General features: G+C 34.7%; 2 protein-coding genes across 3 annotated transcripts; one reads left to right on the top strand and one right to left on the bottom strand.

Moving 5' to 3' along the window:
- Positions 1–39,938: 39,938 nt before the first annotated feature.
- On the bottom strand, positions 39,939–99,009 carry OSTF1 (osteoclast stimulating factor 1). Its single transcript, XM_051998544.1, has 10 exons — positions 98,734–99,009; positions 62,647–62,693; positions 51,438–51,488; positions 50,898–50,961; positions 48,927–48,980; positions 48,075–48,182; positions 47,521–47,570; positions 47,303–47,381; positions 44,488–44,586; positions 39,939–40,450 (listed from the first exon to the last, which is right to left on the bottom strand). The coding sequence occupies exons 1-10, from the start codon at positions 98,765–98,767 to the stop codon at positions 40,392–40,394; spliced, it is 645 nt and encodes a 214-aa protein (XP_051854504.1). The 5' UTR covers positions 98,768–99,009; the 3' UTR covers positions 39,939–40,391.
- Positions 99,010–99,362: 353 nt separating this feature from the next.
- NMRK1 (nicotinamide riboside kinase 1) lies at positions 99,363–131,326 on the top strand. Of its 2 annotated transcripts, none has more exons than XM_051998564.1 (10): positions 99,363–99,511; positions 106,017–106,068; positions 106,878–106,933; positions 112,894–112,984; positions 113,317–113,365; positions 118,394–118,541; positions 118,642–118,686; positions 122,278–122,384; positions 125,024–125,107; positions 129,276–131,326. In XM_051998564.1, exons 3-10 carry the CDS (start codon positions 106,905–106,907, stop codon positions 129,326–129,328), a joined length of 606 nt encoding a protein of 201 aa, XP_051854524.1. In that variant the 5' UTR covers positions 99,363–99,511; positions 106,017–106,068; positions 106,878–106,904; the 3' UTR covers positions 129,329–131,326. The 2 variants fall into 2 exon arrangements, with proteins under 2 accessions (XP_051854524.1, XP_051854518.1); XM_051998558.1 differs by having other exon boundaries at positions 99,367–99,511; positions 118,615–118,686.
- Positions 131,327–144,179: the final 12,853 nt, after the last annotated feature.

Genomic DNA, 144,179 nt, shown 5'->3' with positions numbered 1-144,179 from the left:
ACCCTCGGTGTTTTTAGCTTCTCTGCTGGGCTGCTGACTTGCTGCCAGAGCAAAGTATCCAGTCCTGTAGCGAAGCTCTCCCTGCAGAGACGGCTGCGATCACTCCCCATCCCCTCTCCAGTCTGCTCCCGTGCTCTCACTGCCGCTGCCCACCGCCTGTGCCCGATCTAAAACCGTCCCAGCCCTCCAGTAAAGACAGACCTTTCTTGGCGAATCTCAAGGATGGCTTCTCTTGGTAACTATTTGTGGGGTTTTTTTCAGTCAAGCATTAATTCAGAGGCTTGTAATGAAATGGATAGTGAGAGAAAGCGCGGAGCTTACACAGCTGTGTGCCTCCTCTCCTCCATCTTAACCGGAAGTCCAACATATGTAATTCTTGTAAACACATTCCCATATTTGTCATGCTATGCAAGAAAAATCAGATCAAATGGGGGGGGGGGGGGAGAAAAAACCAAGCAAATAAATAACAATAGCAAAAAGGTGAAAAATACTATGTTTTGATCCATAGTCAATCTCCACAGTTCTCTCTTTAGATGTGGGTGGCATTTTCTATCACAAATCTATTGAAATTGCCTTGAATCACCTCATTCTTGAAGAGTCAAGTCCATCATACTTGATCATCACATAACCTTATTGTTGCTGTGTACAATATTCTCCTGGTCTGCTCAGTTTACTTAGCATCAGCTCATGTAAGGCTTTTCTGAAATCAGCCTGCTCATTTTTTCCTATAGAACAATATTTCATTACGTTCTTATATCATAATGTATTCAACAGTTCTCCAAATGATGAATATGCACTGACTTTCCAGTTCCTTGCCACTACAAAAATGACTACTATAAACATTTTTGCACATGTGGGTCCTCTTACCTCTTTTATGCTCTCTATGATTCTCCAGAATGGTTGGATCAATTCACAACTCTACTAACAATGTGTTAGTGTCCTCTCCAATATTTATCATCTTAGCCAATCTAAGAAGTGTGAGGTAGTGCCTCAGAGTTGTCTTAATTTACATTTCCCTAATCAATAGTGATTTAGAACATTTTTTCATATGACTAGAAATGATTTTAATTTTTTCATCTGCAAATTATTCATATTCTCTACCATTTATCAATTGGGGGATGATTTGTATTCTTATAAATTTGAGTCAATTCTCTATATATTTTAGAAATAAGACCTTTATCAGGAACACTGGCTGCAAGAAATTTTTCCCAGATCCCTGCTTCCCTTCTAATTTTGGCTGCATTGATTTTGTTTGTACAAAACCTTTTAAATTCAATATAATCAAAAATAATCATATTACATTCAATAATGTACTCATTTTTCTTTGGCTATAAATTCCTTCCTTCTTCATAGATCTGAGAAGTAGACTATCCCTTGTTCCCCTAATTTGCTTATAGTATCACACTTTATATCTCAATTATGAACCCATTTTGATCTTATCTTGGTATAGGGTGCTAGGTGTGGGTCAATATCTACTTTATACTATACTATTTTTCAGTATTCACAACAATTTTTATCAAATAGTAAGTTCTCATCATAGAAGCTGGAGTCTTTTGGTTTATCAACACTAGACTACTATAGTCAATTAATATTATTATCTTGTAAACCTAATCTATTCTACTCATACAATATTCTGTTTCTTAGCCAGTACCAAATAGTTTTGATGACCACACTTTATAATATAGTTTCAGAAGACCTGGAGTTCTAATCTCAGCAATTACCAATTACCTGGGTGACTTTAAGAAAGTCATTGCTCATGTCTGGGTTTCAATGTCCTCATCCTTTTAAATGAGGAGGTTACATTCTGAAAAGCAACTTGCGACAAAAATTTTTTTAAAGTAATTATAATATCTCTCTATATATATAACTCCAAGGAGGTCAAATACTTAAAGTACCTTATACACCAAAATATTCATTGTAAAACATTTGGTGATAGCAAAAACCTGAAAATAAAGTTATTCATCAGTTGGAGAATGGCTAAAAAAGTCTTTGTTATACAAATAGAATTGAAACATAGGCAAGCCATCTTAGTGAGAGAAATGATTATTTTTCTATTATATTAATAACCAATTATTAAGTTAGAATTAAGTTTTTTCCTTTCTATTTCACCATTCAGAGTCCAGTCCCTGTAGGTCAATCAATTAGTCAGCCACTGAAGAACATTGCTGTAAATGAGATTGCCAAAATTCTCTGGATATATGCTCCACATTCTTGAGTGGAACTCTACTAGAAGACCTTACATACAGTATCTTATCTATGTGAATTTTTGCTCTTAGGAAATAATCCCATGTCATTACACCCTTCCATTAGAATTTAGGGTGAACTCTTTCTGTTATTGTCTGCTTGCATTTTTGTTTTCCTTCTCAGGTTATTTTCACCTTCTTTCTAAATCTGATTTTTCTTGTGCAGTAAGATAACTGTATAAATATGTATACATATATTGTATTTAACATATACTTTAACATATTTAACATGTATTAGACTACCTGCCATTTAGGGGAGGGGGGAGGGGAAGGAGGAGAAGAGTTGGAACAGAAGATTTTGTAAGGGTCAATGATGAAAAATTACCCATGCATATGTTTTGTAAATAAAAAGCTACAATTAAAAAAAAAGAATTTAGGGTGATCCTGCTTATGAAGGGAAAAAACAACCAGAATGGGTAGAAATGGATTTCTTTGTCCAGATCACTAGAGGCAATTGAGTCTCATGATCAAGTCATGTTTTCACAGGAGAAAAAGAAGACTTTTAGCCCATCTCCTCATTAATTGTTTACCAATAAGGGGCTGGTTTTCACCTATCAAAGACACCTCCTTTTCCAAAAGTGTTGAGCTTTTAGTGATCCTCCCAGGTTTTGTCTTTGCTTTCTGAGCAAGCACTCTGACCCCCAATTTATTGATTATTTTCTAGTTTAATGAATAATTTTAATTACCCAGAAACTCTGTCTCTCATGCTTTTCATTCCTCACAGGCACAGGAGTGAATCACCCCCAAAGAAAAGAGAAAAATACGTAGGACAGGTGGGTCAAACCAATTCCACCACCTTGAATGTCACTTTCTCTCAGATTTGATGAAGATAGCCCAGAACTCTAAGCCCACACTATATATGTGAAGGACTTTGTATGAGACACTTGTATGAGATACTTCTAAATTTTTGATGCTACATGTATTTGGAGAGACTATGGAAAGAAAAAAGGAGAGGGGGGGATAAAGGAAGGGAGAGGGAAAGAGAGAAGGAGAGAGAAAAGGAGAGAAGAAGAGCGGGAGAGAGAGGAAGAAAGACTGAGGGAGGAAAGGAGGAAAGGAAAGACGAAGACAGAGACAGAGACAGAAACAGAGAGACACAGACACAGAGAGATAGAGACAGAGACAGAGAGAAACATAAACACAGAGAAAGAAAGAGACAAAAAGAGTGAGAGAGGAAGTTAATGCAAAAACTGTGAACACTAATTAAGAGATTTCTCTAAAGTCAAAGATATATAATTCTAGACTACAAATAGTTGATATGTCTATAGATAAAACTAAATGTTATTCTAACTCAATACAATTTGAAGATAGAGTGAGAATCATTTTTCAGTCATATCCATCTACCCATTCCTCACAAAGGTCAAAATCATAGATTCCCAGGAGTCAGTGGGCCATATCTCAGATATTAATCAATCCATGCTACACACACCATCCTAGATCTCTGTGATACAGAGCTATGTAGCTTCTACAAATATTTATATAGTCTCCCTTCCTTAAAAATAGGAATTCTCTCCCCTTTGTCTTTGCATTTACAATGCTTAGTAACTTACTTGTAATTTAATAAATGCTTGTTGATTAAGATGAGTACTCTAAGGTAGCAAAAAAGAAAAAAAAAACACAAAACATAGAAACAAAATAGGTGACCATCAATTGGAAAATGGCAATTTATATCAAATAGCAAATTACATGATATGAATGTAATGGAATATTATTGTGTCATAAGGAAAAATAAATATGAGATACTCAAAGAAACACAGGGAAAACTTAAAGAAACCAATGCCACTATGATTATAATACTGTAAATTATTATATACAAAGGCAATTAAACTCTAATTATATAATATTTACTATGTGCTAGGTACTATCCTAAATGTTTGCTTTATAATTATTACCTCATTTTATACTCAGAACAACTCTAGAGGGTAGGTACAATTATAATCTCCATTTGACAGAGAAAACTGAGAGAGACAGAAGTTAAATGGCTTGTCCAGTGTCACAAAGCTAATAAGTATCTGAGGTCACATTTCACCTTAGTTCTTACTGACTATAAGCCTGGCCAATATTCTTTCCACTGCACCACTTAATTGCCTCTATCTATAATATATTTATAAAGTTTAATTGAATTTTCCATTGTCAACCTCAAACATTTTATCTCTTTTTTTAAAAAATAAGTTGCCTTCTAAAAATATGAAATAGGATTCCTATCCCAGGAACATCAGTGGAAGAACTATGGTTTGGAGGTTGGGGAGATAATGTTTTAAAAGCTATTTCATGAAGAACATAGTTATAATTTCGTTGAAAGAATAGATTTTTCTTTTCTTAATAGAGACTTTGAGAGAAAATAAACACAATTTACATAGGATACAAAGTAAAAACCTTTAATAATCTTAATTATTTATTATTTAATATTAAAGAATTTTTTTTCTTTCCTTAAATTCAGATTAATAAGAAAGGTACCCCTTGAGATATTTTAAGGCTATAGTATTCATTTTATTATCACTTGTATTTATTTGTGGATAACTATCTCAGGCTTCTTCTTAGGATCCTTAGGAGGATTCAGAGCTAGTAATCATAACTGCTGACATTTGCATAACACTTCCCACAAATTAGCTCATTTAACACAACAAGCTTTGAAGATTGCTAAAGAGCCTTGTTTTATTTCCTAAGTTGTGTTTCCCCATTTTCTCTTAAGGGTTCCATAAAGAAAAGAAAATTTTATTACCCCCTTGAAATTATAACTCTACTATTCATATAATATATTACAAATCACAATTCCTCCAGCTCCTAAACTGCAATTCTCCCACTGAGGTTCAAGAGAAATAAATCTCACTTCATATTTTAGGAAAGAAAATCATTGCTATTTTTAACAAAGTCAAATAAAAGGCTTGTGGTTGACAACAGAAAAATAACATGTAGTTTGATTTACCATTATCCCCATTTTACAGATGAAAAAACTGAGGTTCACAGAAATGACCTGTCAATTATCACAGAAATAAGTATCAGAGATAGGATTCAAATCCAGATCTTTCCTAATTCCAAATCTAGGGCATTTTCTATTATGTTATATTGTTAGTGACTATATTTTTAATATCTGAAAGGGGACTCAAAGATCATTTATTCTAATCTTCTTTTTCCCAAAAAATCAATTCCACAAAAAAAAAATTGAATCAACTATTATGGACAGTCCTTTCCATAAAATCCTACACTGATACCTCATTATGACTGGGAAATGACTAGGTTTTTAAAGACTTGTTGTTTAGTTGTATCTGACTGTTTGTTAGTTCATTTAGAGTTTTCTTGCCAAAGATACTGGAATGATTTGCCATTTCCTTCTCTAACTCATTTTACAAATGAGGAAACTGAGAAAAATGGAGTTAAGTGATTTGCCCAGGGTCACACAACTAGTAAGTGGCTAAGGCCAGATTTGACCTGGATCATCCTGACTCTAAGACCAGCAATGCATCCACTGTGCAACTCCCCCTTTTGAAGGCTACTTCAGCAGTATATAAGCTCTGGCAAATTCTATCATGGCACATAGGCTCTATAACTGAATTGGCTTTCCAAGAGAGAGAGATCACCAGTAAATTGCCATTTGTTAATTAATTTTTGGCCACAACAACCCATCAAACAAAGGAAAAACAAAATGTCCTCAATCCTATATGACTCATTTCTATTTCTGCAATATTGGTGGTCAAAAATAAGGAAAAGAGTCAGAGAATTAAGAATCACACATTTTTAGAATTTCTATAAACTTTAATTTGACTCTTGGTGCTCTAAATATGAGAAACTTTTTGAAAAATTAACAAATAAACATATCACTGGGGGAAAGAAGCTGAGTATTTAATCATATCAATCTTTTCAATCTTGGTTGGAAAAGAAATTAATTAATTAAACAAAAAAATGAAGTTCCTATTACATGGAAGGATGATATACTGAAATTGTCTGGAGGAATGAAGAAAGAAATTAACAAAGTTGATTTTATCATTTGCCCAAAGACAAGAAGAAACATAATTTTATGTGATGTCAGGTCATTTAATATAGAAGTGCTAATAAGTATTTACAAGAAGGCTAGCATGAAAATAACTACAATTTCATGCCATCAGTATCAATTGCTAAGGATGAAGAGGCAGAGAAATTTTTAAAAGAACTTAAGATGTTCCATATTAAATCATTATATAATACAATATTCAATAAACTCAATGTGAAGATGATAGGAGTTCAAGCCATATGGGAAAGCTTGTTTCAATAAGAACGAATAAAAATTCAGATTTATAGATTATAAAGAAGTCTCACAACTTTTTTAAAAAAGGAAATCCTTGTTAGGCGCTGGGCATGAAAAGCAAACATCAAAGATCACACAGACACACACACACACACACACACACAAATTATGTTAACAGACAAAAAGATTTAGTAATTAATGTAGAAGTTATCACTGAATTAGTTATGTGCAGAGTACCAAGTCATCAGAGCAAAAGATCAAATTTAGTAAAAAGCAAGAAGGAAGAATAACAACAGTTAAAAGGCATGGTATCCATTTGAAATAACTCAATCTTAAAGTATTTAAATAAATGATAAACATGGAAAATTAACATGAAAAATTACACTGACAGCAATATTTTCTGCAGAATTTTAGTCTGAGTCTAATACACATATACATACACACAGAGAGAGAAATAGAGAAAAAGAGAGAGAAAAGGAGAGAGAGAGAGAGAGACAGAGAGAGAGAAACAGAGAGAGAGAGAGAGAAAATCAAGAAAGCTCTTTTGCTAAAAAAAATTTTTTTTACTTGTCTGATGGAGAGACAGATGGTAGACAAAAGCAACATTGGTTTAGAATTGGTTACAAGTAAGGATGATAGAAGTATAGTAGATTTGTACTCCCATGGAACTTCAATGGAAATGGACCATGAGGGTGACCTCAGCACAAAAAACCAAATAGTGATCCTGAGATGTAAAGGTACAAACTTGTAAGGTGACCTTATGAAGTTCCAAGTTTCATCAGTTAAAACCAGCCACATTATGAGAGATAGTCCCATAATTCATAACATTTGTTGAAGGTAAAGATGACAATTGATGGGAGAGTGAGATTAAGCCAAAACCTAATCCTGGAGGGAATTGTTTGTACAATTCAGATCCAAGATGAAATGTAAAACACTGATTTAGCAGTCACACAAACTGCATTGTATATTGATATCGATATTGATTAGAAGAATAAACAATACTCATATTACTGCTACTACTTGATTAAGTTTTTGTGTCAATGGGTGCTTGTAGGATCTGTATATAAGTATTTCTTTTGTGTAGAAGAAATAAACACCTGTCTTATATTTAATCTACATTGTATGTTAAATATGTTTCTATTCCTTGTTTTGGGAAGATCTTAGACATAAGCAAATTATATTCAATATTCAAAGAAAAAAGTTTCAATAATGCACAAACTCTTTACAATGAAAGAAAAAGAAGGGATCCTATCAGTGATTCTTGAATTACTGATTTTTCTGTTTTCCAAGACGATTTTTTATATGAGTTACTTACTCTTGTTTTTTTTTTTCAATCTTTTAATTTTATTTTAATGTTTCCTGTGGTTTCATGAGATGATTGATTTCTTTTTGTTCAATTCTGACTTTTGAAGAGTCTGTAATTTGGATAGAATTTTGTATCTTTTGACCTAAACCATTCATTCTCATTAAATTTTTTTCAATGATACACAGATTGTTTTACATATCTAAATTTAAAAAATCAAAACAGGAAAAGAAAACCACAAAACAATATCTTTGAGATTTAAAGCAAAAATTTTAAGTAAAGAATTAGCAAGGAAATAACATATCACAAAGATTATACATAAAAACAAGACTGAAATTATGACAAGGTTTCAGGAATGATTCAATATTAAGAAAACTGCAAACACAATTGGTTATACTAATCATCTATACATCAAATAATTATTTCAATAGGTACAGAAAAAGTTTTTGAAAAATAATATAATACTCATTTCTTTTCAACACATACACACACACAAGAATAAATAGACAAGTAGTATATATCTAAAACCAAGAATCACCATTATCTATACTAAAGGCTTTTCCAATCAGATTAAGGGTTAATCAAGGGTGCCCATTGTCACAACTACTATTTGTAGTGAGAAAAATACTAGTTATGATAATAAGACAAGAAATACAAAGTGGAGAAATATGCATAAGCAATTTATTATTTAGTCATTTCAATCTTATCTGACTCTAGGTTACACTATTTGGGCTTTTGTTACCAGAGATACTGAAGTGTTACATTTCCTTCTCTAACTCCTTTTACAAATGAGAAAACTGAAGCAAACAGATAAAATGACTTATCCAAGGTCATACAACTAGCAAATGTCTCTGGTCAGATTTGAATTCAGAAAATTGGAATCATCTTAACTCCAGACTCAGTATTCTATCCATTATACCATGTAACTGCCCAAGCATAGGCAAAGAAGAAACTAAATCATCACTTTTTGTAGATAATAAGATTAAAGATAGTTACAAATCCTAGTGAACTAAAAATTAATTGAAACAATAACTTTGGCAAAGTCTTAGTGTATAAAATAAATTCATATAAATAGCATTTCTGTATATCAGCAAAATCCAGCAGGAAAAAAAAATGAGAAGTACCATTTAAAATAACCATGAAATGTATAAAATACTTGAGAACCTATCTACCAAGACACACACAGGAATAATATGAATACAATTATAAAACACTCTTTATGGAAATATAGACTGGAATCATTTGAGAATAATAATAATATTTAGAATTTATATAGTTCTTTGAAGTTTTCAAAGTATCTTACAAACGTTTTCTGATTTTTTCTTCACAATAATCCTATGAGGTACTGAGACAGATAATTGACTTCTCCAGGGTCACAGAGCTGATAAATGGCTATGTCCACATTTGAATTCAGGTCTTCTTGATTCTAAGTCCAGGGCTCTATCCCCTGTGTCACTTAGCTGAAAAATAGTAATTGTTCATGGGTAGACTGAGACAATATAATAAAAATTAAAATTTTACCTAAATTAATTTGTTCAGTACTGTATCAAACTTGCAAAGAAATCACTTTAAAAAATTAATTCAACTGGAAGAACAAGAGGTCAAAAATCTCAAGAAAAAAAAATTTTTAAATGAGAAGGAAGGATGCCAATGAATACTAATTCTCAAACTATACTACATAGCAGTGACTCTAAAAAGAATTTGCTTAGGCTAAAAATAGGTCAATCAGTAGAAGAGATTAGATACACAACATGGGAAAGCAAATGAACCTATGAGTGCTTGATAAAATCAAAGATTTCAGCTACTTGGAAATGTACTTATTATTGGGCTACTGGAAAAGCTAGGTAGCAGTTGAACAGAAATTTGGTTTAAGCCATTATCTCACACAAATGTACAAGATAAACTCCAAATGGATACATAAGCTAGATATAAAAAGTCTCATCTCACACACACTTACACACACACACACACATAATTAGAGAAGCAAGGAAGAAATTTGCCTTTCTAATCAATAAATAGGAAAAGAAGTCATAACTAATCAAGGGCAAGAGAAATCATTGCAAAGGTGAAATAACAAAATAAAGACTTTGGTCTTATAATTATATGTGTGTGTGTGTGTGTGTGTGTGTGTGTATAACTTATAATCACTATACCAAGCTATATCTTTTGGATAAGTGTCTGAAAAATTAAATAATAGAATACTTATTGTAGAATTGCTTTAAAGCAAAAATAAATAAATAAAAAAATAAATAAAAATAAAAAAAAACCTTTGCATCATCTACTCTAGTGTTCTCAATTTTAAGGATTATGGCTTCAAGTGACTTGCCCATAATAACAAATATTTTCAAATAGGCTATTCATAGAATCATTTATCTTAGAGCCAGAAGGAACTTAATGAGATAATTTCATCCAGCCTGCTATCCACAAGCAGTTACTATTATAATACCCATTTTATAGAAGGGGCACCCAAGATCTGAAAATGAAGATACTTATTGAAGGACTCACAACAGGTAGGTGAATTGAAATCATGTCTCCTGGTTTTTCATTATGTGATTCATTATCACTGAGTTTCAGTTTCCACCATAACAAAGACATAGGCCAATATTTCCTCAGTGAAGAGGCTTCTTCAGTGTCCAAATAATGCTCTGGAAAACTGGAACTTGAAACTTAGCCACAATTTCAGTCTAATCTTTTTTCTTGCTATATTGTTAGCCTTCGTTTAAAAAAATCAATTAATTGCAATTAAACAATTTATTAAATTATTAAATATTTACTATGTTCAGAACTATGAGGAAGACAAAGTTCAACAGGACGTTGTTGCTGTGCTTATGAAACTTATAGCCTACTTGGGCATTAGGTGGAGCATGCAAAAGTAACCGTATAGTGCATGGCATTTACTAGCACTTAATAATGCTTGTTTCCTTTTCCACACTCAACACATAATCATAGTGGAGGTACAAAAATAAAAAATAAATAACACTGTCAGGTGAGCTGGGAGAGAGAATGTCACTCCCAGACATCTACTCTCCTATCAATTTGCTCCCTACTCCTTTATGCCTTTGTATCTTTTCTATCCTATTATCTGATCTTAGATCACAGAATAGGTGATGAACCAAAACATTTCTTAATCAGGCAAATCAAAGGAATTATCACTTTCCCTTTCCCAGCAACCTAGAAAATCAGCTAAGCTTTCAAAGGGTAGAGAGGTGATTAGCAAAATCATTCAAACCACAAAGGCTATTTATTTAGTTGTTCCTGGCAAAGTTACATATACTCTATCTTGGGTTCTCACTTTCACTGTCTTTCTTCCGGACAAGCAACATTCCCTCCAGGCATTCAGCACCCCCAAACTGCTTTTCTGATTGCCCAAAGTAACACCCAAACTGGGACTGAGTTCTGGGAGCAATGTGTCAAAATCTACTCCCTCTTCTATCAAAAATTATACACATTCTATTTCCTCATCAATCATCACATTGGAAAGTGATGGAAAGAACTTATTTTTTCTCAATGATTACTGATGTTGTCTATGTGGGAAAGTTGCATTTTTTCCCCAAAAGCACTAAAAATTTAGGGTTTTTTCTCTATAAATTGAAGCTACACTAGATTGGAGGCTTTAAACCTGTTGTCCAAGGGTAGATTTCAGATGGTCTATGGACTTTAAAGAAGAGGAAATAGTACCTGTATTTTTGTCAGCCTCTAATAAAAATTGAGCATTTCTTCAATTATTTAAAAATATTCTTCTGAGAAGCCCTCACCAAACTGCAAAAAAGGAGTTATGGCACAAAAAGTATTGAGAACCCCTGCACTAAATGATCTTTAGAGTTTCTTTCCGCTCTAAGTGTATATACCTAGGATAAAATAAAACTGTTTAGTTTTACTGTTTCAGTAAATAGTAAACCTTTTGGTCTTATGACCTCTTCACACCCTTAAAATTACTGGGGATCCCAGAGAGTTTTGTATCTATCAAGAAATATCTGTATCAATAGATAAATCTATTAGAAGATATTTGCTGCCATCTGCATTCAAGAGAGAGAAATATAGAGACTGAATGCAGACCAAAGCCTACTACTTTAATTTTTCTTCTGTTTTTTTTTTCTCATGGTTTTTCCCTTTTGTTTTGATTTTTTTTCTTCCAACATGTGGAAATATGTAAAAAATGAATGTACATGTATAATATAAAAAAATGCAAAAAAGCTATCAAGTTTTTATGTTAGTATTTGCTATAATTGACATTAAAACATATATTTAAATTTTTTATTTAATTCATTTAAAATAATAATAGTGAATCTATTATATATTAGCATAAATAATATATTTTATATGAAAAATAACTATGTGTTCCAAAGAAAAGTAACTGAAAAAAGTGGTGTTGTCTTATATATTTTTGTAAATTTCTCTAATTTCTTGTTTAATAGAAAACTATTGGGTTCTCATATATCTGCTTCTGCAATTCAATCTATTGTAGTATGTTGTTTTGATTGGAAAAAAAAATCTAACCTTAAACAATAGTAAAATACATATATATTTTTTAATTAGCAAATAACATCTTGATGACTTAATAGTATTAAGAAAATAGTTTTGACCTCATAAACCCTTAAAAATGTCTTGAAGACTACTAAGGGTCTGCAGATTACACTTACGAAGCGTTGGACCAAAGGAATTAATTTCTAACAGTAGAATTTCAGGCACTGAGGCAGGAAGTAGATGACGATATTCACAGAAGAGAAAAAATTTTAAGCTGGGTCTTTTTTTTTTAATTGAAACTTTTTATTTTCAAAATATATATATGGATAATTTTCAACATTTACCCCTACAAATCCCTGTGTTCTCACTTTTTTTCTGACCCTTACCCCCATTCCCTCCCCAAGTCAGCAAGTGATCCGATATATTAAATATGTGCAATTCTTCTATACATGTTTCCATAAATATCATGCTGCAAAAGAAAAATCAGTTCAAAAAAGAAGAAAATGAGAAACAAAACAAAATGAAAGCAAACAACAAGAAGAAGAGTGAAAATCCTATGCTGTGGTCCACATTCAGTTCCCACTGTCCTCTCTCTGGGTGCAGATGGCTTTCTTCATCATGAGACCATTGGAACTTGTCTGAATCCCCAGCTTGTTGACAAGAGCCATTTGCAGCAGAATTGATCATCATATAACCTTGCTATTGCCATGTATAACAATCTCCTGATTCAGCTCATTTCACTTAGCATCAGTTCATGTAAGTCTCTCCAGGCCTCTGAAATCATCCTGCTGATCATTTCTTATAGAATAATAATATCCCATAACATTCCTATACCATAACTTGTTCAGCCATTCCCCAATTGATGGGTTTCAGTTTCCAGTTTCTTGTCACTACAAAAAGGGCTATCACAAACATTTTTACACTTGTGGGATCCTTTCCCTCCTTTATGATCTCTTTAGGAGATCATAGAAGCCCAGTAGAAACACTGCTAGATCAAAGGGTGTGCACAGTTTGATAGCCCTTTGGGCATAATTCCAAACTGCTCTCCAGAATGGTTGAATCAGTTCACAACTCCATCAACAAGGTATTAGTGTTCCAGTTTTCCCAAATTTCCTCCAACATTCATCATTGTTTTTTCCTATCATTTTAGCCAATCTGAGAGGTATATAGTGGTATCTCAGAGTTGTCTTAATTTGTATTTCTCTGATCAATAATGATTTAGAGCACCTTTTCATATGACTAGAAATCGTTTTAATTTCTTCATCTGAAAATTGTCTGTTCATAATCTTTTGACCATTTATCAATTGGAGAATGGCTTGAGTTCTTATAAATTTGATTCAAGTCTCTATATACTTTAGAAATGAGGCCTTTATCAGAACCTTTGAATATAAACATTTTTCCCAATTTATTGCTTCCCTTCTAATTTTGTCTGCATTGGTTTTGTTTGTACAAAAGCTTTTAAACAATATAATCAAAATTATCCATATTTCATTCAATAATTCATTCTCAAGTTCTTCTCTGGCCACAAATTCCTTTCTTCTACACAGATCCGAGAGGTAAAATATCCTTTGTTCTTTTAATTAGCTTATAATATCACTCTTTATGTCTAAATCTTGAACCCATTTCGACTTTAACTTGGTATAGGTTAGTAGATATACGTCAGTGCCTAGTATCTGCCATACTAGTTTCCAGTTTTCCCAACAATTTTTGTCTAATAGTGAGTTCTTATCCCAAAAGCTGAGGTCTTTGGGTTTGTCAAACACTAGATTACTATAAGTCACTGACAATTTTGTCCTGTGAACCTAACCTATTCCACTGATTGGCTACTCTATTTCTTAGCCACTACCAAATAGTTTTGATGACTTCTGCTTTATAATATAGTTTTAAGTCTGGTATAGCTAGGCCACCTTCATTTGCATTTTTTTTTCATTAATGCCCTCGAAATTCTTGACTTTTTGTTCTTGCAGATGAATTTTGTTATTATTATTTTTTAGCTCTGCGAAGTAATTTCTTAGGAGTTTGATTGGTATGGTATTAAATAAGTAGATTAACTTAGGTAGTATTGTCATTTTATATTAGCTCAGTCTACCCATGAACATTTGATATTTTTTCAAGAGATTAGATCTGACTTTATTTGTATGGAAAGTGTTTTGTAATTTTGTTCGTATAGTTCTTGACTTTGCCTTGGCAGGTTGACTCCCAAATATTTTATATTATCTACAATTATTTTAAGTGAAATTTCTCTTTGTATCTCTTGCTGATGGACTTTGTTGGTAATATATAAAAATGCTAATGATTTATGTGTATTTATTTTGTTTCCTTCAACTTTGCTAAAGTTGTGAATTATTTCTAATGTTTTTTAGTTAATTCTCTAGGATTCTCCAAGTATCATATCATCTACAAAGAGTGATCATTTGATTTCTTCCTTACCTATTCTAATTCCTTTAATCTGCTTTTTTTCAGGATTGGTGCTCTATCCACTGCACACCTAGCTACCCCACAAGTCTTGCTTTTTTTTTTTTTTTTTAACTTTATCTGAAGCATAATAGAGTCTGTTCCAACCTTTTACCTTTACTCTCATGTATCAATCTACTTTAAATGTGTTTCTTGGAAACAACATATTGTAAAATTCTGTTTTTTAATCCAGTAGGCTAACAGCTTCCATTTTATGGGAGAGTCCATCCCATTCACATACACAGTTAAAATTCTGTATTTTGTGCCATCTTATTTACCCCAAATTATGCTTTTCTCTTTCCTTTCTCCCTTCCCTCCTCCCCAATATTTTGCTTCTGACCAACACCTCCCTCAAACAGCTCTCCCCTTTACATCCCCTCCCCCTTTTTTATACCTTTCCCCTACTACTTCTATTTTCTCTTCTATTCGCCTTCCCTTTTCCCCTCCCTCTCTTCCCTATAGGATGAAACAAGTTTCTCTGTGAAGCCAAATATGTGTGATATTATCTCTTTGCGCCAAATCTGATAAGATTCATACAATGTTCATCACCCTTCCTTCTTTCCCTCAATTATAATAGTTCTTTTTTGTCTCTTCATGAGATGTAATTTCCTTCATTTTACCTTCATTTTCCTCTTTTCCCAGTACAATCCCCTTTCCATTTCTAGTTTCTTTTCTATATTACCACAATAAAATCAGATTATATCTGTACTCTCTAAGTATACCCATAACAGAGATATAGTTCTTAAGAGTTCTTTCCTTTTTACCTTTTTATTCTTCTCTTGAGTTCTGTATTTGGAAATCAAAATTTTTGTTCAATTCTGGTTTTTTCATCAGAAATAAATGAAATTTACCATCTTCTTCCCTGAAAGATAATTTAAGCTGGGTCTTAAAGGATGGACAGCATCTTAATAGATGAATGAGATGGAAGAATATATCAGGCAGCATAAGCAAGGGGGCTAACCTAGAAAATGGTACTGAGACATGTTGATCCATCATTAATCACAGGAAAGAGATCCAGAACTTAGCACAAGGCATCCATTTCACAGGGAATGGAATAAACATTTATAGAGCTCCTACTCACCTGTGGCTCCAAGAATCTATAGCACGTGCAGTAACCACACTCGGTTAAAATCTTCTTCATAAATGGGCTAAGCCATGTTGAGAGTAACTGACAGGCTTCAAACCCATTGTGATTTAGGGTGATGTCTATCCCAAGCATGTGAAGACTTCCTCTGGCAGAATGAGCAAATGAGAATAATTTGTTCCAATTATCCATGAAGGTGACTTGAGTTTGGCCAGACATCAAAGATACCCAGATTAATATATCCCGGATCATCACCACTCACCTTGACTTTTGTCCAGCCACTGGACTTTGATGACATTGGAATACAAAGTGAGACTACAAATTATGCAACTCTGTCTCACTTAAAGCAATTCATGAGCAAGTCAAGATATCACCCCATGATGTCACTGGTCCTTTTTGAAAATGAAGGATGAATATAAATAACTATGTGCCAGCACGATATAAATATTATTTCAATTGATCTTCTCAACAATCTTAGGATAGGTGCTATGATTATCTCCATTTTACAGTTGAAACTGGGGAAATGCTTGCATGCCTTGTGCAGTATTACCCAGGTAGTGGGTGTCTAAGGCCAGTTTTAAACTAAAGTCTTCCTGACTCTAACCCAGAACTCGATTATCCACCATACTGAGATGCTCAACAAACCTCTGCCAAATTGAACTGAATTTTAATTTTTTTCCCAGAGGAACTTTTTTTTAAAGAGTGAGATTTTTTTCTTCTAAGATCTTCAAATCACATCACTAAGACTAGTCTGTCAATATAAAAACTAAGCCCTGATTAAGCGAACTTTTGAGAAAATGGAGTTTAAAGTTCACATCTTGCCTTTGGTTAGTAATTCTAGCTCTCTAGTTGAGATAATTTGGTTCAGTAGAAAGAAGCCTAGCTTTGGGATGAAAGGACTTGCTTTCAAATCCTGCCCATGATGTTTCCTGAATTATGACAAGGCAATAAACTGAACGTTACTTGAGTCACAGTTTCCTCATGTATAAAAAGAGGATATGAATGGACTAGATGATTTACATGAGCTATGAATTGTATCATGAAAGCCTTTTGCTGAAATCAGATGAGAAAAGATATTTCAGAGGTTGGTAAAGTGAGAGTGCAAAGAGAGCAATATTTTAAAATTCTTGCCAACAGAGGCCAACAGCAGTTGAACAAAAGATAGACCATGTATAAACATCCTGGGAGAAGAGTGCTTGTTATTCAAAGATCTTCTAAGTCACTTCCATACATACAATACTAATAGTGTCAAAGTCAAATAGAAGGGGAAAATAATAAATGTTGGTGGGAATGTGGAAAAAATAGTACACTGGGGAACTGTGAACTGATATAACCATTTTGGAGAGCAATCTGGAATTAAGTCCCCTAAAGTTAGTAAACTATGACTCAGTAATATCATTACAAGGTCTATTTCTCAAGATGAGGTGAGGGCAGCGGAGAGGGGGAGGAAAAGAATATATATGTTCTAAAATATTTAGAGTTTTATTTTCTAAAATATATATAAAATTTTCTTTGGAAGAGTAAAGAACTAAAAATTGAAAGAAAACCCACAATTGGGGAATGTCTAAACAAATTGTGGTATATGGTTGTGATGGAATATTAGTGCATTTTAAGAAATTATGAGCAGGTTGATTTTAGAAAAAACATGAAAAAACTTGAATGTAGTAATGAAGAGTGAAATGAGCAGCACCAAGAGAACATTGTATACATTGTATACAGCAGTATACAATATTATATAGTAACAGCTATATTGTTTGAAGAACAACTATTAGCAATTAAGCTTCTAAGTATTATATATTCAAATCAGCTACACAGATCCATTGAAGCAATTCCAGAGAAAGAAAAGATAAATAGAAATGTGAATAGTATGATTTTGTGCATATGTTTCTTCTTCCTCCTCCCCATATCTGTGTCAAATGGTGGTGCAGGGTGGGAAGGGAGGGACAGAGACAATTTGGAGCTTAAAATGTAATCCCCTAAAATTAAATCTTTTTTAAAATGAACTGGAAAAAATGTCCAAGTCAGAGCAAAAGTGGTCCTCTTCCCTCCAATTCAATTGATATGATTAGAGGAGTAGATAGTAGACAAAGGATATGTTAATGTATGAAAGTAATGGGGACAAGGGGAGGAAATGCTCATCTGTGCCTTGCTATTTTTCTGAAGAAAATAGAATTTTCCCTGAAGAAAATAGAAGAGCAGCTGCCATTTGGCTGGCTGAAGGTTGACTAGGGTTCTAGTGGCCTTTAAAAAGCTGAGCCTATCAGTCTTGTTAAAGAATTTTTTTTTTTTTTTTGTTTTGTGAAGTATAAATCTCTACCAGAGGAGCAACAGGGAGGGCAGTTTTTTTTTTTTTTCTTCTTCTTCCTCTTTCCATTTGATGGCATTTTTTAATGGTCTTTTTCAGATGTGTCTGACTCTTAGTAACCTCATTTGGGGTTTTCTGGGCAAAGAAACCATTTTCTTCTCTAGTTCATTTTACAGAAAGAAGAGGAAACCGATGTAAACTGGGTGAAATGATTTGCTCAAGGTCACTTAGTAAATGTTCAAGACCTCATTTGAACTCAGGAAGATGAATCTTTCTGACTCTGGGCTAGAGCTTTTTTCACTGCATCAACCTCACTGCCCCCAAAATGGAGCTTCTTGAGCAGAAGATAGCACATCTAGAGGGAAACAGAGAGATATAAACTTAGACAGTCAGGGGCAAAAAGCAGGTCCAAGGAGTGGATCCTCTTTCTGCTGAGACAAAAGTCAACTACAGATGCTGGGGACAACTAACCCTAATAGGCAAAAGTTGAGCTGAGGGGGCAACAGGATGGTGCAGCAGATAAAACAGCCCTGGAAGATTTAAGTTCAAATTTGACCTCAAACACTTGACACTTACTAGCTGTATTAACTCTGGATGATAGACAGACAGACAGAGACAGAGACATAGAGCAGAGAATTGTTGTGGAGAGGAGCAGACGTGACATCCACAAGGCAAAGACATTGGGACAGGAGAAAATGTTCTTAAATTTTTGTGTGTCAGGGGCCCCTCGGGTATTAGAATGAAACCTAGAGCATCCTTCTGAGATTTTTAAATATATAATACAAAATACATAGAATTATAAAGTAAAGCAAATATATACATTTATAATAGCTTTTTATTTTTCAAAATACATGCAAAGATAATTTTAAAAATTCATCCTTGCAAAACCTTGTGTTCCAAAGTTTTCTCCCTCTCTCCCCATCTTCCTTCTCTCCTAGATGGCAAGTAATATAATATAGGTTAAACATGTGCAATTCTTTAAAACATGGGAGGGAAGAAGACATATGTATGCAAAAAATCATACTATTCATATTTCTACATTTTTTTTCCTCTGGAAGTGGACATCTTGCTTCATTGGTCCTATGTAACTGATCTGAATATATCATACTCAGAATAGCTTAGTTGTTGATAGCTGTTCTTCAAAATATATTGGTGTAACAGTATAGTACTATGTTGTGGTCCACATTCAGTCTCCATAGCTCTCTCTTTGCATGCAGATGACTCTCTCCATCACAAGTCTATTGGAATTGTCTTGAATTATCTCATTGTTGAAAAAAGACAAGTCCATCACAGATGATCATCACCTAATCTTGTTGTTACTGGGAACAATATTCTCTTGGTCCTATTTCATTTAGCGTCAAGTCTTTCCAGGTTTTTCTGAAGTCAGCCCGCTCATCATTTCTTATAGAACAATAATATTCCATAGCATTCATATACCATAACTTATTCAGCTATTGCCTAACTGATGGGCATCCACTCAGTTTCCAGTTCCTTGCCACCACAAAAAGGGTTGCCACAAATATTTTTTTAAATAATTTTTTATTGATAGAACGCATGCCAGGGTAATTTTTTACAGCATTATCCCTTGCATTCATTTCTGTTCCGATTTTTCCCCTCCCTCCCTCCACCCCTTCCCCCAGATGGCAAGAGTCCTTTACATGTTGAATGGGTTGCAGTATATCCTAGATACAATATATGTGTGCAGAACCAAACAGTTTTCTTGTTGCACAGGGAGAATTGAATTCAAAAGGTATAAATAAACCGGGAGGAAAAACATAAATGCAAGCAGTTTATATTCATTTCCAGTGTTCTTTCTCTGGGTGCTTCTGTCCATCTTTGATCAATTAAGGCTCTCTTTATCAAAGAGGTCCACTTCCATCAGAATACATCCTCAAACAGTATCGTTGTTGAGGTATATAATGATCTCCTGGTTCTGCTCATTTCACTCAGCATCAGTTCATGTAAGTCTCACCAGTCCTCTCTGTATTCATCCTGCTGGTCGTTCCTTACAGAACAATAATATTCCATAATGTTCATATACCACAATTTACTCAACCATTCTCCAGTTGATGGACATCCTTTCATTTTCCAGCTTCTAGCCACTACAAACAGGAATACAGGTCCCTTTCCTTTCTTTAGTATCTCTTTGGGGTATAAGTCCAGTAGAAACACTGCTGGATCAAAGGGTATGCACAGCTTGATAACTTTTTGAGCATAGTTGCAAATTGCTCTCCAGAATGGCTGGATGTGCCACAAATATTTTTGCACATGTGGATTCTTTTCCCTTTTTTATGATCTCTTGGGGATACAGACCCAGCAGAGACACTACCGGATCAAAGAATATGCATAGTTTTATAGCCCTTTTAGGAATAGTTTCAAATTGCTCTCCAGAATATTTGGATCAGTTCACAACCCCAGGTCTAGAAAACAGCATTGTAAAAACATAACAAAAAAAAAAAAAAAAGGACATTGGAGTCTCCAGTACTAGAGGCATGAATTGCCATGGCCAGATATCCCAAATATGAGTGGCTCACTACCAGTGTCTAAGTTTGTGCCATTTTCTCCAAATGTATTTGTGGAAAAGTGCATCTTACATTTCTGGAAGAGGAATTTTTTTTTTTTTTGCTCTTATTATGTCATCTTAGCCGATAGAGTTGAACTAATTGGGTATACTGAATCACTATTGAAGGTAAACTCACCAGGGCGTGCACCTAAAAATCACAGTGAATATAGAAGTACTAAGCAGTCTGTCCCTTAGGGCCCAAACAAATCTGCAAACCTGTGAAGACAGGAACTAGGGAGTGATTTCAAAGGAAGTACTCCCTAAGAAAAAAGACAATATTAGGGGAAACCTGTCTGCTGACACATCATACACATGAAAAATCAAACCAAGGAGACTCAAATAGAAACCATTAGTCATCCAAAGATATGGGGTAAACATTACAGGAGATCACAGTGTTTCCTGTCACAGGCACAGGGAATGGGAGGATTCAAAACTGCCACTGCTTCTGCTTAAATGATAAACCATGACCTGAAGTTCTCAAAAACCTGATCTCTCCTGAAAAATTGATGGAGCCATGACACTTTGTGTTTCCACAAGTAAAGAACTGACATTGTCTTCCCAATCTTTGCCTTCCCCAAGATAATTTTTATTGCAGACATGGAGACTGAGGCACTCAAAGGTTCATGAATTGCACTGTCTTTGAATGACCGGCAAGTATTAAAAAAAAAGAAAACTTTATGAAATCTTCTTCAGTCAACTGATCCCATCAGGAATTTCTCAGGTTAAATGAAACCATGCAGAATTATTGGGTGGCTCAGTAGATACAGCCCTGGGCCTAGAATCAGGAAAACCTAAATTCAGCTCTGGTCTCAGACATTCACTAGCTGTGTGAGCCATTTAACTTCTGTGCACCTTAATCTACTGGAGAAGGAAATGGCAAAGTAGTCCTATATCTTTGCCAAGAAAATCCCACAAACAGTATGGTCCATGGAGCAGAACAGTTTGTAGATACACAAAGAGTCAGACATAACTGAAGTGAACAACAACAGGATTGACTACAAGGCTTGGCATCATCCATGTGGTCATTTAAGAAGACTCACTTCTTACATCTTGATTTTGCTGCTGAGAATTGACACTTCTCTGCCCAATCCTCTGTTGATGTATTAGAGTAATAATCAAGGGGATGCGGGAAAACTGGGACACTGGTGCATTGTTGATGGAGTTGTGAACGAATCCAACCATTCTGGAGAGCCATCTGGAATTATGTTCAAAAAGTTATCAAACTGTGCATACCCTTTGATCCAGCAGTGTTTCTACTGGGCTTATATCCCAAAGAAATACTAAAGAAGGGAAAGGGACCTGTATGTGCCAAAATGTTTGTGGCAGCCCTGTTTGTAGTGGCTAGAAACTGGAAATTGAATGGATGCCCATCAATTGGAGAATGGCTGGGTAAATTGTGGTATATGAATGTTATGGAATATTATTGTTCTGTAAGAAATGACCAGCAGGATGAATACAGAGAAGCTTGGAGAGACTTACATGAACTGATGCTAAGTGAAATGAGCAAAACCAGATCATTATACACTTCAATAACGATATTGTATGAGGATGTATTCTGATGGAAGTGGATTTCCTTGACAAAGAGACCTAACTGAGTTTCAACTGATAAATGATGGACAGAAGCAGCTACATCCAAAGAAAGAACACTGGGAAATGAATGTGAACTATTTTCATTTTTGTTTTTCTTCCCGGTTATTTTTGCCTTCTGAATTCAATTCTCCCTGTGCAACAAGAGAACTGTTCGGTTCTGCAAACATATATTGTATCTAGGATATATTGCAACATATCTAACATATATAGGACTGCTTGCCATTTAGGGGAGAGGGTGGAGGAGGGAGGGGAAAAATCGGAACAGAAGTGAGTGCAAGGGATAATGTTGTAAAAAAAATTACCCTGGCATGGATTCTGTCAATATAAAGTTATTATAAAATAAAATTTTATATATATATAAAAGAGAGAGAAGGGCAGAACTGAGTTCAGATAATTTAGCCAAATCAATTTTTACTAGAAAAAGAACAAATTTGTGGAGTTCAGATGTATTGATTCTCTCCCCTGTCTATTCTAAACTTTCATTTTTTGATTCATGATCTTCCTTTGTTCTATTAAATTTTTTTTAGTCTCATTGTGTTCCTCATAGAATTAAACTTTCAAAAGTGGGGAAAAACAAAACTAGAGTTATATGAGGAGGGATTTGGGGCCCAGATCTTCCTGATAATAATAGTAACTACCATTTTAAAAAGGCTTTACATTTTCTCATTTAATTTTTACATCCATGAGATAATGTGCTTATCCCCATTTTGTGGATAAGGAAACTGAGGCTGAGTGGTAACTTGACCAGGGTCACAAGGCTAGTATCTGAAGAATCACTGGCACCCAGATCTTCTTGATTCCAGGTTAAGTGCTCTCTCTATTCTACCACAGTGCCTCCATGGAAGGGGAGAATCCCAAGAAAGTTCATTTTATTCTTTTTATTCCTGCTTTCCTATGCAGTTGTAAAGGGTCACAGTCAGTGGGGGAACTCTGGGTGAGGTATGAGACCCTTCAGCCCAGAGGGAACCTGTGGACAATGTCTAGTTCGGCTCCCCATCTCTTCTAAGAGCTCTCATCCTTCCTGAGAAATCAAGGAGGTATAACCACCTGTGTTCTACTTGCAAGAGACACTTACAGTAAAGAGGCATTTACATATCAATAGAGGGGTGCTTATAATTAGCACTTATGCAATGTGCTGTGGTGATGTAATGGTTTTATAGTTGACACATGCTCAGTGTGCTATAGTGATGCAATCATACTAGGATATTTAGGGGTTGAGAGGACTTGAAATAAATGGACTCCATCTTTGATCCTTGAGGGTCTCCTGCCTTCTTCACTCCTCCACTAAGACCGAGGATTCTGGCTGGTCCCGAGGCCCTCCAGAGAGCTAGTCCGGACAGTATATTTTGGCATCCCATCATGGGGGCTCTAGAAAGCATAGTACATGCCTCATCTGCACAACTGGAGCTTTGTCCCAGCTGGGGCACCAAAATTTAGAGGACTTTAACAGTCTCCTCTATTTGCACTCCTCCATTAAAAAGAAACTGAATTTATCATTGTTAGCCAGAGTAATTAATAAGAAGCTAATATATTTTTAGTTAATTAAAGTAGTTTTTTCTTGTGTGTTGGGAACTTCCTCAATTCTACTGTGTACTTAGAGAATATTTTTGAGTGTGTATGTAACGAATACTAGATAATTACTGCTCTGGTTACATATAAGTAAGGATTAGCTATGTGATACTTCATCTCTATGCTCTTTAGTGACCATATCTAAAACATTTTCAGTAAGTCTATGAGCCCGATTTATTAAGCATGCAATATGCTTTTAGCTCTGAGGAGTAAGGTCAAAATTTTAAAATGAAGTTTATATGAACAAATTCATGAAAAAATAAGCAAGGTAAGAATATCAAACATATGAATGCAAGCTAAATAGAATTTAAATTTCACATAAAGTACTGAAAGGACTTTCAGATTCATGAAAAATATTCCAAAGGAGGCAATTAAAAAAAAAAAAAGAAATTTAGAGATAGGATCTTTGTCTTTAATGTTGTTTTTTCCACTTCCACTTTATGCTCACTTGAACAGTGATTTTTTTTTTTTAAATAACAATAACCAGGATTTTGTGGTCATATTCAAAAATAAACTCAAGATGTATGGGGTCCTGGAAAAAACATAACTCCACAAAACAGAACACTGAAATGCTATGTATGCCCAGCTTTGCTAGTAGCTAGTTATTCAACTTTAGACAATCACTTTCCATCTTCAGATCTTAGCTGACTTTTATATGAAATGGAAGGAGGGTGAGAAAGAAGGCTATAATTGATGACCCTTTAGCTATGATATTCGGTGATCCCAAGAGATCCTTATACACACACACACACACACACACACACACACACACACACACACACACACATTTCTGAAATGCATTAGTTAATAATATTTTTAAAATGAAAAATACCTGGATGAGACCATTTAAGTTCGAGTTAAATAGGAAGTGGTCCTGGGCTAATCTTAATGAAACCACTTAACTGCCTTGAAGGGTGGGTCTCTGTCAGAGGAGTTTCAGAGCTCACCCCAAAAGTCCAGAAGGACAGGTTCATAGTTCACCCCCATCAGTGATACCTGGGAAACTTCCCATTATGAAAGAGTCAGGGTCCATAGGGCTCAAGGTCATGACTAGGAAGATCATCACCAGGGGATACAAAAAGGTAGATTTCACCAGAGCCTCAGGCAACATGATGGCATGTAGTAACTCCCATTTTAACTATTCTTTCTAGTTAGATGTTAAGCATATGTGCTTCTAACTATTAAAGGAGTACAAGTTACAGTAGAAATTAAAGCACCCTGGAAGGAAGTCCCAGTTGCTCTGTCCTAGTTACAAATCTAGTCATGGCCCTAAGAATGCAAAGTAATTTAAATGTTTTACAATATAATTGTTGTGGGATTTTTTAAAGTTTTATTTCACACTCAGAATGTGATTTGACAAGAAAATGGACTAATGTGATTTCTAAGGCCAGCACACTTTAAATCCAATTATATTTTTTGATCTTTTTATAGGCCTATATAAATACCATCTTCAACTATGGGCATACACCCTTCTGATTCTTTTATCCATCTAGCCTATACACTTATTTCATTTGAACCCCAATTCTTCTGGTTTTAATGTCAAAAGATTTTTTGCAAAAAAAAAAAAAAGCATAATATCTAGAATAAATGATCAAAATCTTTGGGTTAGAAAGGATTTTAGAGACTGTCTAGTTTTATGCTTTCATTTTCCAGATGAGAAAGCAGAGGTATAGAATGGCTAAATGATTTGCACTGAATCCACAAGTAGCACACATTTTAGATATATTTCCCCAATTTACATATGATAAATCTACTGCCACAGAAAACCCCTATAGATCCTAAAAGATTAGTACAGATCTCTGTGTAATAACTATTCTGCCTTAGGTCATAACTTTTATCTCAAACATTAAGAGGGAAAGGTTATAACCTAAGGCAAAATAACTAAATAGGACAATTGGAGAAACTGGGTCACAACATTAAAAGGGAACTTTGGCACAACATTTACTACCCCAAAACAGATAACCATCTATTGAAAAATGGCTAAAATAAATAGGATAGATGGGCATAATAGAATATTACTGCAAAAATAAGAAATGATGTCAAATTCAGAGAAACGTGGAAAAACATATGAACTGGTATGGAGTAAAGTTAGCAAAATCAAGAAAACAAAGTACATAATAAGTATAATTAGATAGACAGGAAGAACAAATAAAATCAATACTAATAGCATAATCAACCTTGGGCCCAGAGAAGAGTTGAGAAAATGTGCTTTCCTTTTTCTTTTTTTTTTTTTTTTTTTTTGCTGAAGCAATTGAAGTAAAGTGACTTGCCCAGGGTCACATAGCTAAGAAGTGTTAAATGTCTGAGGTCAGATTGTTGTGCCACAGTTCCCTTTTAATGTTCTGACCTAGTTTCTCCATTGTCCTATTTAGTTACTCTGCCTCAGATTATAACCTTTCTCTCTTAATGTTTGATGAGATAAAGGTTTTATATCTTTAGGCTATAATCATTCCTTCTTAATGTTTGGCAGGATAAAGGTCTATCCATTTTAGATATCATTAGAAAATCAGTAACCTCTCTAGTATGTCCCTCCATTGTGTCATCTTAGGTGCCTAACCCCATCCAGGTACCTCCCCCATTATGTCATTGTTCTTGTTATCCTATAAAAATCTTGCTGTTGCAATACTCAGAGCTGGATTCTTTGAGACCACTGAATTCAGGTCTTCCTGACTTCAGGGCTGGTGCTCCATCCACTGCACCACCTAGCTGCCCGAGTGCTTTCCTTTTTCCATAGAAGAGTAAAGCTACTGTGGTTGTAGAATATTGCATATTTCTTTCTTTTTATTTTTTCTTTCTTTCTTTTTTCTTTTTTTTTTTTTTGGCTGAGGCTATTGGGATAAAGTGACTTGCCCAGGGTCAAACAGCTAGGACAACATATGTCTTTATGATATGGTGCAGCCCTTAGGAAGGATGCGGTATTAACTCCGAGGCTACCTGGGCTTGGAGCGATATAGTTAAAAATTATGTTTTTCCTTTGGGCTATCCTGCCCCTGTTTACTCCCTATGCCAGGATGCTGAGCCCACAAATATTGCTGGTTGTCAAATAACAGCCTGACAGACAGCAATTCTGAAATTGGGAAGTAACAATGAGATATTTAAAAGTTAACACAGGCCCAGAACAAAATTGGATATCTGCCACTTAATTTAGTGACATTTAAGGCCTAAAAACACACCTCTGGAAGATTTCCTGCCCTTCTCCCACTGAGAGACTGCTCAGAGAACTATGGGTACTGCATCTACACACAAAGTCAGAATCAGACCACTCCTCAACTCCATCTCTAAGCTACAAAATAAGGATTTCAGTGACATGAAGCACCTATTCTCTTTTTCGTAAAAATTTACCTTCCTACTCCTGATTCTTTGTTAATTGCTTTTGGAATTTAGCTTGTTTTAATTGGCATTACAATTATAATAAACTTTGCCTCTTGACTCGGATATGGGTCTGAGCCTGAAAATTGAGATACTCTGCAACACCAGTCTGAAACCCCAACATTTTTGGGATGCCCTCTTGAACCCCAACATTCAGATTAAGGTCAGTGATTTGATTTTACTAAATTGCTTTTTTCTTTCTTTCTTTTTTAATCTTTGTTACAAAGATAAAATAAACTACGAAAATTGCTGGATAAAGGAAGACAGGTATATCACAGAAATAAATGAAGAAATAAATTTAATAAATATCAAAAGGGAAATTTAAAAATAACAAATAAGGAGTTAATAGGGAAAATGCGATATATATTTAAATATGGACAATGTTTGAAAGTTTTGTTTCAACAATATGTAACTCATAAAGATTTTGATTTTTTCCTCTCTTTAATTAGGCACAGGTAGAAGAGAAAAATGCTTATTGAAGGAAAAATAAAGATGTTATTTTAAGCAATGCTTTATACATTTTTAAAAACATGTTATACTGATATTAGTTGTTATTATTATTAATGACCCTAATGAAGCAAGCCAAGAAATGGAAGAGAAGATATTAAAGGACAGACAAGTAGAATTTAGAGCCAATCTTAATGGGAATTTTTTTTAAAATAGCTATTAGCTAGCTATGATGTACTGAAAGAAGTTGGATGCATGAAGTTTAATGAGATTTTTAAAAAGACTCTTGGAAAGTAAATTTCAGAATTTGCCTCAAAATAGCTATTTTTTAGGAATATTTACTCAAAATAAATAAATAAAAGCAATCACCATTTCATGTTTGCTTGAGTCAACATTTTGAACAAAATGAACTTTCTAATTTGTATTTAAAATTCTAGTATTGCCATTCCAGAAACTAAGCTTTAAAAAAAAAAGTGTGTCCAATTAAAAAGAACTATAGGTAATTGTAAATTCACTCATATAATCCTATTCTTTTTACAAATGTGACATATAGGATTTCTATCTTTCAAAATGAAAATTTAAAAGATCTGCTAATTTAATTGTCTGCTATCCAAGACATATAGGAAATAGATACAATTATGAAAACAAGAATCATTTTCTCCTAAAAGATAGTCAAAGGATATTGTGGAGTTTAAAAGTTCAAAAGATCTAATTTCTGAGTAATTGATCCTTTTATTAACATTGCCAGTATTTTAAGAAAAGGAGGTCAGTGGCACTTGTGAATGTCAAAGATAATCATGGCAGTGGGCTCATAGCTTATGTTCAATAAGAGAGGTGTTCCTGGAGGGAATCAACTCTGACTAGTTAGCAATTAATAAGAGACTATTATGTTGAGAGACTGGGTCTATTTTAATCAACTTTAATTATATTATTTACTTCTAAGTTGCCTCTAGCCTTAGGCAATCTATTCATTATCCCTACTCAAACCTGAGTAGAGAAGTGGATGGAGTCTGAATAAGATTATCAAGAAAGTTAATCCATCTTATTTTCAGTAATGTCTTTCAATAGACTTTGAAAAGAGCAGAGAAAAGCCAGGAAGTTACTTGAGCGCTCATTTTCACTTGGAAACATTAAATCAATCCTCTAAGTGAATTCTGTAGTGACAGAACTTACAAAATGAAGTGAAATAATTTCCAACTTGTTAGGAGGAATTCAGGAACAGTCTATTTCTCTTGGGGAAAAGGGGAGTCAAGCCCTGTACAAACAATGTCTGGGCAAATCAGTGAACTCAATCACAATACAGATCAGCAACAAAACCCCTTTAAGACTGGGTTAGCAGGCCAGCTGTGAGCCCTCTCTATCCCTAGTGCAGAAGACAAGTTGTTAGCCCCAGAACCCAGGACAGAGTGGGCAAGCCACCAGCCCTGGAGACCCTGGTGGAGAAAGACAGGGACCAGACTACTAATCGTCCTTCCCCTCTTTCCCCTCCCCCCCAGTGTAAGAAGATTGAGACAACACCAGTGTCAGCTTGCAAAGCAAAGGTTTAACTTCAGAAGTCATGAAATAGGCTAAAAAATGAGCAAAAAACAGAAAGGAGACCTGACCATAGGAAGCTACTGTGTTGCTGGGGAAAATCAAAATACAAATTTAGAAGAGGATTATGTCAAAATGCCTACATACAAAGCCCCAAAGGGGAATATGAATTGGTCTCAAGCTCAAAAAATCATCTTGGAAGAGCTCAAAAAGAAATTTAAAAATGAAACAAGAGGCAAAAGAAAATCCAGGAAAAGAAATGAGAAATATGCAAGAAAGTGTCAACATCTTGGAAAAGGAAGGACAAAAATTCACTGAAGAAAAAATTAACTTAAAAAATACAATTGGCGAGGGAGCGAGGTGGTGCAGTGGAGAGAGCACTAGCCCTGAAGTCAGGAGCACCTGAGTTCAAATCTAAACTCAGAAACTTAGCACTTCCTAACTGTGTAACCTTGGGCAAGTCACTTAACCCCAATTGTCACACCAAAAAACAAACAAACAAAAAAATACAATTGGCCAAATGGTAAAAAAAAAAAAAAATCCACTGAAGAAAACAACTCCTTAAAAAGAAGAATTAGGCAACAGAAAAGGAGGTACAAAAGCTAACTAAAGAAAATAATCCCTTAAAATTTAGAATTGGGCAAAAGCAAACTAATAACTTAATAAGACATTAAGAATCAAAGAAAATCAAAAGAAGGAAAAAAAAAAAAGAAAATTAAAATAACTCACTGGAAAAATAACCTGAAAAATAGATCTAGAAGTGATTATTTAAGAATTATTTGACTACCTGAAAGCTATGATCAAAAAAGGAGTCTAGACAGCATCTTTCAAAATATTATCAAGAAAAACTTCCCTAAAGTCCTAGAACCAGAGGACAAAATATTCATTTAAAAAAATCCACGAATCATTTCATTAAAAGGACCCCAAACGAAAACTCCAAGGAACATTGTAACAAAATTCAAAAATTATCAGGTCATGAAGAAAATACTGCAAGCAGCAAATTAGCAATTCAAATATCAAGGAGTCATAGTCAAGGTTAAACAGATTTAGCAGCTTCTATATTAAAGGGTAGGAGGTCATAGAACATGATATTCTAGAAGGCAAAGGAACTTGAATTGCAATCAAGAATCAACTACTCAGCAAAAATGAGCATAATCTTGCAAAATAAAAGACTTATTCAATGAAACAGAGGACTTTCAAACTTTCCTGGTAGGAAAAAACAGAACTGAAAACAAAATTTGAGCTTCAAATATAAGACTCAAGAAAAGCATAAAAAAGTAAACAAGAGGGGCAGCTAGTGGTGCAGTGAATAGAGCACAAGACCTGAAATCAGGAAGACCTGAGTTCAAATCTGACCTCAGATACTTAATAATTGCTAGCTGTGTGACCCTGGGCAAGTCACTTAAGCCCAATTGCCTCAAAGGGGAAAAAGTTATTCTATAAGATTAAACTATTTAATGCATACACAGGAAGATGATATTTGTAACTCTTGAGAACTATATCTCTACTAGGGCAGTTAGAAAAGGTATACTTAAGACTGAGGGTATAGGTACAAATTGACTTTGACGTGATGATATTAAAAAAAAATAAGGGATGAAAAAAATTATTGTACTGAAATAAGAATGGGGAGAAGCAGAATAGGGAAAATTAATCATATAAAGAGGAAAAAGAAAAAACCCTATGAAAATAGAGGGAAAGAAGAAAGGGGTTGAACACTAAACCATACTCTCATCAAATTTGGCTCCAAGAAGGAATAACATACACACTTAATTGGGTATAGAAATTTATCTTACACTATAGGGAAGTAGGAGGGAAAGAGAAAAGAGAGTGGGACTAATGGAAGAGCAGAAATAATAAGGGAAAGGGGGAAGAAAGGGAAGGAGAACTGATAGAAGGGAGCAAAGAATGAGGGAAGCAGCAGTGATTAGAAGCAAAACACTGATGAGGAGGAATAGGGTGAAAGGAGAGAAAAAATAATAAAAGGGAGAGGGAGGAATAAGATGAAAGGAAATATGTAGTAATCATAACTGAATGTGAATGGGATGAACCCTTCCATAAAACAGAAATGAATAGCAGAGTGGATTACCAGAATCTTTCAATATATTGTTTATAAGAAATATATTTGAAACACACAGAGTAAAGGTAAAAGGCTGGAACAGAATATATTATGCTTTAACTGAAGAAAAAAAAAAGGTTAGCAATTCTCATCTCAGACAAAGCAAAAGCAAAAATAGATCTAATTAAAAGAGAAAAGTAAAGAAACTACATCTTGCTAAAAGGTACCATAAAAATGAAGCAATATCAATATTAAACATATGCATCAAATAGCATATAGAATCCAAATTTTTAGAGAAGTGAATCATAGAAAGAAATAGCACAACTAGGGGGGGATTTCAACTTTCCTCTCTCAGGATCTCACAAAATAAACAAGAATTAAATTAAGGAGGTGAATATAAGTTTTAGAAAAGTTAGATATGCTAGATCTCTGGAGAAAATTGAATAAGGATAGAAAGGAATATGGCTTTTTCTCAGTAATACGTGGCATCTATATAAAAACTGACCACATATTAGGGCCTAAAAGCCTCACAATCAAATGCAGAAAACAGAGAAATATTAAATGTACCCTTTTCAGATCATGATGCAATAAAAGTTATATGTAATAAAGGATAATGAAAAGATAGATTAAAAATTCGAAACTTAATAATCTAATTCTAAAGAATGAGTCGAACAACAAATCATAGAAATAATAATTTCATCCAAGAGAATGACAATAATGAGACAATGTACCAAAATTTATGGGATGTAACCAAAGTCATACTTAGGAGAAATTTAATATCTCTAAATGCTTACATAGACAAGATAAAGAAAGAACACATTAATAAATTGGACATACAACTAAAAAAGCTAGAAAAAATAAATCCCCAATTAAAAAACAAATTAGAAATTTTGAAAATCAAAGGAGAGATTAATAAAATTGAAAGTAAGAAAATTATTGAACCAATAAATAAAACTAAACTGGTTTTATGAAAAAAAAAAAACATAAAATAGATAAACCTCTGGTTAATTTGATTAGAAAAAGAAAGAAAACTAAATTACCAGTACCAAAAATGAAAAGTGAATTTAACATCAACAAAGAGGAAATTAAAGCAAAAATCAAAAATTATTTTAACCAAATATATGCTGTTTAATCTGACAATCTAAGTGAAATGAATGAATATTAACAAAAAATATAAATTGCCCAGATTAGGGGAAGAGGAAATAAAATACTTAACTAACGCCATCTTTAGAAAAAACAAATTGAAAAAAATCATCACTGAACTCCTAAGAAATAAGCTCTAGGGCCAGAAGATTTACAAGTGAATACTACCAACTATTTGGAAAAAAACAGGCAAAAAGTCTTACCAAATTCTTTTTCTGACACAAATACTCTGCTGATCCCTAAATCTCGAACAGCCAAAAGAGAAAGGAAAATTGTAAACAAATTTCCTTAATGAATACTGATACAAATTTAAAACAAAATATTAGCAAAGAGATTGCAGAAATTTATCAGGAGGAGAATACACTATGACCAGGTGGAATTTATAGCAGGAATGCAGGACTGATTCAATATTAGGAATACTATCAGTATAACTGATCATGTCAATAATAAAACTGACAGAATCATATGATTATCTTAACAGATGCAGAAAAAGCTTTTGACAATGAAAGGTGGTTTAGCTATACCAGATCTAAAACTATATTATAAAGCAGTACTAAAACTATTTGGTACTGGCTAAGAAATAGAGTGGTGGATCAGTAGAATAGATTGGGTCCATAAAACACAGTAGTAAATGACTATGGTAATCTGTTTGATAAACCCAGGTTCCAGCTTCTGGGATAAGAATTTACTTTTTGACAAAAACTTCTGAGAAAACTGGAAATGTTATGGCAGAAATTAAGTATAGACCAACATCTCATACTCACAAAATAAGGTCAAAATGGGTACATAATTTATCTATAAAAAGTAGTGCCATAAGCAAATTAGAAAAGAAAGGAATGATTTGCCTGTTAGATCTATGTAGAGAACAATTTTTGACCAAATAAGAGATACAGAACATTATAAAATGCAAAATGGATAATTTTGATTAGGTTAAATTAAAAAAGGTTTGAACAAAGCCAATGCAACCAAGATTAGAAGACAAGCAGAAAGCTGGCAAACATTTTTTACAGCAAGTATTCTGATAAAGTGTTTCATTTCTAAAACATATAGAAAATTGAATAAAACTTATAAGAATACAAATCATTCGCCATTGATAAATGATCTAAGTATATGAATAAGCAGTTTTCAGATGAAAAAACTAAAGTTATTTATAGTCATATGAAAAAATGCTCTAAAACAATGGGGAAAATACTATGAAATGGAAATAGTAGAGACTAAACTTTGAAGTAAGGACTATAGAATAAGGGGAAACTCTGGATCTCCCCAAATCACTGGTTATTAATAATACTTTTTCTCAATATGGGAAAAAAAAAGTCAAAAGAAAAATTGCAAACTATCAACAACCACATTAAAGATTGTACAAAATCCTTAATAATTAAAATTATAACGTTTCACATCTCTTTGCTCAAAGGATCATAAATCAAAGCTTTTTAAACAGTGGGTTGTAATGGTGGTGAAATTATGATTATCAGTCAATGTTTGATCCACATAAAAATTTCTCAGGCAAAAAGGAGTATTGAATGGGAAAAAAATTTAAGAAGCCCTGGCAACGACGATAAAGATGGAAATGATCAGTATTGAAAAGGCTTTGGGAAAAAAGGTACATTACTATATTTTCAGTATATGAATTGGTCCAAACCATTCTGGAAAACAGTTTAGGATTATACGAAAAAAGTGATTACCATTACTGTACATATATCCCTAAAGAGGTCATAGAAAGAAAGGCTTGTTTGTCTATACTTTCTGTTTTTCATGGCATAGTAATATTTCATTGCATTCATAGATAACTTTTTTTTAGAAATGTCATTACATTTATGTATCACAATTTGTTTAGTCAATGCTTAGTCAATAGATAACTACCATTTTCCCTATTTGACTACAAAAATTCTACTCATGGAGGACATAGACATAAAGACTTTCAGAGAAACACTTTTTTTTCAGAATGTATTATATAGATGTTGTCAGAGACAGTAATTTTGCTTTTTATTTTTTTTTTTTAAATCTAATTTCAGTTTGTTGTGAAAGGGTGAGGTTCAACAACATAAAGACCAATGCTATATATAATGAGGAGGGGAGATAAGCAATTTCTGCAAGATTTTTAGTTAAATTTAAAAATGGTTTACAGAACATTTTGCAATAATTTTCACCAAAATCTCAACTTTCAGAAGTTTAAATCAATTTGAAACAATTATCCAATTTCCTACTGTTGTATTAATTACAAAGGGCCAAACTGGCTATCCACCTAGTTATTGTATACACCCAAGCCCTCTATCCACTCTAAAGTCAGATCACCAATCTTTTATCACTCAAAGAATCATCAGTCAGTAAGAATGACTACACTTTCAAATGAAGAAAACTTATATTAGACAATATAGGTCAAACTCATACAAACTAATTTCAGATTATATAACTGCTCCTACCATTCCCAAACAAAAAACAGCAAAGGAATCATAAATCCCAATTCATGGGCTAGTTAATAGTGGGCTAATACTACAATGGTTTTGTAGTTCTTAGTTTGTACAGAGAAACAAATAACAAATATAAAGTCTAAATACAGAAATTTTGACCTTTTTGTTGTTATATGGCAGACTAGATGGGGAGCACCATGAAAATTAAACACAGCATCTGGCCAATCCTCTGAAAGGGAAACCTAACTTGGAAATCTTTACATTAAAGAAGGCAGAGTTTTAGCTGAAGAGTAAATCCACTGACTTCCAGAAAGTATTTCTTAAATGACAAAGGCACCATGACAACCAAAAAATTTAGGCTGTAACCACTTGTAAAATCATTTCCAGGAGGTAAATCACAAGCTTTTGTTTGCCTGTTGCAGGATTACCACTGCAATGCAGTTGCTGGATTTTAGAACAGGTTTATTTTGTTGCTGAATTCAGCATTCCCAAAGCCTCTATGAAAAACCACAGATTTCCTGGTAGACACCCATGAAAAGCCAAGTCAACACAAAAGAAAAAAATACATTTTCCCACGGTTTCTCAGCTGAATCTGTCTTGATTGACATAACTGAATGAATCTGTCTTTTTTCAACCGCCAAACTTTTACATATATCAAAAGACAAACATGTGCATGCCTTCTGTGACATTATCCACTTATTCCTCCACACATACTCCAATTACTTCTTTAACTTGACAAACTATCCCCTAAAGCAGTGGCCCACACAAGGATTTCCCCCCAAAGTCTTTAATCTAAATATAAACATTTTATCTGAATTTAATTTTAACTGTAAAGGTTGCACTATTCTCATTTTTTTTTTTGTAAATTTACTTTTGATACATAGTTTTATAAATCATGTTGGGGGAGAAAAATAGGAGCAAAAGGGAAAAACCATGGGAGAAAGTAAAAAAAAAAAAAAAAAAACAGAAAAAAAGAAATAAACAGAGTGTTGATTTACATTGTGTCCTTAGTTCTTTTTCTGGATGCAGAACAGCATTTTCTCTTCAAAATATATTTGCATTGTTTTGGATTACTGAACCACTAAGAAGAATCAAGTCTTTCATAGTTAAATCATCATATATTCTTGCTGTTATTGTGTACAACTGAGTTTTTCTGCTTCTGCTTGTTTCACTCATCATCAGTTCATGTAAATCTTTCTAGGCCTTTCTAAAATCAGCTTGTTCATCAATTTTTAATAGAACAATAATATTCCATTATCTTCATATGTAATAATTAGTTCAACCATTCCCCGATTAAGGGGCATCTACTCATTTTCCAATGTTTTACTACCCCAAAAGAGCTACTACAAACACTTTTTGTGCATATAGGTCTGTAGAGGGCCAGAATTCTGGAGAAATATACTTGAAACAAGGTGTTAATTCAACAGAATTGATGAGATGATGGTTCTTTAGTTCTTATATATACACTCAACACTTAGTATGGTGATGTAATGATTCTCTAGTTCACACATACATAATATGTTGTAATGATGTAATTGTAACAGGATACATAAGAGCTAAGAAGGACTGGAAGAGACACATTCTATCTTTGACCAGCCTCGTGGTGCTTTCCTGCCTTCATCACTTCACCTAAAGACCACGGCCCATCCGAAGGACCTCCAGAAAGCTAGCCCGGACATTACATAGGTCCTTTTCTCTTCTTTATGATTTCTTTGCAATATAGACCCCATAATGGTCACTATTCTCATTTTAAAAATATTTTTACTATTAGTACTACTACAACTACAATTACTACTATTGCTGCTGCTACTACTATTATTACCACCACTTCTTTTTCTACTTCTTCTGCTTCTCCTAGTATATTACTACTACTTCTTACCACTACTACTACTTCTTACCACTACCACTATTACAACTACTGCTACTGGTACTAATTCTATTATCACTACTACAAAAACAATTACTACTATTATTTCTTTAGAGTAATATGATCTTGATTTTTTTTTTTAATCTTCTATTCCTTGTTTTTCATCTATTCAAAATGTCCTTGGACTCAAAATCTACAGAAGCCAGGAAGACACTTAAAAAGTATTAAAGGTTATCAGATTTTTGTATGGCCATGGAGGGGGTGAAGATCACAATTTGGAGAACATTTACTTAAGAGTTACAAAGGCAACATTTCAAAGAAACTACCATCTTATAAAAATTGATTAAATATATATATATATATTTTTGTATAGCACATTGTACTGAATATGTCGTGTAAAGGGCCCAGAGAATTTACAATCTATTAGACAGAGTTAAGGCAAGTTCATGAGTAACTGCAATACAAGTAGGATATGGTAAGTGGATTATCATTGGTAAAAATGTTAATTGTTGGGCTGCAGAGGAAAGAGATTATATTAACATGGGAGAGACAGAAAAAACTTTATGAAGGTGTCATTTGAGCCAAAACTTGATATATAAGCAAGGTTTCAACAGGAAGAACTGTGTGGGATAATGTATAATGGAATTGGATACTAAAAGACAGGAATTTGATTCCTGCTTCAGATATTTATGTGACCCTTAGCAAGTTATTTAATCTCTCCAAATTGCCATTCCTCTACTTTTAAAATGGGAATAATAATAGCACCTCTATTCACAAAATTGTTGTGAAAATCAAATAAATACAAATGTAAAGTGCTCTTATGACACAACACAAAATATAAAGATTAATTATTTGGCAGTAAGGGCTTGAAAGGAAGGGATGATGACAGGGAGAGGGAACATTAAAATATGAATGAAGAAAAGTTTTGAGTATGGTTACAAAAGAGTAGTAAGCCCTATGGTTTGGCAGAAATGTAGTTTGTGTAGTTGGGTGATAAGAATTAGTTAATAGACTGGGGGTCTTGTATGCCAGACTGAATTTGGATTTCATTTAGTTTGTGATGGTGACTCACTGAAACTCTTGAGAGCAAATCAATAAAATTACCTGAGCTACAATTTAGAAAGTTTAGTCTGGTAATGGTGGATGGAATAGACCAAAGAGAGACAACTCTGGTGAAAGGAAGTCTGGTTAAACTTTTGCAGAAATCCAGTCAAGAATCAATGAATAGGGAATAGTACAAATAGATTAGATCAAGAATTCCTAAACATTTTGGGAGTTATGGTAACTTTGTCAGACTGGTGAATCCTATGGACCCCTTCTCAGAATAAAGTTGATTTATTTGTTACATTACAAATTACATTTGTTAGACATGTTATATAGTCATTATGAAATAAATCTCATAGGACTGAAAAGGAAATCAATTATACTGAAATTGTCATCAAAATAGTTTTTCAAAAGACAAAAAACAAGCATGAGGATTCCAAGCCACGAATGCCTCTGTCAGAAAGAGATAATGGAAGTAGAATTGATAGTCTTCCTAACTTCAAGTCTAGTGCTCTTTACACAATACCACTGGTATAATTATATAGTATATATTTAATATCTCAGAGATAATTTCAGTTCATAAAAATTAACTATAATAGTCAATTCTAAAATTTAATCCCATGGCTTGTTACTGCCATTACATATATAGAATATTCATTAATTAGCATTCTTATTAAGGGACTGAATATGGAGTCAAAAATGTTTCTCTTTTCAAGATAGTCACATCAGACAAAGAAAACCTTGTACCAGCAGTTAGTTACTTCCTGAGTTGAGCCACTTCCTTCTTTAAACATTTCCTTATCTTCATCAATGTGTTTTATGAAATTAGCATGACAGACCTATTACAAAATCAACTTTTAAACAGCAGATTCTAACATTATCTCAGTAACACAGAATCAGGCTTTTATATTATAGAGGATATCCTATTATATTAACTTTGGCTTCCATGAAAAATCTGATCATACCCACATTTTGTAAGAGTAAAATAGTATCAAAAAGGAAAACTGAATACAAATCTCTCATGACTCTTGTCAACCTAACATTAAAAAAAAAATCAAACCAACTATAGAAACTCTCAATTGAGAGATTGTCTTCTTTTATTTGTCAATTTATTGGGGTGTCAGAGTCATTAAGGCTCAGATAAGTAGAGATAAATTAAAAATGAAATTACTTATCAAATTACATACCATTTTATGAAACAACTTTAATAATCATTGACTTGCATTAAATGCCATGAAATTGGTCAAATTATATTTTTAATAAGTTTCCTATAAGCACATGAATTCACTGCTAGCTAACCTAGGAACTAGGTGGGCCAGTTCTAGAAGAGGTTGGAACTATACAAGAGAGATACTGATTCATTCCTTCCTTTTGACTTAGGGATTCCTCTATTGGGAATAGATAACAAGGGGAAAAAACACACATGTATCAAAATGTCCATAGCAACATTAATTGTTTTAATAAAGAGCAGGAAACAAAAACTGAGCTAAAAGTAGATGAACAAAATTATCTTATGTAAATGGAGTAGAATGAAGCAGCTAAGAGGCACAGTGGATAGAGTTATCCCTGAGTTTAAATTTGGCTTCAGACACTTCCTAGCTGTGTAACCCCAGGCACATCACTTAACCCAGTATGTGTAAACTTCCTCATCTATAAAATGAGCAGAAGGAAATGGCAAACCACTGCAGTCTCTTTGCCAAGAAAACCCCAAATAGGGTCAGGAAGAGTTGGAAACAATTGAAATAAAATAACAAAATGCAATAAAATATTACTTCACTAAAAGAATCAGATGTAGAGGCCACTGAATCCAAATCCCTCATTTTATGATAAGGATACTGAAATCCAAACAGGTTAAACATAAAGAGTCTCACGGCTAGTAACTATCTCACCTGGCCTATTCTTTAGAACTTCTCCATCTTGCCCCCTTGTCATCCTACAAGACCATAACAGTATTAGTAATCACACCTCAACAGTACCCTCTGCCCTTGGGGGACTCTTCTGGACTCTGACCAAATAAAATATTTCGTTTAGCGACATGCTGCCCAAATTAATCACTCCCTTTCCCCATTAAATTAATCGAATTTGTGAAGGGAATATACTCTGTAAAAAAGTTTCTTCAGGCATTTGGGATGGTAATAAACTTGTGGCAAAACAAACCTTATCATTAAATATGAAAATAAAATAATTTGTTTGAAAGTTTCTCATAAAAACCACTAGTACCACTACAAGTTTCATTTATAAGAAGACAATTTCACAAGTAACAGACCACAGCCATAAAGTGTCATAAAATATTTATTTTTGTCAGAACTACTGACAGCTTTCTAAAGAGATACTTTTGGTTTGGGTTTATAACAAGCATTTTCCCTTCCAAAGTCCATTCAAAATACTTCAACTCTGAGGTAAATTACAAACTTAAAAATATATATATATATTTCCATCCGTAAGTTTTCATTATTAAGCAAAAAAAAAAATTAATTCCTTAAGTAGGATAAATAAAAATTATTCTCTCTTGAGCTAATTTGGTGAACATAAAATGCACTTTATACAGCAAAGGAATCTAATGACTTATTGGCAAATTAAAGTGAAGATAAATCATGTACAAATTCTATTCCAACAAAGGGCAACACTTTCTCATACATCTTTTTTACAGTTACCAACACTCTTCTGGCAAATATAAGGTTGTTTAATGGTCTAGACAGCAGAGGCTTCAAACACTTTGGAAGGGCATTAATCTGAATCTTCATCATCAAGATAGTCTTCTGCATTGCTTAATGTCCGAATCACATCTAAAAGAATAGGCAAAGTAACCAAAAGTTAACACTTTTAACATTAACAAAGCACTTCAAGTCAATAGCATGGGTTATTTATTGCTTATTAGGTGAAGGGGGGAGAGGGGAGGAAAGAGAGAGAAGGAAGAAAGATCAGCCTAAAATTGGGAGAAAAATGTATACATTAGTGCAAAAGCATACATGTTAAGTATATTTTAAAGGATCACTAGCCAATAAGGAATGAGCCAAATCCCCCCAGGTCAACTTCTGAGGGTCAGTCCTCAAATCCAACACTGCTCCCTAAATATACAACTTGATACAGTTGGGGGCACATTTCTGAGAGACATGCAAAAAAGGAAAGGAAAAGAAATGATCAGTAAATATTCCATCCCCTGAAAAATACATATAAGCCCACATGTATCTCTGTAAAGCATGTGGAATCATACTGAACAATTGTGTTCTCACACCTGCAGATTTTAATCACCACAGATGCAAGAGGCTTCCATTATCTACCAGCAAGAGAAACCCAAGAGCTTAAATCCACTAGAACATAAGCTCTTTAAGGGCAGAGACAGATTAGCTTTTGTCAGTAAATCCTCAGCAGCTAGCATTGTGCCTGGAACAAAGCAGGCTTTTAAAAAGTGTTAATCAGCTGATTTCCTGATGTCAAAGAATGAACCCAAAGGAAAGTGAGATAAATAGTGGCCAAAAGAATTGAATGAACATAACCTTGCTGCAGTTAAGTTACAGAAGCCCCATAATAAGATGATGCAGTCTAGAGCCCTGGCCCTGGAGTCAAAAGACTTGAGTTGAAATTTGTGACCTTGGCCAAGTAACTCAATCAGTTGGCCCTGCTTCCTCACTTATAAAAAGGGAATAATAATTATAGCACACACTTCCAGGAATGGTAGTGAGAATCAAAGAGATAATATTTGTAAAGCATTTAGCAGTGCAAGCCACAAAGTAAGAGTCTAATAAATATTTGTTCCCTTCCCTCCTCTTAAAAAAAAAAATTGACTAATCTAAGAGTAGTTATTTATCAAAAGTATTTATACAATGCTTTAAGAATATTTATTTGATCCTTATAATAATCATGTTAAATAGATGCTATAATTATCCCCATTTTATAGATGAGGAAAGGAGGCATAAGGTGGTTAAGTGAGTCCAGAGCTTGAAATCATCTAACCAGCTCTAGGTAATGGAGAAATGGAAAGGGTAAACAAAAACAAAGAAATTCAAAGGGAAATGTCCAAAATCCCACTAAAAGCTAAAAATCCCTAGCATTTGACTTAAAATAAAAAGGGGGGGGTCTACATCTAACTCAATCAATCTTTCCATTTAAATTCTTTCAATTAAAGGCAAGAGGCAGAATTTTAAAGTAGAAGTTTTTTAGAGTGTCGTTTGGCAAATGTAATGAGAAAAGGAACCAAACAGGAAGGTAGACCAGAGAATGAAAGTCACTGAAAAGATAGAGCCTATAAGAATTTTTCAAGCTTACTTAGAGTCTATAGGTCTTTGGGTAAACACACAAATGAGCAATCTTATTAGCTAACTTCCTAAATATCTAACAGCCATAGTTAAAAAAGGACAAAAGCCACAGAAGCTCTTTGAGGCCCCAAGATTTCCTCTCCAGACTTCTCTTCCTCAGGGGAGAAATTCTCATTCTCCTCAGGGGAAATGTCTTTCTAGAAGCCCTGCTCTCCCAGCTTGTGGTTCCTTTATAAGGATCACTATTTTAAGAAGAAAGGACCCCAGAGATGCCTTACTCCACTCAGTTCTCAATTCACTCAACATACTTCTTCCTTTCACTTTTTCCCCTTTTTAACATGTCATCTTCAGCTAGTTAAATGCAAGGTTAGTGAGGGTAGGAAATGTCTTATTTGTCTGTATTTCTATCTATAGCACTTAGCATAGATAAAAATAATAATAAATGCTTTATCTCAATGAGGCAGCTAGGTGGTATAGTGGATCAAGCATCAACCCTTAAGTCCAAAGTCCAAATATGACTTCAGAGACATCCTAGCTGCGAGACCTTCAATCATCAGCAACAACGATCTCTTCAATGATGCTGCATTTTTATGCATGGCAAACTGGAGCCATCACTTTGGGACTCTTTTAGGGGTCCCATCCACCATACCGTTGGCACTGCACAGTAAGTAAGCAATTTAGGAAGCAACCATTAGAGTAAATGGCTAATAAAATTAATATAAGAAATGGCTTAGGCAGCTTCTGCTGAAATACAATCAGTCCATTATCCACCATCACTATAGCAAAGTTCTTCCTTTTGTTTGTTTTATTTCCTTTCTTTTCTATTTTCTCATTTACCTACCCTAAATCCAGATACATTTTGCCTTTTTTTTCATGTCTCTTCACTCTTACTCATTGAAGACAAAATTATCATGCCCTCACAGTTACTGTATCCAAATCAGGGGGCCAAACTATATCTATATCTATATCAATCCCCAAGGTTATTTTTCTCCTATTAAAAGAACCTATTAGTACCCCACTTCTTTACTAATTCCTTGGATAGTAACTTAGTCTGACTTATGGTGCCTTCTTCCCCTTTGTTAATGGTGAGTTACCCCTTATTAATGGGAGTTCTGCTAAAGAACCTTGCCTGCCAAAATTCCCCTTGTTAATGGTTAACTCTTTTTTGGGGATTTAGCTCACCACTGGAGTAGTAATATCTCTACCTCTTGATTTGGTGTTCTAAGCCTACAAATTCTCTCTCTCTCTTTTTTTTTAATATATTTTTAAATTTATTTTACAAATTCTCTTGAGACACCTTGAGACACTGGTCCAAAATCCCAATATGTTTTGGGATTCAACCCCTGCACCCTATCACCCAAAATATACATTTTAATTGAAAAATCTGTCAATAAACACTTATTAAGGTTTACATGATATACATGTATCAGACACTGTGATGATCATGAGGCAAAAGATAGTCCCTGTCCTCAAGGAATTTATTATCTAATGAAACAACATGCAAACAATTATATGTAAATATATATGTTTAAAATAACTTCATACATATGTGTATATATACATATGCATGATATATATAAAGCAAACAGAGGAAAGGCACTAGAATTAAGAGGGCCTGGGAAAAAACTCCTTGTAGAAGGTGAGGTCAGTAATTAGAGAAGAGGGAGTACATTTCAGGTATAGGGAACAGCCAGGAAAAAATGCCTAGAGTCAAGAGTTGGATGAGCCTATAAATGGAAGAGTCAAGAGGCCTAAGAGTGTGTGAAAATAAGGTATAGTAACACTTGACAGATAGAAGGGAGCTAAGTTATAAAGTGCTATAGAAACCAAACAGAACAAGGCAAGGGTTAAGGGTAGGAGAGAATGATCCTAAAACTTGGCTGCCACCTCAAAGATGATTCAGAAGGATTATCCACAGAGAGATAGTAACCTGAATGTGTGCAGTACATTTTCTTTTAAAAAGAAAAACCAAACTCTTTTCACAGTTGTTAAAACTTGTTCTCAAACCCAAAGGAGTTTAAAAGACTCCTCCTTTAACACAGGTACATAATCTTTGTGAAAATTTATGTAGAAAGCAATCAACAGCCTCTTTAAATATATAAATAGGACCTAGACAATGGTCTTGAGCTGCTAGAAAACAATCAAAGACAATGAAATAAATTTTGAGACTGTTCTATACAAAAAAAAACTTGCTGAATGTTTTAGTGAACATGTATTTTAAATAACAGATCTAGTTATAAATAAGTGTCTGTAGCAAGAGATAGGAAATCCTTAAGAGCTTTGAGATAAAAGCCTGAGTATGGGCAGAGGAGAGATTGCTAGAAAAACCAACATTACTCAAACAATAAATTAAGGAAATGAAAGGAGATATAAAATTAATCATAAAAAACTGTGTTTCATTAGAGCACTGATTTTTATCTGGGATTTTTTTTTTTTATGCTTCTAGGGTTCCTATTATGGAAAAAAAAAAACATTTTAAGAAGCCACAAAAACACCTTTTTGGGGAAAATAATCTAACCTTAAAATTTAAAGACAGTTGAGAGAAAAGAAATAATAAATTGAAGTACCTGTTCCTTGTTTCTTCTTAAGCAGAGCAGCACAGGCAGCATTAGTCGCCATGTCCAGGGCCAGCTTCTTCTCATTATTTCTCAAGTCTGTCCTAGCACCTTTTACAACAAAACACATGAACTTTTGGAGGGAAGAACAGCTATATCCTTAGCAAATCTATTCTACCACCACCCGTTTTGAAAACCTAAGGAAAAAGCAAAAATCTTTTCTTTACTTCCCATCCCACCTTTAGGAAAGGTGAGCAAAAGAGAGAAGCATTATGAAATGTTGAATTTAAAAAAGTCCTTAAAGGTCACCTAATCCAATTTTCCTCATTTTACAAATGGAGAAACTGAGGCCCAGTGTTGGGAAATGATTTCTCCAAGATCATATAGGTAGAAGGGAAAAAAGTAGTTTTATCTTAAGAGGATTTTGTTTTAACTCAGTAATAAAACAACAACAAAAACATCAGGCAGAAGTGGTAATAGCATATTTTATACCTACATTTAAGAAGTTTGCTGCAATAAATGAGATCCATATAGGGCACTTTTAAATGAGGAACCTCTCTCTATCACAGCAAATAGTCCCTTTCTCTGCAATCTCTACCGATAGACTCACAGAGTTGCCTAGCAGTAGTGAGAGGGGAAGGTGGTTAGAAACTAGGCCTGGAGTCAAGAAGACCCAAGTTCAAAACTGGTCTCAGATACTTACTAGATGTGTAATCTTAGACAAGTCACATAACCTTGTTTGCCTCAGTTTACTCATCTGTAAAATGAGTTGGAGAAAGAAATGAAAAACCACTTCAATATCTTTGCCAAGAAAACCCCAAATGGGATCATAAAACGTCAGATGTGACTGGTTAAGTGACTTGTCCAGGACCACAAACAGTATGTGTCTGAGTTAGGACTTGTTTCAAGGTAAGCTTCCTATTTACTACATCATGATGCTTCTGACAATCTGTCACTACTCTTAAATTTAAAAAAAAAAAAAAGATTTTCCTTAATATTTCTATCACATTAAGGTTAGAAAGCTTGATGCACAGTTTACTAGCTCCTTCTTCCCTGAGAATAAATCCCACATCATCAGCTCCATTAAATAACAATAATAGCTGTCATTTATGTAGCGCTTTAAGGTTTACATAAAATTATGTAAATATTATCTCATTAGAACCTTATAACAATCTTGGAAATTGGTATCAAAATTATCTCCATTTTTACAGGTGAAAAAACTAAAGCAGACAGAAATTAAATTACTTGCCCAACTAGAAAGGTCATACAGCTGGAAAATGTCTAAGGCCACATTTAGACTCAGGTCTTTTTGCTTTCAGGCCCAGTGATTTATCAATTGTGCCACTTACTAACTAATTACTTATAAAGTTTTGAGATCAATCTCAAGGCACCAATATGTACCAAAAGGAATGTATTAGGATTAACTAAAAGATGTCCTTTTTCATCTCCCTTCGCAAGATGTTTATTGATAGAAAAAGGTCAGGAGGAGGAATGGATTTGATAGAGTAACATTTTACATGTAGAGGGTCTTTCTCTGATTAGATGAACTAGTTGCACAAGAAAATCCAGATGTGATTTGCTGTTTCACAGAATGCTGTTTTCTGAAATAATTTATGCAATTCATTCTTCAACTCCTCTTTAAAAAATAAAATAAGATATGCAAAAAAATAATACTTAAAGGTTAAAAAAAAATCTTGAGCCAAACAAAACTGTACAATTTAGGGAACTAGGAAATAAAAATCTCTTGGGCTTCATCTTTTTCTCTTCAGTAATTCCTAGTCTATCCACACTTAAATTTGAGCTCTGTTTTTGTCTATTCTTTTATACACTTCTGCTTTATATCAGATTTTCTCCTAGGATGCTGAGTAATACAAAATTTACATGATCAAAATGAAACTTATCTTTGCCCAGATACTATTCCTCCCCCTTAACTTCTCTATTTCTGTTGAGGACACTATCATTTTTCTAATTTATTCTATTATACTATTCTATTCCCCAAAGCCATTCTATCACCTCCTTCTGTGTCCCCATAAAGAACTCAATCATGTCCACCCTTTTCTTTAACTCTTAGGCAAGTATACCACCAACTATAGGGAAGTTTTCCTGATACTCCTAGGTGTTAGTGCTCTCTTCAAATAATTGTGCAAGGCTTATCTGTTTATATGCTTTATCCTCATGTATGTATTTCTACCCGTACGTAGAAATGATGCGCCTTAAGAGTAGATATAATTTGGGGAGGAGGCATCTTCATGTCACAGCACCTTGTACACTATCTTATATGCTCCTAGGATAGATTATGAGCTAGAAGGAAGCTTAAGAGGTCACTGAATCTAACCACTCATTTTACAGATGGGGTTCATTGAGATCAAATAACTCAGCCAGAGTCACACATCTATTAAGTTTTTGAGGCAAGAATTAAACCTGACTCCAAGTCCAGTTCTTTGTTCACTACATTCTACTTCCTGATCAAAGAAAGGCATGTAGTAGGTTAATAAATGTGCATGTGATTGTATTCAGATACCGAAGACATAGGTTAAATTAAGTAGACAGGTTAAATCTTAACTTTTTTCCTTTCTAATTAGTGAGTTCTATAAAAGAGAAGACTGGAAGTAATCTCAAACAAGTAGGACAGCTTTGAAAACAACAATGAATTTCTACAGACTCTAAAAGGAAAAAAACACAGAAATTGAGATTCAGTTTCATGTATGACTCTCTTTTTTTGCTCTACCTGTAAATGCTCACTTTGGTCATGGTAATAAAGTTTGTTTTGTTTTTAAAACTGAGAAAAAGAATCAAGTTAAGTGCTGAACTCAATTTTTAGGTTTACCTTTTGCCAGAAGCATCTCTACAATGTCAGCATAGCCCTTCCAGGAGGCAGCATGCAAAGCTGTATCCCCCAACTTATTCTATAGAAGTAAGAAGAAAAGGAAATGGCTTCAAAATATAAGAAAGAAAAATTTTAAGTCTGTGACATAATTAGATTTAAAAGGCATAAAGTTCACTAATAAGAGGTTTAAAGAAGAGTTATAGTACAAACTTTCTTACCTGCTGATTTAGTTCAATATTTGGTTGGGTAAATAACACTTCCACTACATCTGAAATATAAATTTAAAAGAATAACACATTTTAAAAGGAAATTGGACAAAAGAAAGCACATAAAATAAAATGAGATATCAAGAATAGCATTTAATGTTTTACCAGTTAAGTAAAATCAATTCTATTTAAGTGCTTGGAGATTAGTCTTAATAGAAAAAAAAAAAAAAAAGCCAAACCTGAATCTAAAAACTCTGAATAATGAGGAAAAAATGTAATCAATGCTACTGGACCATCTAGGTTTTCATATCATATCATTATAATTTTTGACTTCTAAATTTAATTTTCATGTTCATGTCCCTAAGAATTTTTTTTAATGTTTCTCAGCTTACATTCATACCCATACTGTTATCTATATTACAGTAAAGGTATATTTATAAAATTTTTCTGTTGGCTTTGACATATAATTTGAGAGGGCCAAACTTTTCCTATTTTGTTAAACTTATTATCCCAGGCTAAGTACAACCCCCATAGTATGGAAACACAATAGCAACAACGCATCATACCTTTGTGACCACCGTGACAAGCCCAGTACAGAGCAGTGCTCCCAGCTTTGTCTAAGCCATTGACACCAACTCTGTTATCCAAGCATTCTCTCAACCAGCTCAAGTTGCCTGAAATAATGGTCAAATGAAAATATAGGAGAAATTTAGTTTTGGTCTTAAACCAACCTTTTTCACATAGACTTCAGTTTGGAATGGATCTATCCACAAGGCCTAAAGCATTACCTCTCTAATAATCCTATCAAAGCATTCTTTTTTTCAGTCATTTCTAACTCTTTGTGACTCCATTTGGGATTTTCATGATAAAGATACTGAAATGTTTCATAATTTTCTTCTCTAGCTCATTTTGCAGATGAGGAAACTGAGGCAAGCAGGGTTAATTGACTTGTCCAGGGTCATAGAGCTAATAAGTATCTGAGGTTAGGCCTGATACTCTTAGCTACCCCTATTGTACGTTTTGTCAATTAAAGTCATTCATTTTAATAGTAAGTTTATGATAAAAAAAATGTACAAAGGTTCTATTAAGTGTGTTCCAGCCTTCTAAATAAATAATTCTTTTCCATGGAGCACAATAACATAAAAACAAAAGCAGAGGCCAATAGAAAACAGCAAATTCTGGACTTACGCCACTATTATCTCTTATTAGAGACATAGTAATTGACCACTCCAAGTTACAGGCCTGACGATGTAAAACTAAAATAAAAAATTCTAAACATTCAAATAATACTTTTGGTGGATAACTTGTGCAGCCTAAAAAAACAGTTTAAGTTATTACTTCTACATTATACCAAGTTAAAGAAATTCATGCATATTATCTCCAGAAAGTCCCCTCAAATCTAGCCAAATCATACTCACCTCTTTTGGCAGCTTCATGAAGTGGATTGTCTATGGACTCTGCTTGTTCAGCCACTAAAATAAAAAGGAGGAAAAAAATGCAAACCCAAAATCAATTGGCAATGCCAACTGGCATGAATGCCAAGCCTGGTAAATAAAGCTTGTGGAATGTTTAATAGAGATTGTTCTCGATCTAAAAAGTCCCTGTCATCAGTCCTATGATTTTTGTTCTCATTTTACTTAGTCAAAAGGAAAAGAATAAAACATTTTCCAAATACTTCCTTTCCCTAAAGACAAATTAATGCTTATGTTTAGTGAAATCAGCCCAAGTGAAAAAGTAATTATATACCCATTAATGAGGAGGAAAAAAAAGAGGTATACTGTTACAAATCTATTCTTTCAAGTTTCTTCTAACAATAAAGAAGTTAAATAAACATCCAATGTCTGTAATGCATCTTAAATGTCTTTAGTATCTAAAGTAAGGATAACACTAAATTTGGGGTGCAATCTAGTTTCAAATCCTAGCTTTTGGCACCTCTTTAACAAATCACTTAAACTGAGTCTCAGTTTCTTCATGTGTAAAAGAGGAAGTTGGACTTAATGATCTCTAAAATCCTTTCTACTATGAAATCATTATTATGACTATTCTGAAGGTGTTTGTATTTAAGTATTTATTTCTTCATTAATGAGTTATTTTCACTAGACAAAGTAATCTCCTTTCCCATAGGCTAATAAAATTAAACCATAATTATCTCTGAAAACAGCAGTTTCATCTCAGAGGAAGATCTGTTTATGGCAGTCAGGAAGTCAGAAAAAGCAAGTCCAAATACTATCTCTGATAAGAGCTTGGGTGGTGTTAGAATGTTCTTTTACCTGCAGGTGATCCAACACTAGGCCTAGGCTTATCTGCTACACAAAGACTACCAGGCAAGTCATAATTTATGGGGAGTGGGGATTTATAATACACAGTGTTTCTAAGGGGCTGGGAGATTGGAAGGAAGGGAAATACATTTTTTAGAGGATCCAAACAATTCATTTCTTAACCAAGAAGCATTGCCAACCAGGAAGAAAGCATATATGAGTCATAGCTAATCTTCTTTATGGAACCCCCCCAAACTAATCACATCTTTGTTCTAGCTATGTCAATAATTATTATAAACATTCTTCCCTACCCTTTTCTATTGTCTCCCTGCTCCTGATTATTCACTACCTATATGCAAATCTCCTCAGTTCTAGCGGGTCATATATAGGTTTTAGTAAAAGTTTTTCCATTTTAATTTATATGTACTTTTCTAGTACTTTACTTTTTCAGGATGGGGGACCATATGTCTGATTCCTTAATTCCCCATAAGCCATTATCTAGAAGGTCATGGTAGTAATGATAAGTGACACTTAAATAAACATTGTATGTTACTTATCTCATTTGAGGTTAGGCCTCACAACAACCCTGGTAGGTAGGTCCTTGAGGTATTATTATCCCATTTTATATATGAGAAAACTGAGGTTTCAAGAAAGAAGATACCTTGCCAAGGATCACAGGAAGTTTTTGAGGATCAAATCTGATCCTCTTGCCGCTGCCCCACATTACTTCTTGAAGTAGTTATAGAATGACTCTTTGTGAAAAGTAATATAAGAATAGACTCTCCTGCCATGGATTTCAGGACACATAAATTAAAAAAAAATCAGTAGTGTTGCTATTTGACTTAACAGGAAGATTTAGGCCTCCACATGGAAAGATGGCAGAGATGGCCAAGAGATACTCTGTTTCCTATTCCATTTTAAGACTTTCACCTATGGCACAAACCCATTTGGACTACTGGGCGAGATTATCTGATAACCTCATCTTCCACATTGAAAGGTGACCATAAGGAGTAAAGAATATTCTATACTGGTATCAGCCACAATACTAAGTAATTAAAAAGAAGGTTCAAATAATTATTTGCTAACAGAATTATTCAGCTAACAGAAGCAAAACACAGTCACAAAACTTACCATAATTGCTTGGAATGAGTCCAGTCCTGCCCTTTGAGGTCCCTTTCCACCAATTGGTATCACTCTGGAGGGGAACAGGCAGGAAAAAAGTAAATTACATTAAATCAATTTCAAATTAAATATTTATTATTAAATATTAATGTTTAATAATTAATCGATTAACTATTATCATCCAATAATTAGTAATATTAAGATAGTAAATCAACATGCAAATCTGTACCCCAAATTGGTTGACCTATAAAAATCTATTTCCTTCGTGAAATATAGAGCAATACATGTTTATCAAGTTCTCTTACATCTTAATTACCTTTTTTCACTCCTTAAGTCGCTAGATTAGCAACATATTTAATTGTGGAGTATATCTTTTTTTATTTAAAAAAAAAACAAGAAAAGCAAAAATACATTAATTTTAGAAATTTCAAACCAAGCATTCAATTTCATTTATGCCTTCCTGGTCTCCTTTAGACTGAGTATGTAAAGATATTATTTTAAGGTTACATTATTTTGTTTTATATCTAGCAGCAACTTATTTAAGCTTACCATATCAGAAATGTAAATAATATCACCTTCTTCAAAATACAATTCATCAGGCTAAAAAGAGAGAAAGAGAAAGAGGTTTGATTATATTCCATTCCATTCCATAAATTATCTATGACTTACTTTAAAATAAATAAATAATTCAGAATCCCTAAGATGTAGTTTTCATACATAGAAAAATCAGTACAGAAATATGAATGGTAGGTAGAGAGATGCTGGGTCATGCCTCATGATGGATTTCAAGCACCTACTTATTATTATTAACAGCAAATAGCATTTTTTAAGTTTGCAAAGCACCTTGCAAATATTGTCTCATTTTATCCTCAAAAGAAAAAAAAAGTTTGGATCCATTTGTAGTCTTCCACAGAAATCACTTGTATTTAAAATAAGACAATAAATAAAATGTAGAGTTTACAGAATGCAAAATATTTTAATATACAATTTATCTAGCACTAATTTCAAGAAAACTATTAACAGAAACCCACAAATAATTGGTTCCCCAAAATTATCACTCATTCGTTTTTTTTTTTTTTAATTTATATTTTTAAGCCTGTTTCTGCTTTTGCAAATTTAGTTCCTTAATTATCATGCTACCCAAAAGATAGGAGGGGATATGGTGAAGGAAAAAAAAAATTTTTTTTTGCTTGTTTCAATATCATGTTTTATTTTCCTCAGTTACATGTAAAACAATTTTTAAAATTTGATTTTTGAGATTTTTTCCCTTTCTCTCCCCGACGGAGAAGGCAGATGTGAAGTTATACAAAATGTTGCCATAAAGGTCATGTTGCAAAAGAAAACACAGATCCCCTCCTACTCTGTTAAAAAAAAAATCTCAAGAAAAAAGAACTTTTTTTTAAGTATGCTTCAATCTGTATGTATTTAAACACAATCAGTTCTTTCTCTGGGTATGGATAGCATTTTTCATCATAAGTTCTTCACGACAGTCTTGGATCATTGTATTGCTGAGAATAATTATGTCATTCACAGCTAATCATCCCACAGCATTGCTATTATTTTGTACACAGCACAATTTCACTTTGCTTTAGCTCATGAAAGACTTTCCACGTTTTTTCTGAGAACACCCTGCTCATCATTTCTTATGGAATAATAATATTACATCCCAATCATATAGCACAATTTATTAAGCCATTTCTCAATTGATGGGTAACCTCTTAATTTCTAATTGTTTGCTCTGAGAAAAGATCTGCCATAAACATTTTTTTGTAAAGTCCTTTTCCATTTTTTTGAGAAAAAAATTCTACTCAAAATTCAATCATTTTGATCCAGGTCTGTGATTTCACTGGTGCAGGAAACTCCAAAGTGAGGAAACTTCTACCAAAGCAGACAGATAGCTGCTCTGCAATAAGAATAGTACAGAACATAGCAAAATAAGTGTATGGATATGTATACATATATTGTATTTAACTTATACTTTAACATATTTAACATGTATTGGTCAACCTGCCATCTGGGGGAGGGGGAAGGGGGAAGGAAGGGAAAAATTGGAACAAAAGGTTTTGCAATTGTCAATGCTGAAAAATTACCCATGCATATATCTTGTAAATTAAAAGATATTAAAAAAAATAATACAGAACTGTCCCATTACAAAAGCTTATCATTCAGAAGTTACCAAGCATTTAGTCGTAGTAATTATAAGCAGCAACATTGAATCAATAGGTCCTTTTTGTGGGAGAGGACAAGATATTGTGTTCTATGTCTATCAACCAAAGTTCAACTCAATTTTTAGAAGAAATTGCTCCCATTTTGTGGATGATGACTTCTTATTAGAAGCAGCTAAGTGGTACAGTACATAGAGTATTGGACCCAGAGTCAGGAAAACTTGAGTTGAAATCCCATCTCAGACATTCACTCATTGTGTGACCATGAGAATAAATTACCCTCGCCAAAACAAGCCATTCCAATTTTGAATAGCCCCTAATTGTTGGAGCTAAAGCTTTTCCTCTGCAACCTTTATTTACTGCTCCTGCCTCTTTTTTACTTTTTCTAAAGAAAATTTAGAAAAATCTATAAAAGACCTCAGAAATGGCACTTTGCTAGGATATTAAATTCAAATTGTTTCCTTGGGGGAAATGTAGTATCAATAACAAAGGATAGTTCTACTTTACTTGAACCTGGAGTGATTTCATAGTTTTAAAGGCCATATTTTTATGAAAAACACTGATAAACTGGAACACATCCAGCTGGGTAACAAGGACAGCAAGAAGTCTAGAAAACCAGAAAGCTAGATAGCATGATGAAAAGAGCGAAGGTCTTAGAATTGAGTTGAGTTTGAACCTTGTCTCACATATTTACTAGCTGTGTGACCCTGGTCAAATCACTTAATCATTTTCATTCTCAATTTCTTCATCTATAAAATGGAAATAATAATAGCACTTAGTTCACAGAGTTGTAAAATCAAATTAGTTAGCATGCGTAAAGTACTCTACAAACCTTAAAACACTATATAAATGTGAGTTATAAAGGCACTGATCCAAGTAAATTTTGTTGTTCAGGTATTTCAGTAGTGGGCAACTCTTTGTGATACCTTTGGGGCTTTCTTGAAAAAAATGATAGAGTGATTTGCCATTTTCCTGTCAGTTCATTCTACAGATGAGGAAATAAAAGGCAGAGTTAAGTGACTTGCTCAGGATCACATAGCTAGTAAGTGCCTGAGGATGGATTTGAATTTAGGAAGATGAGTTTTCCTGATTTCAAGTCCAGTGCTCTATCCACTCTGCCAACTAGCTGCTCGTGTAGATTTTAGATTTATATATCCTTTAAAATTATTAAAAAGAACATAGCCTGGAGTCACAGAATGTCTGAATCCTGCAATATAGTAAAGTAGAATCAAGAAGTCCAAGCTGAAATCCTGTCTCTGCTAATTACTTTCAGGCTGGGTTCTCTTAAGACCTTATTTTCCTAATTTATAAAATGTGGATATTATCTATACTACTTTCTTCACAGGAGTTATGTGAGAAAAGCACAATGTAAACCTTAAAATACTACATATACACACACACAAACATGGTGTCCCAAAGACAATAATACTGCACATGCACACAACGTGCTTCTGTGTGTGTGTGTGGAATAAATGTGCTGTAACTTGAAAAAATCTTAGACTTATGAATTTTCATCTTTGTCATATTTTCTGAGTTTTTAACAATTGTCTTTTCTTTAGAAGGGGAAGAATGGGAGAAATCAAACATAAGAAAAATAAATGTCTCCTCTGAAAAAAACTTAAATGATGAAATGAATTTCCTGGTGCCCTCGATGGATCACCTGATACAAGTGAATTTTTCCATGTCTCTTGTTTAGGAAACAGGGGTAGGTTAGCAATTTTCTATACTTCTAACCACACATTTATTTCTTATACTGACTTTTAAGCCACAGGAAGCTGCATCAGTCTCACCATTCCTCAAAGAGTTTGACCTAAATTTCAAAGTCTGCTCAAGGCCTTATATTAAAAAGATTACCTTCTAACCAGATGATCTACCTTTGTTAGGGTGAATTTTCCATCTATTTTTCCTACAATATAATTGCAGATAGATAATATTTAATGAATAAAGTCAAAAGTAAAAGAACTTCAGATAGAATGAGAAGAGGACACAGAACAAAAACATTTTCTTTGGTTGTCTGTTAATTCATTTGGTTTTCCCTTATTAAATGCTGGGGGAGTTATGTAAGATTTAATTCCTCATTTTATATTTATATATGAATCTTTGTATGAAAGGTTAAGCTTATAATTTTTTAAAATTTTGGGAAATCAAAAAATTCCTGTGACTCACTTTATTGTGATATTCACTTTACTAATAGTGATCTGGGACTGAACCTGCAAGATCTCCCTAGGTATGTCAGTACATATATAGGTATATATAAGGTATATATAAGATAGATACAAAGTAGACAGACACAAGGTACAAGATACAAAAAAGGCACAAAGGGAAAGGCCTTAGCAGCTGAAGGAGGCTCATATTACCTGTATGCAAAGGGTATCTGTAAAGTGAAGAAACTGTCACGATTTTAAACCAACGCTTTTTAAATTTTTTTCTATTCAAGACCCCTTTATGCCTGAACCAAGGAAGCAGTGTTTGTGCATGCACAGTGCAAAATGCACATGTGTTCAGAACCAAGACTGCAGTGAAATCCCAAGATGCAAAAGCTCAGATTAATTACACATTTGACTTTGAATTAATTTTTGGTCATTGTATTCAGAAACCTCTTGCAGTTGTCAAATTTTTCCAGACCCCCTCCCCACATTAAATTAAGAAGCTTAGTAAGTTAAACCGCCATATATCAAAATACATTTATATCCAAATATTAACATAGATAACTCACTGAAACTAGCAATGAACTCAGGGCTTCAGTCACTTTCTCCAATTAAATTCATTTAAACATTCGTTATAGAATTACTTATCAAACAGCTCTGCCTGAGAATAGAATCTCAAAGCTAAAATAATGGGAGCTCAGGAATTAGGACAGGGAATAATCTACTGTGATCTTCAGGTGAAGGGCACCGCACCACACACACACACACACACACACACACACACACACACACAGAGTGCCATACTCTTGGAAAGGAAGATGAACTCTTCCTAATTCTATACCAATTACCCTAAATGAATTCTTGTCTTAAAGGAAAACTTAAAGGAAACTTCCTGACACAAATGACAGACCAGTATCTAAGAGGTGAGTCATTAAAATTTATACTCATAGAGGGGCAGTATGAGGTAATAGTTTGTTACAGAGGGAAGAACACCCACTGAGCAAATCCCAGAGGTTTAATCTTAGGTGGTTTAGAAGTACATGTGGAAATGTGAAGAGTTAAAAAGCTGGCAAATGTTGCTAGGGCTCTAGTCCAATATTCATACCCTTCATCTCCTCATCCTATAAAGGCCTGGTAAACAGGATTGGATCTGAATGAGGTAGCAGTTGGCTTTCTTCTAAAGAGATCAATAGAGTATACTCCGGCAGACCAGAAATACGTCTTTGTTGTCTGCCCTAGTTTCTCTACTCTAGTTTATCCAGTTTAACCAGGTCTGTATAGGAAGCTGTTAGCGGGTGAGAAGAAATAACTAGATTGTAACTTACTGGGTCTGTCCTGCCCACCACTCTTTAAAACCAAAGACAGGAAATGGTGACCAAAAGAACCAAATGCAATGAGTCAAACCTGATGTGGTTTACTCATGTATCTAGGTTAAATCATCTTTGCCTTAACCCCTTAAGTTAGAGGTAGATAGACACTTGGGGGACTAGGGGATACTGATGTCATCAATGGCAACATCAGCATCAAATCTAGTTCTGAATTATTTCCCAGCAGCTACTTTATTTTCCAAACCATGAACGGATCATAACACTTGTGAACAACTTTTCTTCTCCCAAAGGATTGATTGTTCAGCTATGTAAAGTTGGCCACAGGGAGAATCCTATTTGGGCAATGCTGGAACACTTAGTAACATGCATATTCCAAAACTTAGTACTATGTATATTCCAAGCTAGATCTGGGCTTAGAGGTCTCCAAAGATGAAGACATCAAATGGCCATTTAGTTTTTCAGTACTTCCTGTCAGTAATACTTCAGACAGCACAATAGACTATAAGCATCTAGAGAAAGGATGGTTTTCTTTTTTTTAAAGAAAAAAAAAAAGAAATCAACAATCACACACACACACACACACAAAAAAAAAAAAAAAAAAAGAAAGAAAGAAAAAGAACAATGGTTAAATGCCTATCCTATAACAAGATAGCATTCTAAGACTGGAAAGGATAAAAGTAACATGAAACCTGAGAGGGTGTCAGGAATCATCTAAATATGGCCTCTAAGAGTCCTTCCTGCTCTAATGTAATCAATTAATTAGTCTAAAAACATTTATTAGGTATTTATAATCCTCATCCTCAAGTAGTTTCAGCTTCTATTTAGCGAGTTAAAATGCACTCAGAAAAGAGACTAGGTATTAAATGATTGGTGCTAATGAGTTTCAGGGATAAGTTCCAGCCAGATTGGACACAATAAGCTTCAGGAATGAAGGAACTTCAAAGTTAGTAAGATTTGGGATTGGGGGGAGGTAGACATTTTAGCAGGGAAGAGTCACTTGAGCAAAGCTCATAGTCCAGAAAGTGTCAACCATATTTGATAAGAGAATTAAACCAGTGTAGAAGTAAAGTTAAGTACATACAGGAAAGGAATAAAAAAAGAGAGAAGGCTGAAAAAGAAGGTTAGGATTTAGTTTTGGAGAGCTCTGAAGGATTTAGGCAGCAGGGAGTTAACAGGTTTTTAAATATAGATGAGTGATAAGATGAAAACAAGAGTATTGGATAAATTTGGAGTTAGTATGTGAAATGGGCTCGAGTTGAGAGAAACTAGATACTCTTATATTGATCTAAAAGAAAAAAGTAAAAATGCAGCCTTGAACTAGGATAGTAATGGAGTACAGATTTAATTATTTAAGAGTTAGGTTATAGATTACTAAGTAAGAGGGAACCTGGAGTCCATTTAATCCAATTCTCTCATTTTACATGAAGAAACTGAAGTCAAGGAGGTTAATAGTCTGCCCAGAATCACAAAAGTAGGAAGCACCTGAGATTTGAAGCCAGACCCTTTGGTTTCAGAACCAGTAATTTTTCCACTATTCTACCCTACTTGATAATGCAATTGATATGGAGGTCTAGTGACCTAGATCAATCAGAGAGAATTTCCAGGTTTTAAGCCTATATAATTTGTCGTCACTTTCAGAAATAAGAGTTATTAAATCACAACTACTACAGGAATAATGATAGTTCTGGAAACAGCAATACATATTAATAAATGTTAATAATAATAGACCAGATGTGTGATTTCACTGATTGAAATTCAGACGCAAAAACTTCCCTTCAAAGCATCCTCAGCAACTCCAAAGCAACTTAGCATCAACTCTGCAATTTACAGAGTTAATGAGTTGTCTGGAAGAATTGAAAAAGTAATTGATTTGTTAAAAAAACAAACAGAAAAAAAAAAAAAACAACAACAACAGTATATGCCAAAGCCAGGGTTGAAAATAGATTTACCTGATATCAAGATTATCCATGATTTTTCTTAGTAATATTAATAAAAAGATATTTAAATAACATTTTATGGTATACAAAGTGCTTTATGTACAGTATCTCCTCTGATCTTATCAACCATATAAGAAAAACATTAGCATTCCCATTTCACAGAGATAGTCTGGTAAAAAGAACAGATTTGAGGTTAGTAGTCTTGGGCTCAAATCCATTTTTATCATTTACTCTATGACCTTTGAATTCAGCATTCTCATTTGTAAAATGAGAAGAATAAGATATAGATTCCTTCAAACTATAAATCTCTGTTTTTGATTCTAGATGAACAAAGATGAATGACATGTTTTTGGCCATAAAACTATTTAGAATTTGAACACAGAACTTTTGATTCTGAGTTTAGCATGCTTTCTACTATATCATACTGCTTCTCTGATATAAAAGGTTGAAATTTTAATTTTCTTTTTTTTTCTCTTTTTTCCCTTTTATTTTTAATTGTTTTTTTCCAGTTGTACAAGTACATTAATTTTTTTAATGCACATTTTTTTCTTTTCTTTTCTTTCTTTCTTTTTTCTTTTTTTTTTTTTTGCTATTATAGAAAGCTTTATTAGAGTTTAATCAAAAAAGATGGGAGCAATATGGAAGGATAGTCCCTAAGATTTTGTTTGTTTGTTTTATCTACTTCCCTGTATTTCCTCCATCACAAATTCTAAATCTTATACACACACACACACACACACACACACACACACACACACACATATATGCATATATTTTTTTTAATAGCTTTTTATTTACAAGATATATATGCATGGGTAATTGCATTGACAATTGTAAAACTTTTTGTTTCAATTTTCCCCCTCCTTCCTCCCACCCCTTCCCCTAGATGGCAGGTAGACCAATACATGTTAAATATGTTAAAGTATATGTTAAATACAATATATGCATACATATCCCTACAGTTATTTTGTTGCACAAGAAGAATCAGATTTTGAAATAATGTACAATTAACCTGTGAAGTGTAATGGGCTGAGGCTTGAGTTGATGCACTGAGGTCCCAAGCACATGAGGCTAAATAGTAATTGGACCATGCTCTATTAATATATAAGCTTGGAGAAAGAATGGCCCCCACCCACTCTTTGTGCAAGTCCTGATGTGTTGTATAGGAAATGACGATTTTGGTGGGTGGAGGTAGGGGAGTGGAAAGGGAAGGGGAAGGAGAGACTTTTGGGATTGCTATTGCCATGGCTTTTCTGTTTGTTTTCTCTTCTTTTTGCTGAGGCAGTTGGGATTAAGTGACTTGCCCATGGTCACACAACCAGGAATTGTTAAGTGTCTGAGGCTGGATTTGAACTCAGGTCCTCCTGACTTCAGGGCTGGTGCTCTACCCACTGAGCCATCTCCTCCCCTTCCTGGAAAGGAGAGCTCAGATCTCTCTCTCTCTCTTTAGATTGTTGTAGGACTTCAAAACCCTCAGAAATCATTGGATTCCCTAAGACATAAAAAGACTTTTGCTGGACTTCAAAAACTTGGGGGGATCATTGGATTCCCTGATATGTGAAGCAATGGACAATAGACTGGTTTTGGACTATCTCTTGGCTGCTGAAGAGGTGTATGTGTGACTGCTGTTTACATACTCTCCTTCTAGGACTTCTGGCAATCTTTTACATCATACTGTTGATTTATATTGTTTGTTATACCGTTACTTGGGTGCATAATTCATGTTTGTTATACCACATCAAGCCTGCACTGACTGTGGGGAGAGTCATCACTAATAGTCTCTGCGTTGTTGCTATGTGTTCCCATGCTGATGGGTTTGTGCATAATAAGACCCTTGAGCCCAGAAACCTGCTAGCAACCCCCACTTCCCTTTGGTGCTTTTCATCTCCCTTCCTGAGATGTCAGGGAGGGCGTGATTATCTCCTTTTTAGTGCTTTCACCTCCCTTCCTGAGAAGTCAGGGGGGTCGTGATCACTTCCTTTTCGGTGCTTTCACCTCCTTTCCTGAGAAATCAGGGAGGGTGTGATCACCTCCCCTTGGGGGCTCTGACCTCCCTGAGGAGTCAGGGATGGCATGATCACCTGTGTTCTAAAACAAAAGAAAGCGGGAGATGTAATGGGCTGAGGCTTGAGTTGATGCACTGAGGTCCCAAGCACATGAGGCTAAATAGTAATTGGACCATACTCTATTAATATATAAGCTTGGAGAAAGAATGGCCCCCACCCACTCTTTGTGCAAGTCCTGATGTGTTGTATAGTGAAGGAAATAAAAAATGCAAGCGGACAAAAACAGAGGGATTAGAAATGCTATGTAGTGGTTCACACTCATTTCTCAGGGTTCTTTCACTGAGCGTAGCTGGTTCTATTCATTATTGAACAAATGGAACTGATTTGGTTCATCTCATTGTTGAAAAGAGTCACATCCATCAGAATTGATCATCATATGGTATTGTTGTTGAAATATATAATGATCTTCTGGTCCTGTTCTTTTCACTCAGCATCAGTTTATATAAGTCTCTACAGGCCTTTCTGAAATCATCCTGTTGGTCATTTCTTACAGAGTAATAATATTCCATAACATTCATATACCACAATTTTAAATACACGTTTCTTTATGAATCATGTTAGGAGAGAAAAACCAGAACAAAAAAGGAAAAACTACGAGAGGAAAAAAAAAAAAGAAGAAGAAAAAGGAAAAAAATGAACATAGTATGTGAGTCCTTTATATGTGGGGATGGGGTAAAACTGGGACACTAATGCATTGTTGGTGGAGTTGGGAAACGAGCCAATTTATCCAACATTTATCACTATCTTTTCCTGTCATCTCAGCCAATTTGAGAGGTGTGAGGTGGTTGGTACTTTAGAGTTATCTTAATTTGCATTTCCCTAATCAATAGTGATTTAAGAACATTTTAATTTCATTGGAAGAGGGATATTTCTAAAACATGTCAAATTTCACTAGAAGGCAGGCTATCTAATTGGTACTTAGAAATTTGCTTTTAGAGGTCAAGAAACAGATAGAGAGGTAGCAGATTTCTACTATAGACAAATAAATAGATGAATGGAGATAGCAACAGATAGAAAGATAAATGAATGCATCAATAAATAGGAAGATAAAGATAAATTAATGAACAGATTAATAAGTAGAAAGAGAACCATATATATTTATATGCATATATATAATGAGAGAGATGGATAAATGGGTATGGAGATGGAGATGGAGATGGAGATATGGATAGAATTATTTTTGTGACACAGAAGTGAAGATAAAGTTGTTAAAATATATTAAATCTGTAAGAGAGAACGTATGGAATGATAAGAGTAGAAGTCACACTGGTAGACCTGGAGGAAGGAGATTTGATAAGATTTGATAAGATAGGAAAGATAACAGGACAGATAAATGAAAGGAGAAGACTCAAGTCTGAGTCACATCCAGCCTCTAGCTAGTTCTGTGACTTCAACAAAGGCACTTCCCTCTTCTAAGTCTTATTGTTTTTTATCTGCAAAACAAAGAAAATGATTTGACAAAAAATCTTGTTTCCTTCTAGCTCTAAAATTCTGTAATTCTGGGATAGAAAGAGCAGCCAAAGAAGAAGAAAGAATTCCAGGATAACAGAAAGCTGAAGAAAAAAATCTCAAGAAGGTGGTGTAGAATAGTGTAAATGCAAAGAGGAAAATATAAAAGAGGAGAAGAACTGAAAAAAAGTATACTGTTCATCTTTGAAAATGCAGGTTTAAGGAAGGCTATTAGGAAAGGAGAAACAGAGAAAAGAAAGAAGGGAAGAATCAAGTAATTTTTAAGCCCCCAACTATGTGATAGTATTGGGAGGGAGGAGTGGTTAAAGTGCTTTTCAAATGTTACCTCAATGATCCTCACCAACAATCCTGGAAGGCAGGTACTATTATCAGTGCCATTTTAAGTTTGAAAAAATGGAAGTTGACATTGTTTAAGTAACTTGCCTGAGATTTCACAGTGAGGACAGTGGAACAGGTAAGCAGCCACATACAGGAGGTTAAGGGGTATGTAGAGGAGAGAGGCATTAGTAGGTAGATCACCCACTCTATGTGGTAAATATTTACACTCAAAAATTATTCCTTCTAATCAAAAGTAAGACAAAAAATTTGGGGTAAAAAAGAACAACTTAATTTTATTTTATAACTGAAGAAAAATTAAATACTTACAGTTCTGGGTTCAAATGTATACAGAGCTCGAAAGACTTTGACCTGCCCTAAAAATTAAAAAAAAAAAATACAATTAATTTTCTTTTCTTTGTTTTTAGGTGAGATATTTGGGATTAAGTGACTTGTCCAGGGTCACACAGCTAGTAAGTGTTACGCATCTAAGGCAAAATTTAAATTCAGGTCCTCCTAACTCCAGGTGCTCTATCCATTGTGCCATCTAGCTGCCCCTACAACTAATTTTCAAAAGAAAAATCTGCAATGCTATCTACAATTAGGATTACAAGAAAATACTATTATCATATATAAGTATTACAATACCAACAGTATGATACATGTACATTTCAGCAGTCCTAAAGTTAAACGAGTGTGAAATTTATGGTCATTTCCTAATATAATTAAGTTTGCCCTTTCCTTCCTCCTATGTCTTTTACCTAAGATATCCCCCACCCTCAAAGGCTCATAGGTAAGGAACCACAGACCATCTTTTCCAGGGTGGGCAAATTAAGCCAAGCCTAAATTGACCCATCACTTGTTTTTGCATAGCCATGAAATAAGAACGTTTTTCTTTATATTTTCAAATGTTATTATATTTAAAAATGCAAAAAACATTCTTGGTTCTGCTGCAGTACAAAAACAAGTGGTAAGTCAGATTTGGTCCATGGGTAATAGTTTGTCATTCTCTGATTTATTCCATTTTTATTTTATAAATAAGGATACTGAAGCCCAGAAAGGTAAAGGGACCTGCCCAAAGTCACAGAGACAGTAAGTAAAATTCAAAACCTAAATGCAACCTCTTGCGTGAAGTTTTCCTTAATCCTTTTCAGATGCACACAATCTCTAAGCTCTTCCCCTTCTCTGGGTTCTCATTTTCCTTGAGCCATAACTTTCAAATATAGTTCAACTTCAAGAAATTAGTGATTTCTTTAGGGTGAACCTCTGGAGTTGTGCCCCATCTTAAATTCTGTACTAAATTCCTGAAGAAAGGGTTTCTGTCTTAGATGTCTTCTCTATCTCTGCATCCTAAGCACAGAATACATTGGACTCACTATACTCATTTAACACACACACACACACACACACACACACACAGAAAATAAATACTGAAGAGAAAGTCCTATGTTTTTCAGGAACCTTTAACTATTTATTATTCTAGGTAATTTTTCCTTTTATTGTTTCAAAGAGAAACTCTGAATAATCATATTGGATTATTCTTCCAAAGCAGCAACACTACTTTGAATTTAGTATGTATCCAATACAAATTGTAAATAACGTTTGAAAACACTTTATGCAAAGAATTATTAAAAGTAAGCGTTATTTGTTCGGTGAATGACCTAATTGATATGCCTCCACCTTAGTTTCTCCCTCTTTCAGCTAAGAAAAAAACTGAGATTGATACACAAAAGACCTAGTTCATCCTTCTCTGGATTTGAAAAAAAAAATTCTCTTTTTCACCAGGTAATCTTCATTTTCAGCAAAGGTCAGTTCCTTTCTAGCCCTAAATCTTATTATCTTTCTCCCAAACACTCACTTCTCATCTTTTCTTTATGCCCATGAGCACCAACATCTTTTCAATAAAATAAAGGTCCTGAATATTAAATTACATAATAAATGAATGAAGTCAGTAACAGGAAACAGGTTTCAGAGATGGAAAGGACCTAACAAATAATCTAGTCCATCTTCCTTATTTTATAAATGAAGACCTTAAGGCCCCCAAAGGCAAACCAGTTAGGTTAGTCATTAATTTATCAATGTTATTGTTCAGTCATTTCTGATATGTCTGACTTTCTGTGATCCATCTTGGCAAAGATACTGCAGTGGTTTGCCAATTTTTTTTTTTGTTCTCCAGCTCATTTTACAGATGAGAAAACTGAGGCAAACTGGATAAAGTGACTTGTCTAAGGTCATATTAGTAAGAGTCTGAGGTCAGATTTGAACTCGAGAAAATGAGCCTTGCTAACTCTAGGTCTGATACTCTATCCATTGTGCCATTAGGGACTTTAGCTGTTCCTAATATTTGAATCCAGACTCTCTGATTTCAAATGCAATTCTTAAATAGTTACCTTCAAGTCCTTTAAAAACCTCTGGGGAGGAAGAGGAGACTAAAATAGGGGAAACATTGAAGAAATTTCTCCCACAATAACTATTTCATTTTTTAAACATGTTTCTTGTTATATACTCCCCACAAAAAAATGAGTTAGCAAACTCATGTGGCTACAACATTAAGTAGTTAAAACGCACAATAAAGTAACACCTCCACACCACTTCACTGTTCACAAAATTATTGTGTGTGCAATTAGATGCTAATACAGTTTTCTGATCTACTCATTAAAAAAAAAAATGATGCTTCTATTTTCCCTTTTTACAATTCTCCCAAATAACCCACACTGTTTTGGGAGACTTTGAAAAACTAGGTTTCTATAGCATTCTAATTTTTGTGCTGTTATTTTAAAACCATTCCACATGATTTAACATATTCTTGAAATGGATTAGATCAAGAGTTTTTAACCTTTTTTGCATAATTGTCTTGGTCTGGCTATGTGATGAAGCCTATGGATTCCTCTAAATAACATTTTTAAGTGAATAAAAAATACATAGAATTAAAAGGGAAATCAATACTTCTCAAGTATGTCAGTACATGAGATCACATACTATATAGTAGCAATTCTATTACTGCAGTAATTTCAGAATAGTGATAGACATAAACAACATTTTAAGATACCTACAATGATGCTAACCAGACTTGAAACTTATCAGTGACTACAAAGATTATTGTGATTTATTGCTTACATTTAAAACTGAAACAAATGCTAAATTTTAGTTAGAGACTACTGGAAATAAAGATTTAATTTTTTTTCCTACAAAGATCATGGATCCCTTGAAATTTGTTCATGGGCCCACGGTTAATTAAGAACTCCTGGACTAAACAATCTCTAATGTCCCTTCCTGCTCTAGAAAACTATAATCCTATGGTTCTATTTTACATTCTAGTCATTGGATTCATTAGCTCAATGGGACCTTTGTCAACCTATCCTTATCTGTTCTTACCTTAGTACCACATTTGGCTCAATATTTGCTGATATTAGAAAGTTAATTTCTCTCCAGTGGAATTAGACTTGTTATGGAAGGTCTATGAGTAAGGTGATTAATGACTAAGCATTCCTGAATTTATGCCGCAGACAAACCTTTATGGTCCTGGCCCTTCTTCACACCAAGAGTGAAGGCAAGTCAATATTTTCAACTGAAAAATTTGGAGCTAAAAAAGAAGGAAAAAAAAAAAAAAAACAGTCGCACACTGAGGGGAGAAGCAATAATATAGTTATCATCAGGCCATTACAATGATCTTATTGGAAATATGAACTAATATTAACAGGAAGACTGAAAAAAAAATGGGATTTTATCCATTATTCCTCTTTTCTGCTGTTATTCCATTGCTAGACAATGGATGACTATAATGTTATAATAATAGTACTGGGCTGGACTTAGAAATTCATTGAGAAAATCCATGATTGGGTAGGACTCTCTAATCCAGGGGTCCTCAAACCATGGCCCACTGGCCAGATGCAGCAGCTGAGGACAATTACCCCCCTCACCCAGGGATATAAAGTTTTTTTATTTAAAGCCCCACAAAACAAAGTTTTTGTTTTTACTATGTCCGGCCTCCAACAGTCTGAGGGACAGTGAACTGGCCCCTTATTTAAAAAGTTTGAGGACCCCTCAATGCAGTTTAGCAGCTCTGCAAACTAACTCTTAGATCAGGAGTACCTAATCTGGGTCTATGGATAGGTTTCAGTAAGTTGTTCACTTGGATGGTGAAAAAAAATTACATTTTTATTATCACTAACTGTTTTGCATGACTGCACATATCAAATTGCTTGTCTTCTCAATCTGGGGAGGAGGGAAGTTCAGAAAAAAAAATTTTAGAACTCAAAATTTTAACAAATGTTAAAAACTATTTTTATATGTAAATACTGCTAACTAGTAACGTTTTCAATAACAATTCCCCTATAAACTGAACACATAACATATCTAAAATGTTCTAGCAGCAGCAATATCTCTAGAAATATACACAAGTTATATTTTAAGCCACTTATTTCACAAGAAATACAAGTCTGATTGTTAAAAGGCATTTGAATGTTCCTAGATTTCCAAATATCCCAAGAGCAAGCTCCTATGTTCAAACATCTTGCTTTACTTTTTGTGTGTGATTTCTAATATCAAATGGCTCCTCCTCCTCCTCCTCCTCCTCAACAGTATCAAGTTTGGTAGATCTGAAAAAATGTGAGACATTTGCCAAGACTATGTTTGTATGTATTTTATATATACACCCACACAACACAGAAAAAGGAAACAGCTCACAACAAAAAGGGGCCAAGAGAACATTTTTCTGCTGACCTAATGCTCTCATCAAGTCCTGAGATTAAGCTATCTGTACCACTTCAAACTTTTCAAAAAGAAGTTACAAAAGAGAAAACTTATCTTGAGAACAACTCAAGCAAAAAACATTCAGAGTACCAACTGTTTCACAGTTACATTATCAGCAATTCAGATAAGTATGTTACAACTAATGAATGTCCAACAATAAAATAAATTTTCAACTTGAACTTGAGCTGGCTGACTATCAACAGAAACTAACCCACTTGAGACAGCACCAAAACTCTGATTGAATCTTTGGTAATTCATTCTAAACTAGAGATTCTAAACCCAGGGCCCATAAATATTTTAAAATATATACATTTTGATAACTATTTCAACATTAATTGGCTTCTTTTGTGGTTCTACATATCTTTTTTTCTGCATTTAAAAACAGTATCCTAAGAAATGGATCCCTAGACTTAACCAGATTGCCAAAGGGATTCACTACACTAAAAATATTAAGAAGTTCTGTTTTAAAGTATTCACACTTGAAAAAATAGATTTTAAGTGGATTTAAAAAAAAAAAAAGATTGAACATTAATCTCCTGGTTAATGTTGAACATTTTCTGTAAATGACACATTAAAAACAGTTTGAAGTCAGGAGAAAATGAAACAAAGCAAAAGATAATTCTGGGAGGAGTGGAGTAGGGTGTTAAAAGAGAAAGTGGATTAGGCCTGGAGTCAAGAAAACTCAACTTCCTGAGTTTTAATTTGGCCTCAGACCTTGACCAGCTTTGTGGCCATGGGCAAGACACTTAACAATGTTTGCCTCAGTCTCCTCAAAAGTAAAATGAGTTGGAAAAATAAACAGCAAACCACTCTAGTATCTCTGCCAAAATTACACCAAAATGGGGTCACAAAGAGATTAAAACAACCGAACATGTAAAAAAATTTTAATTAAAATTGTTCTTCAGATTTAGAATTGTTTATTTAAATTTAATTTATTAATGATCTTTACATATTTTCTTCTTCTATAGCAAATGGTCTAGAATTCTCCATAGAGGCAGCATGCATGGTATAATGCAAATATCACTGAAAGAGCAGTCAAAAAACTCTGCTACTTAACAATCCCTTTGATCTCCTAGAAACTCATGACTTAATCACTTAATAGGATTTTAGCAAGGCTCAAATAAAATTCTGTATATGTGAAAGCGATTTGTAAACTATGAATTTCCATTGAAAAGTGGCCAGATTTTTCAAGTTGTGGAAGAATAAATAATAGAAATCTGGTACTTTGTGTATCAATACAGCTTTCCCTTCAAAAACCTCAAGGTAATGGTAGGGAAGATCACTTAATGGAGAATTATAAGCAGTTGCAAAATCCTTCATAATGGGACAGGTTGCCATCTGTACTATAAAACTATCTCCTGAGATATCAAATATGCCAACATTTCAAACAAGGTTGGGAAGTTTTTAATAAAGTAAACAAAAATATAACAAAACACAGGTAATGCTAAGGTATGGCTTTCTATGTCAACAACACATGACTTGTAGGAATTCTTAGATATGGTTTAGTGGGTCTGTTTCTATTTGAGTTTGAGGTAATTAAATTAAAATTACTAGGATGGATAATGAATTCAGAGCTAGAGGAGACCTCAGAGACCATCTGATCCAGCTCCCTCATTTTACATATGCTGTAAAGTAACCTGACAAAGTAGTGAACTGTTCAACTACTAAATGACAGACCCAGGATTTGAACACAGTTCATTTGAATCCAAATCTAGCCTGTACCACAATGACCGTTTGTTGTGATCTTGTTCTGTTACAAGGGAATTAAACTAACTAACCTTAAAAGTTTTCTGATTTAAGAAAAGTATGATCCCAAAAGATATGATTGATCTGTAGTCACCTTGAACTGGGAGAGAATCTCATCTTTCACTTAGTGTGTATTTATTAATTATTGATTTATTACTTATTTACTATATTGAAATAACATAAGTCAGGGGGCAGCTAGATGGTGCAGAGCACCAACCCTGAAGTCAGGAGGACCTGCTTTCAAATCTGCTCTCAGATACTTAACACTTTCCTAGCTGTGTGACCCTGGGCAAGTCCCTTAACCCCAATTGCCTCAGGCCAAAAAAAAAAAAAAGAAAGAAAGAAAGAACATAAATCTTTAGGAAGCAGATAAGATTGTTCTCATCACACAAAGCAGGCAGACTCCCATGGCATTAAGATTCTGCCAGAATTTTCAGGTACCCCCAAGTCCACTGCAGGTCACCTTCATACACAAAAATATAAAAGGCAGATGCAAATGATCAAATGATTCCTTCCTGGAATTCATGTGTCTGATTATTCATGATCCTGTGGAGTTTTTTTTGGCAAAAATACTGGAATGGTTTGTTATTTTCTTCTCCAGCTCATTTTACAGATAACATAATTGAGGAAGAGTTAAATGACTTGCCAAGGGTTCACATAACTAGTAAGTAACTGAAGCTTGATCTGAATTTTGGTCTTCCTGACTCCAGACCTGTCACTCTATCCACTGTGACATTTAGATGTCCCAAGAATTAAGGAGTAAGACAAAGATTTCCCCTTTTATGGTACATAGAGGATGAAGGAGTAGTGACATGCAAATACCTCTTGAAACAGAAAAGGAAAGATTATAAAACAGGAAAAAAAGATTTAAGAAGTTACCTTAAGTTATGAAATATATAGGATAGTACAATATTTGTGCACTTAAGATAACTGAAGGTATCAGGAAAAAGTTTAATAACTTTGACAAGGAATATAGTCTAGCTCTCAATAGAACTAACTCTTAAATCTACAGACCACTCCCTTTGTTCTGCATCAGCCTTCTGTTGAAAGTCCAAATAGAGAGTACTAACTTTGACATGGATTCTAGTCTGGCTCTTAATACTTTTGCCTACAAAGAGTTAATTCGCCCTTTATCCAAAGTCAGGCTTCTACTTGAGAAGCTATCTGGATAATGAGAGGAAGAAAACCTCTGAACTAGTCTGAAAGTCAGATTCTTAGGCTTTCCTCTACAGCCTGACATTTAACACAATTCTTGCCTATGATCATAAAACTAGTAAGTGTCAAGGATTGAATTTGAATTCAGATCACTCTGACTCCAGAGTTCATGCTCTATCCACTGTGTCACCCTAGTTGCCCCCATCTATGACACAATTTCAAAAAAAAAACTTCTAGAATCAAAAATTCAAAATCAAAAAAATAGTTAAAATAAAGCTCTGGAACCCAGATAAACATTATCTGTCAAATTCCTTTATGTGTACTATTTCATTTCCATTTTATTTCACAAATGCTCTTCAAGAGGAAACTTTAAAAGTGAACTCTTTGCTGTACCTTCGTTGAAAAACAAAAGAGAAATGAAGCAGTAGCAACAGAGAATAGACCTAATAAGATGCTGGACTACAGATATGCCCCATACTAAAATAAGTCAAAAGCCTATAAGTATACAGTATGACTAAATATAAACAAAAATTTCACCACTTAATTACATTTATCTACTATCTGTTTCTTCCAGTTCAGAAATAATACATTTCAGCAATACTATCCAAACTATGAGCTTTAACAACATGTTTTATGGCTTCTCTAATAAATTCTCAAGAAAATAATTGCAAAAAATAATTTTAATCATAACCTACATGTAAGCACAAGACTGAATCAGATTAATTTAAAGAGAAAAAGCTAAATTTCATATGCATGATTTCTGGAACTATTTTTAATGCACTATGACATAGTAATGGGCAGGGGAGAGAGTATTTCTTAGATTAGTCTTTGTAACCACTTGTATCCTTGTGATTATTTGTATAGTACCTCAACTTTATGGGAGTCTTAGTGAATATGCCATAATAAAAACTTGTATTTACAAAGGATTTAAGATTTTCAAAGCACTTTACTATAGACTTTAATTCATTTGAACCTCATTACATCATGCAAATACTACACTTTAAATCTAGGATTCATCAACCTGGAAACTACCCTTAGTCCAAATGTAGTAGAAGACTAGAATTTTTTTTGCAATCCAAAGAGATAAAAAAGGATGGAAAATTTTACTTATAAAAACACATATCCTAATATTTTGATCACTTGCTAAAACCATAATCTTGATAAGGGCATGCCTTTCTGAATGCAAATCAGAAATCAACATGTCTACTCCCTTTGCAATTTTTCTCCTTTTGCTTCTCTACAAATCCTCCATGAACAATCGACCCAACACACAGATATCACACAAGTTCTTTTTATATTTCATTATCTACTTTCCTTTCAGGTCTGATCAGACACCAAGTCATGGCTACAAGCAGGTTAAAACCTAACTGTGCCATTCCACTTTATATCACCTCGAGTTACTCACAATTTTTATTCTTTGGAAAATGTGTTATGATTTTTAGCCATATAACATCTTTGGGAAAATGCTGCTGTTTAAAAAACAATAACAGGTTATTGAGTCAGGGAGCAGGGTGGGATCAAGAACATACTCTTTTTTTTAAAATATATGAGATATAAAAGTTAATAAATCTGTAATTCTCTCTAACATGTAGAAAGTCTCTTGCTAGTTTCTGGTTGACCTAAGAATGATACAGATTCTTAAAAAGAAAGTAATAATCGTACAAAATGTCATAAGAATTTAGCCACTTAAAGGGCAATGTTCTTGTCTTGAAAGTCAGGAAACCTGGGTACAACTTATTATCTAAAGTCAATAATATTCTGACTATGAAGTTTCTAAGGTTTCTCTTAATACTAAAATATTTATTATTGTTTCTTACTTCTCTATTATCCACACAGTTGCTAAATTTCTATTCTTAATATAAAACTCCTCTGCCATTTAAAATTCCTCACCACCCTCACCACCCTTACACATTCCACCCTACCTAAGTTTGTGAAAATAGAGGAAGCATTCTCTGAGATTAGTTTCTTCATACTATCTACCTCAGTGGGTTTTAAATGAAGTTTTAAGTACTATATAAATAAATTGTTGATGTACAAACTAAGAAAATTCAGTCAACAAACACTATATGTTGAACCCTGAGATACAAAGGCTAAAAAAAAAAAAAAAAAAAAAATCCCTTTTCTTGAGCTCAGCCTAATAAATAATAATTTGCATGTATTCCTATCAAAAGGATGTTTTCCCAACATGGATAAGTTACGTCATTAAATAAAAAAATGTCAGAACAGTGTAGTGGGAAGACAGCCAGACTTAAATTCAGAAAAACTAGATTCAAAATTTACCTGACTCTTTTTAGCTGTGTTAACTGACTCTTTGTAATCTTATTTGGGATTTTCTTGGCAAAGAGACTAGACCATTTTCTTTTCCAGCTCATTTTACAGATGAGGAAATAGAGGCAAACAGGGTTAAGTGACTTGCCCAGGGTCACATGGTGGTAAGTATTTGAGATCAATCTGAACTCAGGAAGATGAGACTTCCTGACTCCAAACTTGGTACTCCATCTTCTACACTGTCTAGGCTTATTACCAAAGAAAAATCTGCTCAACCACAGCTGTTTTCTATGATTATCAATTACTGACAAGTTGCCAATGTATCAGTGGAGAGAATTTTTACAACAGGAATTAAACACACACACACACACACACACACACACACATACACACACACACACACAAATGAAAGGTCATACCACCTCCACTCCCACCCAGCCCTATCCCTCAAAAAAACATATGTGCACTTCCATGATGAAACAGGATGTTTTCTCTCACACAGTACACAATTCAACTAATGATATTTAAAAATCAAGGCCATCCTTTTTATTACTAAGTTAGAGGAAACAGCTGTACATGTTGGCCCAACATGGCTCCCCTGAGCTTTGATGGATTACAGCTTCCATAAAATGCAATGATGAAGCAAGAGAACAGTCTGCTCCTGTGATTCATGATTATTTCATTCCACATAAACCTGCTTCTTTGGGATGTCACATACAGAAACAGTATTGCTTGACAAGGAATTGATGTTATCAAACAGTAGCAGGCAAGAGCTTTAGAAACATGTAAAATGCCCATATTCATAGCCATATGTTCTGAAATAAGTGAAATTAATTTGAGTAAAACCAGATGTATAAAATCAATTACAAATTTAAAAAGAAAAGTTCTGACAACTGATATAACATTTATACTACCTCTCCACTCTGTCACTTCCCCTGACAAAGTTAGTAATTCGAACCATTTCTTAATTGCATCAGCACAACTGGAGGACTCTGCCTCTTTTCAAATAAGTGACCAGTGTTTTCTGACAAAAGGTTACTGTTTCAATAACAGTGAGCCTTTTAAAAGTTCCTTTTTGCCTCCTTTGCCCTAGAATTTGGGGTACCATTCTGCATTTCTTTCATATTTAAACAGTCACTTTTATATACTGAGATCTAGTAAACTTGTCTTCTTTTTCCTTTCAGGATTAAAAAAAGAGACTGAGAATTTCAAGGAAAAGCATGTTGCCGAAATTCTGTCATAATTGTATTTTATTACTTTGTATGTTATATGTATATTTTATAGACAGATTACATGTATACAAGTGTATATAGTTACATATGTATTTATTAACTTTATTTTTATACCCTAATATTTGTGCTTACCTCACCCATTAGAATATGTGCTTCTTATGAGAAAGAATGTTTCATTTTTATCACCAGTGCTAAGCACAGTACCTGGCACATAGTAAGCCCTTGATAAATAGTCACTGATTGATTGATTTTCAAATAAAAATGAGTAAAAGCTGAAGTGAGACAGAACTACCCTCAATTGGAGGAGATTTGAGAGTACACAAATTCACAAAACACTTTCTTTCCTGAAAGAATTCAAATGCTTAAAATGAACCTTGTCAGATTCCTCCTCATAAGGTGAAGTCTTAAACTTTAGGTTGTTTTCGATACTGTTTGAGGATGTATTCTGATGGAAGTAGATCTCTTCGATAAAGAGAGCCTTAATTGATCAAAGATGGACAGAAGCCGCTACACCCAGAGAAAGAACACTGGGAAATGAATATAAACTGCTTGCATTTTTGTTTTTCTTCCCGGGTTATTTTTGCCTTCTGAATTCAATTCTCCCTGTGCAACAAGAAAACTGTTCAGTTCTGCAAACATATATTGTATCTAGGATATACTGCAACCCATTCAACATGTAAAGGACTGCTTGCCATCTGGGGGAAGGGGTGGAGGGAGGGAAGGGAAAAATCGGAACAGAAGTGAATGCAAGCGATAATGCTGTAAAAAATTACCCTGGCATGCGTTCTATCAATAAAAACTTATTAAAAAAAAAGAAAAACAAACTTTAGGTTGTTTCACCCCTACCAGTTCCCATTTGAGAGGCATAGTGTTTCTACTACTTATGAGTTACTTCACCTTAGAGCAGTCCACTAAATATCTCAAGCTTTCATTCCTCATCTGTTAAATGAGGGAGTTAGGCCACCTACCCTCCAAGATCCCCTTGCAGTCTTAAATCTATATGACCCTGTGATTTGGGAGTATCTGTAAAGCCAATCTGTGAGAGAATGGCAAAAAAAAAGGTAACCTAGAGGAACATTGCTTTGACAAGAGGAAGGGTAGAATACTTGGAAGTCTAGCTTCAGAAAAAAATAAACTGGAAGCCTCAGGTGAAATTTGCTCTCAGAAGACAGATTAGGCAGCAATGGAATTAATTAAAAGTAAACTCCCTTCGTGACTTCAGAACCTCAGTTTCCTTATTCATAAAATGCAATGATAAGTTTTTCAGCAAGAGTGATCTTGGATAATCTTTTAGCCTTTCTGAGTGTGGTTTTCTTTAAGTGATTTCTGAAGTTTCTTTTCAACTCTAAAGCAGAAAGATATTCTAGGGTAGCTAGGTGGTATAGTGGATAGAGCACCACCCCAGAAGTCAGGAGGACCTGAGTTCAAATTTGGCTTTCAGACACTTAACACTTCCTCGCTGTGTGACCCTGGGCAAGTCACTTAACCCCAATTGCTTTGGGGGGGGGGGGAAGGGGGAGGTAGGAGAGAAGAGAGAGAGAAAGATATTCTGACTACATGATTTCTAAAATCCTTTCTATTCTAAAATTTTTATATTTTACTTATATTTTCTTATCTCTCTAATCCATTGTACACAGTTACTAAATGTATATTTCTACTATATAAACTGATCATGTCACACCCCATCACCACTAACCCCCTAAAAAAAAAAATCAAAAAACATTTCCTTATTGTCTTTAGAATCAAATAAAAACTTCTCTGGTATTTAAAACCCATCATATCCTGGTTCCACCCTACCTTCCTAAGTTTATTATATATTTTCCCTCCTTCATATACCATCTTCACAAACAGTATAGTCAATTTGGTCTCATTATTGTTCAAAATACACATCTTTCTTCTCCCATCTCTGTGACTTGGTCCTGTGACAAGCCTAGCCTGCACCCCTACTCACCTCCACTTCCTAAAATCTTCAGTTTACTTTAAAACAGCCCAGGCTTCAACTCTTACATGATCTCAGTTGCTAGAGTCTTTTCCAAGAAATCATCTTGTATTAACTCGGTATATGGTTTCCTATATACTTGCATGTGTACATGTCACCTCCTCTGAGAGAATTGAAACTCTGTGGGAACAGGGGCTGTTTTATCCAGTTCCAGTCTCCCACAGCCCCTTGCACAATGATTGGCATGTTTTGTTGTTCAGTCATATCTAATTTTTCATGATCCCATGGACCATAGTGCATCAAACCGTTTTATTCTCCACTATCTCCCTTAGTCTGCCCAAGCTAATGTTCACTACATTGATATCACACAGGAATCACTTAATAAATGTTTGCTGATTTCACTATAAACAGGACAGATATTCAATTCATTTTACTATTCCTAAACCAAACATAAATATTTTCTTTCTCTTCCTCTCTTATCCTCTACCCTTCTTAATGTTCTTCCTCTCCCATATCTACTACTTCTCTCTGTGTGTCTCTATATCTCTTTCACTCTCTGTGTCTGTCTGTCTGTCTGTCTGTCTCTCTCTCTCTCTCTCTCTCTCACACACACACACACACACACCCACACACACACACACAAAACTTACTTTTGCTCTGTCCCTTTAAATGTGTCCCGTGTAAGAAGATGAGATGCTCAAATTCTAGCCCTATGCACTGGAAAATTTTTATAACATCTCAACAGAAATTTCTTAAGTGCTTTTATCAAATTATAATATCACCCTTCATTTGCCTTCATGGGTTTCTAAGTCACATATGGATCTAAAATACACAGCCTTTCTTCTCCCATCTTTGTGATTTGGTCCTGTGCAAAGTCTAGTCTGCACTCCCCTCCTCACCTCCACTTCCTAAAATCTTCAGTTCACTTCAAAACAGCCCAGATCTCAACTCTTACATGATTTCCTCAGTTGCTAGAGTCTCTTCCAAGAAATTATCTTGCATTGACTTGGTATAAAGTTTTTTGTTTTGTTTTGTTTTTGAAAACAAACTCTGTAGTTCAATATTTCAAGCAGCCAGAATTCTACTGCTGTGGGTACACTTTCCACTGTAGAATATTTTATCCCAGATCTTACAAATAATAGAGTTTCTATGGGGGAAAAAATGCAGCCAATGCTTTGAGAATGTGCCTGTGTGGGCTTAGGTCAGCTGGCTCTCAGATCACAAACATCACTAGACTTGTTTTTAACTTGATAATCTGCCTTCCCCTCTACTGGCATAATCATTAAGAATGCAGGATCACCTCCCATCTTAGTATAGCACCTGAGTAAGACAACTACAATGGTTAAGGAGAAAAATTAACTTTGAAAATCATGTTGAGAACATGAAGATGAGTAATATGAGATAGGTGTGCCTGTAAAGCTGGAATCAGACTGAAGGAAGCTTTGAGTGAAAGAATCAATACTATATATTCAGCACGCAATGGAGAAATCAATAAACATTTTTATGTAGCAGTAACAGGATAAGAGCAGTAAATTAAAAAGAATTCATTTCCAATCATACATATTAAAAATTCTATCCCTCATACCAATGTCATTGTAGATGACTTTGCAGTCATTCCCGTTACCTTCTCCTATCACTCATGAGAAAATGAAAATACAAACAAGTAATACTTGGTGAGTTTTCCCACCAAAAATAAATTTCATGAAAATCTATAACCACTATTTTCTATAATCTATAACTTTTGTTTTCCTCTAGTGATTTTTATAGTCTCTAGAAGTCTCTATCATAGATAGCATGACCTTTATGTGTTGATAAGCTCAATCAACCATAAACACTTATTAAAACACTCAGGGTTTAAAAGCCTTTATAAGAAAAGGAAAAAAGGTGGGGGGAACCTAAGAATGGCCAAGAAATGGGAAACATTAGTAAATATGTAAAGAATGTAATGTAATGTAATATAAATTAAAGGAAAAAAATTATTTTTTAAAAATCTGGAAAAGAATTTGTAAGGAATAGTATTCTCTCTATTTAATAGTCATCCACTCCCTTTGCTTCAACTGTTAAGTCTACTCAGTGCTTCAAGGATCTAACTTAAGGCACTAGCAGATCTCTGGCAAGGAACTGGAGAGGGAACGAGACTATAGTTATAAGAAAATAAAAAGACTATAGAGATCTGGCAATGATTTGCAATGGGTGGGATAAAATCCAATCCACTAAAGGTTCCAACTGAGGCTAATCGCATTTTGAAAGTGATCCAGAGTTTTCAAAGGGTTATATCAATGGAAATACAAGTACTAGCAAGTCCTAGAAAGTTACAAAGGTGTTAAGTATGGGTTTGAACTACAGATGTAGTCATAAAGGACCAACTTTAATAAGCCTAAAGAGATTTAACCAGGTTGACTTCAATAAAATGAATTTTGGCTTTTGAAGTCTACTATTAAGTCATAGAAAAGTTGTCATGTGTGTACACAGAATGCACAAAGCCTATGTGATCAATGGATGTACTACAGAGGTGATCTTAGTAGAAAACCCTCCTTTTACAAAATAGGAAATAGACTCAGGAAAGTTAAGTGACTAGATCAAAGTCCCATAAAAGGTTAAACTACCAATCCAAATGATATACCAGAATATATTCTGGTCCTGTTTATAAGCCCAGGTCTTAATCATCACAGTCATGCTTCCTGTTCCTTCTGGATTCAAGGATTTCAAGCATTTACTGCTTGAATGACCTAATTCAAGTTTTCTATCTCTTGATAGCCTCATCTATATCAGAAGAAGAAGTTTCTATATCAAGAATTCCCTCCAGAGACAAAATCATAGACTTGGACCTCCCCCCCCCCAAAAAAAAAAAAAAATCTTTTATTTTGGGCTTTTAAAAAAAAAAAAAAAAAAAAGCAACCCGAGTACAAAAGAGTCTTTCAATTGAAAAAGATCTGGGAGTTCTAGTTACTTGCAAGCTGAATTTTCCCCCCATGAGGCAATGGGGGTTAAGTGACCTGCCCAGGGTCATCGAGAAGAAGTGTTTAGTGTCTGAAGTCATATTTGAACTCAGGTCCTCCTGACTTCAGGGCTGGTGCTTTATCTACTGAGCCATCTAGCTGCCCCACAAACTGATTCAAACCAATATTTAAACCCAGCAGTCAAAAAATCTAATGCATTTTTTCTTAGTTGAGAGGTCAGCTGCTCAGTTCTAGTGAGGTGACAGTTCTATTATACTCTGTCCTAGTCCAAGCACAACTGGAGCATCACACTCTTGTTTGAATCATCACATTTTAGGATGTTAAAAAGCTAAAGAGTGTCTGGAGATGGGTGACCAGCTTCATAAGAGACCCCACTAGATTGTAATAAACTCTTTGAGGATAGGGACTTTTTTTTTTTTTTTTGTATGCTCAGAGTTTAGAATAGTCCCTTAACAAATATTGACTGACTACTAATATATCCAAAATATAGCTTAAGTCCATGCTTCTTCCTTCTCTCCTGTGACAGAGATTACTTTTCCTTAAAAGGAAAGGAAGTGGTGGTGAACCTGAGTGCCCTGCTTCTTTAACAAACTTGAACTACAAAAGAGTGCCAGCTGCCTCCAATAAGCTGCCACATGAAAAAAATAATTTTTCTTATACAGTTTGGTTCCAAAAGCTAGAAGAAGAAATAGCAAAGAAGCACTTTAAAGCTTGATACAAGGAAAAGTTAATGATCAAAATTATCAAGAGAAGCAGGCGCTGTCTCAGGAAGTACTGAATCTTCAAGCAAAGATTGGAGGATCATTTGTTAAATATGCTGAATATGTAGGAGAGGATATGGTTGGATTGGATGATCCAACTCTGTGGAACCATCCCAAATCGATCACATACTGCTCTTCTCTCACATATTCTATGTTCCTAAAAACTAGATTATTCACACTTTCTGTCTCTGGCCTTTTGCTCACTCTGCCACCATGTCTGATGTACACTCTGACTGGAACTCACTCGATTTAAGGCCCAAGTCAAGTACTACCTTCTCCATGGAAGCTTCCTTGATCTAAAGACCAAGGTACACACACTTGCTCACTCCTTTTCTCCAATTTTTACTATTTGTGTTTTCCTCAACAAATCTATCTTTATAGTAGAGTGTGCTCCTTGAGAACAAATACTAAACACTTAGTGCTTAGTTTGCACAGTATCTGATACATAAGCAAAGCTAGGTGATGACAATAAATAGAGTGCTAAGTTTCAAGTTAGTAAGACCAGAGTTCAAATCCATCCTCAGAAACTTGTGTGACCCTGGGCATGTCACCTATGTATGCCTTAATTTCCTCATCTATAAAAATGGGAACAACAATAGCACCTACCTCTCAAGGTGGTTGTGAGACTCAAGCACTTAATGTATTGTTTGGCATGGAGTAAACTTTCTATAAAAGCCAGTTATTATTATTATTAAATATTTATTGATTGATTAGTACAATGCTTGAATTCAGCAAGAGCTTAATTAAGTATTGACTAAGGGGAATTCTTTAAAACGCATTTATGATATCCCTTTTAAAGTTTTTAAATAAAATTCTCCTTTAAAATAATAATAATAACAATGTTAGCACAGTACTTGGCACAAAGCAGGCACTATATAAATGTTAATATAGTGCCTACTTTGTGTCAAGTACTGTGCTAAGTGCTTTACAAATCATCTCATTTGATCCTTACAACAACTCTTAGAGATAGGTGCCATTATTATTGCCATTCAAACACTGAGAAAACGGAGGCATATAGAGCTTAGTGACTTGCCAGTGGTCACATAGCTAGTCTGTGTCTGAAGCAGGGGAATAACAGAGACAAGAATAACAATTTATATTAACAATAGAGACATGGACTATATATCACAGCTGAGCACATCGAAGACTTTCAATAAATATTTGTGAGCTGATGAATGAGCATAAGGAGTATAAGTAGCATATCCTTTAAAGAGATTTGTAAGAGTTTTACTTTCTTCAGTAAATTATGGTAAAGTCTAGATAAGGTAACTTAGGAGAAGTATTAACAAAGTGATAAAGGTGAGACAGGAGTCATTGGAGAGGAAAGAAGGGGAAAAATATTTTTTGAAAACTGAGACAAGGACAATTCGCAGGTTCTTGCCCCTTCCAGTTCAGAAAACAGGTCTTTCAAATTCTAACTTTCCATATAACTGAAAGATCTTATCAGTCAATCCTAACCCTCTGAGATTTTTTTAAAGAATTCAAACAATTAAAGTCAGTACAGAAAAGTTACTTACAGGAACCTAACAGGAAATGTAAAATCTTCAATTTGTACAATCAATCTGGTAAGATAGCCTCCTTTAAGACAGGAATTGAAATGTTAAAATTATAGTTTGCTTGCCCTTTCCTTCAATATACAAGCAATTATTTTAACAGAAATCCTCTAGGGAAGATTTCATGCCAATCTGCCATTTTAATCAGGGTGGTGATTACTAGTAAATGATCACATAAGTCATTTAACACTTTGCTAAGTTGTATCTATTACTCTGGCAATAATTTTTTAATATTCTTTTTTTTAATTTTGAGTTCCAAATTGTCTACTTCCTTCTAGGCCTTCCCCTACCTATTGCAAAGGCAAACAACACAATACTTCTTTTATACATATTAAGTGACACTTCCATATTAGAAATATTTACCACCACTACCACCCCCCCCAAAAAAAGCAAGAAAAATAAAGAAACTAGAAAAAAAATGATTTAATTTGAACTCAGAAATGATTGCTTCTTTCTCTAAAAGTGAGCAGTCTTTTTCATCAGGAGTCCTCTGGAATCGTCATGGATCAAAGTCTTTCACAATTGTTCACCATTACAACACTGCTTTTTATTGAGTACAATGTTCTGGTTTAGTTCATTTCCTTTTGCATCAGCATTGATCAAAGTCTTTCACAATTGATCACCATTAAAACATTGCTTTTTTACTCTGTACAATGTTCTGATTCAGTTCATTTCCCTTTGCATCAGCTTAAGTGTTTCCAAATTTTGCTGAACCCATGGCCCCTTTGTCATTTTTTACAACACAAACTATTCCCATCTCAAACATATACCACAAATTGTTGTCACTCCTCAATTGATGGACATCCTCTCAATGTCCAATTCTTTGCCATCACAAAAAGAATTGCCATTTTCCCCCCCTATTAGGTAGACTAACCTTTCATATCAGCAACTTCCCTAACTAGTATCATCCTACACAGAAGCCTCTTTGTTTATTCATTAATTTTATGCTTAATTTTCCCTTTCTGGTCATCAAATTAAAAGAAATATTCAGTTTATAATCAATGAATGCTTTTAAGTGTTTTTGGGGGGTGGGGCTAGGTGGGGAAGAGACAAAGGGAGATGAGAATGAGCAATCAGAAAGAAGTTTATTTAAATACCCACATTTTTCTGATATCCAAGTTTAGAATTAGGTTCCCAAAAGTTTAGGAGAAAAAGAACTAATTGTTCTTCTGAAAGAGATTTGACAGAACTGCTAATAGTATTAAAGATTTACTTGTTTATAGGCACCATACTAAGTACCAGGATAAAAAAAAAAAAAAGGAAAAGGCTGCTTATATTTTGTTACTGGTGCTTGATAAAATATTTTGACCTAAACTTTTAGTGTAATAAGTGAATCGATAAAAGGAAAACTAAAAAGATTTTAAGATAATGAATTCTGATAGAATGTCAACTTCAAATTTTTAATTTATACTGGATATAGTATTCTTGATATTAGAGAGGCAATTCCAGTAGAGTAGTGGGCATGGAGCAAGGAAGTAACCAATTTGATCCGATTTCTGACATTAGATGAATGAACAAGTCAGAAAACTTCTCTGAGTATAAAAGTGAAAACTAGATGGCCTCTAAGGTCCCTTTCAATCTATGCCTCTACAAACCTAGTTGCTGCTTTTTAGTATTTAAGCTACTGGGCACCACTCAGAACACCCCTCAAACCGAGGGAAAATTCTGAAGGCTTTTATGACAATCACAAAAGGGTCTTGGGAATTTTCTCTAGTCCACAACTGTTAAAAATTAGAGCAAGGAGAAAAGGAAGCCCTCCCTATCCCTGAAAAACTAAGAGAAAAAGGAAGGAAAATAAAGAGGCAGAACAGAAATCAGATTGGTTCAGGAGAGCATCTGAGGTCCATAAGAATCCCTGGGGAATTCCAAGTATAAAAGAAACTATTCTGAGTCAAATTGCTTCTCTGGGATTTCCTCAAAATAGTAATAACAATGACAATGATGACAAAAGCTGACATTTATATAGGGCTCTAATACTTATGAATCACTTCATATACATTAACATCTCAATCTCACAAAAGCCCAGAATGGTATTATTACTTGCAGTTTATAGATAAGGAACACAGCCATATAATTTGTAGCTATACAATACCAAAAGCCAGCTTTTTCTGACTTCAAATCAGGTGTGAGTTATGTTATGCTGGTTCTCTAGACATTTATCCAGTCCTAAAAAACTTAATTGAGAGCTTTTCACAGTTACTCCAAAAAGAGCTTGACCTCCTAGGACCAGCCTTTTTCCACTAGAAACGCCTTTTTGCCTGAGAAATTTTTACATAACCCTGGGAATATAGGTATATAAAATATGTATAAAAATCAAACATTTGCTAATAATAAATCATAATTTCATGACTTCCACATTCAGTTATGAGACTTCTATATGCAAACTGATTTAAGAAGTTGGGCCCTAAGGTATGAAGGCAAACTCATTTTGCCTCCCTCCATTCTTCTATGTGGGCAATGACTCAGACAGTCAACCAGTAAACCCAAATTCTATCCCACTCCCATATTATTTCATATAAACAAATTCCCTTCATTTATATACGTTGCATTTTTGTAATGTCTCCTGTCCTCCAGGATATTTATTAAACTATGTTTTACATTTACAATTTGAAAGACGGGGGAGAGGAAAGAGTTACAATGTGTTTGCTCTCTATGCCATCCTAGTCCTAGTGTCAATACAAGTCCTTAAAGTTTCAGAGCTGTTCTAAGTTCAGGCTATGGATGAGGCAATGAAAACAATTACTTCTATTAGACTGTGAGCTCACTGAGAACAGAGACTGATTTATTGGGTTTGGGGGTTTTAGTTAGTTTTTGTTATTGTTGTTGCCTTTCTTTTTATCCCCAGTACTCAGCAAAATGTCAGGTACACAGGAGGAACTTGTTCACTGACTTTCCCCAAATAAATGGAAAAATGTTCAGATATTTAGAAAATATCTAGGGTGAGACTCAAGGTACTTCCTGGCTACAGATAGACTTCAATAGAAAAATGCAGAGTAATTTAAAATCAAAGTTTGCCATGGACTGAGGCAGCCAGAAGACTGTACTGCTGAAAGAAATGTAAAAATTTCTGTTTTTACAAATCATTTCCAAAAATTAATGGTGTTATAAATAAATCACCAACTTTGCTGACTTTATAAATGTAAATCTTGATCAAACCACTGAAAAATATTGTTAGGTTTCCATGAGGATCTGTGTGTTTGTGGAAACTCCATATATTTCCTGCAGAGCATCAATTGTGGTCTTAAGTTAGTGCAGCCCCAAAAACATGCAATGACCTAAGTGAAATCAGAACAGACCTAATTTTTTAATATGCTCTAACTTTCTTTTTCTCCCTTTTTGGTCATCATGGGAATCTGGGCTTGTGGGAAAACCCTGAATGTGCTTAGTTCAGCCAGATGTTTGTATTCAACAAAACCCAAAGTTTTGGGAGTAGAAGAGATCAGTAGAGGATTATAAAAGTTAGCAAATTTGTGAGCCTAATGATTTAAGAAAATTATTTGAAAGGATGCCCTAAGGATGAGTAAATCAATAAATATTTAATAAACACCTACTATATGTGGAATATAGTTTATCATTCATTATATTCAGAATATTATCTTATTTATTATTATGTCTATATCCAAATTCCCATAATATAGAAATTGTCTTAACCCAGAATATTCTGACCTCAATAACTCTCCAAGAATGCCAAAGATGGCTACAAAGAATTTTGATTTTCCCTGGTCTTGGACCCACCTAAGCTCAAGTCTTATTTTGGGTCCTCCCAAGACTGTCTTGGGTTCCCCCAAATACACTGATTTATATGCTGTTATACATCTCAAGTTGCCCTTCTCTTGAAGATTACCTACTGCATACAGAGGCCAATCAGGTCTTTTATTTTTTCCTTTACACACTAATCTAAATCCTATAAAGTAAATCTTCTAGAACCTGGATGAAAGAAAGCATTTCCTTTCCAAAATGCCTTCTTCTACCAAACATTTCAGATTTGGGGGATTGCATACAAGTAATCCTGGGGTACTGTACCAGGAGGCACAGGAATAAAAATACAAAGAAACAATCCTTACTCTCCAGAAGCTTACATGCTAACAGAACAGTTCAAGAGTTCCATTAGTAAGAAGGCAAAAGGGAAACCTATACTGTATTATTTCATGAATATTTTGAAGAAAGGCACTTCATTTGAATTGTTGTAAAAACTCAAATTTAACTGCTATTAATATTATTTCTCGAGGGGACAGTTGAACAAATATATGTCAAGCACTACTTAAGTGCAAAGCAACAGAAATGCAAATACAAAACCCCACAACAGTCTCAGATCTCAAGATGTTTACAACACAAATAAACAGATTCAACATAATACAGAAGTGATTACAAAAGAGAAAAAGTATTTTTTAGCACTTGAATAAGACTAATTAGCCCACTAAGAGAGGGTGGAGTGGCCAGGAAAGGCTTCCCTAGGAGGCAGTTCCTGAACTCAGCTTTAAAGGAAGCTAGGAATTCAACAAGAAGAGATTAGAAAGGTGTTCAATGAAGAGGAGGGAAAGTGGTAAAAGGCTAATCCTAAAGATACACTGTAGTTTTCATGTACCAGAGAAAGCAATAAGTCCAGTTTGGCGCTTAAGAAGAATGAGTGAAGGAAATTAAACATAAAATTGAGTAGGAAGAATTGTCATTATTTCCCACCCTATCCCCAAATACCAAGAGAATATTAACAGCAATATAACCCTTCATACACAGTCCATTATACTAGATAGTGCCATTATTGAACATAGTTATAGTGAACAATTGCCTCTGTAATATGCTAAAAAGGCTAGTAGAGTTTCCCACTCCATAACTATCTTTTCCACTAGACCGTAAGGACTTTTATAATTCCACCATTGGAGAAGTAGTCCTCTAAATTAAGGGTCTCCATTCCATTGGAGTAGTCCTCTAAATTAAGGGTCTTTTTTCTTCCAGAGCCCGGGGTTAAAAAATGTTTTGTGGAGAAACTGAGCAAGATAGAGATTAGAGATTTAATAATTTATTAAATGGGAGAGATTTACTGGGACCAAATGGACCCATGGTTTGATCCCAGGGCTGAATGAGACTATCGTCTCCAAGAATCCAGCAGCCTATGTCAGATAGAAGATTCTTTTATAGGGTAACAAGAACAATGACATAATGGGGGAGGTACCTGGTTGGGGATGACCCAATGGGGGCAGGCACCTAGGATGACATAATGGGAGGTACAGGAGAGGCTCCAGATATTCTAATGACATCTAAAATGGATAAAAACCTTTATCCCATCAAACATTAAGAGGGAATGATTATAGCCTAAGGTCCAGTGGTTCTCAAACCTTTGTTCTCAGTATCTTCATGTTGTTAAAATAACTATCAAGGATCTGTTGAAAGAGCTTTTGTTCACATGGGTTATATTTATAGCTATTTATTATATTAGAAGTAAAAAATAATTTTGAATTTGTAGATCCTCTAAAAGGATTTCAGAGCCCCCAACAATTCTTTGGACTACACTTTGAGGATCATATAAGACCTTTATCTTAACATTAAGAAGGAATGGTTATAACCTGAGGCAGAGAACTGAATAGGACAATTAGGGAAACTGGGTCAGGACATTAAAAGAGAACTGTGGCACAACAGTTTGTCCTTCCTTCTGGAAAAGGACCAAAAAAGACAAAAGATGATGCTGTTATGCTGCAGTTCTCTTTTATTGTCCTGACTCAGTTTCCCTAATTATCCTGACTCAGTCCTGCCTTGGTTTCCCTGCTTCTCAGTTCTGCAAAACCTCCCCTCCCTCTTTATCAGAATACTTATAGAACATCAGAATGCCTTTCCCCATGTCTGGGGTGCATCCCCCTGATTATATCATCCCCATCTCCAGTGCCTCACCCCACCCTGTCAGTCCCGTTCCTCAGCACCCTGACTCCACCCCTGCCTCAGTCTACCCTCTGCATTTGAGCCATATATATATCATTGAGAACTCTGACTGATGTCTGGATATGGAATGAGATAGTCTCATTCAGCCCTGGGACCAAACATGGATCCATTGATCCTAGTATATCTCTCCATTTAATAAATTATTAAATACTCTCTAATCTCTACCTTGCTCAGTTTCTCCAGCATTACAATGCCATAACAAGAAAGGGAATTGGATTTAAATGAGGGCTAGGTTGTCACCAGCCTCACTTTCCCCTCTGCAGCCCTTGAGGTCCAGTAGAAATATACACACCAGGAAAATGGAGATGGTCCTAGATGCAATGTGAGGGAGACCTTGGTCTTTTTAAGCTAAAGTCTTTATAACAGTTCTCAGTCTGACTGAAACAACTGCTGGCCCTATCAATGATTAAGGTTGGGTAAGAAATGAGGCAGAGGTAATTCATTACCTGAAAAAGTAATATAATACTCATTCACAGAAATACCAGTTAAAGAAAATTAACAATGCTTAAAACCTCCTTAAGAATTAGTTCCTTGGTTATAATAAGTAGAATCTTCTACAGAATCGACTCTCTAAAAGATGGAATCTATAAATCCTATAGGGAAGCAGAAAGAAAAGTCAAGGACAAAGTAACTTGAGACACTACAGTGACAGGGATGTGCTGGAACCAGCTCTTATCTATTCAAGAGATGAAGTTAAATGTTCAGTGAACTTTCACAACTAGGAAAGTGGCAAATACTACAAAATAGAGCTCAATATATCATTTTGCTGATTGTTTAGACTTAAGAAAGTGATGAAAAATATGTTAACAATGCAGATTTTCAAATGGCAGGATGTTTAAACATTTACCAACACATTCCTGAATGAAAGTCTAACAGGACTAACTTACTTAAGAGTTTTAGTCATTAACCAGCGCTCCAACAGCAGCAAAAAAACAAAAAAAAAAAAAAACAAAACCCAAGATCAATCAAAGCTGACAACCAGCTGGAAGACTTACTGGTCATTGAGCATTACTTTCATTAAATCAATTTAAAATATGCAAAACAAAGGGCAGCAAGATACTGAGTTGTTAAAAATGATGATTTAATAAGGTTACACTTGGAAGTTAAGTAGCCTCAAGAGTGAAGATTAGTTACTAAATCATAATTTCATGACCCCTTATATTCAGTGATGAGATTCAATATAGGGTCAAAAAACCAGTTTAAGAAACTAGGGATTAGAGAATCCTAGTTGACATAGTAAATAGATTCCTGGGACAGAAGTCAGAAAAATTAGTTCAAATACAGCCCCACAGCTGTGACTGACCCTACACATGTGGCTTAACCATTCAGCCTCAGTTTCTCATTCTGCAAGATAAGGTTAATAAATATTTCTCTTCACCCCAGGATTGATTGTTCTGAGATAAAATGAAATAATTATTTTGTAAAGCCCTATATAAAAATTAGTTAAAAGAGGAAAGCAGACAACTAGGACTCAAAAAGGGAAAAGTGGGATATCTTTTTCTCTCTGTCTCTGTCTTCCCTTGTCTGTTTGTCTGTCTTTCTGTCTGTGTGTGTGTGTCTGTTTCTTTGTGTGTCTCTCTGTGTGTCTGTCTTTTTTACACACACACACACACACACACACACACACACACACACTGTAAACTTCAATGTTTCCTACAGTAGATTCCAGCATTTGGAGGCAACTAGTTGGGATTAGATTTAGTACCTAGTACCTAGGCAAAGAAGTTAAACAAATTTGTAAAAAGGAATGACATTCTTCCAAGCAAGAAAAAGAGGAAGTGAATTTTTAAAAAGTTTGACACAACTCATGATTCCACCTGGTAGAATGTTGACTTTAGAGAGTGCAGTTTTAGTTTTCATCACAACTATTCATCTCATTTAAATAAATAATTAGAAGCCTGGTATACTGGAGAGAGGAGGGAGTGGAGGGAAGGGATAGTAGCTGCTAAAGTGAAAGGAGGAGGGATCAAACTCTAGTTCTTAGGACATCAGATTCTGATAGGGGAGATTGTTTGCCTTTTTTGCCCAGACTCAATTCTCCACATCACTTCATGTCATGCTGCCTCCATTCAGGCCATTATCCTCATAATCCCAATCCTTTCTAACCAGGACTCAACATTTGAAATGCTATGGGTTGTTTTGTTGTTAAGTTGTGTCCAATTCTTCATGACTCTATTTTGGTGTTTTCTTGGTAAAAATACTGTAGTAGTTTGCCATTTCCTTTTCTAATTCATTTTAAATCTAAAGAAACTGAGGCAAAGGGGTTTAATTGACTTGCCCAAGATCATATAGCTAGTATATGTCTGAGATTTGAAATCAGAATAATGATTCTTGCTTATTCCAAACCTGTCCCTCTATCCATTTACCCACCTTAAGCTTTCACCTAATCTTACCCTAAACAAAGTCTCCATGAACTCCCTGACCATCTACATATCATGTTTCTTTCTTCCCCCATTTTCAGATTTCTTTTATGTATTGTCCAGTCCCTGGACACAGAGAAAAAATATTTAATAGATATTTTCTATTACTTTGTGAGATCTTAAACAAGTCACTTACACTTTTTAAATCAGTTTCCTCAACTGTAAAATGAAGACCACATGACCACTAATGTGTAGCCTTGGAGCTCTGATCTTATGAATTTCTTTGGATTAAGACTCTTCAGGATTATCATTAAGATCAAAAAAGTCACCATTTTGCAGGTAACCTTGTACCCAGTAAGGAGTCAACCTCTCAGGAACACTAACAACGATCACATTTCACTTGGTATGTCATTAGCTTGACTCCAGGCAAGTCATTCAAGTCTCTATAAACTCAGAAAACTGTACTTGTCAAATTCTCATTTGAGAATAACAAAATAGATGCCCCACAAAGTAGTGATAAGAAAAATATTTTGTATATCTTAAAGCACTATAGAAACAAGAGTTATTTATTATTGTTCAGTCATTTTTTTTCAGTCATGTCCAACTCTTCTTGACTGCTTTTGGAAGTTTTCTTGGCCAAGATAAAAGAGTGGTTTGCCATTTCCTTCTCCAGCTCATTTTACAGATGAGGAAACTGAGGTAAATAGAATTAAGCAATTTGTCCCAGAGTCACACTGTTAGTGAATATTTGAACCCAGACTTTACTGACTCCAAGCCTAGCACTCTATCCATTTTATCATCTAGAGCAAGTAACTATCATAAGATCCTTAAAACTATACTTAATATCCCCCACCAATACCTCACTTAGAAGTCTTTTCAATCTTTGCACCCAGGACAAAGGATGGATATACAATCTTTGTACCTCTTCTACCTTAGGAGTCTGATTAGAGTTTACCTAAAATAAAATCATTGCCCCTGGAAAGAAACTCTCCCAAGTTAGATTAGATTCTGGTCAAAAGTATAATGTAAATTGGGGTGAAGATAGCTAAATTCAGTCCACTCAAAGGACTTGTTCTCCACAAATTTAGACTTTCTCTTCAAACTAATACAAATTCCCCAAGAAATGAATTCTTCTCTAGGTAGTCTTTCATATATTCAAGGAGGACCAGCCTCCAAAGTATTTCCTAGAGATGACCTAGATTAGAAAGCTAGTCTCCAAAACTTGTCTCAGTTTATGTGAAGAAAGTTTGTACAATAGAATAAAGTGATGAATTTGGAATCATAAAGACCTGAGTTTGAATTGTGTCTAAATTATTTAATAATTATGTAATGCTAATCAAATCCCATAACTTCTCTTAAGTCTCAGTTTCTCCTAAGCCTCACAGAACAGCTGTGAGGAACAAATCAAATGAGATAAAAAATTCAAAGCATTTATTAAAAACCTTAAGGTACTATATAAATATTAGTTGTCTTCACTATATTAACAATAACTGGTTTAAATTCTTTAATCAAAAGATTCCCCTTTCCTTTTTTTTTTAAGCAAAATGACACAGCAAGATAAGGTTTATGTCATAATATCCTAGGAAAATGTTGAAAAGTTAAATTCTGTTACAGTGTGTACCAGTCTTTTCTTTTCCCTATACAACAAAATAAGAAATTTGCAATGTGATAGACCAAAGAAGGCTAAACATAAAGAAGGAAGTGATTGCCAATAAGAAAAAATGAAATAGTATGGATAATATGTAGCATCCATGCATTCTATTTAGTGTTATGAAGTTACTGACTCTCTTCTACTATAGGGTCCTAATTGGTGAAAGTCATACTATTGAGGTGAAATCCATTTTAAGGGAGGGTAAAAGCTACTACAAAGACACTGTGACTAGCAAATAACCTTCTGTCTATCTGAAAACTTACTCAGACTGACTAGCACATGGTCTTGTGAAGTCCCTACTGAGTTGAAAGAATATAGTAATCAGATACAACCTATACCGAGACATAACAAGGACATGGTAACCAGACTATAAGCTTCACTGTGTCCAACACATAACATTGGGTATCTAGGTATTCATGCTGGCAGGATGCCCAGGGTGGTGCTGGGACCTAAGCCTAAAATTAGAACTGCTTGCTATGCATAATGCAAATCCCTAATGACATTTGTTATGATATTTTGCAACTGCCTGCATATATATATATATACACACACACACACACACACCATAAAACTTTTGGGGGGTCTTTGTAGGGATCCAATGAACTGCTGCTCTAGATTTCAAGGCAGGATGGAAGATTCAATTGTCTGGCAGTCACCCTCCCCATAACCTCTATGTAAGTAACCCATTATGATTATTAAATCACCCATAATCATGCTAGAGCTCCTTGACTCTTTCTTTGATACAATCAGCTTGCCTGTTGATTGTAGGTGGAAGGAGGAAGGCTTGGAGTTTCCTTGGTTGGGGAATTCTAGACTCTACATCAACCCTGGAAGCTGAACTCAGTTTATTGTTAATAATCTCAAAAAATGAAATAAAAAGCTTTAGATGTAGACAGCTGGAGAACATGTAAATATTCTATACTTTGGAACATTTCCAGTTCTGCATATACTATTATAGATGGTGCCTCATTTTTTCTGAATAGATTCTTTATCTACTTATAAATGTATGAGTTGTTTCTCCAGCTAGCAGATAAGTTGCTTGAGGGCAGAAATTTTTCTTTGCCTCTAACAGTACTCAAAACATTCAAAGAGTTTGATAAATGCTTAGTAAATTGCTTGTTGATCAACTTAATCCAACTCACTTTTCCATTTATGAATACAAGCTAACTAAACATAGATATTCATAATGAACTAATTGTCATATTACTAACTAAATTCAAAGGTTGGGGGGTAAAGAACAATTAAAAAAAAAAAAAAAGGTAGCGTTTAAAAGATATGTGCACAGATTCTGAAAGTGACCAAATAATCTTTGAAATTGTTCACTTTGAGCCAAATGATTAAGAATAGTCAACTTGGAAGTTCTCAGATGGCAAAAGTTAGATTTCCTAGTTCTTTTGTATAGTGAGTTTCCAGGGTGGTTGAGTGGAAGTAAAATAGAGGCTATTCACAATTAATTTTTAAAAAAAATCATCAAATCACACTTAATATACTCTGTTATATTATGCATGCTCCCATCTTTAAATTTTACTTATACCATGATAATCTACCTTTACAAAATAAACAACTTTATTTATGCTTGGATGGGACCTTACCCAAACTAAAAATCAGAAATTCTAGAGGCCAAAAAAAAAAAAAAAAAAAAAAGGCAAAAAGGGACTTATTATGATCTCATAAGAAAGGGCACCTCTTAACAGACAAGAATGTCAAGTAGAGGAATGCAAAGCACAAATTGCAAAACACAAGATTTATAGACCAGAAGTCTCCATTTTCTTCCATTGTCTGGAGGAGTCCAGGCTTACACCTTAAATGCAGAAATTCATCCCAGAAACAAAAGAATACAAGTAAATAACAAACTTTTAATTCAAATTTCTCTAGAAAATGCTATACAAGTAGATATTCTTGGATGAGAGAATTCTGTTACCTAAATTCCCAAAGCCATCTTCACCTTTAGAAGAAATATTGAAACACTCATTAAGAGATGAGGGGAAATGTTCATCCAAGACAATCGAACACCTGTAGCTTTTTACCTATAGTTCAACTTGTTATTGTAAAGTCTCAGGTCACAATGAGGGTATAATTCAGGGTCACATTCCCATCATAGGTCTTCACTTGGTTTATACCTTTCATTCCCAAATCCTTCCCTCAGGCAGGTGATTAATTTTTCATTGACATTAATCCCACTACTAAATTTCCTGATGAAATATCTCACCAAATGCACAGAAGTAGACATTGGATTCTTAGATGTTGGGAAGATTAAGCTCTGGTTGGAAGGTCCTACCAAAGATAGAAAGATTTAATGATGGATATATCTGCCATCAGATCCACATAATGAAATTTGGTAAGGTTTGTCACCAAGAAGTTGATAGCTAGGTGATTAATGTTTTTTGGCCACAGTAATCATGGTATTCGTGATAATGAACTTACTAAGCAAAGCATAGAGGGACTTCCCATGATGATGAATCTTGATTTGTGGTCAAGTTAACCCCAAGACATAATCTGTAACACAATTCATTCTTAACACACACATACACATGCATATATATGTTAAAATAAGAAAAAAGAGGTAGATTCTGAATAGGCAATTCCTTTTCCAGATGGGGTATGAGAGAGGTACTACCTATAACTCTATTAATCACATAAAATCTCATTATTAGATTGTGAAAGCTTCTTGAGGGCTGTTTTTACACTTCTTTTTAACTCTACAGCTTAGTACAATTGAGAATATAGTAAAAACTTCATAAATGCCTGTTAACTAGACCTGAAGACCAAGGACTGAAAAAGAGCAGAGGATACAAAAAATTGCTGCTGGAACAGACAGTAGTGGCTAGGGTTACCATTAAATGAAACAGACAGGAAGTATCTCTTTGGCCACTGTTACTTTGCATACAATTGGATTAGAACATAATTACCCAACTACTCCCTTCCCCCACCTTTAATACATCAGTCTAAAAAACTTTCAGAGTTTGCATCATACATAAATCTTAAACTGCCTGGTGCCTTTAAAGAGGATTGGAAAATTCAGCCTCCAAGAAATTTATCATCTAATAAATGAATCTACTAGAAAGAGAAATAAGATTACTTAACATCTGTAAAAAGCAAATATAAAATGATAACCATGGGGAGTGGACAAAAGTCACCCATGAATCAGAGTAATGAAGGATCCTAAAATCTTTTTTAAGAGAACTTCTACTGTTTTTTGATGTAAATAAGATATACACATTTTGTATTAAAATTGCCAGTGATTTAGATTTGACAGAAAATCTGATGATTCTTTTATCAAGGGTCTAGTTTGTTGTCTGTTTTGTTTTGTTTTGTTTTCTAACTTAATCTGAGATTTTACCATATCACCTGTGGTTTGGAAATTTCCTCAACCAAAGTAGATCCAACTATCTGGAATTTAGTCTTAAGAGGGTTGCCTAGAGAACCGAGGAATAAAATTGTTGGAGCTTAAGCAACAAGGACTAACATTTGCCCTAATATATACCTGTGCAAGGGAACTGGGGAGAAAGAGTCAAGATGTAATCCAGACAATAAACTTCCACAAATGAACAAGGTGGTCTGGATGCTCTGTTGGGGTATCACCCACTGGTCGTGACCAAGACTTCTGAATACCTGGGAGAGGTAAGCTGACTGCCAGATGCCCTTAGGAGGCAACATAAAATGACTTGCCCATGGCCATAAAATCTGTATATGTCTGAAACATGTATGTGGTTAAAATGACAAATAACACCAAGAAATAATAATTCCCAGAGTAATTGATGTAGGATGATAGGAACCACAACCATAGTGATCATGTATTCTAACAACTTTGTTTTAAGGATAAAGAAAAAGAGGCTCATCAAAATGACTTCTAAAGTTCACTTAGATAATAAACAAGACAGACAGAACCCAGAATCTGCAACTTCAAATTCAGAGATCTTTCTAATGTAGCATGACTCTGACTTATTTTTAGTTGATTTCGCCTCCAAAAAATATAATTTGAGAAGAAATCTCCAGTTTTTATGATCTAATCATGAATGCTAGAATAATGTTTAAAGCATAATTTTAAGTTTTTAAATTTAATTTAAATTTCATTCTCTGTATTACACATCTTTATCATTAAATAATAATTAATGATGTGAAATATTTATAATGCTTTGCTTTCATTCATAAAGTTAATATGCTGCTAGGAAAAAACAGTGCAGGTCAAACACAAATTCAAGGCTTGATACAGACAATTAAAAATTTATCCTCGTCAAATTTGCTTAAAAGGGAAATTTCTTAGAAAATTCAGTTCTGAAATACTGTCTTTCATTACTTCTAAATCTAATTCTTTATAATAAGTATTGAGATGAAGCTTGTAAAAAGAGTTTTCTTGGATATAAAACCCTGATATGCTAAACAAATTTATTTATTGCAGTCCAGTCTTCAGAATGCAAAGGGAGCTAAAAATAGTAAGACTATTGGTATAGAGGTATATTTTTCAGAAATACGGAGGAGGGAACCAGCAAAGCCAGGCTTCAGATTTGGGTCTGGGATATATCCCATTTGCCAAGTACAAATTGAAGACCTACTATATTAAAAAGGCACTGTGCAAGGGGCTGTGCTAAGGAACAGATGTGATGGTGACAAAAACCAGTATTACCTCAGTCAAATGAACACAAACAACTCTAAGTCAAAATGTGATAAATGTACAATAAAATAAAAGTGCAAAAAACACAGGGTTTGGGATAGGAATTGAAGCTGTGATTTCACTGACTGAGAGATAATTCCCTTGATCAAAGTAGGTAGGTATGGTCTCTGCTATTCAGTCTTAGAAAGCTACATGGGACATTAAAAGGTTAAGTGACTTGCTTAGAGTCATATATGTATGTGTGAGAAGCCAGACTTTATCGTCTAGTTCTTCTCCACAGAGAAGAAAGGAAAGAAGAAAGGAAGCAGGAAGAGGATGGAGAAGAGGGGGAAAAGGAGGGAATGAGCATTTTTTCAGTTATTTTTCGTAGGGTATGACTCTTTATGATCCTATTTGGGATTTTCTTAGCAAAAATACTAGAGTGGTTTGCCATTTCCTTCTCCACTTCATTTTATTGATGAAAAACTGGGGCTAGTAGTTTACACAGCTAGTAGTTTCTAAGGCCAGATTTGAACTCAGACAGATGAGTTCTTCTGACTCTGGGCCCTCTGCAGTCTACCCACTGCACCACCTAGAACATTTATTAATTGTTTATAGACTCTAGGCTAAACAGTGATTATAGAAATAAAAGTAAAAAGAAAAAGAGTGTATGTCCTCAAGGAGCTTACAGTCTTCTTGGTATTGAAGCTAGGCCTTGAAAAACTTCAATAAGGAAAAAAATTGGGGAGAATTCATGATTTGAGAATCAAGGTAGAGTTATGAAAGCATGAGCAATGGCAGAGGCATAAAAAGGAGAGAGAAGCAGAAAAAGAAAGTAGTGAGAAAATGCTATAAAGGTACTGTTAGGGGAAAGACTATGAAGGGCCCCAAAAGCTAAACTTCTAATTTGAGATATATATATATACTTGAGATATATCAGACTTTCTACCAAGGACTTACAGAAAGGGCTCCAAAAGCTAAACTCCAAGTTTGATATATACTTGTTAGGCTTTCTACTAAAGAGTTACTTGGTTTTTTTAAGCAAAGGAATAAAGATGAATTAGAGGTCAGAGAAAATTGGGCATACCATTTACTAGACTATTGCAATAGACCAGAGAAGGAAGAAATGAGACCCTGAAGGAGGTTGTAGCAGTGAGAACAGAAAGCAAGAGAATGAAATATTGACCCATGTTAACTGGGCTTAATGATAGCAGACAAATAGAAGCAATGTGAAAGCATACAATGGCTCAAGTTTAAGAACTAGAGATTCCTAATATATCATAAAAAAAGAGGCTGTCCTGTACCATTATAATAATCCATTAAGTGAATTTGAAAAAAAAAAAAAAAGTAACAGCCTTTTTTTCCCTGACTCATACAGAAGCAAGGAACAGACATCATCATCATAGACATTACTAAAATTGTCTCTAGATACAAGAGTATTTGATCGATTTTCAGGACTTTTTTTTTTTTTTAATAATTGAGTACCAAAGAAAAACAATATGTAATTTTGTTTGATCAGTTGCTTTCTCTTGGCAAATAAAAATCAAATATCCAATGGCAAAATTAGATTTCATGTTCAAAACACTTTCAAGTCTCACCATTTGCTTCATTGTTAAGAGGGAATGTGGGGTAGTGAAAAAGTTAGGAAACTGGGAGTCAAGATACCATATATGTGATCCTAACCAAGTCACTAAATCAATTCAACCTGGGTTAACTCATCCATAAAATGAATAATAATAATAGTAATGCATCTCCTACTCTAGTTTATAGAATTGTCATGAGCAAGTAAGTGCTTTTTAAAGTAGAGAACCTGAAATCAATATATAAAAATGTTGAATTATTAGTCATACTCATTCTTTATTCAAAATAATAACAAATTCTCTATCACTCGTCTTTTAATATGGCCTTCCTAACAATAGTTACTTCATATTTTTAGAATTCATGTGTGTCACCATCATTGCATCTCTGATGCCTCAGTCCTTCCATGCTTAAGGGGATGCTGTTCGTAAGCTGTCATGGCCAAAAAAAAAAATTATTACCTGGTACTAAGCCTGTCTGAAGTAGGCTGGTCCTGGGACAACCAATAGACTTAGAATGTTTTGTCAAGCCCACAAGCAAAGCATTTCCAACCATAACAGGAAATACGCAGTCTTCAAGGATCTGAGGTTAATTCCATCTACCAGGAGGCACAGGATTTAAATCCAATAAGGCCTATCCAAATTTAAATCCCAAGGAATATGTGTTTAAAAAAAAAAAAGTTGGCAATTAATAATTTTTAGATGAGAGGTAGCTCGGCCTAGCAGCTTGGAAGAGGTGGGGCATGGGGTCTCAGAGACTTTAATTTATTTATTATGCTGTGTGACCTTGAACAGATCATTTAACCTCTAAGTGGCACAAACTCTCTAAAAGTTTCAATCAAGATATATACACTGGTAAATAGAATTTTCTCATTGGGACTACTGTCATTCACTAAAAGAATTTTTTTCAAATAAAAGGGATTTACAGTATTATTTCCTATTTTTTAAAAAAGAAAATTTAGGGAAAAGTTTATAAATTTAGGGAGAAAATACATGAAGGATACCTAGGATAAAATCAAAATTCTTTAAATTCCTGAACACACCGAGAGAATTTATTCTAAACTTTAGTGATACTTTTATTAAAGTTCGGTAATATGAAATTGTAAAAATTCCCCCAAACTAAGAATTCCTACTATCTTCATCATTCATTATTATTCCACCAAAACACACTAGATTCAGAAACCAGCTGTCCCTGGTCCCTTCAGTCGCAATGATAAAAGTTTACTAATGAATTAGGACTATATGCCAAGGTGCTTGTTGAAGCATCTCTTTTAAAAATTCTCCACTCGGGACAAGCAGGCTCCTTTTCTCCAACCAGCCCCGCCAGAAATATCCCCGTTTCCCCCATTCACCCTGATGCCTTTATTGCGTGTATATACAAAAGTGACAGTTTCGAGCGATAATGGCCCAAGCTGCCGGAATTCTTCCGGCCTTAAAGCATTAGGCCTCTGGAGTTTGCTAAAAGCTTTCCAAAAATGAACCCAAGATCAATTGAGTATATTTGCTCTTCCTTCCTGAGAGATCCCTAAGGACTCTATACTTACTTCACCTCACCCCACCCACCATGCACTTCCCACTTTTAAGTCCGTCAAGACTCTCGACAATGACAACCAAAAAAGAAAAGGGAAGTATCTTTAAAAGTCGTTTGGAGAATTATTTTTATAACTATAATCAATCGAATGGCAGTCTTCCCAGACACCCCTCCAAAAATGCTGGAAAGTTGGTGCACCCACGCCCAATCTCAAAACTCTTGTGTCATCAAAAAAAAAAAAAAAAAACTTATTTCTTTAACTTAAAAGTCATCGGCTACCGTCCAAAAAGGATCAATCTTTAAAAAGAGGAAGTCTTGGGCCAAGCAACCCCTCTACCCCAGCGGCAAGGCAAGGAAGCAGAGGTGGCCTGACGGGAGAGGGCGAAAAGGAGGATCAGTCCCTCCCTTACCTGGTTTGACTGGCTTAGGTGGCGGCTTCGACATCTCTCCTGTTGGAGCACCTAATCCAAAAGCTCGGGAGAAAGTGTAGACAAAGTAGAGCGCTCGTTGCTCTGCAAAGTTTTAATCTGGTTCCTCCGCCACTCTCTTCTTCCGTCCGTCCGAGATTGGCCGAGCCCACCCCACCTCCAAAGAGAAAAAGACTTGAAGGGTGGTTTCCTCCAAGTTGTTGTCAGAGTCCCGAACGCAATGTAAGGGAGAGCTCGGTCAATGAGGAAGTGAACGCTACATCAGCAAAAGCTAATTGGTTCGCGGGCCCCGAGCCTTCCAGCTGCTGCAGCAGCAAATGCACACAGTAAAGATGCGGAAGCGGCTACGGCCACAACAGCCCAGCCCTAAATCGAATCCGAGCGCGATGGAACGGGCCCGGGAGAGCGCGCGCGAGCAAGAGAGAGCGCGGGCAAGGGAGGCGCGCGCTCAGCACCAAAGCGAGGAACCAGATCTGGGGCCAGGGTACGGGCGCGCGCCTCGCTCCGACTGAGGCCCCGCCCCCAAGCCGGAGCAAGGGCGGAGTGTAACCCAATTGGACTGAATCCCGGGCTGCCTGTGGCCTTTGCATCGCTGCCGCCCCGGAAGGTACCTGAGCGTTAAGGCTTTCGGCGTCCTGGTGGCGAGTCTTCAGCTGATCACATCTACGGATCCCCCGGCTGGCACTATATACTGCTCCCCTCTAGAGAGCCAAGGGAGAGGCAGTGCCTGTGTGGGACTGCGGAACTCTGCGGCACCCAGGTAAGTACCCGATCAATGCAGCGCTGCCACTGAGGCTCCCCCTCGGGGTCTTCTCCCGGCTACTCGATTTGCAAGACGCTTGCCAGTCGCGCGGCCCCCTCGCTAAAGGGTGGCATGAAGGATCTTCCTCAGGAGGATCTGATAATGGCGCACTTTCCTAAGCGGATGTCGTAACCTTGAACATTTCACTTGGAATGGTGAATGGGACACCGGTCTGGGAGGCAAGTCGTGACGGACAGATCGTGGGCTCGTCACTTAAGTGTAAAATACCTACGAGTAGTTTATCTTCATTGGTGGAGGACGTTTCCACACCGCGTCGTTTCTTCCCAAAGGAAAGAAATCACACTTCCCCTCTTCTGTCATCACCCCTTAATATAAAATAATAATTACCTAGCCCTCTGATAGGAGGCAAATTTGGATCTTATGTCAGGGCGGGGAAAAGAAAAACTTCCTAAAAATATAAACTGTCTAGAAATTGGGCAGTTTCTGTTGATAGCTGCTCACTGGAAGTTTTCCAGTAATTGGTTATGTGTTGTGGAGTTACTTTTCAACTGTGGGTTGAACTAAATTGCTTCGCTGACTTTTAAGGCTCTTAGATTTAGAACTCAAAGGTACCAGAGGCCCAACTTTTGGATTTTACATAAGAGGAAACTGACTTGCCTAAGACCATTTAAGTAGTATCAGTAGACCCCAAGTGCTCTGATTCCAGAGTTGGTGTCCTTTCCACTGTTATTACCCCCCAAAAGGTAGCAATATGTCACTAACCTATACATCTCCTTTGTTACCTCGATAAAGTTTTCATGAATACAATTTTCTTTTTTAATACATTTATTTAAAACTTAAATGCAAAATTTAAAAAATAGAAAAAGAAAGAAAAAAAGTCATATACCAGCTGAACATCAAGGAAGGTTCTAAATATTTAGCAATAAATTTCCATTTCAAGAAAGCATATATAATCATAGAAGACATTGTATTCATAGCTGTCTGTCTTTGCTTCTTTGTAGGTTTTTTTTTTATCTTCTGTGTACTTTTTACTTTATTCTTTTTTCCCCTTTCCTCCCACCCACCTCCCCCAATACACATACACATATATACATACATATATATTCCTATTATATATACATATCCACACACATAAATATACTGACATATACTCATATATACATATGCATATACACATACATCTAAATATTATGGCTGACATGGAAATTTCTCTCTTGACAAAATTTTGACTTGAGATAGATAACTCCCTAATAAATTCTGTTCCTGACCATTTTTATTATGTTTATGTATATCTCTTATTTCCTATTCCTGTTAATTTTTCTACTTCTACTCCTTGCCTTGCTATTAACCTCCCCTATCTCCATCCCTATGGATCCCTCCTTTATCTTCTCCCCCACTCTTTACCTCCTTCTTTATCCTTTTTTCATTAATCTGTACACTTTATCCCACTGCTATCAATCTACACACCATTCTATACCCCATCTTATTCTATTCCTTCTCCCCTTATTTCTTTATAAATATTGGAGGGTGTGCTATACTCTTCATGATATATATATATATATAGTTCCCTCTGTAACCCATTCCAATGTGAATAGGTTTACAGATTTACCAGGCCTCCTCATGAATATAATTTTCAAATGAACTGGGAATACTCTTAGGTTTTTCTAAATTCTATAGCTAATTACATCATTGCAGTCACATTTGATTGAATGGTATAGAAAATAAAAGATCTCTGTGCTTGTAATTTGATGGCACGTAGGGAAAAGAGTAAAATTTCATATTGAAAACTGTTCCAGTGAAATGCTTCTATACATAAGTAAAATTTGTACAAAATTCTTTGAAACATTTAACAATAGTTGCATTAATATCCAATAATATTACCATATTAGCAATTTTTTTTTAAATCAAGAAAAATAAAGAGAGAAAATTATACTTCAGTTTACATTCAGTTCATCAGTTTTCTTTCTGGAAGTGATGGCATTTTTTCATCATATGTCTTTTCGAACAATCTTGTATTATTGTATTGATCTGAATAGCCAAGTCTTTCACAGCTTATCATCACCACCGCATTGCTGTTATTGTACACAATGATCTCCCTATTATTACTTCATTTCACATTTGTTCATATTGTTCTTCCCATATCTTGAAAGCACCCTCCTCATCATTTCTTATGTCACAATAATATTCCATCACAATTGTATGCCACAATTTGTTCAGCCATTCCCTAATTGAATGGCATTCCTTCCCTTTTCAATTCTTTGCCTCCACAAAAGGAGTTACCATAAATATTTTTATATTTAGTTTCTTTTCCTTTTCCTTTCATCTCTTTGGAACACAGAGTCGTGATATTACTGGGTGAAAGAATAAGGACAATTTTATAACCATTTGGACATAGTTCCAAATTGTTTTCCATAATGGTTGGACTAGCTCATTACTCCACCAATGATACATTAGTGTACCTAATTTCTCTCATTCCCTCCAGCATTTGTAATTTCTGATAGGTGGGAGGTGATATTCTAATATTGCTCTGATGGTATAATGAGAGGCAGGGCCCTGCTCCAAGGTATCAATCAAAAGACAAATGGGGCATGATAGCAGCTGAGGTTACATCCAGAGAGTCTTTAGAAATTCAGGACTCTGATGTGATCAACCAACAGAAAAGCAATCAGGATTACAGTTGGGGAGAATACAGGTTTTTTACCCAAGAAGAGCAGTGCCCAGTGCTATTTGCCAATGTAATTACCAGATGATGAGGAGAAATCCCAAAAGTAGTAAATAGAAGGGAATTAGATAGGTTAAATGGTTCGGGAAGAGGGTTTGCTTGTATCTCTACAGGAATTATTGTCTCTATCAACTCTAATGACTTAACAGTTTGTAAAGATTCCAACAGTACAACATGACTACAAGTCATGGAATACCACAAAGAATTAAAATTGCAAGTTACCCAAAAGGCAACAAAGAAGTTCATATTGAGTATGAGTAGATTGCAAGTTACCTCCATTGCTGCTCTTAGAATTATGTGTGACTGAAACAAAAGGTGGACATGGTGACTACAGCTCTTGTGCCATTGATATCTAGGCAGTTTCAGAAGTTCAGTATTTCTCTTTGAGGAGAATTCATGGAAGTACATGGACAAGGACATGGAAGTACATGTCTTCCAGGATGACAAGCAGCAGATGGGTTGGGATCTCCTCAAATAAAGGGAGCACCCATAGCAAAAAGATCATTGATCCATCAAAATATTGAAGCAAATCTTATAATTTTGTTTAAAAGAAATGAAATAAGGATATTTTGACAATCAACATTTATTTAGTCCTTGCTATGGGCCCAGCATTTTACTAATCACTAGGGATACAAAGAAAAACCAAAACTGCTCTGCCCCCAAGAAGACAATAATCTCCAAGTAAAAATAACCATTTACATATGTTATCTTGAAGGAAGGTATCTCAGAGAAGGCACAGAGAAGGAAGTACTGGGAAAAGCCTGAAACATAAACTGGGGTTTGAGCCAGGTCTTGAAGGAAGCCAAGAAAACTGAGAGGTAGAGATAAGGAAAGAGAACGTTCTAGAAATGGGGCAGCATGGGCAAAAGCACTGCTGGGAGATGGAGTGTCAGGTGACAGAAGCAGTGATTAGGTCAAAGTAGTTTTATAATAGAATATTACATAACATGTCATAATGTAATATAACAATATAATATGATATAATATGTTAATAATATAGTAAATAATATAACAGTTAGGTGGCACCATAGTGCTGGGCATGGGTCACTCATTTTTGCCTCAGTTTCCTCCTCTGTAAAATGAGCTGGAGAAGGAACTGGCAAATTATCCTATTATCTTTTTTTTTTTTTCCTTTATTAAATCTAATGTTCGGGCTAACTTTCTGGAGGACCTCTGGAGAGGCCTTGGTCTTAGCAGGATAGTCATCATGAAGATGGACAGGAATAGAGTCTAAAGTCTTTATTGTCTCCTTTCATAGTCTGTGTCTGTCACAGTCTGGCCCAGACTTGATCTTAGTGGAGGAGTGGAGGAGGCAGGAGGACGGTCAAAGATGGAATGTCTTACTTCCAGTCCTCCAGTGTGTATATAATAGAAATTTAGTGACATGTATATGTATGTGTGTATGTGTGTGTATATGTATACACACACATGTATATATAGTACAGAGAAAAATTAAACAACTTGATCGTGATCATACAACCAGGAAATGATGATAATGCCAAAATTCAAACCCTGTTTCTTTCACTGATTCACTACAAGGCAGCTGTTTCTGTGTTCACAAATTATACATTTAATATTTTTTTCTAAAATTTTGTTGGAACTTATTATTAAGGACATAAGCTTACAGTTTTCTGTCTATACTTTGTAATTAATTGTCTCACTTATTAGGCTGTGAGTTCCTTGAGTTCAGGGATTCTTTTACCTTTCTTTGTATTCCCAGTGCTTAGCAAAACGCCTGGTACATAGTAGATGCTTAATTAATATTTATTGACTTATTGACTGAGTTCAGAGATTCTTAAAAGTGAAACAACCTTTGCCTTTTTCTAATACTGAAATACCAGTCTTTAATAATGAGATTATAAGCAGTGAAATACAAATAAGGGCCATATTTGGGCAGCAAAAGGAAGTCCCTGATCCTCTCAAATCAGAGTACATTGTCTACCCAGTATTATATATGTGTCCTGAATATATAATACAAATATTATACAAAAATACAAATTATAAAAGAAAATATAAATAATAAAAATCAGGACAAGAATATATTGGTTACTAGATTCTGTTCTCTGTAACTCCTCCAAGATCATCATCAGTTCATCCACTTCTCAGCTGTCCCCCACTTAAATCCAGTTCACTTGCGTGTCATGGCATCACCTCCCCAATGCCATGGTCATCTTTGAGAATGAAGGACAAACAACAATAGCTGTATGCAAAATGCTTCAATTTTCATAGGTGCTATAAATTTAGTATAGCTAACTTTGAACTCATGGGGTAGTTAGATACTACCAAGAAAGACAGTAAGAATAGCTCTTTAACTTTTTTTTTTTTGTTCTTTCTACTAATATTATTATTTAATGCATACAAGTACATACCTGGTTCAATTTTCCACTCTCAAAAAGCTCTTTCCTTTCTGACTTTCTGGCTCTTTTAACACTAAATAATGCCTTAGACTCTAAGGCATTAGAGGAGTATTTGGGGATATTCCTAATTAGAATTCCATCTCATCAAAAGTATTTAAGACCTAATGATACACTAATTACCTAGATCAGGTCTCCATTTCCAAGGAAGATGTGAATGGTTTATTTCTCCCAGGGATGTTCTTGGCATCCCAGTGTATCTCTGGCTATCTTAAAGGAATGTTAAAAAATTTAATTCTCAAAATTAAATTCCTTTAGATTCTTGTATGGTTGTATGTTTATCATTCTTGTTTATACATTAATATATGTATAAGCACATAATGATGTATAATAGGCACATACAATAGAACAACTCTTTGAGAAGGCCCTGAAATTGAATAAACAAAAACAGCATTTAAGAATCATAACTTCAGAAAAGTTGGCATAAAGATTTCCAAAAATTTTGATGACTAAAGAAAACCTAGCTTTTTAGTATTCTCTTGGATTTCTTTTCTCTGACTGAAACTGCATACTAGGACAGTCTAGGAAGGTGAAATTTATCTTTAGCCCTTTTCCTGATTTTCCATCCTTTGTGTTCTTTGGGGGCTTTTCCCTCAAAGCATCTGGAAAATAATTAAATCACTAAAAAGTTAGTGGACACTGTCACTCTTTCACGGGAAATCTGAATTTTAAAAAAATCCTATAAAGATGGTAATGTTTAACCCAAAAAAATAAGTCTAATGGTGTGAATACAGACAGTAGTATACAGATAAGACAGATCATCCCTGCTCCCCTCAAATCAGAACATATTTTACATCTATGAGGTATAGGTTTGGCCAGTTCTACACATGTATGCAGAATACACAAATAGAACACTAATAATAAAAATTTTACATACATATATACATACTTGAAATCACTAGATAAATGATTCTAATTCAATAAGCATTATTAAACATCTTATGTACAAAACATGAGGGATACAACAGTAAAACATGATGTATCCCTTGTCCCTAAAGGATACAACTCAGATGAATTAAAACAAAATCATTTGAAAAATGAAAGGTCTCTTCCACCTGGGGAATCAGAAAGGGCTTTCCATTGAAGGTGGTCCCTAAATTAATATTTAAATGAAGCTGCAGATTCTAAGAGGTAGAGCTGAAGAAAGAACCAAGTATAAAGTCTTTTGGCACTTAAGACCTGCACAACTTCTCCATTTTTCTCATTCTCTTTGCCTATAATTCTCTATCTCACCTCCAACTCCTAATTTCCTTTAAGATGAAGCTCAAATCATAGTTTCCACCCTGCTAGTATCTTCCCTCTAAGATTACCTTAGATCTATTTTATGGACATAACTATTTGTCTGTTTTCTCTCCCATAAAATAAGGTACTTTGAGGAGGGACTTGGCTCTTAGCATTGTGCCCGACTGGCATATCCTGTAAGTACTTACTATATACTTGCTGATTGACAGCAATAACCATATTATGGGGGGAATCAGGCTGTAGAAAAAGAAGGAATAATCTCCGAACATTCTTCCACCTAGTACAGTAGTTACTTGGTTGAATAAATTGGCCAGGTTAGACTGGTTTCCTGAAAGAACTGAATTCCAGGTGAGCACGATGGCACATATGTAATCTCTTGCTACCAGTGAGGCTGATCTCCAGAGGTCTAAGCTGTAGTGGTCTAAATCAATCAAGTGTCTGCAATAAATTCCACACTAATGTGCTAAAGCTAGGGTAACTGAAGTTGCCCAAGGAAAGGCAAACTGGCCCAGATAGAAAAAGAGTCAGCATTATCTTCCCTACTGATAGGAATTGATTTTGAACCTGTGATTAGCCATCATTCTCCCAGCCTCCAGATTTCCAATCTCAAAAAACAAACCAAAAAATGTGCTTAAATCATAGCAACCCTCAACTGTCTTTGATAAGAGAAAAAAAGTGGCCTGGATATTTTTTTTAAAAATCATTTGTTTTGAGCCCTGCATACATCATGAGAATTTTTAAAATTAATAAGTGAATTACATAAATGATTTACTGAATTGGTTAATTTGAATTGCCTTAATGCCCATTAGTTGTTAGCCCACAGCACTGAAGTATATCAAAGATGACAATCTATTTTTAGATGTCACTGAGTAATCAATAAGTTTGAAAATCCTTACATGAGTAATATAAATTTAGAGCATTTTATCTTGTGACTTTTATTTCTGTGAAATTCTCCTTTATCAATGTATTTTTTTTTTAATTTTAGAACTTGGAAATAATTTGGAAGCACACTATGAAAGCATTTGTCGTTGGAATTAGTGGGTAAGTAGCTATCAGATTGCTTTCCTCTGAACAGCTAGCTGAGAGAATAGTTTTCACAGGTGTTGTGGAGGTGGGGAAAGAGGAATGATTTTTGAGGACAAGAGCACAGTCCAGGAAGGGTGGGCCTTGAATAGAACACGCAACATTTTTTTTAATAGCTTTTTATTTACAAGATATATGCATGGGTAATTTTTCAGCATTGACCCTTGCAAAACCAACTTTTCCTCTCCTTCCTCCCACCTTCCCCCAGATGGCAGGTAGACCAATATATGTTAAATATGTTAAAGTATATATTAAGTACAATATATGTATACGTATCCATATAATTATTTTGCTGCACAAGAAGAAATGGACTTTGAAATTAGGTGAAATTATTAACCTGAGAAGGAAATCAAAAATGTAAACGGACAAAAACAGAGGGATTGGAAATGCTATGTAGTGGTTCACACTCATTTCCCAGAGTTTCCCAGAGTTCTTTCACTGGGTGTAGCTGGTTCCATTTATTATTGAATAAATGGAACTGGTTTGGTTCATCTCATTGTTGAAGAGAGCCATGTCTATCAGAATTGATCATCATATAGTATTGTTGTTGAAGTATATAATGATCTTATTTCACTTAGCAACAGTTCATGTAAGTCTCTCCAGGCCTTTCTTAAATCTTCCTGTTGGTCATTTCTTACAGAACAATAAACTTCCATAACATTCATATATGAAAATTTGTTCAGCCTTCTCCAATTGATGGGCATCCATTCAGTTTCCAGTTTCTTGCCACTACAAACAGGGCTGCTACAAACATTTTGGCACATACAGGTCCCTTTCCTTTCTTTAAGATCTCTTTGGAATACAAGCCCAGTAGTAACACTGCTGAATCAAAGGATATGTACAGTTTGATAACTTTCTGAGCATAGTTCCAAATTGCTCTCCAGAGTGGCTGGATGTATTCACAATTCCACCAACAATGTATCAGTGTCCCAGTTTTCCCACATCCCCTCCAACATTCAGCATTATCTTTTCCTGTCATCTTAGCCAATCTGAGAGGTGTGTAGTGGTATCTCAGAGTTGTCTCAATTTTCATTTTTCTGATTAATAATGACTTGGAGCATCTTTTTTATGGCTAGAAATAGTTTCAATTAGAACACACAAAATTGTGGAGCTCCTAGAAGCCACATAGAAAGGTAGAGCATCTGAAGCATAAGGGATTAGATGACTAAAAATAGCAGTGAGAAGGCAGATCACAGCAGCTAAAAGGGTATAGAAGGGAGACTTTGGAAGAGTTTTTAAAAATCTAGTTCTAGAAGTGATATTCTGAACAATTAGCAATTTTCTCAATTCATGGTGATTTTTCATATTCTTCCAGCTTTAAAGAGATGTACAATGATTCTAAAAACAATTTCAGTTCTTCTTTGATCACCAATCTAGTTCATGGTACCATTGCCATAATCAATAAACATTTATTAAGTCTTAGTATGTGTCAGACACAAGTTCTGGAGACATAAAAAAGACAAATAGACCCTGCCTTTAAAGAGTTTGCAATCTAATGTTCAACTGTTAAAATAGACGTATTATTATCTTCCCTTCCACCAGCCTCCTCTTACTTCAGTGGATTTCTTCTTCACAAAAATAGACAAGTGTGCAAATCAGCAACCAACCACTCCAGCTTATAAACAAATTTTATTAATTTTTATTTTTTATTTACATATTTCTTTTCCCAGTATGTATTCAACGTTTGTGTTAATTGCTAAATGAAAGTCTAAGCAACTGTGTTTTTCTTTAAAAGATATTTTTGTTGATTTTTTTATAGCATACAATCAGTGGAAAGTGAATTTAACGTCTGAAACATCTTTGAACTCTTGCTTTTCTCTAAACATCCAATTAATGATCGTGGTTGGACTATTCTACCTTTGCAGTGTTTCTCATACTTATTTGCCCTTTCCATTCCATTATCACTTTTCTAGCTCAGGTGCTTTATCATCTCCAAATTGGATTGTTGTATTAGTCTTTTACCTAGTCTCCATGTTTCCAGTCCTTATTCCCTCTAATTCCCTATACAAGCAAATTGCCAGATTAATCTTTCAAACATATTTCCTGATTGTATTTGAAAACATTCAGTGACTTCCATTTTCTGTTTCTATGTTTGACATTTAGGCCTTTTGTAATCTGACCTTAATCTAACATCCTATTTTTTTCTCCCGCTATTCTTTTTATATATAGGTATACTATGTTGCACCCTTATCACCTTTGTTCCTGTCATGTTCTTTATCCTAAGTGTTCACCATCATCATTTAATTGTCAAAATATTAATTTTCCCCTTAAATGACATCTCAGTTCATCCACGGAATTCCACAAATAGCTATTGAGTAGCTATTATGTGAAAGGCACTATGTTGGACCCTGGACACAGAGAGACAAAAATGTAACCTTTTCAGTGCCCTCAATGAGCTTACATAGTTTTTATTTTTATTTTTTTGCTGAGACAATTAGGGTTAAGTGACTTACCCAGGGTCACATAGCTAGGAAGTAGTAAGTGTGTGAAGTCAGATTTGAACTCGGGTCTTTCCTTGACTTCAGGGCTGGTGCTCTATCCCCTATGCCATCTAGCTGCCCCTTACATATGATTCTTTACACAGATACATGTGATACCAGGTAATTTGAGGGAGAAAACACTGGGAACAGAAAGATAAGATAGGCAAAGCAGGAATTGACATTTGAGTTGAACCTTAAGGAGAGATAAGGTTTCCAGGAGAGAATGCTAGGGAGCAAATACATTCTAGTCCATCAGAAAGCACAAAGACAGAAGATGAAATGTTACATTTGGGAAAAACTGAACCCAGTTTGGATAGAAAAAAGATGCATAAAAGGAATTTTGAAATAAGGCTAAAATATAGATTGAACCTGGTGTGTAAAGAGATTTCAGTTCCATAGTCAGGAATTTATATTTTATCCTAGAGGAAAAAGAGAATAACTGAAATATTTTTAGGAAGGCACTTACATGTTCAAACCCATACATTTTGGATTATATCCAATGTAATCTGTTTTGTGAAGGATGAATTGAAATAGGGGAAAGCTGATGGAAGGGAGAATAATAATATGGCTATTTTAACAGTTCAGGTGAACATTAGATTAAGAGCAGGGTCTACCTTTTATCTTTTTTATGTCTCTAGCATTTAGCACAATGCCCAGCACATACTAGGGCTTAATCAATGTTTATTGTGTGTGGCGATAGTGTACTGGATTAGGTTGGTACAAAAATAAGTGGCCAAGAAGGGATGCCTGTGAGAATTGAAGAAATGGAAAAGGGAAATATAGATGATTTTCTCTTAAAGTTTATCAATCAAAATGAAGTAGAAAAAGGATGATAATTTGAGAGAGTTGCAGATTCAAGTGAAGTTTGATTCCTTTTAAGAGTGGCGGAGATGCAAGTTTGTAATTACCTGGGAAGGAGTCATTAGACTAGGAAGATGAGAGAGAGAGAGAGAGAGAGAGAGAGAGAGAGAGAGAGAGAGAGAGAGAGAGAGAGAGAGAGAGAGAAACAAGGCTGGAGCAACAGAGAAAAAGAGAAAGAATATTGGGTGATTGATGAAAGGAAGTTCCTGAAAGAGATAGGAAAGTTTGGGCCCCAAGGGCACTGGTAGAATGGCAAATTTTGGCAAGAAGAAGGTCTACTTCCTCAGACAGAGAGAAGGAAAAAGCATGTTTTGAGTTCTGAAAGTTAAAGTAAAAGAAATGAGGAACTTGTAGTGAGTGGATAACTCGTTTGTTGATCAAGGTAGGAGGCAAAGTCATTAGCTGAGAGGTAGAGGAAAGGTAGAGAGGACTAGATATTGAAGAGCCACTATAGAAAATGTGATAGGGAATTCATCAGAAAAGAATAAAAGGATCGTGGTTGAGCCCAGTTGAGATTGGGTAATATGAATCTATGTGGACACAATTCATTCAACAGTATGCAGCAGTTCAGGACAGGGGGTGATCCTGGGTTAAACATTTTCAGAGTATGAACAGTGAAAGTACCAAAAAAAAAAAAAAAAAAGACTGAAAGGTACTAAAAGTAAGACCCAAAGTAGGGATGATAGATTGGGAAAACATCTATGGAAAAAACAACTGGAACTCAAAGTTATCAAAATTATCAAAAGATAATGGTTTAGATCTTGGTTTAGGAGTAAGACAGAAAAAATAAAATGAAGGACTGTATGTTATAAATATTGAAAGCTTTAGAATTCAAGGACATAGAAATGGCATGGTTTGGTTAGGTCTACTATGTGACATTTTTAATTGGTAACTAGGGAAGAGTTTAGATGGAGGTCATAGGAATTGAGGAAGTTGATGAATTGGGAGTCCAGAATGTTCAAGGTGATATCAAGTTGAATGTTCTAAAGAATGAGATCAGGAGTTGAGGTAAAGAAGACTGAACTAGGTAGTAAAATCCTAGAGAAAGAAGCCAAAGTGACCAAAGGACCAGTATATGATAACTAGGATATGAAAAGGGTGATAGAGACAGATGGAATGAATTTAAAGAAGGAGACATCATCAAGTGATGGTGGTTGAGAAAGGATGAATTAGTGATGGAGTATTCCAGTACCTCCTTTTGTGGACCAATGTTTTAGGGGGAATCAGAGGAGCAGCTCAGATTAAAGAGGATGCCTTGGGATGAAGTCTCATTCTAAGAAACGATGGTTTTCATGAACACAAGAAGATGAAGAATTTGATAGGGAGATATGGTATGTAGAGGAGCTGAATGATAGAGTGGAAGTCACAAGAAATAACTGAGGACTGTGGGTAAGAATAGGACCGATTCAGACAGGGATGAGGGATCGCAAGGGAGAGTGTTTTTACCTTGGCAGAAATCAACTCTGAAATTAAAGAGTAGGGGAACTATTTGCAAACCAGAATACAGGGAAAATGCCAGTTGATCAGTTATTCATAGGAGCATAAGCAGAAATAAGAGCAGTCAGGAAGATTTCAGAAGAAATGTTTAATGCTTGGCAGCAATCAGTCAAGTCAAAAAACATTTTTTAAAGAGTTGTGGTGCTGTGCTAAACACTAGAGACACAAAGAAGGGCAAAAACAATCCCTGAGCCCAAAGAGCTCACATTCTAATGGAGAGGCAATATGAACAAAATACATAGAGAGTGAATAGAAGGTAACCTTTGCAGACAGACTGAACTAGATTAAGGCTAACTGATAGGCTTCAACCCCATTGGTGAAGTAGAGGAGTATGCGCCCAAATTGGACAGATGAGAACAGTTTGTTTTGACAGCTATAAAGGCAGGCTGAAGCAGGAGCTATAGGGTCCTTAAGGTTTAATCAGACACTGAAAAAGCGACTGAATCCTAGACAATTGCCAGTAGTGATTTTTGTCTTGCCACTGAACTTTGATGACTTGAAGAAAGAATGAGGCTGATAACTGTGTAACTTTCCCTCACTTAAATCCAGTTCACAAACAAGTATGATGTCATTGGTCTCCTTTGAAAATGAAAAAGGAACAAAAATATTAACAGTAGTAGGTCATTTATACTAAGCTAGATAGCTTTGTACTTAACCCATATTTAACTTTTTTTTTTTTTTTTTTGCCATTTCCACTATAGATGGTCATTTTCTTCTAATCTATCTAGTTATTTTTATTAGAATAGTATCAGGCTACAAATACCCCTTGTTGTATGTTCTTAGATAGCAGCCATTGTGTTGTTGAATAAATTTGTTGTTATTTGCTTGTGTGTATGTATCATTTTAAGGCTGTCATGACATGAAGGCAAGAGTGCCATACTTAAAGTTAATATGACCTGAGGTCTAATTCTATTGTAGATACCTAGTAGACATATGAATATGAGCAAATCGTTTAACCATCTTTACCCTCAGTTTTCTCATTTGTAGAATGAGGATAATAATGCTGTGATTATATAAAGTGCTACAAAAATATCTGTTGTTGCTGTGGATTTTTTTTTTTTTTCGAATTTTTTGGTACAGTGTAACAAATGGTGGGAAGACAACCCTGGCCAAAAAACTCCAAAACCAGCTCCCAAATTGCAGCGTGATCTCACAGGATGATTATTTTAAGGTATCTTTAAAACTTCCTAGAAACTTCACTGAGGGGAAGGTGCTTCTTAATTCAAGTATTTGTCAGATTCTAAGAGTAATTGCTAAACATTGTGCCCGTTGTGGTAGATAGATTCAGGTCATTTAGCAAATTGTCCACTAGGTGACACTATGAATTAGTCATTTCTATTGGGTTGCTTTTTGTTTTTAATTCATCAGTTCGTTATATTTTCAAGTCATCACCAGAATCATTCACTAATGATGATGCTTTTTATTTTTAAATTTTTATCATTTCTACTACATTTAATATTTCTTCTAATATATGAATATGAACATGAGTTCATTTTATTCCAGCCAGAGTCTGAGATCAAGATTGATGAGAATGGATTTCTGCAGTATGATGGTAAGCTAATCAGTAATAACACTTATAAATATTATGCACTAATGTTCATTTTCTTTTTTTTTTTTAATAATAAAAGGGCCTCTTTAGAACAGTAAATGAATCTTAAAATTTGTTTAAATATGTCTCTTAAATCAGTACACATTTAATCATGCTGAGCCATTTTAATAATTAAATCTTCTCCAGTTTTGCATGTGAAATTTGAATTTTGAAAACTATAATGAAATTACAAATGTTCTCTCATATTAAATTATCCTTTTCTCTGGCTGGGCTAAATTCTTTAGTTTCCCTTTTCTAAAGTTGTTGGAAATGGGAGTGTGCTATAATGTTATTCTCCTGTAGACTTAGCCTGGGGCAGAACATTCTACCTGCTGCTTTCCTGATCCATAGACAGCCGAGTCATTTTCTCTCAGCTTCCTGAAAAGTATTGTCCATGGTTCTTAGAGACAGATTTCACACTCATTTAGGGAAGCTGACATTATCTTGACGATAAAGAATTTTAAATATTATATCAGAAAGATCCTAGGCTTTAGGATGTGTTAATAGGACATTTTCTCATTATAAAGGGACTTGTGTTTATGTATATGTGTATATCTGTATATACATATAGACAGAATATCAGAAATTAGTAGTAAACTTTTTTCTAATAAATTTATTTATTTTTAATACATACTGCTTTATGAATCATGTTGGGAGAGAAAAATCGGAGCAAAAGTGAAAAACCATGGAAGAGATTAAAAAAAACACACATACACAAATAAAAGAAGTTAACATAGCACATTTTGATTTACATTCAGTCTTCTTAGTTCTTTTTCTGGATATAGATGGCATTTTCTGTCCAAAGTCTATTGGGATTGCTTTGGAACCCTAAACTACTGAGAAGAACCAAGCCTTTCCTAGTTGATCATCGCTTCTTGGTATTATGTATAATGTATTTCTGGTTCTGCTTCTTTCACTCAGCATGAATTCCTGTAAATCTTTCTAGGCCTTTCAAAAATCAGCTTGTTCATCATTTTTTATAGAATGATTAATATCCATTATTTTCATATACCACAATTTGTTCAGTCATTCCCCAAATGATGGGCATCTCCTTATTTTCCATTTCTTTGAACAGCAAATTCTTAAGTTTAGTAGTATTTTTTAAATGTTTAACATTAGCAATAATATTTCTAACTTTAATTTTTAATCTAGACAATAATAATAGCTATCAGTTACATAGAGCTTTAAAATTTTCAAAGCATTTATATATTATATTTCACTTGATCTTCACAACAACCTTATAAGATCAATGCTGTTATTATCCCGATTTAGTTGTTGTTATTGATTCATTTCAGCAGTGTCTGAGTGACCTGAGTCTTTATGATCTCATTTAGGGTTTTCTTGGCAAAGATATTGGAGTGATTTGCCATTTCCTTCTCCAAATCACTTTATAGATGAAGTAATTGATACAATCAGGGTTTAGTCACGGAGCTAGTAAGTGTCTGAGGTAAGATTTGAACTCAAATTTTCCTGACTCCAGGCTCATTGCTCTATCCATTATTACCATCTAGCCACTCAATCCCCATTTTACAGATGAGGAAACTAGGCAAGTAAAAAGTTAGGAATTAAGCAAATTGCCTAGGATCATATAGCTAGTAAGTGAATGAAGTAGGATTTGAACTCAGGTTTTCTTGATTACAATTCTAGAAATCTAGCAATCTGATACAGGTTTAATATGTGCAGTTACTCTAAACTTATTTCCATATTCATCATGCTGCACAAGAAAAATCAGATCAAAAGGGGAAAAAACATGAGAAAGGAAAAAAACAATCAAACAAAAGTTGAAAATAGTGTATTCTGATCCACATTCCATCTCCATAGTTCTCTCTCTGTGTGTGGATGTCACTTTCCATCACAAGTCTATTACCATTGCCTCGAATCACCTCATTATTGAAATAAGTCAAGTCCATCACAGTTGATCATCACATAATCTTGTTGCTGTGTACAATGTTTTCTTGATTCTGCTTACTTTACTTTTCATCAGTTCATGTAAGTTTTTCCAGGATTTTCTGAAATCAGCTTGCTCATCATTTCTTACAGAACAATAATATTCTATTACATTAATATACCATAACTTATTCAGCCATTCTCCAACTGATGGATATTCACTCAGTTTCCAGTTTCTTGCCACTACAAAAAGGACTGCCACAAACATTTTCACACATGTGAGTCCCTTTCCTTTTTTTATGATCTCTTTTCGAGACACTGCTGGATCAAAGGATATGCACAATTTGATAGTCATTTGGACATAGTTCCAAATTGCTCTCCAGAATGGTTGGATCATTTCACAACTCCATCAACAATGCAAAAAATACGTTTTAAAATTGAAAACATTAGCTACAGTCATAAGCTTTGAGTTATTGGGTGTTATGATGAACAATGTGGGTTAGTGACCCAGCAACCAAAGAGTTATTTGTCATAAGGAAATGAAGCATAGTGAACCCTTTGCCCATCCTCCTAATGCTAGCACAAGCCCACATGAAAGGCAAACTTTATCAATCCCCTTATTTATAATGCATATCAACATGACTCACCTTCTGGATGCTTGTAGTATTTTCTCCTTGACCTGGGAGTTCTGGAATTTGACTATAATATTAGGGATCTCTTTCAGGAGGTGATAAGTAGATCCTTTTAATTTCTATTTTTATCCTCTAGTTCTAGAATATCAAGACAGTTTTCCTTGATAATTTCTTGAAAGATGATGTCCAGATTCCTTTGTTTGAAATTGATCATGACTTTCAGGTAGACTAATAATTTCTAAATGATGTCTCCTAGATCTATTTTCCAGATCAATTGTTTTTCCAATGAAATACTTCACATTTTTTCTTTTTTTTTTTTTTTTTTTGAGGCAATTGGGGTTAAGCAACTTGCCCAGGGTCACACAGTTAGGAAATGTGTCTGAGGTCAGATTTGAACTGAGGTCCTCCTGACTTCAGGGATGGTGCTCTATTCACTACACTACCTAGCTGCCCCCATTTTTGTTTGTTTCTTTGTTTTGCTTTATTGTATGTTGATTTCTCACAAAGTCATTTAGCTTCCATTTACTCAATTCTAATTTTTAAGGAATTATTTTCCTCAATGAGTTTTTGTACCTCCTTTCCCATTTAGCTTTTTAAGGCATTCTCCTCATTAGCTTTTTGTATTTCCTTTTGCACTATTCTCAATTCTTTTCCTAATTTTTTCTCGGTCTCTCTTACTTAAATTTTCATAATTCTTTTTAAGCTTCTGTAGCTCGAGACCAATTCTTAGTTTCTTGGAGACTTTGGATACAGGAGCTTTGACTTTGTTATCTTCTTCAAGTGTGTGTTTTGATCTTCCTTGTCATCATAGTAACTTTCTATGATTAGAAAACTTTTCTGTTGTTTATTCATTTTCCAGCCTATTACTCAACTTTTAATTCTTTGTTAAAGTAGGGCTCTGTTTGCAAGGTGAAGGGTGCGTTGTCCCTAAGCTTCAGTGGTTTTGTGCAACAGATTCCTTCCTCACTTACCTTCATTGGAAATTTTTATTTTTTTTAACTAGAATGATAATTTCATTGATATGAGAAACTCCCAGGGAGGAAATTCCCTCATTGGAATTCATTTGAATTTTCTTTATTGGAAGTTGGCACCTCCTTTACTATAGAACTATAGTACTGCCTGGAGCACCTAGGGGATAAGTACCATACAGCCAGTTTGTTACCAGAAACAGGACTTGAACTCAAGTTTTCCTAACTCTGAAGTCACCTCTGTATCCATATACACAATATCAATTCAGGGAACTTATATAAAGTATTGATGTTAAAGCTCTGGATTTGAAATACCTGAATTTAAACTCTGCCTTGATGCTGACTAGCTGTGTGATCCTGAACAGGTCATTTAACTTTTTTTTCAGCCTTGAGTTTTTACTTTGTTCCCAGTGTGAACCTGATCCCTTCTCACAGTTTTGAAGGCAGATCTCAATGGTTCCTGAACAAAAGTGGGACCTGGATTACTTTATACTCAAAAGAGTAAAAGAGGGGTTGGCTGGCTAGGAGGGGAAGGACATTAGGAGAAATTTTGATTTAAAAAAAAAAAAAGCAAATAATATCAATAAAAACTTATTTTTTAAAAATGGCAAAGAATTCCTTTTCCTCTTTATAAATTCAGTTGTTTCAGATAAAGATGACCTCACATGCTTTTAGAGGAAGTGTGGCAAAGGGAAAAATATATATATACAAATTGGTGTCAAAGGATTTAGCTTCAAATTTCAGCTTTTTGACATTTATCATTATTATTTTAATGAAGCTAGAAAAAATTAGTTTCAATAGTTGACATTGAAATTTCTAATAACATAGTTTTTGATTTGCTTTTTACAAAGTTGAATTAAGTGACTTATTTCCAAAGTTTTCACTAATATTACAAGTAATTTATTCTAGAACCAACTGGGAAAAAACTATTTTCCTTTCTTTCCTTCCCTCCCCCATGCTTCATTTTTAGTTTTGTTTTGTAGAACAAAGACTCATTTTTTCTAGTTTTTGGGCAATAATGCATTTTATCTAATGGGTGAAGTTTTACTAGGATTGTACAAATTATTGTCTGAGTTATACTATTGTTTATAAATGTTTTCTTTCAAAATGTTGCATATTTAAATTCTACCTTTCAACTTTATAGATTCTAGATACATTTTCTTTGTACAAATATAGACTTGCAAAATCCATTCCTCACAAAAGATACTAAAATTCCAAATGTGGCGCTTAAATTGTTTGATTATATTCTTTTTTTTTTTTTTTTTTTTTTTGCTGAGACAACTGGGGTTAAGTGTCTTGCTCAGGGTCACACAGCCAGGAAGTATTAAGTGTCTGAGGTCAGATCTGAACTTAGGTCCTCCTGACTTCAGGGCTGGTGCTCTATCCATTGCACCACCTAGCTGAGCTGATACTCATTTTTTAAAGGGCAAATAAAATGATGTTATTTTTGTGATACTTAAAAAGCCCCAGGAATTCATCATCACTCTTATATTTTATATTTTTAGAACTTGAAGCTCTCAATATGGAAACACTGATGTCTGCTGTCTACTCCTGGATAAAAAACCCCCCAAATTCCCTAGAAACAGACGACTTGGAAAGTGCTGAGGAAATCCCTATTTTAATCATTGAAGGTTTCCTTCTGTATAATTATAAGTAAGCATATCATCCTACTATTGATTCCAAATAGACAAATAAAACTTGAGAACTAAATATGTTTTCATCTTAGGCCTCTTGATACTGTATGGAATAAAAGCTATTTTTTGACCATTCCATATGAAGAGTGCAAACGAAGAAGAAGGTAAGATTTAAAATTACATTCTCTGCATTGTGTGTGGGTTGGTGGGTGGGTGGATGTGGGTGGGTGTGTAAAAATACTTGATCATCAATTAGTATTTTTCAGTCACCTCTTTCAAGTCTTTACTTGAAGGTACTTGTTATATATGTCACTATTTATGATACAGAGAAATCTTAGCTTTTGGCTCTAAAGAGAGAAAGGTTTTGGTTAGGTTAGTTTGTTTTGATTTCTACTGTCTATTCATTAACAATGCTGAATTTAAAATAATGTTCATTCAGGGACCCCTGCAAAAACTTTTTCTTTCTTATTCTTTAGGCTGTAGACCTAAAATTTGTAGCTATAATATGTTGAAATCAGAAATGTTGATATACTGATAAATGCTTAACAACTGGTTCTCCAGGGAGAAATAAAAGGATGCCCAATATACTTTTAAATTTCATTTGTGTTATTATTATTTTCTCTGTCACTTCCTTAAATCTAGATGCTTCAGTAAATGAATAAAGTAAATAAATAAATGACACCCTAATTTAAATAAATTAACAAATAAACAAACAAGCAAATAAATAAATAAATCATATATAAATCATGATATCACTTGTTAATTACCATGGTGCAAATGCTCTGTCAGTAGGAGTCAATTGCAGCTGGTGCCAGCACCTATCTGACAGAAATCTTTGAATCACATAGTTTAAGATCATTCTGCTTTGACTTTGGTGATACTTAGTTTCCCTAAAACTGGATTTCTCTAATGTTCCCTCCTGAGTCCCCATCTTCTACCACATCATTGTTTTTTTAATTTAAAACTTAAATAGAAAATGGAAAAAAAAATTGTCATGTTCACAGCCTAAGAGAGAATTCAAAATATGTAACAAATTTTCTTTTCAAGAGAGCAGATGTAATAATAGAACACATTGTATTCAGAACTGTCCATTTTTGTTTCTTTGTATTTCTTTTGTTGTTTACTGTGCACTTTTTATGTTATTCTTTTTTCTTTCCCTTTTCTTTACTTCCGTCTTCCCCAAGCAGGTTACAGTTAAGCACAGATACATTTATGTAAACATACACACACATATACATACACTTACATATGCATTATCTCTTATTTCCCTTCCTGATAACTTTAACTTTACTACTACCTCCTAACTTGCCTTGCTATTACTTAACCTCCCACCTATCACTCCCCCAAGGATCCTTTCTGAATTCTCTCCCCCTACTCTTTCCCTCCCTGTTTATCCATTTCTTATTAATGTATAAACCTATTCTCTATTGATCTATACACCCTTCTATATTCTACTTTATCCTGTTCCCTCCCCCTCTTATTTAATAGATTTTAATGGGTATTATATTTTTCTAAGTAAATATATTTGTGTGTGCACATGTGTATGTTCACGTTCTTCCCTCTTTAACCTATTCCCAATGTGAGTAGAATGTCAGAACTACCAACCCTCCTCCCCCATCTAATTCATCTATATCTCTTTTTGCTCTTGCACCTTATTCATATATGATAATTACTGTTTTTACCTTTTCCTATATGAGTTTGCTTTTTCACACTATACTCAGTTCTATCCCAATCTTCTTTTGAGCTGCCCAATTATATATAGTTTATATTTCCACATAAAAAAAACATGAAACATTTTGTCTTTATTGAGTTCCTAAAAATTAGTCTTTGATATTGATTCTTATATTTCAAATTTTTGATTCAGTTCAGTTTATTTGAAAGAAAATCCTGAAAATCTGACAGTTCATATTGAATGTTCTTTTTTTCCCCATTCAATATTATTCTTAATTTTGATGAATATAATAGTTTTAGCCACAATCTTAGAGCTTTTGATTATCATTTTAGAGGATTCCAGGATCTACAATCTTCTATTGTAGCTGCTGATGGATCTTGTGTGATTCTAATTCTAACTCCAGAATATTTGAGTTGTTTTGCTGTTGTTGTTTGTAAAATTTTTTCTTTGATTTGGCAGTTTAGCAGTAATGTTCCTATATGTTTTCCTAGTACAATCTCTTTCAGGTAGTGATCAGTGGATTTTTTTTTATTTCAATTTCCCCTCCTATTCTATCACTTCAGGACAATTTTCTTTAATTATTTCTTATATTATTATATCAAGGTTCTTTTTTTGGTTATAACTTTCAAATACTCCAATTCTTAAGCTTTCTTTTTAGATCTGTTGTTTTTCTTATGAGATATTTCACATTCTCTTCTGTTTTTTCATTCTTGATATTTAGTTTTATTATTTCTTGATCTCTTAAAACTTCATTGGCTTCCCCTTGTCCAATTCTAATTTTCTGTCATTTTCTTCCCTACGCCTCAATCTCCTTTTCTAATAAAATTTTTTTCCTTAATCTCTCTCATTTAATTTTAAAGGTTTTTTTTAGTTCCTCTATGAATTATTTTTTGGGCAGGTAATCATTTAACATTATACTTTGGGATAGAAGAAACTTTTTTTTACTTCAGTATCCTTGAAGAGTAACTTCAGGTCTTCCTATTCCCATAGTACTTTCCTATAAATGGGTTCTTTCTCTTTTGCCTGCTCATTTTTTCTTTTTTGTTTAATGAGCTTGTTAGTATAATCACCTGTAGTCTTGGAGTGGGGGAATTGCACCTCTGCCTTTTACATCCTCCTTCAGTTATCTCCTCTAGTCTGGACCCCAAAACCAACTTTGTCCTCCTGTAAGTGCTCACAGCAAGCAGCTTCCTGCCTTGCTGCTTCTGCACTTATCAGAGCTGTTGGTTCCATCTCACCCAGGACTGAATCTAAGCAGCACAGGGAGGCCTGGCATTGCTTATCAGGAGAAGTTTTCTCATTCTTCCCAGATTCAGACCTCCCCACCCCCCTCCACCCCATTCCTCACATTTTCCCAGAGGTAAAAGTTTTATGGTTCAGGCTGAGGCTACCTTCCAAGCCAACTATCCTCAGGACTCTCTGCTTACTGTTTCAGTGGAGCTAGTCTGGAGGTGTTTATACCACTGTTCTACCCCAAGTCTTACTTTATGAATTTTTCACTAACACTAAGTTTTAAATAATATACACTAAACCTTTTTAATTATTAAAATTTTTTTAGTGTCAGAAAACAGTTTGGAAAAAATATATTTGGGATAAATTAATGTCTATTAAAGCTATTTTGTTAAGGTACATTTTATAGCTTTCATCCTCCAAACATTATCTCCATTATATCTTCAAAAATATATCCTGCTATTAATCATTTCTTTTATATAAATGGGGGGAAAGGAGAGTAAGCATGATATAGCAAATAGCAGCTGGTCTTGGAATCAGGAAGATTTGGGGCTATTATTTCATTAGGCATGTGATTTTAATTCTCAGTGCTAAGACCATTGGAAGAGGAACTTATTTACTGGGAGCCTCTTCTACTGAAGAAATCTCTGCTCTGTTTTGGGTTGTTGCTGTTTTTTTTTTTTTTTTTTTTTTTTTTAAGGACCCTTCTCTTTCCTGATCATTTACATTCCACTTAGCATATACCAGTTTGCATAATTGAATATGTGCCTATACATGAACATATGAACATATACACACACACAAACAAGTATATACATGTATCTATAAAACCGACCATATTTTTTTTTAATAGCACCAGGGTCTATGAACCACCAGATCCTCCAGGATACTTTGATGGGCATGTGTGGCCAATGTATTTAAAACACAGAAGAGAAATAGAAGACATCAAAAGGAATATAGGTATGTGATAATTCTGTTCTTCCCTGTTATCCTAAAACCATTATCTCCCTATTCTGGAGTATCAGTGCTACTGGAGAGTAAAATGAGACTTTTAGGGAGAAAGAAGCCAAATCCTTAACCAGCCCATTTATAATTTGCAGCCCAAAACAGAAATTAGTCAAAGTTTAGTCCAACTACAAAGATAATATTCTTAGTTACCTTTATATGTTGATACTTACTGCTATTTCTTTTTGGTCAATGTATTTTCCAACATCATTTCTCCTTAAATGAGAAGATAAAATTTAGTAATTTTCTATCTTAAGGAGATTTTTCTGGACAACTTTACCATGGATAACTTTTACCTCATGGCCAAAATAGTATTGCCCTTTAGGCTTCATCACCTTGTTTCTAGGACACTGGCTATTTTGGTCTCTGTTCCTAATGTTCTGACTCTTGCCAAAAGCCAATTAATATTAGGGCAGCCCTGAATGCCCAATTCAGGAAACAGAGGAGAGTAGAAATAACTTTGAAATCTGAAGATAAAAGGACCTCATTCAAATTGAAGTCTGTTGCTTAAAAGTTGTGTGATGCTGTACAAGTTATTTAAACTTGCTGACCCTCAGTTTCCTAATTTTTGATATCTATTATATTCATGCACATAATATATTATATAATGTTATATATGTGTGTATTTGTACTTGCTAACTCACAGGGTTGTGAGAAAAAGTGATTTGTAAATCTTAAACTATTATTCAAATAAAAATTTTTGTTAGTAAGAGGTGAGAAAAAGACAGTTGAACAGAAGTAGGGGGATGGGTATTCCCCTTCTCTTCCTATACCTCCAAGTAGCAGGGCAGCAATTTTTAATTTAACCATTTGTCCTAGCAGTATTAAAGAATATTTTTCCAAGAAGCCTCTGATGGCAACCACTGTTACCATTTTAAAGTGGGGAAGGAGGAGCAGGGGAGAGAAATGTCTGCACAGGAGAATTATGCAGAAAAAGCATTTTTTTCCTTAAGCTGTTCTTAAAACATTGTTAAGTGATGAGAGAATGACTTAAATAAATTATTCTATCCCCTACTTTCAAAATGATAATTTATGTCCTGATCTTGAAACTGAATAGGATCTTTTTTCTTTCATCTCTCCATCCTCTCTCTCCCTCTTACACCACCCCCCATCTCCTTTCCCTCAACCTTCTTCTTTTTTCCCACCTTTCACAAATATTTTCATTTCTCACTTATTTTCCAGTCCTTCATCTTCACACCCTTCCTCGTGTGCAATTCTGCTCTGGTTGAGTTTTTTAAAAGATAAGTATATTCCAAATCATGAAAGGAAGCATTTGAATTTTTTTTAAATTAAGCCTCCCTCCTCTTGTTTGTTTCAGCTTGTGGAACCATGAGGATAATCCCCAAACTAGAATATCTGCTTAAATCTGTTTCTCTTTTTTCTCATTTTCCCATAAACCACTACTACTTTTTAACTTTTTATGCTCAGATATCAAGCAGGTAAACATCAGCTTAAATATGGGCTTGTGTCCAGGTTTAGAGTTGCAGAAAAGATGAAAATCACTACACAAGCCATTTGATAGATTTGCTTTGTTTTGTTTATGCCTGGCTTTCCTGTGGCTCTCCCCTTAATAATATTTGATTTTGCAAGGTATAGAGAAACAAATCTGACAGAAGTACACAGAAGACTAAGAAAAAAGAAGAGCCCTACATATTTTCTAATGTTAAATATTTACTGAGAGAGACCTATGACCTCCTTATGCTCCAGACTCCAATTTCATTGATTTAGTACTAAAGATTATTACAGAGATCTGTCTTATTCAAGTCCAAAGGAGAGAACGGACAAATAAGCTTTATATAATTCAATTAACACATTTATCAGTCATAAAGTACAATCCATATGAAATTCAAATTAATGAACATTACTCCCTCACTCTCCCCCCACCCCCCCTTTCCAAAAATAAATAAATAAATAAAACGTTAAAAAGTATAAATTATCTTGGCAAGAAAATCTTTGAACCAATTTTCTCCATCTTCCAAGACAGTAAGCTGAGATTTATGACCAGCTGTGTCAGCTTGGCTGTGGTTCTGCTTGGATGACTTGGCTGATTTAAAATAGATTTTTTATGGCTATAATCATGTGTTCTTTATTTAAGTAAATTGGCATTAGAGAAAGATGTCAATTTTGTCAAATGAGATAATGTGTGTGATATAAAGCTATTGTTTCTGTTTTTAACAATAACAACAATAATAAATTTCTCCATTGAAGCCCCACTCTTATGAACCAGTAAGGATATGGAGGTGATCCTGTGTTGACAAAAGCTGTGACAACTGTGTTTGAGGCTGATACTGCTAAATTGGAAAGGCTTCAAATATAGTCTCAGCAACAGATTATATGCTGGGTTTGGACAGGCTCAACACTAGAGGGCTGGCCCTAGTGGTGAATTCTGGCCTCAGCAATTCTCAATTCATCCACAAAGATACTCATGGAATTTCTGTCTTTATCTATAGAAATCGTGGCTTAAAGAAATAGTCAATTATTCATCATCCTTTTTCTTAATATTCTTAGCAGCTTCCTAAAATAAGCCTCCTTTTAAGTTTTCATAATCCTGAAGAGCTCAACAGGTCAGTGTTTCATTTTTTCTTTTCTCTTAGTTTATTTAGATGGGACAAAATCTGAGGAAGACCTTTTTTCACGGGTCTATAATGACCTGATAGAAGAACGAGAAAAACAGAAATGTGAGTACAGTCCTTTTAAATGGGGTTGGGGAGAAAAAGAAGAGGCCTAATACCTCTATCTCTGACTTCCCCACATGGTTTTGTAACCTGTTTTTGTGAAGCAAAGTTAAACATATTAGGACATCGAAGAAAAGCTTGGGAAATTGCCTTTAGACTTAGGAGTTCTTAACTTGTGATCCATGAACTTGTATTTATAATATTTTGATATCTATATTCCAATATAATTGATTTCCTTTGTAATTCTATGCGTTTTATATTATGCACTTAAAAACTTAATTTCAAAGAGCATTTATATAAGCTTCACTGCAATACCAAAGGGCTTCTTGACAGAAAACAATTAAAACTGCCTGCTAGGTGCTGAATACATACCATGGTAGGTGCTTAATAAGTGCCTATAGAGGTAAATCACCAAATAAGGGAGCAGCACTTGAAGAGATTGAGATGGTGTTGATTATCAAAGTTGAATCACCTGAGAGGATTTCATGTGATGAAATCCTGAAGAATGCATGATGTTCATGGACACCTAGCAGATCAACTGTTGAGAAAGTTAGCTGGAAAAATCTGAGACCATCCCAATTTGTTCCTTTCTTCAAGGTCACAAGTGATCTTTTTATTGCTAAATCTTTTTTAAATCTTCATTCTTCTAGACCTCTCCATAGAATTTTTACACTCACCTTTTTGGTCTATTTTCCATTTGGGTATTCTCTATTTCTTAGGTGTTCAAGACACCATTCAGTTGTGGTTCTTCTCTTCTTACCCATAGTACTAATCCTTCTTGATCTCTTTTGCAGGATTGTCACCCTTATGCATGCTTGTGTCCCAATACTCTATCCTGGGCCCTCTCCTCTCCTCTGTGTCTCCTCAGATACAGAATTCATTATCTTTCCCCCTAAATCCCAACCTTCTTCTTATTTTCCTATTTCCATCTTAGAGCACCACCTTTTTTTCCCAATCAATCAGCCTAGAAATTATCCTGAAATCTTCATTCTCATTCACTGCCCCTATCTATTTACTTTCTAGACCTCAAAATTCCACCTCCTCAGTGTCTATCACATCACCTACTTAACTACTCATACCACAATTCCTTAATCCAAGTCCTCAATACCTCTTGCTTAGTGTATCTCAAAAAACTCATAATGGACTCACTCTATCCAACCTCTCCACCTTTTCAACCATTCTTCATTTTATCAAATTGATATTCCTAAAGCACAGATATGACTGTGACCCCTGCTCAAGAAACTTGAATGATTTCCTTTTACTTTTAGATTCAAATGTAAACTCCTTTCTTTTTTCTTCTATTCTTTTCTCTTCTCTTTCTCTCTTTTTCTTAGCATTTAAAACCCTTCATAAAATGATTCCAGCCTTTCTTTCCAAATTGATTACATGTTATTTCTCTTCGTTCACTCTATACTCGAGCCATACTGACCTATTTAACTGTTCCTCATAGTCAACATTCCATCTCCTGACCCAATAACTTTGTACACAGCTTCCCTCCATGCCTGGAGAGCTTTCTTGTCCTCAACTTACCCCTTAGTTCTCTTTTGGACTCAGCTCAAATGGTATCTATTTTAAAAAGATTTTTCCTGATTTCTCAACTTATTAAGACCTCTCCATCACTAAATTTATTTTGTATGTATTTATGTTTACTTGTCTGTAAACATACTTTATCTCCTGCTAGTGTTTCACTTTTCAAATTTGTAAATTCCATTTTGGCATAATAATAAATTCTTAATTAAAAGATCATTTGTTTTCTTGCTTTTCCATCTGATTATGTATCTTTTTCCTGATGATATGTATTGTTATTCAGTCATTTTTCAGTCGTGTCCAACTCTTTGTGACCCCATTTGATGTTTTGTGGGCAAAGTTACTGGAGTTGTTTGCCATTTTCTTCTCCAGCTCATTTTATAGATAAGGAAATTAAGGCAAACAGAGTGAAGGGACTTTCCCAGGATCACATAGTTAGTAAGTGTCTGAGCCCAGATTTCAGCTCATGAAGATGAGACTTCCTGACTCCAAACCTGGCATTCTATCTACTGTGTTACTCACCCTCACTAAATCTCAGTCTACCTCAGTTTTTTCAACTGTAAAATAATGATCATAGCACCTACTTGCTTGGGTTGTTGGTGAGAATGAAATGAAGTAATATTTGTAAAGTGTTGAACACAGTGCTTGGCACACAGTAGGTACTTGTTTCCTGTGAGGAAAATGTGATTTATGATGCCCATTTTGCAGCTCATGAGGGTAAATGATTTGCTTAGGGTCACACAACTAGTGTATATGTGAGGAAGGATTTGTTCTCAGATCTTCCTAACTCCAAAATCTATGCTCTTTGTAGTGTCCCATCAGGTGTCTCTAATCTTCATTATTATTGTTGATGATTTGCATTATTATAATTCACATGATATGGTGCTTTACATTTTATAAAGTGCTTTCCACATTGTAGCCCAAGGAGAGAATAAAGGAAGTGCAAGCATCCCAGCCAGTTTTTGTGCCCTATTTCAGTTGCCCTGAGCACTTAACAAACATGGCTGGGTGCCAAAAGGCCATCTGAGGGCAATTTCTCTATGTGCCTACTCTTTTCTTGCTCCTCCCAGGAGGCTGGCAATGAAAGTTGCATCTGTGCAGCTTTTCACTTAACTGCCTCCCAAGTGTGTTTACTTCCCCACCATTCACCAACATGGCTTAAAAAAAATTAATGGAGGAGAAGGAGAATGAAGAAAAATTTCCCAGGAGTGCCACAAATGACACAAATCATTTTCTAAAATCACCTCTATAATATAATACAGACAGTAACTTGTCAATGGTGCCCTTAAATTTGGAAATGTTAGGGAAATTCTACCCACTTTTCCTGTTCTAGTCTGGAATCCTGAAATAGTAAATAATCTTTTCTTCCTTCCTCCCTTCCTCCTTCCTTCCCTTTTCTCTTCTTTCCTTTCCTCCCCTTCTTCCTTCCCTCCTTCCCTTCTTCCTTCCCTCCTTCCCTGCTTCCCTCCTTCCTTCCTTCCTTCCTTCCTTTCTTACTTCCTTCCTTCCATCTTTCATGCCATTCACCCAGAGAATCAGGGAAAAGAGATGATTATAGAATTGTTTCATCTATTGCTTAAAAATTACCCCTGACCATACTTGTCTTTCTTGGTCTCCCAGGCCCATCACATATTATAGACTTAAGAAATTTTTATTGACTGATTGACCGTGTGTTAGGCTACTTATTATAAATAAATGTAAAAAAGCAGAGATAATTTACAGACCATCCTGCCATAAAAATACAAGCAAACAATATAGATATGAACAGAAACTTTAATCATATCTTGGATAATAAGGGGGTCGAAGAACAAAAAATGTCCAAAGGCAGAACTTAACCACAAAATGTACTGGTGACATATTGTAAGAGAGTATGAGCACCTGTCTTTCATCTGGGCTCAGCTTGGGGCATTTCAGAGTGCAGGTGCCACATTAAAATCACTCATGATTGTTACTGAGTTACTGAGTGCTAAATTTATCCCTTTGCTTCCTAAGATATTCATGAATATTCAGCTTAGCCTTTGAGGCTGTTTCCTCCTTTATGATGATGAATCTGAGTCAGTAAAACTATTGCTGGCAGACTAGAGATTATACTGTAACCCAGTAAGCATTTCAGTTGTTTAATCAGTTGCTCCCTCTTAAAACTGCACCTTCTGTAAAGTCAACTCTTGTTGATGACAGTAATACAGAACATGCAATAGTGTCTCTAGATAGAGTGAAACCATTACATGATTTAAAAGAAAAGAGTTGTTATAATTCTTTGAAAAGAAAAGCATCCTATTATAGGGCCTAATCCTGCAATAATAAAACTGAAAGAAAGTACAACTTTGATTAATTATAATGCACAGCCTTTGCCCAGGAGAGCTAATGATGAAACTCTTTGCCCCAGTAGAGAGGTAGGGAACACAGATACAAGCTTTTTCAGATGCTATCACTATGTCATAATGCTGAAATGCTTAGATGTTTGCCCTTGTTACAAAGAAGGATCATCAGTGTCCATGTATGTGTATCATAGTGTGAAAGTGAATTAAAAATATAAGGCTTTGTCATAAAAACATAGTCACTATAACTTTGTGGTTTCTATTCAGTCAGGTACACAACTAAGTATTCTCCACTAACAACTGCTCTTTTGCTTTTTTCCCTAAAGGTCTGCAGATAACTCCCAAGGTACCTTCCAACTCAACATCTAGGATCCTATGAATAACATCAAAATCGGGGATTCATCAGAGTTCTTTTTAATATGGATCAGAAAAATCTAAAAAACGCTATTCAGTCACATAACCAAGAGAATGATAATATGGTCACCACTAGAGTGTAAAAGAAAAAATTCTAGATGATTTCAGATTACTAAAATGACCAGTCTTGGTTCCAGAAGACTGATGTTGAAATATGCTTTTCTTATCTTGGCAGAGAGATGATGGATTAAAGGTATGGAAAGCTGCATATCTGTAAATGCCATTAACTGATGGTTAGTGTGTTGGGGGTCAAAGGATGGGAAAGGCCTTGCTCAACATGTTTTTTTTTTTTTTTTTTTAATGAGAGTATTTATATGGGAGTATTAAGAAATGACAATGATGTAGGAAAAAATTAAAATCATCAATAGAATATTGAAAGAGAGTGAACCAAAATTATTTTTATTCTAAAAGTTCAGTATCTTGATATTGTCAGCTCCAACTGAGTCTTAGCTCTGATGGTGTGAAGCACATATGAAAAGGAGTTAGCCTCCAAAAGTCTTTAAGCAAATAAAAGTATCATCTTCCACCATCTGCATGCACCAAGTCCTCCACAACTTCCCTACTCCCTGCCATGTGCTCCTGTCTCTGTTTTAAAAGACATTTCCCTTGTCTTTACTACTCATTGAAATCATCAATACAATCACTGTCCCTCAGCTTCAGTGCCAAAAGTCTAGAAAGAAGAATTTACATTTGCTATTTTCTTTGATTCCTTTCTTTGCAATCTGACTTCTATATTTCTTACTCTACTAAAACAGTTTTTTTCAAGGTTACTAAGGAATATAAACTCAATGGCTCCTTGTAGATCCTAATCCTTCTTGACTTTTCTTATTTGGACAATTCCTCTTTTTTGATAGCTGCACTTGCTTCTCCAACACTGGGCTCTCATTTCTCTGACCATTTCTGTCCTTTGTCTTTTGTTAGTTTCTTCTCTGGTATTTTAATGTAGATGTCTCCCAAATGTCTGTCCTTGCCCCTCATATTTTCTCTTCCTATATTTAATGATGTCATCCATTCCTCTGTTTTCATTTACCACCTCTCTAGATGAAACCCAAACTGTATTTTTCTCAACCTCTCCCTAAAACTTCTACCTTACAGTCCTAACTTTTGCTAGCTGTCTCTCCTTGGGTAGCTTGGCAGTGCTTTAAATTCAAATGTTAAAAGCTGAACTCTTGTTCTCCAAAATTTATCCTTCCTCCTTTGTTTTTCTTTGTTTCACTTGATGGTGTCTCCATCCTCCTAGTTGCTCAATTTAAGTATCTTAAAATTTAACTCTTTCCTAACATTAACCCTCACAATACATACCCAGTCATTTGCCACTTTAATTTTATCTTCACAATATCTGTCTAGCCCAGTCCCTCCTTTCCACTTCTAAACTGCACTTATTTATTCTCTTATTTATTTTTACTATTGTAATAAATATTATAACTAACTTGTCTTCCTGCCTCCAATCTATCACTGCTGCTCTGATAGTTTTCCTCATACATCACTCTGATCGTATTCTTAAAGCTTCTGCAGTTTCTTTTATCTAACACCAAATCAAATATAAATTCCTGTTCCTAGCATTCAAGTCTCTCCACAATTTGGTTCCAACCTACACCCACTTTTCATTATAGTCTTATCTTCCAACTAAACTGGTCTATTTTCTTCCTGCCTTCTCTTATCTCCATTGCCTTTGCTCACACAATTCCTTATATCAGCAATATCCTATTTGAATTTTCACCTATTTGATGGATCCACCTTCAAAACCCAATTTAGGTGCCTCCTCCGTTTACAAACCTCAATCCCAAGTGAAAATGATGCTTCTCAGATTTCTCCTACGACTTTGGCTAAACCTGTTTATTTATGTTGATTATTTGTGTTAATCATCTCCCTACTAGATTTTAAGAATAAATTTTGTATGTCTCCAGCACGTAGCACAATGTCTGTACACATTAAGCACTTAATAAATATTTCCTGAAATTGATTGTCTTGTCTGTTCATCTAGATTCTTTATGCTCTTCTCCCTTTCCTCAACATACTGATTTCTAGTGTAAGTACCAAAATGTGAATCAGTTCAAATAGTCTGGAAAACAATTGGGAATTGTTTGTTTTTTTTTTTTTAAGTGACTACTAAATTGTCTAACTCCTTTGACCTAAATATCTACCTAATAAATTTCTATCCCACAGAAGTTAAAGATGGAACAGAAAGTCCCAAATAAATGCAAAGATATTAATATTACTTTTTGTGCTGTCTTTTCTAATAATAACTAGAAACAATGTAGGTATTCATTGACTGGTAAATTACTAAATATTATTGGTGAATGTCGCACATGGTATAATAGAATATCATTTTGCCATAAGAAATAGCAAATATGAGGAATTCAGAGAAGTGAGGGAAAAAATAAGCTGATCCCAAGTAAAATCAGCAGATCTAGGAAAAAAAGATATACAATAACACAACAGTGCAACTCAGGAAAAAAAAAAAAACGAACTTTGTAAAATTTTGCTGACATGCTCTTTGCAAAGAATTGAGAAAATTCATCTCCTTTTCTTCATTGCAGAAGTAGTGGATTGTAAAAGTGGACCATTACATTAATATAACATCACTGTGTGGTTTGTTTTACTTGAAATTTTATTTTTCTGTTCTTATAAGGAAAGGCTTTCTTGGTAGAGGGAGAGCAAAGCGTTACTCAGAAATTAATGGGATTTTTAAAAAAAGAAAAGGTAGTCCGTAACTCTCTTATCCCTGGGCTATTTTAATCACATTTTGATAATTTCAGGCTAATTTCCTGGTCAGATCTTGACACACAAGCCATTCCAACCCCATAGTGATCCAATCAATAACTACCTTTACCAAAATAGTTTAAACTATTTGAAATAATGAACATTTGATATAATAAACTTTCAGTCATCCATGATACTCATGTTATCATTTGCCTCAGGTAAACAGATAGACTCAATTTTTTGACAATATTGGCAGCTATCTATCAAGAAGTGGCTGGAAGAATATGGACATGTATCCAAAAGTTTAATGTCCTATTATGTCATTGTGCTATGTTGAACTTTTATTGAAAATAAGCTTTACCATCTGACTTAATTTAAAAGAAATTGTAAGATTGTCCATATCCTACAATATGGTCACTTCCACTTTTGGAATTATACAAAATTGTCCATAGCCTACAACCTGGTAATTCTACTTATGGAAAAATATTCCAAAAAAATCACATTTTTAAAAAAGATATTTATAACATGCCATTTATAATAATGAAAAACTGGAAACAACCAAAATGTAAGACAATGGAAATAAGAACTAAGCAAATTAGCTGAGTAATACAATGTTAATACATGAAAAGAATTCTATAAAGTGATGTTAGGGAACGAGAAGAGCACACAAACAAAGATGTTCACTTATTTTTGGCCAAATCTGTGTCTTCATTAATATAGGGAATTTTCATTGAGAAAATTCACTCTACAAAGCATGCTGGCACCTGCTCTGTAATTTATAGTCCAAGAGAGTTTCCTGAGGCACTGAGAGATTAAATGACTGCCTCCAAGTAATACAGCCAGTTTTTGTCAGAGGCAGAGCTTTCAAATTGAGTTCTTTCTGGCTCTAGTGTTCACCATATTTCATAGCCTCTCTGATTATCACTATATAAAATCCATAATAATAACTGGTAACATACTAAGGTTTATAAAGCATTCACTTTTATCTACTCATCCTCACCTATGATATAAGGGGTATTATTTATGGGGTATGATATAAGGTTCAGGCTTGGGAGGAAGGAGAGAGATAATTAGGAATTCAAAATGCAACAAATAAATATATTTTTTGAAATAGATGGGAAGACTGAAGCTAAGAAGATAAAGATTTCCTCCAAATTTTATAGCTATTTGGTACAAGAGGAATAATTCAAACTCAGGTTTTTCTTCTTCCAGGTACAATATATTCAATTGCTGACATAGCTATTTTTATAAAACGAAACAAAAAATATTTGAAATAATGGCATTTTACTTTTTTCTTTAAAGTGACAATCATAATTTTAAAAAATCATATTTCAAACATGAGCTTTTTTTCTCTAGGCTAACAATCTGATGGCAGCTAGACAGTACAGTACATAGATCATCAAGAGTTAGGAGGACTTAAATTCAAATCCGGCCTTGGATACTTACTAACTCTATGACTCTGGCTAGTATCTTTGCCAAGAAAACCCACAAAGAATCAAACACAACTGAAATGACCCAACAAAAGCAATCTGTAAAGTTGCATGGTAATATGCATTTAGCAGAGTTTAGATTAAACTTTAAGATTATCTTCAAGCCTAGTAGTATTTTAAACTTTTCTTTAAAAGAAAATTTGTGGTTTTGCCCACCTGCATTTTTTTATTTCCTTCACAGGCTAATTGTACAATATTTCAGTCCGATTCTTTTTGTACAGCAAAATAACGGTTTGGACACGTATACTTATTTTGTATTTAATTTATACTTTAATACATTTAACATGTATTGGTCATCCTGCCATCTAGGGGAGAGGGTGGGGGGAAAGAGGGGAAAAATTGGAACAAAAGGTTAACAATTGTCAATGCTGTAAAATTACTCATGCATATAATTTGTAAATAAAAAGCTATTTAAAAAAATTTTTTAAAGAAAATTTGCATTTATAGCAGTTCTTTTTGTGGTGGCAAAGAAATGGAAAATGAGGGGATGCCCATCAAATGGGAAATGACTGAATAACTTGCGATATATGATTGTAATGGAATACTACTGTGCTGTAAAAAATAAATGATGAGCTCAGTGGTTTTAGGAAAACATGTTAAGATTTGCACAAAATAATGAACAGCAAAATGAGCAGAACCAATAGAACATTGTATACAGTGACAGCAACATTGTTTAAAGAGCAATTCTGAATGATTAAGTTATTCTAAGTACTATAAAGGAAGACTTTCTCTACTTCCAAAAACAGAACTGCTATATATTTTATAGTTATACATATATATTTATGTTAATATTAATTGTTTTTTGTTTTTGTTTTTGTTTTTTTGCTAAGGCAATTGGGATTAAGTGACTTGCATAGACTCACACAGCTAGAAAGTAGTGAGGCCAGATTTGAACTGAGGTCCTTCTGATTTCAGCATTGGTACTCTATCTACTGCACCACTTAGCCTGCCCCTTGTATCAATATTGATTGTCTTTGGTTCAGTCTTGGGAGGAAGGAGAGAGACAATTAGAAATTCAAAATGCAACAAATAAATATATTTTTTGAAATGGTCTACAACCTAAGAGACCTTTTGCACTAGACACAAAAGCAAGCATTATGAATGTCAGCTAGTATACCTTTCTCAGAAAAGGGTATCTATTCTCTTACATATTTTTATGTAAGACTTTAAATAACTTTAAATTCTATTTTCATATGTTAAGAAGAATTGCACATATTTAATCTATATCAGATTGCATGCTGTCTTGGGAAAGAGGGAGGAAGAGACATAAAAATTTGGAACACAAAGTTTTGTAAAGGTGAATGTTGGAAACTATCTTTGCATGTATTTGGAAAAATAAATAATAAAAAATTTTCTACTTCCCTGGTCACAGCTTTCTAAAAGAAAAATAAAGATTCTACAGAGAATCTGGGTCTTTGTAAGTATTAAAGTGGATGTTGACTTTATTTTTTAATTTTTTTCCAAGTACATGTAAAAATAGTTTTCAACTTTATTTTTTGTAAGACTTTGTGTTCCAAATTTTTCGCCTCCCTTCCTTACTTCTTCCCTCCTCAAAACAGCAAGTAATGTGATATAGGTTAAGTATGTGCAATTCTTTTAAATATATTTCCATATTTGTCATGTTGTGCAAGAAAAATCAGACCAAAAGAGAAAAAACCATGAGAAATAAAAATAAACAAAAAGGCAAAAATACCATGTTTCCAACGCATTTATTCTCCATATATGTCTCTGAATACAAATGGCATTTTCCATCTTAAATCTATTGGAATTGCCTCAAATCACCACATTTTTGAGAAGAACCAAGTATATCACAATTGATTATCAGTATGTTAACTTTATAAGAAAATATTCCCGTGAAACATTCAGCTTTTTTTTTTTCAGGCTAAGCTACTTTTGCTTGACACAGTGATGTGATCTTTATGGGATCTCCCACTACCCTAACTGATGCTCAGAAGTAGGAAACAGCTAGGTAGAGTATTAGATAAAATGCTTGACTTGGAATCAAAAAGACAGAAGCATAAATCCAGCCTCAGATACTTAATCACTATATGACACTTAAGCGCTTCTCTGTGCCTCATTTTTTTGTTTTTTTCATTTCTCAAGTGAGAGTTGGATTTGGTGACTTTTAAGATCCCTTCCAGCTCTAAACCTATGAGCCTTAACTTCTTCCTTAAAACAGGTTCCTTTGGGACCTGTGTGCCAAAATGTTTGTAGCAGCTTTTTGTAGTGGCAAGAAAACAGAAAATGAATGGATGCCCATCTATTGGAAAATGGTTGGGTTGATTGTGATATATAAATGTTATGAAATATTATTGTTTTGTAAGAAATGACCAGCAGGATGAATACAAAGAGGCTTGGAGAGATTTACATAATCTGATGCTGAGTGAAATGAGCAGAATCAGGAGATCATTATACACTTCAACAACGATACTGTATGAGGATGTATTCTGATGGAAGTGGATATCTTCGACAAAGAGAAGATCTATTTCAGTTCCAATTGATCAATGATGTATAAAATCAGCTACACCCAGAGAAGGAACACTGGGAAATGAATGTGGACAACTTGCATTTTTGTTTTTCTTCCCAGGTTATTTTTACCTTCTGAATCCAATTTTTCTTGTGCAACAAGAGAACTGTACAAATCTGCACACATATATTGTATCTAGGATATACTTTAACATGTTTAACATATATAAGACTGCCTTCCATCTAGGGGAGCAGGTGGAGGAAGGAAAGAGAAAAGTTGGAACAGAAGTGAGTGCAAGGGATGATGTTATAAAAAATTACCCATGCGTATGTTCTGTCAATAAAAAAGCTATAATTTTAAAAAAAGATACTTAACATGTCCTAGCTGTGTGACCCTAGGCAGGTCACTTAACCCCAGTTGTCTCACAAAAAAAAAATAACCTTTAAAAAAAAAAAAACTCTTAATTCATTAAAAAATAAAAACAGCTTCCTTTGAAGCAATAAACTGGGAAGACATTTTTACAGTCAAAGATTCTGATAAAGGCCTCATAGCCAAAATATATAGAGAATTGACTGAAATTTATAAAAAATCAAGTTATTCTCCAAGTAATAAATGATCAAAGGATATGAACAATTTTCAGATGAAGAAATTGAAACTATTTCCAGTCATGAAAAAGTGCTCCAAATCATTATTGATCAGAGAAATACAAATTAAGACAACTTTGAGATACCACTACACAACTCTCAGATTGGCTAAGATGAGAGGAAAAGATAGTGACAAATGTTGAAGGGGATGTGAGAAAACTGGGATACTGATACATTGTTGGTGGAGTTGTGAATGAATCCAACTATTCTGGAGAGCAATTTGGAACTATGCTCAAAAAGTTATCAAACTGTGCACACTCCTTGACCAAATAGTATTTCTACTGGGTTTATATCCCAAAGAGATTTTTAAAAAGGGAAAGGGATCCACATGAGCAAAAATGTTTGTGGCAGCTCTTTTTATAGTGACAAGAAACTGGAAACTGAGTGGATGCCCATCAATTGGAAAATGGCTGGATAAGTTATAGTATATGTATGTTATGGAATATTTATTGTTCTATTAAAAAACGATCAGCAGGATGATTTCAGAGAAGCTTGGAGAGACTTACATGAACTGATGCTAAGTGAAATGAACAGAACCAGGAGATCATTACACATGGCAACAACACGATTATATGATGATCAGTTCTGATGAACATGGCTCTCTTCAACAATGAGAGGATTCAAACCAGTTCCAATTGTTCAGTATAAAGAGAATCAGCTGCACCCAGAGAGAGAACTATGGGAAATGAGTGTAAACCACAACATAGCATTTCTACTCTTTCTGTTGTTGTTTGCTTACATTCTTGTTTCCTTCTCAGATTTTTTTCTTTCTTTCTAGATCTGATTTTTCTTTTATAGAAAGATAACTGTATAAATATGTATACATATATTGGATTTAATACATACTTTAACACATGTAACATGTATGGGACTACCTGCCATCTAGGGGAGTGGGTGGGAGGAAGGAGGGGAAAAGTTGGAACAGAAGGTTTTGCAAAAGTCAATGTTGAAAAATTACCCATGCATATATTTTGTAAATAAAAACCTATAATAATAATAAAAAATAAAAAACAGGTTCCTTAGAAAGAGATTGCCTTCTTTTTAGGATGCAAATCAGGCAAAGATAATTGTTCTTTTATTAATTAGAGAACCCTTATATTCTCTGTTGGAAGCAAAAGTATTAATGTCAGAGGAAATTCACTGTTACGAGAAAATACTTGATTTATTTTGTGAAGAAATTAATATTTCTAATCTATCATCAGTGTTCCACAAATCTATATACCTACAAACTATATTCCTAGAACTATTCAAAATCTGAAGTGATAAAAAATTAACCTCCTCCCCTTTTGTACTGTTTCATGTTAAAATAACACCCTTTCAAAACCCTTAGTCATAATACGTATAAATAGAAACATATATGGCTTTCTACCAGAACAAGTAGTAAATCTGTTAAGTAACCTTTAGTGTACTGGTAGAGGGCAGAAAAGGTTCGGATTAAACATTAATATGTTTAATGATACACCATGGAAAGAAAAAATTGGGGAAATGGTAGATAGAAACTGGTCCTGAAATACAGCGCCCCCTTCCCCCCTTTCCCCCTTTTGTTCCCCTCCCCCCCCCCCCCCCTGCCCCGGCAATGTGTCTACAAATGAATAGATTGCTTAAGTAGAGAGCTCCATTCCTCTTCACACATGTATATACATATACATGCTCATATATTCACACTTTTCATATTCTCACATGCTCATAAACCTATATGTTTCTAGGCTGTACTTTTTAAAAATCCAAATGAACTTAAAGATATAAGACAAAATACCTTAATATGTTCCAATTTCCTTTTACTTTGTTTGTTTTGCTTTTTATTTTGCAGTAGTTATACCTACAAGGTGTCATGTTACCTGGGCATCTCAGGGTATCAGCAACCCCATATGTGAGCTGAGTTCAGTTCCTTTGAAAAAGTTGATCCGATTTTACTATTCTTAGCAATATAATGATCCATGACTACTTTGAAGGACTTATGATGAAAAATCATATCCAAATCCAGAGAAAGAAAGAACTGATTGTGTCTAAATACAGAATGAAGCATTCTCTCTCTTTCTCTCAACTTTATATTTCTTGAGGGTTTTTATTTTTAGGAGGGGAGAACTATATTTTCTTTCACAACATAACTTATGGAAATGCTTTGCATAACTTCACACATGCTTTTTTAAAAGGTTGGGGTAAGGTAGGGATAAGGGAGAGACTCTAGAACTAGAACTCAAAGTTTTAAAAACAAATGTTTAATAATTGTTTTAAATGTAACTGGGGAAAAATAAAAATATTAAATTAAAATTTTTTTAGGAAAAAAAAAGGAAGTGAATCCAAACAGTAACAACAGAGGAACTTTGCCTTCTCCTAGTTCACATACCCCAACTATGTCTTTATAATACAGCTTTCAAGACTATCATAAATATCCTAAAATATTAGAACTAAAGACAGTTTGGTGGTACAGCAGATAGAGCATTGGTCCTGGAATCAGGAGGACCCGAGTTAAAAATCTAATTTCGGACATTTGATTCTAGTTGTGTGACCCTTTACAAATCATTTATCCAAATTGTCTTGAAAAGATAAAATAATGTAAAATAAAATATTAGAACTGGAAAAGATCTTAATAAGCTGTGACCTCCACAATAAGTCATCTAGTCCAACCCTGTCATTTTACAATTGAGGAAACTAAAACCCAGAAAGATTGAGTAGAGCCAAATTTCCTAATCATTACTAGTCCAGAGTTTTTCCCATTATGTTATGATGTCGCCCTATAATTTTAAATCTAAATACCTGGAGACAGGCCAAAAAAAAAAAAAAAAAAAAAGCTTCCCAGAACATGCTTCACCTGTTACTGAATAAATTTAGAAGTAAAAATAGAATGGATTGTGCCCTAATCTTCATAAAAATGAAGCTTCCTTTCCAAGGCTCTGGATGGCTGATTTATTTAGAAAGCGGGGCAGCTAGGTGGCGCAGTGGATAGAGCACCAGCCCTGAAGCCAAGAGATCTGAGTTCAAATTTGCCCTCAGACACTTAACACATCCTATCAGTGTGATCCTGGGCAAGTCACAACTTCAATTGCCTCAGGAAAAAAGGGGAGTTTAGAAATATGGGGAATCAGCATAGAGCAAGGAATAATAGGTTCTAAGCTAGAGTTGAATAGGGGCCTCTGGGTTTGTTAGTATTACCAGCATTTTTTTTTCCTATTCTTTTGGAGAAGAATAAAAGAATATAGAAAAAATGGTAACAGGAAAGAAGATTCTTCCCTCTGTGTCTTCTAATAGAAAAGATGTGTTGATAAATGTTTAACAACCTGCTTTGTGAAGAGGAAAAGAAATATGGCTCTGTTGGACCAGTTCAAGGGAGCTCCAACACCCTACTAACAGCCACAGTAGCACGTATATACAAGTACAGCAATTTTTTAAAAATTTAGAAAAATGGAATCTGAGTCTGATTCAGAGTGAGCACCCTATCTAGTAGTAGTAGTAGTAGAAAATGCAATTTATTTATATCCATTGAAAATCATGGACAGTAGGCCTCAGAGACAAGATGAGACCTTCACTGATCTTAGAAAAGGTTTATAAATTGTGCTTTATTATATGTTACAAAGGACAACTAGATGGGACAATAGATTCCAGACTCAGAAAGACCTGAGTTTAAATTTGGCCTCAAATGCCTGCTAGCTGTGTGATCCTGGGCAAATCACTTAATCTTGTTTGCCTCAGTTTCCTCATTTGTAAAATGAGCTGGAAAAGGAAATGGCAAACCATTTTGCCAAGAAAACTCCAAAAGGAATCACAAAGAGTCAAACAAGGCTAAAAGCAAATGCACAGTACTTCCCAGGGAATGTTACACCCTATGCAGCTGCCCACCTTCCCTGGGAAGTCACTCTGTCTACCAGCTCCATCCCTCAGCTCAGTATTAGATAGTAAATGAAAGTAAAGTGGAAAAGGAAAGCCTTAGCAACTGGAACAGAAGCCTTCTATAGAAAATGGGATTTGAGCTGAATCTTATAAGAGCAGATGTGAAGAACAAGATCATTTTATGCATAGGGATGGAGCTGGTAGACAGTGTGTCCTGCTCGAGGAATTAGAGGAATTGCAAATAAACTGATATATCTGAATTATACTGTACAAATGGGAGTATGATGGAAGAAACTGAGTTCTAGATTCTCAAATCCTTCCAGTGCATAGAGAGGACTTTGTATTTGATCCACAGGGAAAAGAGAGCCACTGGGAGCTCACTGAGCAGAGAGGTGACATGGTAACAGACCTAAGTTTTAGGAAGTTCACTGGCAGCTAAGTATATGATGGATTGAAGTGGAGAAAGAGTTTTAAAATGGTGACCAGCAGAAAGATCATTCCAGTAAGTTGTATGAGAAGTGATGTGAACCTGAACTAGGGATATGACTGGATAAGTAGAAAGAAGGAGTTATATTTAAGAAATGGGAAGGTAGAATTTATAAGATTTGACAATGGAGTGGATATGTGGGATGAAGAATAAAAAAAATGACACTGAGATCATGTGTCTGAATGACTGGGAGAACCATAATAAGGAAATTTGAAAGAGGGAAGAGTTCCAGGAGAAAGATAAATTTTGTTTTGGACATGAGATGCTTTGAGATGCTTAAGAGACATCTAGTTTGAGATATCTAAGAGGCACTTGGAGATGCACAACTATGACTCTTTTTTTTCTTTTTCTTCTTTTTTTTCTTTTTTTTTATTTTGAAAAAATTTCTTTACAACATTATTCCTTGCACTCACTTCTGTTCCGACTTTTTCCCTCCCTCCCTCCATCCCCTCCCCCAGATGGCAAGCAGTCCTATAAAAACAATAATGACTTATGAGAAAAACTGAGGTTAGATATTTAAATTTTAAAATTATTTGTGTAGAGATTATAATTGAGCCCATAAGAACTAATAAGATTACAAAGTAAAGTAGTATAGAGTGACAACAGAAGGTTGCTTATGGTTAGTAGACATGACATGAAATATCAGTCACTGATAAAGAGGAGATGAACTGATAGGAGGAAAACTAAGAGAAAACAGTTGCACAAAAACCTGTCATGGAAAGAATATCCCAAAAAAGAGGACAAATTGACTATGTCAAATATTGCAGGAAGGTAAAGGAGGATTAGGATTGAGAAAAAGCGACAGATCTAGCAAGATATGATTGGTACCTCTGGAAAGAATGGTTTCAGATGAATGTTGACAACAGAAGCTATGATGTAAAGGATTTGGAAGAGAGTAAAAAAAGAAAGAGGAAATGGAGGCATTGATTTTAGACTTTTCTCAAAGAGTTTAGCTACAAAGTGGAAGAGTTTAGATGGTAACTATCAGGAGAGGTGTAATCAAGTGATGGGTTTTTGAGAATAGAAAGATGTTTTAGGATGTATGCTTAGACAGAAGGGAAGGCATCAGGATATAGAGACTGAAGATAAGGGATGATAATTTACTGGAGAAGTCGAGGGGGTGTAATTAAGGATGCATGAAAAAGAATTTGTGTTGGTCAGAAAGGCTACATTTTTATCTGATATCAGAGTGAAAAGGGAATTCAAATTTATAAACTTGAATATCTAAAGCATTTCCTTCCTGTCACCCTTCTTTCTTGAGACCTCCTTACAATGCATTTCAGCCATAAAAACATGAGTTCTTGGGGTTCAGTTAAAGTAAGGTTCCAAGGCAGGGATTATTAATCTGGGGTCTGTGGACATGTTTTATATGTATCTAAGCATTTTTCACTAGAATTTATTTCCTGTGTAATTTTACACATTTATTTTATGCATTGAAAAATGTTCTGAGAAGAATTCCATAGACTTTGCCAGACTTCTGAAGGAATCCTTGACGCAAAAAAAAGATTAAGAAGCCTTGGTTTAGGATATTTTGACTTTAGCCCTAACCAAATTAGAGCATGCAGGTAAATGACTGTGACTGAATTATCTATGGCTTTCCATGTTTCTATTTTAGGAATCCACAGAACAATTTAAAAATCTATATACTAAGCAAGTCAGCATGAAAACATGTCCATACAGTTATTTTGCTGTACAAAAAGAATCAAACTTTGAAATAGTGTACAATTAGCCGTAAAGGAAATCAAAAATGCAGGCGGATAAAAAAAGAGGGATTGGGAATTCTATGTAGTAGTTCATAGTCATCTCCCAGAGTTCTTTCGCTGGGTGTACCTGGTTCAATTCGTTACTGCTCTATTGGAACTGATTTGGTTCATCTCATTGTTGAAGAGGACCACGTACATAAGACCAAAGTTATTAAAGAGTTGTGTTGTTAAATGAGTTATTTTGTTATCTTTCAGTTGTGTCCTAGTCTTTGTGCCTCAATTTGGTGTTTTCTTGGCATAGATACAAGAATGACATGCTATTTTCTTCTCTAGGTTATTTTATAGATAAAGAAACTGAGTCAAATATGATTAAATGAATTGCTAAGGGTCACACAACTAGTAGATGTCTGAAGATGGATTTGAACTCAGATGTTCCTGACTCCATACCTGGAGCTCTCTATTCACTAAATGGATTAGGATTAAACCCTATTACTGAACTGCAAAATCCTACTGTAGCTTCATTCATCTGATCTAGTAAAGACATTTTTCCTATCAGCTAATCAAAAAACATTTAAGTGCTTACCATGGACCAGGTATGGAAATAAATGATCCCTGAAATATTATCTCACTTAGTATAATTTTTTTAGAATAAATTGATAATGGCAGAAATGTGCCAGTACTAGTAGCTGGTACACTAGACTGAGATTCAACTGACTTCATCAGGAGATGTTTTCCTTCATATTCGTCTTGCTCTGACAAGTAAGACATAAGATCATAAATTACATCATTGTTATTGTTGTTCATCCTACATTCTCAAAGAGAACCAATGACATTCTTCATCTCCAACAGCACAGTGGAACATAATTATAGCTCTTAACATGCTACCTGTATACTTCACAAAGTTTTTATAAAGCTTCATTGTCAAAATAGTGATACTTTAGACCTCTTTTCCCAACACTAGCTTCTCTATGGAGTTCTGGAAGGGGCATCTAGAGGGATTTGGAAATACAAGTTAGTTGTTATAGAAAGTTGTACATTTGTGAATGTACAAACATTTCCCTAGTACCTCAGGGGCATCAGCTCTCCTTTATCACCTTAGTTTCCAGGAGTCAGGGGGATTATGTTCATAATTTAACTGATTTTTAACATAATTTAACTGAACTCTGATTTGAACCCATGTTATCTGGCTCCAAAGCAGTATATCATCCTGCCTCCCTAAGAACTTTGTTTGGAAGAGTACTTTTTCAAAAAGTCTGAGATTCAGAAAACAATCTCATTGATACTTTTGAATATATAGGACAAAAAAAATATGAGAAGGAAAAAATACTAAGGCAGACAGATTTGAGACTATTATTTTGGAGGAATCAGGTTAGAGTAACAAACCATTAGGAGCACTGGGATTTGGAATCAGAAAACTGGGCTCATCCTGACTCTGTTGCTTACTAGTAATATAATCTTGAGCAACTCAGTTTTCTCATCTTTTGAGTGAAGGCG

This window comes from Antechinus flavipes, chromosome 1 (genome assembly GCF_016432865.1).
Source record: "Antechinus flavipes isolate AdamAnt ecotype Samford, QLD, Australia chromosome 1, AdamAnt_v2, whole genome shotgun sequence".
Taxonomy (NCBI): domain Eukaryota; kingdom Metazoa; phylum Chordata; class Mammalia; order Dasyuromorphia; family Dasyuridae; genus Antechinus; species Antechinus flavipes.
Note: the sequence above shows the minus strand (reverse complement) of the source record. Positions and strands in the feature narration are given on the sequence as shown.

Coding starts and splice junctions, on each gene's coding strand:
- OSTF1 (XM_051998544.1), bottom strand. CDS start 98,767: ATGTCGAAGCCGCCACCTAAGCCAGTCAAACCAG. Junction 50,962..51,437: donor TTATTTACATTTCTGATATG/GTAAGCTTAAAT, acceptor GTTCCCCTCCAG/AGTGATACCAATTGGTGGAA. Junction 44,587..47,302: donor AGAGATGCTTCTGGCAAAAG/GTAAACCTAAAA, acceptor TTGTTGTAAAAG/GTGCTAGGACAGACTTGAGA.
- NMRK1 (XM_051998558.1), top strand. CDS start 106,905: ATGAAAGCATTTGTCGTTGGAATTAGTGG. Junction 112,985..113,316: donor CACAGGATGATTATTTTAAG/GTATCTTTAAAA, acceptor ATTTTATTCCAG/CCAGAGTCTGAGATCAAGAT. Junction 125,108..129,275: donor AGAACGAGAAAAACAGAAAT/GTGAGTACAGTC, acceptor TTTTCCCTAAAG/GTCTGCAGATAACTCCCAAG.